Source organism: Ruditapes philippinarum, unplaced genomic scaffold (assembly GCF_026571515.1).
Source record: "Ruditapes philippinarum isolate M1 unplaced genomic scaffold, ASM2657151v2 ctg767_1_1_1_1, whole genome shotgun sequence".
NCBI lineage: Eukaryota > Metazoa > Mollusca > Bivalvia > Venerida > Veneridae > Ruditapes > Ruditapes philippinarum.
This window is the reverse complement of record NW_026866214.1, coordinates 255,284-388,360: the sequence shown is the minus strand read 5'-3', so window position 1 is coordinate 388,360 and position 133,077 is coordinate 255,284. Positions and strand designations below refer to the sequence as shown.

Genomic DNA, 133,077 nt, shown 5'->3' with positions numbered 1-133,077 from the left:
AAACCAAAACAAAAATTTTTAGTGGGCTAAAGTCAAAACCGGCTCTGTATGGCTAAGCTCAATTTTTGTATTTTCATGTTGACATCCCTTAAATTTTGAATTGACTGGTCCAAATTCAAAGCTGGGCAATTCCATTTCATAAATTTAGCAGGATGTGGGTAAAAGCAGACTTGACTCAATGGTGGTAACGGAGGGCTTCCAAAAGAGCGTCCTATTTACATTTTATGAATTTTTTTCCACCGTCACTTTGATTTTCTTCCTCATTTTAAAACAAGGCGTCTACAAGGAAGTGTTGTTGAAAAGCTCTCGTGAAATATTTACTGGAAATTAACATTTTTAACAGAGAGTTTCCGGCTGCTGGGGATATAATGGGTTTTACATTTGATTATTTGATTTTTTTTTGCCAGATAACAATAGGTGAAAAGTGAATTTAATTGAATGTCTAGAATTATGGTTAAGCCAACAGCAAATATAATAGTTTTGTTTTAAATGAATTATGAGAAAAAAAATTGTATTTTAATATAGGAAACTGCTGTCTTTCTGTACATTGTTAGAGAATAATTAAATATTTGTTTATTAACAATAATATTACAATATACGTTTCTTTAGGGAAGTATTGACTTTGCCCCTAAACTTCTAGTGGATTTGCCCTGCTTTGAATTTGGAACAGTCCATTTGAAAATTGGGGCACATCTGTGCCGTCTGATGATGTTTTACATTAAAGTCATAAAGTGGTATACATATACTAGTAGTTTATTTATATATTTTGAAGACACCATTCTTGATGGTACTCGTCATAAAGAGAACCGGACAATGGCTCAACAATTTATAGTAAAACCATTTATCTAATGTATCACCTTTGTTGTTGGAACATATGCCCGTGCAAGTTTTGTGACTCCATAAAAAATAGTATGTGCCATAATTTGCATAACGTAGAGATGCACTAAATGTTAGCATCAAACTATAAGCTTGTTAATGTATTATATATAAATTATGGAAAAAAAAAATTCTTTTTTACTGTAAACAGTTCTTATTTTGGATATTTGATCAATATGTAGGTTCATAATTAAATACTTTAAAGTGATAAAATGATATTATATAACTTAAAGGTCAATCCACGAATTTAAGATCCAACAGAATTTCATTCCGTCTGCTGTAAGATTATTTCGCATCAGATTTTTTACATTTTACCTTTTGGAAAAATAAACAGTCCATGAAATCAGATACCCAGGAAAATGTTCCTTGTGACAAACCGCAAAATTTCACGTCCACGAAATTAAGTGAATTCACAATATATTATATAGGGGTGTCACGGTTAGCAAAAATGATAAACGTTTAACGGCAACATAATAACCGTGTTAAACGAGCATAGTAATAAAATTCTTAGATTTTCAACATACTTTGTTTCTTCATGACAAGATATAAAATTTTGTTTGTATTTTGTTGTACTCAACAATGATTACAACAGAAGTCTGATTATAAAGAAACTATTTTCAGTTAGCACAGTACGGTACATGATCAGATAGCATGTAATCGGGGAAAACAACTGAAATACAAATAGAATGTCATATCTTGTTATTAAAAACTTTAGAATAATAACGTTACGAATATTTTTTTTTCAAAATTGGTACTTTGTCTAATACTAACCTCTGTTAACGGTTAGCGAGTTTCCTGACCGGTTTTTACCTTAAAACCTGTTTGTACCCGTTTAAACGGATAAGGGTGACACCCTTGATATGATACACCATACTGAAAAATGTTTTATTTTCGTTTCAGGTGTTCGAAAGTCAACAGTCACAACATGGGAGAAATACTATTAAAGTGTTACAAGACTACAGCCAGAAACAGGGTAGTACAGTCAATCAGGTGTACGACGCTTTAGAAGAAATCGACAGACCAGATGCTCTTGATGAACTCAGAGAGGGAATTCCTGGTAAGTCCCCGGGTCCTAGGTTTATAAAGAAATGTTGTGAAGCAACTATTAGGAATTAAGCCAATCTCTGGCATTTGATTGGTTAGAAACTGGCACAGAATGTGCACTGATGTGTAACCAATGAAAATCCTGAAGATTTGAGGCAGAGCCCAGAAAAAAGTTTTATGATCTAGAGGCCTAATGTGAAAACTGATATGATTGGATGATAATCAAAGCAATTTTTCAATCTTCAACCAATGAGATTAATAGTTATTCATAGTTTGAGATACATGGTTATGAAGCTTAATTGTTCAAGATGTCTTCTTATTAAAAGTGTAAGGTAAAACTATGTTTCTGAATTGGCCTTAAAAAGCATGTTACAAAAGTCTCAAAATATAAATCTTAACCTTGAGTCTTCTGGAACCCACGTTTTGAGCCTTTATCACGAGTATAGAGCTAGGCCAGCCTGCCTGCATGTCTTTGCATTAAATTTTCATCTTGATTCCCCCAGAATTGATAATGGATAGTTCCAGAAAGTGTAAGCTGGGTAAAGTGGTAAAATATAATCATATTTTCCTTTTTCTGTTAAAATGATTGTGCCTTAATTTATTTTTATCTCACAGAAATTGAGAAGAGTTATCGTGACAGCTTAAACAAAAAACATCGCCATAGGGATCTCATCGAGGACGACTACGTCTGTGTAACGTGTGACAATATGCCCTACTCCAAAGAGGCGTTCCAGTCATACACTCAAAACCATCATAAGACTGCAGCTATGTCTCCTGGAAACAGTTACAGAATGTTTGCGGGAAACCAGCAGATTCCGGTTTCTTCACCGTGTAAAAATTACCAAAGACATAACAGCTTTGAACCTCAATGTGTAAACGCAAGGTTGCCTGGATACGAGCATGAAAGTCCCGACCTTAAACGACAGCGCTCGATGCCTCTGTCCGACAGTATGATGGTACGCGGACATGATAGTCATTCTCAATACTATCGTGACATGGAACCGATGGATCACGCCCCTTCGGTCAGAGAAGATCCGGTTCCACCAGGTGCAGCATTGATGAGAGGTATGGCCCGGTACAATAACCAGCACGGGTTGCCACATATGAATTCAACTGTTCACACAAACAATTCAGAGAATCTCTTCAGACAGCCTTTTAACCAGTTTAGTCGACAGACAGAACGAGCAGGTCTGAAGTTAGAAATTCCGGCGCCATCACTGAAGTCAGCAGACTTCTTTAGCCCAAGTCCGACACCTACCACGCCATCTACACCTTTAGGGCACTTACAGAAACTAGCCAATGAAACGCCAATTCAGACAGAAGATGGATACAAACACCTGATGAAGCTAAAACGCGACGAGGAATTACTCCAGGGTAAAGCCGGGCACCTAGAATCCCCCGATAGACTAATGGAATTTATGTCTCAACAACATCCAAGCATGATAGGTCATGGCCAAGGTCATCATGGTGAGGGTCAAGGTCATATGAGGTTAAGTCCAAGGATACCTGGTCCACCAAATACATTTCCGTTAAGATCTAAGTCGTCTTCAAATTCTGCCGCAACATCCCCTACAAGTAGTTCTCAGACACAGCAGTTGACAAAATCAGCATCTGTGCCTGGAAACATGAAGTCAGCAGAGTTCAGAAAAGGTAACATTTCTTAAAATCTGATTATTCTATTGTATTAATTGGTCATATCATAAAACATAGACTTAAATTGCTATTATGGATATTTTTTGTTCATTGACTATTTGAGTATATAAACTTTGGACAGTGATGTTAATAATAACACCTAGGACACCTGTACAAAACCATGCCAACACGGACACACTGATGTGATCTGACTGGTTTCTGCTTTTAGCCTCTTAGTTTTGTCATTTTGATAACAGGCAGTTTTCAAAACAGGCAGTTTTCAGATTAAGACTTAAAGAAAACAAAATGCCATGCCAGCTTGTTTTGAAATAATTTGTTTTATCACACATTCGTGCCAATTTTGCGACTCTGTAAAAATGGTATTGTACGGTCATTCATATATTTTGATGTGAAGTCATTTGCTTTAAACAAACATAGTGTAAAGATGTGCAAAATGTTAGTGTTACAGTATAGGGGCCTCAAAGAAAAATTATTCTTTTGCACTTATAACATTTTTTTTTTCGGGAGGTATGTGATAAATAGAATATGATATTCATGTAGGTTCATAACAGGATTTATTTAATTGTTGAATAAAATATTTTGCTCGCCAGAGGCTCCCATAATATAATTTTATTCAACTGGTTCTATAAATTCAGTATTGAACCTACACTCATTCAATATCCTCTATTTAGACATGTTTGTAGTATTCATGGTTTCTGCTATTTTTCAGCATTTTGGCATATAAAAGTGTTTGTCACGTACGCAGCAGACGACAAAAAGCATACACAGCGTGTATTGAGTTTGTGTAAATGTCTGGAGAAAAACGGCTTCACTTGCTGTGTTGACATATTCCATAGAAAACTGCCCATAGAAGAAAGACATAATTGGTACCAAAACAGATTTGACGAGGTATGGTATAGTATTTAATAATTTGCTTCTGGTACCAGTGTAGTCCTAGGCCAGATCACTCTTAAACAAATTTTTACTTTTTACTGATGGCCTCTTAACCCTTACTTTGGATTCTTTCATGTGAGGAAGCTATCCAGCTAGCTTACGGAACATCGGTGGTTCTACTCAGGTGCCTGTTCGTGCCTGAAATAATGCACAGAAGGGCATCTGAGGTCCTCCTCCACCAGTAAAGCTGGAATGTCGCCATATGACCTATACTGTGTTGGTGTGACGTAAAACCCAATCAAACAAATGAAAACAAAATCTTAACCCTTACCCTGCTGGAACCGAAAGTGATTAGCCTTTGCCACCAGTTTAGAGCCAGGCCTACCATTGGCTGACCAACTTCAAATTTTTACCTTGACACCCTTTATTTGATAATGAATTGTTCCTAAAATGGAAGAAGGGCAAATTGGTACATATTAGCATCTTCATATCATAATTATTACACTTGGCTATTAAAGTTCCAGGTAAATTTATGATGCGTATTAATTTGAGCAGAGTTGTGAAGAAAACATAACATTCTCAAATTTATTAAGTACGATTATTAGTGACAAATAATTTAGTGTGATTATAAGTGACAAATAGTTTAGTATGATTATTAGTGACAAATAGTTAAGCATGCCTTAAAGGTATCTTTGAATGAGAAAATGGTTATATATGGTTATATAATTGTCGGCCAGAACATAAATGACCTCTAGGAACATGCTGAGAATTTGATAATTTTATGTTGAAGTAATTTTTTGATACTGGTCTCTCTGGCACTGTCAATGTCACTGTCTCCCCTTTCTTTAATTTGTCATGTTAGCGGCCTCCATGGCAAAGTGGTTATGGTTACCTCAAACCACTTGCCCCTCACTGTGGGTTTGAATCCTGTCAGAAATTCTTGGGTTGAGAACCTTTACAACTAGCTTATAAAAAAGGCGGTTCTTTTAAAATATACACTTGTACTTGAAATAATGCTAAGAAGGATGCCTAACGTCTTCCGCCTCCAACAGTAAAGCCGAACCGTTGCAACGTGAACCATCAAAACTTACCAAAAATTAATGTTATGTTACTTTGAAATTTCAAATACCAGTTCGATCCCTGGGTGAGGCGGAATTTCTCTGTGACAATAATTGATCCTCCACATAGAGTCTAATAGTCATTTTTCTTTCACTGCTGAACCAGAATTCATGTGGAATAAGTACTGGTTGGGGACCACCAAAACCGGACAACCACCAAACCCAGACGGCCCATAAAATACTTTAGTATTTTCTTTGTAAAATGGTTGTCAGTCACTTTTTTATCAACAATAAATGCATGTTTCTTCTATAATTAAGTAAATAATTTTATTTCAACCTCTTTAAATGGTAATATTTCAATGTCTATTTCAAAAATGTTGACGTTGAAATTTGGGGGTCAAGAAAGCAATGCATGACCTCATATACCAGCTATAATCATTTGCAAGTAAACAATAGAATGTCCAAAACATAAGCATTCAAAATGCTGCTGAAATATTGTTTATCATGTTGAAAATCACAAATCGAAACACCCAAACTTTTATCTGAATTAAATCATGTCATGTACATATCTGTCCGGACACATGGTACTGTAGTGTAGACAATTTAGGTAATTTTGATACCCTCCCTGTAAGCCTCAGATATAAAAGTCAATGCAATCAGAAATAAACAAACTATTTTGTTAGTTAGGAGAAGAACCTAGATGAACTGTGTCAAATTTTTAGGTCTCTATGTTAAAAATTATAAAATCTGTACAGAAAAATGTTCAAAAAGTGTCCGGTTTTATGGTCTCGGACCAGTAGTCTGTCACTTGTGGTAAAATAAGTGATTACTGGTTTATCCAGGAAAGTTAGGTGGGACGGCTCCTGAGATATGACCAAACATGTGTAAAGAACAAACAATTTTATTCCAAACACTTTGCTTGATCATTACTGTGAATTACTGTGACTCATTTTGGGAGGTGGGGATCTGTTTTGTTAGGTTTATTATTTCTTAATTATATTATATAAAAACTTATTGTCAGATATCACGTCAAATTTTACACCAAAGATGTGTGACATGCATTTTAATACAAAGCAAAAATTGCCCCTGACTCACAGTGCGACAGTTTGGTTAGGTTTTATGAACAAAACATTTTAGATTATGAATTAAAATTCTGTTATCATATTAACCACAATAGATTAAAAGCAGTGCAATGCACTTAAAAAAAGAAGTCTACCTTATTTATTTTTTACAATATTCACGGGCAGTCAGTTTTAAATAAGATTTAGGTTGACACTCTACTGTGAAAACAGCTACCTATAATTATGATAAAGACTATAAAAAAAAATCATACGCGGGCTTCCATAACAGAATGGAATATCTGGCTTTATGGTAACTATTTACTGCAGTTACTAGGCTCTGCGGAGATTAATGGTTATTTTGATCCCTACATGTCATTTTTCTCATACTAGGGAGTTTATTTATTTATTATTTTTGGAAGGGGGTTGGGGAGGGGGGTGTAGATGAACCTCTATATAATTTTGGGGGTAATCTTGTGGGGTTTTTTTAAGGGGGGAGGGGGTAAACCTCTTGTTTTGGAGAGCTATAGTGTTTTGGTCATCAATTGCATAAACTACATTCAATGTATAGTCAAATATAAAATTAAAATTTCACATTAATGTCAGGAATTTGGCTGATTTTATGTTTTATCTTTTCTTAAAAATCAAACTTACAAAGGCAACTTCTCAGAATGTTAATATTCCTGGGTTAAATGTGGAATGCATTTGTCATTTTATTTTGTAATTATTATATTTGGTTTTAATGTGTGTAGTTTTACTTACTCATAGAATTTTTGGAAAAAAAATATTTATAAAACAAAAATTTTTGACACGAAGGCCATAAATAATGAGCTCATATCAGTAATAAAGATGTTCAAAAAGAAAACCACAGCCCAGAAAGGTCAAACCACAAACACAACAAACTTGCACATACATGAAACATACTTTGCAGAAAACATGTCACTCAAAATTTATGGCAGTCAATTAGTCAGTGGTGTAAATGATTCATTCTGTATGAACAGAAGGAAATGGATTGCAATACTGACTGCTGTAAAACCATAAGGTTTTATATGTGATTAAATTGTTATTCAAAGAATTTTATTGTTTCCCCCTCAATCCACTGGTGTATTCTCTCCACCACCCCCCCCCCCTATATTCCACTGGTATTATTCCTTACCCACCCCCCAGCACTGCCAACTGGTGTATTTCCCCAAATTGTACTGGTGTACTGGTGTATATTTTCTCCTATTCCACCTGTATATTGCCTCGTATTTCACTGGTGTATTTCCGGGAGCCCATCTTATGTATCCTTCCCCCCACCTATTCCACTGGTGTATTTCAACCTCCCAGTTCCACTGGTATTTTCCTCCCTGAACCCACTGGTGTTTTTTCCCCTTATTCCATTGATGTATTTTCCCCAATTCCACTTGTGTATTTTCCCCATTCCCAATGGTGTATTTTCCCCAATTACATTTGATTATTTCCACTTAATTCCTCTGCTGTATTTCCTCCCAAAATTTCAATTGTGTATATCCTCCAACCCAAATTCCACTGATACTTGTTGTTAAAAGGCATGGGGTATCTTTGTAAGCTTGATAGATTGTACATGTGTTTTTATTTTTCTTTCGTTTATTTTAGGCTGACTTTATTCTAGTTGTAATGTCACCGAAGTACAGAATGGAAGCGGACTCTTGCGAGATGGAAAACGATGCCGACGACTCGGACAGTGTTGACAGCGACGGAGAAAACGACTTAAACAACAGGCCATACCGACTTCATACAAAAAATATTTACCGACTAATGTACCGGGAGTATATCCAAAGTAGTCAGAGATGTAACCGGTTTGTGCCATTACTTTTCCCCGGTATGGTGCAGGATATTATTCCAAACTGGATGTTAGATAATTACAATAGCTTGTTTTATTACTGGCCTAAGCAGTATAAAGATTTACTATGGATGTTGACAAAACCGGAAAACCGTGTACCGGAACATGTTACGCCACCCGTTAACCGGTGCATTCAAGACAATGATGATGCTGGTACGAATGGAACAGAAAAAAGTGCGGAATCAGAATAAGGAAGTAAAGTCCCTTTGAAGAATGATTAAAAATTAACTAAATCATATGTATGGAAAATTCATTATTTTGACATTGTAGTAGTGCTTATGTTGGAGAAAAACCCAGGAAATTATGAAACTTATCATAAAATACGTATGGGCATTTTTTTTGTGTAGTAAAGCTTGTATGTACAAACAAAAGATAAAATTTTTAATGTGAAAATTTATGTCCAGATTAAGAATTTAAACCTCTGGCATTATAATTTGTTGTTGTGTCAGGTTACGATACGAATAAGATAGTATTGCTTTGAATTCTTGGCGTATTATGTTAGCAGCATAACAACTTTAAAGACCTACATATAGTTCCAACCATGTTGTAGAATGTTTGAGGTATTGTGCGATTCAAATAATTGTTAGATTCATGTAGTTAAAATGGTGATATTGTTTGTAAAGTGTTCACGTTACCCTGTTAGAGATGTTATTATTAGTGATAAACACCTTGTGCTAAACCAAAACTTACAAGAAAATCACCAAAGTTTGTTGTTTAATTTTAGCTCACCATGGTAACAGAGAGCCTATATTGATCGCTCACTGTCTGTTGTCCGTCCTTTTATCGTATACCAGTCGACACTTTTCTTTAAAACGACATCTACTCCAAATCCACTAGGTCAATATCATCAAAACTTCATAGGATTGTTCCTTGGCTGACCCTCTTTTCAAATTTAATTTAAGAAATGCCATTTCATGTAGAACTATAGCTGCCGGGGCAGTCAACCCTCAATATGTTTAAAAAAAAAGATGGCTACTACAGGATGGGTCACATTTTTGAAAATATACGAATCAAATGACGTCTTAGTTAAATCTGTTGGTCAGAAATAGAGGATATTGAATGAGTGTAAGTTCAATACTGAATTTATTGCACAAGTTGAATAAAATTATATTATGCCAGCCTCTGGCGAGCATAATATTATTTTATTCAATGAGTGCAATATATTCAGTATTGAACTTACACTCATTCAATATCCTCTATTTCTGACCAACAGATTTAACTAAGACGTCATTTGAACTTACACGAATTTGATATTCTATTTATCACATACCCAAAATAAAGACTGTTTATAGTGAAATAAGAGTCATTTTTCATTGACGTGCCTAAAGTATAACGCTAACATTTAGCACGTCTTTACACTATGTTTGTATAACGCTTATGACGTCATGTGAAAATATATGCACAGCCGTGCAATACCATATTTACGTAGTCGTAAAATCGGCACGGGTGTGTGATAAATTGATATAATTAAACAAACATTTCCAAGACTGTCTGTTGGGGTTGTGTTTCCAATATTCATAGAGAAAACTTTTCTTATTTTTGTCACTCTTTCTATAAATTCTGGTGAGCGATATAGGATCATCATGGCCCTCTTGTTAAATTTTAAGTTATTATAATTATATATTGTATATATTGAATAAATGCCAAATGAAAATAAAAACCTGTTGTTAGAAAATAGACAACTGCCAATATTGGCCAGTCACATCAACGGGTGGTCTTTGTTGACAGGTGACCACTCGAAATAGAGTTTGATATTTTAGATGTTAGTGTTTGAAATTCATCGAGTGTCTTTTTTTAGTTTTTCTTTTAATATTAAGAATATTAATATTACTTTCTATTACAATACATTTTGTATTTTGTTATTTGTTTGTGGTTTTAAGTCACAACTTATCTTTTAACCAGTTTTTAAATTTTGAATGAATAACTTTTTACATATAGATTAAATTGTAGTAGTTTTTTACATATAGATAGGAGTTAGGCTATTTCCCTATATGGTTATATGTTTTATTCTGCCATTTTTCTGTCATAATAGTGCTAGAATAGTATTCATAAAGTGTTGTTATTCAACCACCTTTAAAAAATTGTTTGTTTGCCAATTTTGACTTGTTTTCTTCAAAATGGATAGTTATGTGAATTTCGTTTTAACCCATTTATTTATAACAAGTTTGATAAAAATATGAAACATTAGTGGTTTAGTGATAAAAGCCAGAAGAATATTTATATTTCAACACAAGCAAATGTCTTGGGGGTTCTTTAGGGGCTCTGAAACATGAAAAGTAGCGACTCCTTTCAGGCCCGGAAACATGAAAAGGAAGAGATAGTGTACCATTAAAAAAAATCTGACAAGCAAAATTTTGGTGATCTGGCCATAAGTGGCAAAGAAACAATATTTTATATGCAGCTTATTCATATTAAAGAACAAACATATAGGACTGTTAGATAGGTAACATATGCCTGTAAGTTGGGACTCATGGCAACTTTAAACATTGACTAGATTTTGGTTCAAACAGGACTGCTGTGTTTAACAAGGTCAAGGTCACAATAAAAGGTTACAGCTTTGTTTGAAAACAAAATTTAAGATAAGAAGTATCAAAACAAATCTGAAAAGCTAAAATTTCATGTTGCGAAACATAAACAAGTTTAGTTTCTTTGCCTACTTGGCAAGTATAACACAGGAAGAACAGACCGTAATTTTTCAAGGTTAAAGACACTTGATTATGATTTTTATTATAAGGTCAAGGTCAGAAACAGAACTTAATGCTGAGTAGACATAAAAAATTGCTGTATCTGTATGGTCAGTATCCCACAAGGTCAGACAAGACTGCAAGGTCAAGGACACATGTCAAGGTCAACGACACATGTCAAGGTCAAGGACACATGTGTGTAGGTCAATAGTGGAATGCACAAAAGTGGAACTTATATATCCAAGGTCACAGTTCATATTCAGGCCTTTATTTTGCATAGTTACATGTTGAGTTTTGTGTAATATTTGACCTTGTTAATGTATGTTAATTTAAACAAAAGTGAGCTTAATTGTTTTATGTTAAAATATTAAATGGCATCTGTGTCCAGGGCAAAGAATTTTCATATAATATCGTCACCTTAGTGCAGTAACTGGTTAACTCCTTATATGATTTAATAGGAGTTAACCCGTTACTACAGTAAGGTGACAATATGTTATTTGATTGGAATACTTAGAGTGATATTTTCTTTTACTGTTACGATGAAAAGCCTTCTCTTTATATGAAGTAAACATTTGAGCCATGCCATGACAGAACCAACGTAATGCATTTGCGACCAGCATGGATCCAGACCAGCCTGCGCATCCACACAGTCTGATCAGGATCCATGCTGTTCGCTTACAAACCCTATTACAAGTAGAGAAACTGATAGCGAACAGCGTAGATCCTGATCAGACTGTGCAGATGCGCAGGCGGGTCTGGATCCATGCTGTTCGCAAACGCATTATGTTGGTTTTGTCAGGGCGCGGCTCAATTTTGTTTTTAAGTTCCAGTTCTAAAAACAAACAGTTCAGAATTATCTGTGATATATTTTTGAAATTTTTTTCTTGATCAGAATCATGAAACTATATTTAGATTTTCTATAAATAGAGAAATAATTTTGTAATTGAAATAGAAAAAATGGAGTATATTTTATATTATAGTTATCAAAAAGTTTGCTCAATTGTTCTATAGCCATCTATTTACAGATTAAATTGTTGTTACTAAGTCTTAAAATTGTACATATTTGTTTTAGTATTTCTTTCTTTAAACTTGTCTGTATGAAAGTTTTTATCATTGTTAATCTATTTGTTGTTACCATGTCACATGACTTGCAATGTTTGTTGCATGTAGAGTTTATAAAATGACTTCATTTAAATGTTATGAAGTGTACACTTAAAATAGCTTTTGTCCTGCTGGTGGCAAGTGAGTTTACCCAAACAACCAGTGCAGACCAAGATCAGCAGACACATCTGTACAGATCATGGTCTGCGCTGTTTGCTATTAGGTCAGTACCTCGTTTTGAAAATTTCTCCATGAAAATGATAATTGGTTTTGTCCACATGGGAAAAATTGAGTAAGCCCATTTAAGATAGTTTGCATGGTAAGAGTTAAAACTTCAAATTCTCTTGAATAACCTAGGCATATCTTATTTCCTGTTTAGTTTTATGGTTCTAATAGTGGCGAAATCTTACTTATTCTTGCACAGGAATCGGTGAAAAACTTGCTTAAGGTTCTGCATGCAATTTTAGATCTCATTTGTTACTGAAATTTTACATGTGTCTTCAGAGACATAATGTTAGGTTTTTGACCAAGACCCATAACTCTTTTACATTAATTCAAACTAAGATTATTCCTCTTTGTTAACTTCTGCATTATCTTGGCTCTTGTTCTATGATCAAGTGCGAGGATAGTCCAGTACCAGTAGTTTTTTCTGGCTTTTCCACTTGCAGCTTTTGTAATAAACTCACAACAGTGGGTGGCGGCCGTAAATATCGCCCTTGCTTCATCTTAGTGTTGTTGTATTTTTTCTGATTCTATGTGATCTTTGTTTCCGTTACTTTTACTGGTATAAAATTAAATGCCACTTTAGTCAAAGCTAGGGAATGCTGATTTTATACCATTTGCACTTGCAGCTTTTGATATAGAAGAATTGTAAAATATTGTCCGAGTTCGAAAACATTTAAGGACTTGTATCTTACCTTTTAAAAAATAGTTATAGCTTAAGAACATGTGCCATTACCTCTTGTAGCTTTATTCTTATACTTACTTTTTTTCCAAAGTAAAGTGGTACGGGGACTGTCCCTTGATATATACCATGTATTGTTTGTTATTTATTTAGCTGAAATTTTGCAACAGAAGTGCTAATAGCTTTGTGAAGCTGCAATAGTGAAAATTTTGTACATTCTTTTTACAATCAAATATTGAATTTTTTTGGTACTCTGATACGATGAAATATTTTGTACTGCGCAATATTCTTATGGAGTGGTTTTAACAATTACTCTTCAAATTTCTTGTAATTTTTTACCAGTATTTTATAAATATAAGATTTTTGTTCAGTTGAAGTAGTTTGCGTAAGATATGGGATTAAAATGTGCAATATGTTATAAAAATATATAAGCAGAAGTAAAACATTACAGAGTTTCCATTGTTACTTTTTTTATGTAGAAAATCAAAAATAATTTACAATGTAGTATATATCGTCACATAAGTGCAGTAACGGGTTAACTCCTATTAAATTTCAAAGGGACTTAACCCATTCTTGGTCTCGGGTGATGATATATTAATGAGGTGAGATTCTTTAATTATCTGTTTTTGCATGGTACTGAGAATTCACTTAATTTCATAGACATGAATTTTCGTGGCTTTGTCACAAAAACATTTTTATGGGTACTTAAATTTGTTGTCTGATTATTTTCCTAAAAGGTTAAATGTCAAAAATGTGATGCAAAAAAAATCTTACAGCAGACGAAAAGAAATTTTGTTGGATTTTAAATTTGTGGATTGACCTATCCACAAAAACCACGAAAATTAGTGTCCCATGAATGATAATGATTTTATGATATGTTATTGTTTAAATAAGTGCTATTTTGATGAAGGGGTCTCTGAATAGCCGGTTAATTAAAAACATTTTTAAAAGAATGAACTTAATAAAAAAAAATTGTTGAACAGCAATTTAATGAAATATTTTTTTAATGTATAGTATAATAGTATGTATGTATAATTTTATGAATTAGCCAAAATAAAGACAACTCTTGGTGCAGATATTTTAAATTACTGTTTTAAATGGAATGTATGTAATCATGTTTTTTTTTTTTTTCATTTTTCATTTCATCTTATGATATATATGGGCAGAAACTTTTATTATAGGGATAAGCTGCTCTAAAAATAGAATTTTTTCCCATCCAGACCCACAATCCCTTGCGCATAATTTAAAAGGCCCTTGGTGTTGGTCGATTTCCTTCATATTGTTTAAATAATATGGCAAAGTTATCAGAGATTTTATGTTACTGATATTGTTCACATTTTCATCTTTTACCAATAATTTAGATTTTTTTAAAAACAAAAAATTTGTTTCACATATTTAGAAGTTATTTTCAAGATGGCGGAACACAGTCTCAGAAAATCTCACAAAAAATGTGAACTTGCGGGATTATGTTATTGGTGATACAGATTTTACGTGTATGACATCATAGTTTCCTCTCCATGTTGTATGAAACTCCATGATATGGGTTAAAAAGGTCAGGATTATTTTTGAATCAGAAGTTTTCAGCTCTTTTTCTTTACATTAAGAATAATGCTGAATTTTGGACTTTTAGGGAAAAAAAAATTTCAACATTCACCCATGTCAGATTTAGCTCATGTTAGTTTTCATGAATTCTGTTCTTTTTGTTTGTTTGTCTTTATCAAATTTTAGGTAAGATTTGATTACCATATACAACTGATATTTTCATTTTTTTTGCACTTTGTAAGTAGATATGTTTTTGTTAATTATAGAAAGTCCTTTATAAAATATTAAGCCATGTTATATGTACTAAAAAACAACAATACATTTTATTTTTCACTATTTACAGACTAAACACTCTAATTCTTGTACATGTATTGGCAGTTTATTAGTACATGTACATTCAAAATCTACTGGACATTTTGCCCTTTTGCTCAACGCAAGGTTTTCCATCTTCGCTGAGCCTGTGTAATTGTTTTATTAGTTTTATAATATCTAGGGGATATTGAATGAGTGTAATGTTCAATACTGAATTTATTGAATAAAATAAGTTGAATAAAATTATATTCTGCGAGCCTCTGTCTAGCACAACATTATTTTATTCAACAAGTTCAATAAATTCAGTAATGAACCTACATGAATATAATATTCTGTGTATCACATACCAAAAATAAAGACTATTTAAAGTGAAAAAGAGCATTTTTCATTGACACACCTGTAGTGCCACTAACATTTAGCGCATCTTTATGCTTTGTTTGTATAACATTAAAATACATGCACGGCTGTGCAATACCATTTTTACAGGGTCACAAAATGAATTTCCTTGCTTAAAATTTTAGAATTGTTAATTTAAGGGCTCGCAGCAATTACAACACTATATTAATATATAGTGGACAAGTCCTGCCTTGTATTATAAGGTCTATTCTTACAGTAAGTGATTCCAACCTCAAACCAACAGAATTGAACAGCAATGTTATAAAGTCTGGACTACACTTCTGTGAAGTGGAACCATACTTTATTCTATTGTCCGATTATTTTTTATCAGTTTCATATTAAGATTACCATTAAAGTAATAATGGATAGTCCCAAAAATAATTTTCTAAAAAAAACACCTCAATTTCATTACACTTTGAAAATTGTGGGCATATCTGGTAATTTAATACAAAAAAAGTTAAATATCTTCATAATAACTTGAATGTTTACTGTTTTTCTGTTATTTTCTGCAGGGATGGGGCAGGACATTGATTAGGGCTGAGGCTTTTGTTAATAGCTTGATACACTTTAAAATGATTATTAAATTTAGCCCATGACCATTTTATAAAAGACATTCATACAATTACTTGGGGTCCAATTGTAGACAATTGTGATCTTGTGATTAATTTCATGCACATTTGATAATGTCTTGTCTCTTCACAATGATATACAATCAGACAATATAACATTTAGCGCTTTGATTATGTATAAATGAATGAACATATATGAGAAGTGTCATGACAAAACCAACATAATGGGTTTGCTACCAGCCTGAATCCAGACCAGCCTGCGCATCCGCGCAGTCTGATCAGGATCCATGCTGTTCTCTATCAGTTTCTCTACTTATATAGGGTTTGTAAGCGAACAGCATGGATCCTGATCAGACTGTGCGGATGCGCAGGCTGGTCTGGATCCATGCTGATCGCAAACCCACTATGTTGGTTTTGTAATGACGCGGCTAATTATAATGTTTTATGTCAAGTTTTTCTCAGTTGCCATATTAACTTAAGTTACTTGCAATCAATCAATGAATATAGCCCAGTATCTTGACATTATAAGAAAGAAAATTACATTGGGAATACCGTATAAATGTGTTATTTCAATGTTGAAAATGATTCTATGAGAGCGAATGAAATTTCCAGTTTGTATGGGTTTCTTTGATGTTCAAAATGCAGAAATTTATCATGTATGATGTAAATACATGCAAGTTCTATATCTAGTCATGCTTCTGATGAATACTGGTATTTATTGTACATGTTTAATGTATATTCAATCAGAATCTAGTATGTTTTAGTGGCATTTTTGTTTTAAATGGAGACTTTAAAGTGATATTCTTTTTCAAGTTACATTTTTGTTTTTAACGGAGACTTTAAAGTGATATTCGTTTTCTATGGAGGCCCTAAAGTTACATATTTGTTTATGGAGCCCCAAAAGTTACATTTTTGTTTTTAACGGAGACTTTAAAGTGATATTCGTTTTCTATAGTGGCCCTTAAGTTACATATTTGTTTATGGAGCCCCAAAAGTTACATTTTTGTTTTTAACAGAGACTTTAAAAGTGATATTCGTTTTCTGTGGAGGCCCTTAAGTTACATATTTGTTTTAGAGCCTTTAAAGTGAGATTCCTTTTCTATAGCGCTTTTAAAGTGACATTTTTGTTTTCTACGAAGCCCCTGCTGTTTCACACTTCTTTTATGTTTATCTTATTGATTTGATTTCAATAACACAAAATAATATTTCGTTTTCAGATTTTTATTTTGTTTTAACAAAATTTTGATTAACTGCTGGTTTTAGAAAATATCCATTTGAACAATTGAAAAAAAAACAACTAAAGGCTTTTCGTAACAGCCTAATCATTGATGTATGATTAGTGAAATAATTTACAGTAGACCTAACATTTCAATCATTTACCCTGAAAATTTATTATTGATGTATTTGAAGTCTGATGCAATAAGTATAAATATTTTAATATAATTATGGTTTAAGCAACTGAGATAAAAATTTTATAAGAAGAGGCCTGTACCATGCCTGTATGTAGCGTGGTACAGGGTACATATTGGATACCTTTACATCATTATATACCTGTAAACAGTTATATTCTTGCATCACTAATATCAATCTGTACTTTAAAAAAAGAAAATTGTTTCTTTTTGTTTATTGACATTAATTTTTATTTTATATTAAAATATAATATTACTCATATTTGTTTTAACATAATGTTTAACAATTTATTTATCATGTATCATTTTGTGTAACAAACTTAAATGAGCCGCGTCACAACAAAACCAACATAAAGGGTTTGCGACCAGCATGGATCAGGATCCATGCTGTTTGCTATCAGTTTCTTTACTTGTAATAGGATGCGCAGGCTGGTCTGGATCCATGCTGGTCGCAAACCCATTATGTTGGTTTTGTCGTGACACGGCTCAAATGTTTATTATGTTCAGATATTAAATGGTCTCTTTGTATTTCTGTGTTGTATTTTCAGTGTAAAAAATTGCATAATTAGTTAAAGGGACTCGACTGAGGTCTGAAAGCATAAAAACATAAAATTTGAATTTCTTACATAGGTCAGTTTGTGAACTGAGGCAAAAAGATACGCAAAAAATAATAAATACATAAGAATCTAATTGAAAATCATATTTTATGCAATTCTTAGACTGATTTCAGCTTAAAGCACTATGTTTTTCATTTTTGGGTGATTTTAAGTATAATAATTCTGGAAAAACGGACTGAATAAATGATCTGAATTTTGCACATACGTTATTGGTCCAGTCCTACATCAAATGGAACATTATTATGAAAAAAAAAATTCCAGACCCATCGAAACGAAAATCCTCATTGGTGTCCCTTTAATTTAGTTTATTGACATAACTTTTGGGCTTTAATGGGCTTTTTTTTATTCATTGTATAGCTTAATTATTTTTTTTCACTTTCACCAAGGGGCTTTTGTTCCCCTGCCTCAACATTAACCCCTCTTGAGGTCAGAGTAGTTAATGGTCATGTTTTGTCATGTACCTCTACTTTGCATTTTCACTGAGGGGCATAAATTGTTACTCTTTCACTCAGCACTTATTATGAATTTGGTCATTTTGCATTTTTTACTGCAGGGTCTTTTTATCCATTATACGTTGCCTCATGACTTGTGGTCATTTTGCACTAATTAGGGCGTTATAGTAATTGTAATAGAAATAAATTGAGGGGCTTTTTAATGTTTTAATCAAGGGGCTTTAGATAGGTTAACTTGTTTTATTAAAATTTTAATCTTGCTTAATTGTATTAACTATTTATATTTTGTTTTTATGAATGGTAGAAATTCTAAATGCATCATGTTACTTTCTTTGTTAAATTTTTGTATGAAAGATTTTTTTGATAGTTGTGGTTTAGATTTCTTTGTCGAACATTTGATTTTCATTTTGAAAAAAAAAATGGTGTAAATTTATTGTAAAAAAAAATGAATGAAAAATAAATGTGAATCAGTCTAAAGGTAAATGACGTTGTTCTGTTTATTGAAATAAATTTCCCTTACCATTCTCGATCATACCTTTTTATATAGGTATCACACAGTGGTCAGTCGTTTGGTTGGTCGGTCGGTCCAGCTGTCTGTTGCATTTTCCTTGTTCGGAACAGAACTTGAAGACTAATGGTTGAAATTCATAGCAACTTCATACAATGGTCAAGCACATTGAGAGAAATTGCAGTGCACAAGAACCATAACTCAATCTTGACTAATTACAGAGTTATTGCCCTTTGTTACTTTTCCTTGTCTGGAGCATTACTTGTAAACTACTGGTTGGAATTCAATACAACTTCATAAAATCATCAAGCACATGAAGAGGAAGTGCAGTGCACAAGAAAAATAACACCATTTTGACAAATTACAGAGTTATTGCCCTTTGTTACTTTTCCTTGTCTGGAGCATAAGTTGGAATTCAAAACAACTTCAAACAATGGTCAAGCATAATAAGAGGAAGTGCAGTGTACAATAACCATAACTCCATCTTTAGTATTTGTAGAGTTATTGCCCTTTGTTCCTTTTCCTTGTCAGGTGCATAACTTAACAAGAACTGTCGGAGGACAGTAAGGCTCCACTATTTGAAAAAGTTGTCACAAGGGTGTTTTATTGAGTATAATAATGATTACCTATGAATACATAAAATTGACTGAAAAGGTACAAAGGCTTGTTATTAAGATGTTTTATCAAGTAAATCACTGCTTTATTATTATAATTGCATAAAATTGTCCCAAAAAAAGCACAAACCCTTCAGTAGTTCTGGAGATAACAGCTTACAAGCAAAACTTTACCATGAATTTCTAAGTTGAAAAAGGGGAGAAAAATCAGCCTAAATGCAAGATAGAATTATGGATCTTGGTCAGTGACCTACAATTATGACCCTTAATGCATATGTGAAGTTTTAAATAAATATCTTTAACCCATTACTTCATGAGCATTTTGAGAAAAATGGCTGTTTTCATTGAAAAGTCTCCAGTTACAAGTTCAAATTGCTATAATACTATAAAAACTGCTTCAACACTAATTAAACTTAGCACAAATGTTGACTGGACCATTGCCCTTGCAACAACATGCTCAGACTTAAATTTTCCGTTACCATGGCAACAAGGGGACATCTCAAAATTGCCAAAAATCACTATTTTGCGTTGATTTTTTCCATCAAAATTGCTCCAACTTCTCAATAGATTGAGATAGAGTCAAATGCATTTCATTGTTGGTTACACGTTACCTTATGATCAATCTGGGGTCATTTATAGCCTCTCACAAGTGCAAAATTTTCTTGGCGGTGAGGGGGACTCTGCCCCCATTCAAACCCCCCAAACAGAAGGGGGCACATCCCCCTTCTGGCAGCCCCCTGATGTATCTTTTAGTTCGGGGGCCGCGCCGAGAAAGTGGTCACTTTTTTTAACAACATTTCTCAAACAAAAACAAGTCAGGTGCCTAAATAAGGCATTTTTTCACCATTTGAGACAATAAAAGGGGGGGGGTTTGAAAAAGGCGTTAAAAGGCGTGTATATCGCGTAATGGGTTAATAGTTATTGAGATATGTAAAACTTGCATGCAAACATTAACCAAGAGACTAAGTAGAAAAGGGGAGATACATCAGCCTAAATGCAAGATATAGTTATGGAACTTGGTCAGTGACATACAATTATGACCCTTCATGCATATGTGAAGTTTCAAATCAAAATCTCTGATAGTTATTGAGATATGTAAAACTTACATGGAAACATTAACCAAGAGACTATTAAAGTAAAAAAGGGGGAGATAAATCAGCCTAAATACTTGACACAGATATGAGTGCTGTTCAGTGATCATTATTTATGACCACAAATATATATATGAAGTTTCAAGTTTGTATCTTTAATAGTTTCAGAGATATGCAAAACTTGCATGTTAAACTTAGCCAAGAAAAGGAGATTTTTTTTAGTACAAAAGGGAGCATAATTCAGTCAAAATACATGGCAGAGTAATGAGATGTGACCTTCAATTATGACCCTAAGTACATGTGTAAAGTTTTAAGTAAATATCTTTGAAGACCTTAAACCAAAGTTTCAAAGGGGCAAATAATTCTGCAAATATTGCAGGCAGAGTTATGCAACTTTGCAAACTAATGTATATTGTTACTATAAATAAGTATTGTAAGTTTCAATTGAATATCTCAAGCAATAATTGAGATATTTGACTTTACAAAAAACTTTAACCAAAATTCTTGGTTAAAAAGGGGCATAATTATGTAAATATTGTAGGCAGAGTTATCCAACTTCTCAATCTGATGCACATTGTTACTATAAATAAGTATTGTAAGTTTCAATTGAATATCTTAAGCAATAATTGAGATATTTGACTTTACAAAAAACTTTAACCAACGCCGACGCCGAGGCGACTACAATAGACTATAATATTCTTCGAATAGTCAAGCTAAAAACTAATGTTTAGAATTCAATGAAACTTCATTTAATGGTCAAGCGCAATGAGAGGAAGTGCAGTGCTCAAGAAGCATAACTCTTTTTGGACTTATTACAGAGTTATTCAATAAAACTTCATCAATAGTCAACAACATTGAAAGGAAATGCAACATACAAAAACCACAACTATTTTAATTGCCCACCACCATAACTCTATTTCGATTTCTTTTGCAAGGTATTCTGTTACTAGTTAAACTTTCTCATTTCCGAGGCAGTTTTGCGGGGTATTTATCACATTTAGTAATAGTTCTAGTTTGTTAAGGAACTAACAAATCTAAAACTAATTTAAATATGCAGCTCTCTGTTGCATTTAAGTAATACTCACATTTGAGATGGAGCAAATAGCGCGGTGGCAATTCTACAATTATTTCTAATATTTTATTTACTGGTGTATTTCCTGCAATAACTTTAGGCTAAAAAAGTGAGAAAAAAAAGTCATTTTGAAAAAAAAAAAATAAGTGAGGCCAGTGTTGCGTTCAGCCATTGAAATAATCAAAGTTGTATGCCATTTTATTAGTTCCACTATATGAAGAATAGAGGGAGCAATTGTACTCACCCTGGCATCTGCTTAACTTGAGTAAAGTTTTTGCCAGCAACTTGAAACTATTTTAGGAAATGGGTTTAAACTTCACACACTCGTTTCCTGTGATTATTTAAATAATAATGGGCACAGGTCCTATAAATCCAAGTTACTTTTTTACAGAGTTATGTTTCATTACTTTAAAACACTCAGAATAGTCACACTACCGAATAGGGATAGGGGGCCATCTAACTGCTGAAAGAACAAAAGAAAATAATAAGAGTTCATTCATTGACAATAGAGGTAGGGGCTAATGGTCAAAAGAAAATAAAACAATATTAAACAAAAGAAAATAACAATAGAAATGGCCCTTTATCCTTATTTGGTCGCACATCCGAGCGTGCTGTCTTTTGGACAGCTTTTGTTTCTCATAAATTAAACTACAGTGAGGTAGAGGTCATTTGAAGTACAATAACTCTAGCCTTGATAGGTAGTGAATTATTCCACTTTGTAAGGATAAAATATTTTAGCTGGATACTATTGCAAAGTTTTTTTGCAAAATTTCAACCATCATTTATGGTACATAAGATAAATGCCATTTGTAGAAATAGCCGAGATTTTCTGGCCTTTTCTGAAGGTCTACACAGCCTATTCTATTTAGATGTGTTTGTACAATTCTCCTGATCATCCTGTAAAACTTTAATATTAAGATTGAAGATGGTCACTCTATTTTAAGATACATTTTTTCCAGTTGACCCTTAATGTGTGTGACAACTTGGCAACTCAGATAGTAACTTTGTCTTTGATTATTACAGGAAAGATATTTTTACAATATAAATATCATTACAAGGAAAATGTGTGAAGGTCTATATTTTACAATATAAATATCATTACGAGGAATGTGTATTGGTCGGTCTATAATCGAAGAAGATAAACAAGGTGCGAATGCATCTGTATTTTAAGACAGCATAAAAATGTAGCACTATTAATTGGCAGAACATCCCTGATAAGTTCTACCCATGCCTACTGTTCAGGTTATTGTATGTTCTAGGTGTCATACACCTCTGTTCACAGTCACAAAATGGGATTTAACTATTCTATGAACATTGCAGAACATGAGAGGTGCTTTAAAATTAAGGCAGTGATATATCCAAGATTTGCATAATGCTACATTTAGTGCATTACATGTATAAGTTAAATACTTAACAATTTAAATTTCTCAAAAAAGAGTCACTGTACCTGTTTAAAGTTTCATTTTTCTTAAAAGATTCTAACTCAACTTGGTTGTTGAACTCCTTTTTGTAGGGGCGTGTAATGTTAATCAACACAGATGCAAAGTTTTAATAGTTAAGTACACAAATATTGAAGACAGTTTATGTAAAATAGACTGTAAGAAAATTTCAAAATAGACAATGAAGTAGGGCAAAGACCAGTCTGATTCAAATCAGCCCCTTAATAACACTATGCATTAGGAGCTGACAGGCACCAACTGGCAACAGGTCACTTTCTCGTGACCTTCAAATAGCTAATCTTCTGCAAGCTTTAACAATTTTGAAAGAGATATGGTTTCTAATTTCAACTGCTGGAAAACATAAATTGAGTAGATCATTTTCACGATTTCGAGAACAAACATGGCGTTGTCCTACAGCCGGCAGGTGAACTGGCAAAACAATCTTGCCTATTAAAAATTCAGTCTGTTATTTTCAAATTACTTCAAACAATTTTTTTTCTTACAAAAATCAACAACTTGTTTTTCTTCCATGGACAGCGATATTTTGTCTGAGGTCTATCTGTAAAGGATGATTTGATTGCATGGCCAAAAATAGCTATTTCACAATGAAGCCAAAACAAATATGGTGGCAATCAGATCTACAGATTGGACAAAGACTAACAGCAGATGGACCCTCATTTAAAATGGAATACAAGCATAAACACAAATAAAATATAATAAATACAACATTTACATAGTTTATATTTTATTGCACAAACTGATATCAAAATTTGAAATGATATAATGTAAAATCAAAGTTCACAACAATTTGTTCAGCCTTATATGTACACTATCTGGAGTTTCATATATTGATTATTTTGTTACATGCAATTTTTTGCATTTCAGACCTATACCAAGAAGAAAGGCAAGAAAAAGAAGTACTGGTACAGTCAAATATTCTAAAAATTCACAATATGAATCTGACAGTAGTCAATTTAGATAACAAAATTTGTCAATCAGAAAAAAATAATCATAACCAGGTACATGTACATGTAATATCTTGCCCTAAGCAGACTGTCAAGAGGTTAACCAGTATGATATGACTTCACTTTTGCACGGACCTGCTAGTTACTTCTGTACATGCCAGAGCAGAGGTATAGTGTGAATGACCATATAAAGGATTTCATGATCAATCACAACTAAAGTAATTTGCCTGATTCACTTACAATGTATAACTTTTACTATAAAGCTAATTGTAAAGTACGGTATTCATTTACATGTATTAATTAAATGTTTGCAAAAATAAGGTATATGGAAACAATTCAGTGATGGAATATGGAAACAATTCCATGATTAATAAATGACAAATGATATATACTGGGACCATATAAATGTAACATACATGTACTGGGTATATAAATGTAAGTCATATAAAGCACAGGACAATGTCATAATGTATTGATAAATTGGGTGGGGGATGGCACAGAGCAAAATCATACATTTCAAAATGGATCTTAACCAAATGAATTTCTTTTCAAAGACTACTACATGTTATGATGAACTTATCACAGCTGTGCTCAGTACTATCAACTTTCATCTCTTTTTCTATCTAACAGACGGAAATTTTACTTCTTTATTTCACATTTTCTTTGAACAATACATAAGTATAGTAGTACTGTACCAATAAAGCAGCATGCCCCTAGATTTCTTTATTAATTTTTACGAAACTTCAGAATTGTCCGAATGAGTAAAATTGTTGTCAAGCATACAAATGAATAAGTGCTTTAAGCTAACTTTAGGCACTCACTATCCACAGAATTTACCTTTAACTTGTGCTAATAATGCAAACATTTCTTTGACAATGTTAAAAATGGAGAAAAATTGTGGTAATAAAATGAGTAAATTCTGTCATAATTTGCTAAATACATTCAAAGTTCCACCTTGTGGACATTTTTTAAACTTTAATTGATTTTTCTTAAGTTTCATTTCTAATAAACAAATTTTACTCATCTGGAGGCATGCTGCTAAAATATGCAAGTATTTTAGACCCAAAACAGGGTAAAGGCTACTAAATTTAGCCATGCGACCAGTGCAGACCAAAATCAGCCGTCACAATGGTGCCTTCTGATCATTTGTCTGCACTGTCGGCTATTCAAACTGTACACATTTTGAAATATTCCCTAAAATTGATAAATGGTCATGTCCAATTTGAAAGATGGACAAATCCATTTTAAGATATTTGGCATGGTAAGGGTAATTATTATAAAACTGGTCCTTGTAATTGATCATTTAAAGTCTTATTTGATTACTATCTATTAGCCACTGATGATAACTGATCCCTAATTTTAGACAGCCCGTCTAACATTGTGTCTAGTGTCTCTTTAGATAGTTCAACGTTAACGTTGGATACGTCGGCCACTGTGTCCAATCTATTTGGATTATCTTGAACCTGTAATACAAAAATATGTTACATGACTTTACATTTATATTTCTTAATAGAGATCAAACATACACCAACCAACTGGCACTGCAATCCCTCACACCTGCAGTCAAGTGAAAGAGATAGCGGGAAATTGTTTGGGGCTCCATATTCCAAAAGCTAATGTCCCTGCTGCAATTGAGGTTACATTAAAATAATGTTTAAATGAGCTTAATCAAAATTTTGTTAAGAACTACATGTATATTCAAAATATATTATTAGTTATAAAGATCGTTGACAGGTTATATGGCCCTATATAAACGGCTATTTGTAAATATAACCAGAGCTGCTAGGCGAGGGTTATATTGCAAACAGCCGTTTATATACGGCCATATAACCTGTCAACAATCTTTATAACGAATTTATAATACAGCAAGCATCATTTTTAGAGAAAAAATTAAGATTTCCTCATGAGTCGACAACAGCCGTGTATATAAAACTATATAAACGTCACGATTATCCAATGAAAAATGACGTTACAAACGTGCAGTATTATAAATACTATAAATTGGGCATTCATGGCCAAATAGTTAAGGTCGTTGACAGTAGTTCTGTTTGTGCAAAATTATAAATAACTTGCCCTGCTATGAATTTGGCATAGTCTGTTGGTAAATTAATTACCAGATCTTCATGTAAATACTATAAATTAAGCAGTCAACATTAATTTTGTCAGGTGATGACTACAATAATTATAGGCTTTCATTAAGTCAGTTTACCAGAGTCCCTGTATATCCTTTGCTCTCATTGGGCCACAGAACAGTAACCTTTCTTAAACTTTTTAAGATTAATTAATACTCTATAAAAATTGCAGAATGTGTCATTTCAGTGCAGTAATGGGTTAAACCTTCAAAATCTAATAGGAGTTGATCAGTAATTGCATTAAGGTGACAATTATTATGGTAAATTTTCCTCTTTTAGCAATTCAGAAGCACATAAATGATGATATGGCTGGAGTCACACTCCTTTTTTTACATTATTTTCTGCTACACATTGCCTGAAATGGCCGATGGACCCCTCTTAAAATTCATAAAATCTGGTCAGATCGCATGAAAGCAGGCCAGCCTGGCTCTATATACTGTAGGCAGAGATCTGCACAGAAAATTCAGCTATACTAACCTTCATTTGTAATATACATGTAGGTACAGACATTCTTGCTATAGAATCAGACGATGTTTTGATATCAACTCTCCAGTCAAAGTCAACCATCCGAGGTAGTGAAACTGAAGCAGAGAAAAATATAGGAACTTAAAATATCCAATCTATAATTATATTCAGTTATATTAAAAAACCTATTTTAAATACCTAATTATTTACCTTAAAAACATAACTTTATCTGTAACTAAGACCTTTGTGCTACAGACCTGTGGCTTGCGGCTGTATCATGGTCTAATGCTGGTAAACATTTAAGCCAAATCAATTAAAAAATCCATCTTGGTCAGACATAAAAAAATACTCCATTATAGACCTTTGACCTCTATAAGTGACCTTGAACTTTGAGCTGGCACATCCCACATGGACTCATAATGGTGAACATTTGTGCCATGTTTTAAAGAAAATCATTGAAAGAATGACAAATAATGAACAGCCAAGACTTTGGACAAACATACAGACAAAGATGACAACATAATTATCTTTGGGGCCAAAAAGTATGTGCTCAAGATTTGATAGGTATGTGTTTTTAAATCAAATAAAACTCCCTTTACAACTTACTTGGGCTATAAAAAGTGACATTCTACATGTACAAATTTCTTATCTTGCTGACTTACTCAAATCAAGGAGTTTAAGATAGTAAGTATGTATAGAATGTTCAGCATTTAAACAGCCATATTTACCCTGATTATTTACAGCCTGGGCTCGCCATGTTGACATATTTTCTATCATAATTTTTGCTAAAAGGTCCCTCAAACTTTTGTGAAAGTCATCTGAAATAAATAGATTGATAAGACAATTACAAGAGAACCTTAAAAAAACAAAACAACAAAAATCCCAGAATATCAAGCCGAAATAAGTACTTATACAGTATAGTAACATAAAGTAGTAAAGAATCACCACTCTTCCACCTGCTTTCTATATCTGACTTTGTTGTTTAAACATTGAAATTAACATTGTTTATTTATCACATGGATTTCCAAGAGGTATACCATGAGTTATAAACAAATCCTTATCTGAATCATAATTATATGTTTGTTAATTTTGCTTTTACATCGATTTTAACACAATTTTTCAATTTCTCTACTGTCAATCCACCTAACTTGGTTTCTTCACAACTACTACTAATTTACAGATTTAACTCACTAATGTACAGTGTTGGAGAAGTACCTCTAGACGCTTGCAGAAATCATGTTCACATAGTAGAAAAATATCATTTTTTTCTGCCTATTTCTACATTTTTCATTCATTAATGATTATCATATATAAATCGGTGTGAAGAGATAAATTAGACATTTAACAGTTCATTCCATTTTGTGAAAAGGCAAGATTTTAGCATATAATAATTCAAGCGCCTTGTCCAGTATTTACTAGAATACGGTATTTTAGTATGGTGCTCCATCACTATTTTCAGCCTCACTCAGAATTTAATACACAAGCTGGTTGCGGAAAGATTAAAACTTACTTGGAAATAGTTTAATCAGTTCTGATGGCTCTACCGAACCTTGGAAAACAGCACTTTTCATCAGTGAACCCAGGGATACGAGCAACTAGAAAACAAATGGCAGTCACTTTTAATATTATGATACTACTATATAATGCAAAAATATAATATTGTTACCATAGTGAATAACAATAGTGTAAGATGTAATAAAATTTTACAGGATACAAAAATTGGTGATAAACATTCACTTTATTTTCAGTTGTATAATTTTGGTAATAAATTCTGAAATAAATTTACACCAGACATGTTTAGCCATTAGGCAAAGAAATTTTTAGACATGATTTAGTCTCCACTGAATTGTAAAGAAAAATCTCAGAACCAGAAATTTGCCATCTAATGACCAACTGTAGATGTTTATGGTTAATAATTAAAATTCAATTGTATAAGCACCAGGCTAAAGTTTTATACATGTAAGTTTAGCAAATATATTCCTTCCTAGCTTGGCTATGTAAATTATATTTATAAATTTTCTGAAATTTAAGTAGCTGCACTGGAGATTGGTTCAACTTTATATCAATGTATTTGTACAGACCATTTTTCTCATAACATGTTTATAGATACCAAAGTGTGTTTCTATCCTGATTAAGAAAATCATTTATCTTAACCCATTACTTCATGAGCATTTTGTGAAAAATGGCTGTTTTCATTGAAAAGTCTCCCGTTACAAGTTCAAATTGCTATAATACTATAAAAACTGCTTCAACACTAATCAAACTTGGCACAAATGTTGACTGGACCATTGCCCTTGCAACAACATGCTCAGGCTTAAATTTTCTGTTACCATGGCAACGAGGGGACATCTCAAAATTGCCAAAAATCACTATTTTGCGTTGATTTTTTCCATTATAATTGATTTCAAAGTGCTGCAACTTCTCAATGGATTGAGATAGAGTCAAATGCTTTTCAGCGTTGGTTACACGTTACCTTATGATCAATCTGGGGTCATTTATAGCCTCTCACAAGTCCAAAATTTTCTTGGCGATGAGGGGGACTCCGCCCCCCTTCAAACCCCCCAAACAGAAGGGGGCACATCCCCCTTCTGGCAACCCCCTGATGTATCTTTTGGTTGGGGGCCGCGCCGAAAAAGTGGTCACTTTTTTTAACAACATTTCTCAAACAAAAACAAGTGTTAAGGGCCTAAATAATGCATTTTTTCACCATTTGAGACAACAAAAAGGGGGGGGGGTGAAAAAGGCGTTAAAAGGCGTGTATATGAAGTAATGGGTTAACAGAAAATGATGAAAATACTTGAAATTACTCTAAATTGCGTTTTCCATGTTTAAACATGGCCTGTCATATAAATTTGAAGAAAAATTGTTGTTTTGTAATTTTTTTTTATTTTTTTCATTAACCCATTACTTCATGAGCATTTTGTGAAAAATGGCTGTTTTCATTGAAAAGTCTCCCGTTACAAGTTCAAATTGCTATAATACTATAAAAACTGCTTCAACACTAATCAAACTTGGCACAAATGTTAACTGGACCATTGCCCTTGCAACAACATGCTCAGGCTTAAATTTTCTGTTACCATGGCAACGAGGGGACATCTCAAAATTGCCAAAAATCACTATTTTGCGTTGATTTTTTCCATTATAATTGATTTCAAAGTGCTGCAACTTCTCAATGGATTGAGATGGAGTCAAATGCTTTTCAGCGTTGGTTACACGTTACCTTATGATCAATCTGGGGTCATTTATAGCCTCTCACAAGTCCAAAATTTTCTTGGCGATGAGGGGGACTCCGCCCCCCTTCAAACCCCCCCAAACAGAAGGGGGCACATCCCCCTTCTGGCAACCCCCTGATGTATCTTTTGGTTGGGGGGCCGCGCCGAAAAAGTGGTCACTTTTTTTAACAACATTTCTCAAACAAAAACAAGTGTTAAGGGCCTAAATAATGCATTTTTTCACCATCTGAGACAACAAAAAGGGGGGGGGGATGAAAAAGGCGTTAAAAGGCGTGTATATGAAGTAATGGGTTAACAGAAAATGATGAAAATACTTGAAATTACTCTAAATTGCGTTTTTCCATGTTTAAACATGGCCTGTCATATAAATTTGAAGAAAAATTGTTGTTTTGTAGATTTTTTTATTTTTTTCATTAACCCATTACTTCATGAGCATTTTGTGAAAAATGGCTGTTTTCATTGAAAAGTCTCCCGTTACAAGTTCAAATTGCTATAATACTATAAAAACTGCTTCAACACTAATCAAACTTGGCACAAATGTTGACTGGACCATTGCCCTTGCAACAACATGCTCAGGCTTAAATTTTCTGTTACCATGGCAACGAGGGGACATCTCAAAATTGCCAAAAATCACTATTTTGCGTTGATTTTTTCCATTATAATTGATTTCAAAGTGCTGCAACTTCTCAATGGATTGAGATAGAGTCAAATGCTTTTCAGCGTTGGTTACACGTTACCTTATGATCAATCTGGGGTCATTTATAGCCTCTCACAAGTCCAAAATTTTCTTGGCGATGAGGGGGACTCCGCCCCCCTTCAAACCCCCCCAAACAGAAGGGGGCACATCCCCCTTCTGGCAACCCCCTGATGTATCTTTTGGTTGGGGGGCCGCGCCGAAAAAGTGGTCACTTTTTTTAACAACATTTCTCAAACAAAAACAAGTGTTAAGGGCCTAAATAATGCATTTTTTCACCATTTGAGACAACAAAAAGGGGGGGGGATGAAAAAGGCGTTAAAAGGCGTGTATATGAAGTAATGGGTTAATAATGCATATTCAGAGAGATTTTCAAGAAAATATAAATATACATTGTCATATTATAAATCTCTCAAAATATTTTAACATTCTTTCATATTTAGCAAGCTATCAAACTATCTAATAAACAGAAACATTAGAAATCTATCAGAGATTAAAGTAAATTATCTCCCTTAGACCATAAGTTTGAGCCTATTTTACTAAATCTGATGCACATTACCTCCCTTTGACCATAAATTTGGATTTGCCTATCATTCTCTCCCTTTAACCTAAATACTACTATATTTTACTATTAAATTATTCATTTCCAACATTATTGATTTATATCAATGTTTTATCCCTGTTATTGCTAATGATTTTTCTAAAAATAAACTTGTCAACTTCAGCTATTGCGAAATTAACTATATGATATGATATATATCCAGTAATGTCCAGAGCAAAAAATGTTCCATGGAAAAATTTCTGGATTGCAATATTTAAACAGTATGGCGTACCTTTTTAGCTTCTTCAGAAGATATACCATACTGTGTTGCTATGTTACTGACAACTGTATCTGGAACTTTCCGTCTGTCTCTGTACAGGAAAGCCTCCTGACATGTCTTATGTACAACATCTTTCGATGATGCCTGAAATCAAGAAAGGAAAATCATAATTAAATGTGTTCATTTATTTATAAGCAAATACATATACATTGACTTTCACCGTCAGACTACATGCAATATGGTTAAACAAAAATCGATAAAAGGGGAGCGGTGGCCTAGTGGTTAAGGTGTCTGCCTCTCAACCCAGGGATCATGGGTTCGAGTCCTACTCGGGTCACAGCCATGTTTTTTCATACGACACCAGTACTGGTTTGTTCCAGGAAGCGGACTCGAAAGTGATTAATATAAGTTGCAAGAACTTGTTTCTCAATCAATATTAAATAAATATGTTTAAACCAAGTATTCTGTAAATAAAGTATGATAGATACGCACTTATTATTTTGTGAGTGTGTTTTTTTTTGTTGTTGTTTTTTTTTTAATAGTAAAACCTGAAAGACAGTGATTTTCTTTTCAGCAATGGAATACAAAAAACTTTTTTTCAAAACATAATTAACACTGGTATTTCTAGGAAATCATGGGAAAGATAGTTGTTATATTCATCAACTTGGGAGTCCATTAATAATTGATAAATCAAAAGCTGTTTACAATTAATTTATATTACAACTACATTATGTCTCCCCTTTTATGTCTGCCAGTAAGATTGGCTATGCTTTTGTTTGAAACAAAAATTCTCCGTTTTTTTTTAACAAGAAAATGTAATTAGGTTTACTAGAATGTTTCCTGCCTTGTTACTAAGTAGCAGAAATTACCTAGCAACCTGACCTTTGAAGAAGTGTGCTGTAAAACCATAAAATTTCTGTTATCGCTTTATTTCCGTTGTCTTGAACTGTTACCCAATTGAAATTAAGCATGCCTGGCTTTAAAATTTAGAACAGTCCAATGATATTTTTAGGTAGAATAAACGTTATTGATTAATCTTTCACCAACTGGAACCAAACTTGATAAGCCTTTGGCCCGACCAGTCCGAATGTCAAGACTTTATACAGTTGGCTTACCATCTTTGAATTTTTGTCCTGATATCCCCAAAAATGATAATATATTGGTCCAAAAAAAGAAAATTGGACAAGTTCATTTGAAAAATTTTACAAGTTTAGGGACAAAAGGATAGAAACTGGCCAGGAGGAGGCTGAGCACATGGGCAGGACTCTAAATGCATGGAAAATTGGAGGGGGCATAGGGGAACAAGTAAAAGCAGGGGACATAGGGGAACAAATAAAAGCAGGGAACATAGGGAAACAAGTAAAAGCAAAATGGTTGATTATAAATTACTTTCATTTGAAAAATTTGATCATTTAAGTTCAAGAACTATAGAAAAGTACTTAAATTTCAGTTTGAACATTATTTCTAGTCATACATGTTTTTAAGGAAGGGGAAAAAACTTTTTAAAGACTAGACTGGAATGGATGGAGGCCCAATATCAGCCCTAAAATAACCCAAATTTCAGCGCCTAAAATGGCAGTGAATCTATTTTTTTTAGTCATGGCAAAATAATGTACATGAATTATCCTCCTTCACATCAGCTTAAATTTTAAAATACCAAAGCAAATTACACATTTGAAATGATTTTATTTTCAACTCAGATTTTTAATTTTTGTATCTTTCACTGACCAAAGTCTTATTTTATCTGCATAAATAAACCTCTTGCCTAGATTTACTATTTATCAGTAGCAGAGAATTAACAGGATGTCAGTCAGTCTCAAGTTTCAGGTATCAATTAGCCTGTCTAAGTGGCTGAAAGATAAATATATAAATAAACTAAAGCTTTACACAATCTGTAGATAAATCAGGGAGGAAAATGCCATATGCTGTAATAGTATAAACTGTCAAACTGTCCCCTATTCAAAACAAGGTGGCAAACTATCACATCTGCCACTTTATTTGTCATGAATTTACACCAATTTCGCGCTAAATCATTTTTACATCATTTTCCACAGGTATCTTTAACCCACACAGCAGGAAATGCTGCATCAATGATGTAGTTATGCTACCTGTCTGCATTTTACACCCGTTTTGCTCTGGTGACATACAACATTGAATAAACGCAAAACTAATGTACCTACTGCCTATATGTAAACACCAGATAAACCAGTCTTGCGCTGATGAGCCATCAAAGAGATTTACAAAGATTACACTGATAAAAGGAGGCCAGCTGGTGGTCTAGGAATGTTGTAGATAGCCCTCTTTAGCAAACAAAGAGCAGACAAAGGCAGGTGAAAACCACTGCATGGTCTCTATAGACATGATTTATCACTTTATAGTTAATAATGATGATAATAAATTATCCAAAATTAACATCAAGGATATTACCTATTACACCACCAACAAAATAATGTTAAACATCATCACATTAGTTTTGAGCATGATTCATAATTTCTGAGAACAATATTTTTCTCTTTTAACTAACAGTAACACTGTTTAAAACTGGCTAAAATACTGCTATACTGACTGAAATACATGTACTACTATTAAACTAGCTGAGATACTGCTATACTGGCTAAAATACTGTAAATTGGCTGTTATACTATTTAACTGACTAAAATATTGCTATACTGACTGAAATACATGTACATATACTATTAAACTTGCTAAAATACTGCTATACTGGCTGTTATACCATTATACTGCCTGAAATACTGCTATATTGACTGTGGTATGATTAGACTGGCTAAAATACTGCTATACTGGCTGAAATACTGTTATACAAGCTGAAATACTGTAAACTGGCTGTTATACTATTATACTGCCTGAAATAAAGCTATACTGGCTGTGGTACGATTAAACTGGCTAAAATACTGCTATACTGACTAAAAATACTGTAAACTGGCTGTTGTACTCTTAAACTGGCTGAAATACTGCTATACTGGCTGAAAAAAGTTATTTAAAATAGATGAATTACAGTTTAGATTTCTAGATAGCATACTGTTAAACAGGCTAACCGACTGCCAAAACTGTTGTGTTTTTTTTTCTAAAGGAAAACAACAACAACAAAACAAAAAAAGCAACAAACTGTTGAAGTAGCTGAAAAAACTGTTAAACTGGCTGAAACACTAGAAATACTGTTAAAATCACAAGTCTGAAAAAACTGTTAAAATGGCTTTCATACTTTTAATCTAATGGACTAAATCACTACAAATGTTTGGGCACTAAAGACCTCCAAAATCCTATCCTTTTTCAGTTCTCATTAGCTGATTTATCTAAATACACTAATTAGAAATAGACTATTTTTGAACATTTGTGACTTGTTATATGTGCAACTGAGACCAAAATAAATTGAGTCATAAACACAGATATTTCAATGACTAATAAAAATGGGCGGAAGTATGGCATACTAAGTTTCAATCATCATACAGTGATTTTTCTCACTTAATTGGGAAGAGGCCTGAGCCTCTTGATTTTGGGGAAAAATTATCACTAAAATTGTTGATTTGGGAAGTTAAAAAGCTGGTTTAAGTTCAGATTTTTGGGAAAACTGCATGATTTTAAAGAAAATTTCAATTGGGAAGAGGCCTTTTATTGGAGTCTGTCATATAAGTAGGAAAATCACTGTCATATTAAGTTAAACGAACTCTGCTTTTGTGAAGCTGTATGCCTAATCAAATTGTAAACTTCATAAATTCATAATATGAAACAAAATTTATTTGAAAAACTGAATATTAAAATTGGAATGTTGAAAAACTAATCTCATTGTCATTTATTTATCATAATCTTAACTTTTAGTCTGCTGCTGGTGACAACAGCTAGATTCTACCAAATTTCATTTTTAACCTTACACCCAGGCCCAAGGTTTTAAAGAAATATTCTAATCTTAAACTCAGTTCTCGGGTATTTGATTGGTCAGAAACTGTCACAGAATGTACACTGACCAATGAAAATCCTGAGATTTGAGACAGAACTCAAAAAGAAGTTTTATAACCTCAAGGCCTGGAGTCCACTGCTGCAAACTGGTACCAGTAAATTGAGTTATGGTTTCATACTAGGAAAAATGGCAGTGGGTCAATGACCCAAGTAAGAATCAAACACATCCTCAATATAAGTACAAGTGTCAAAAATATTTTCAAATAAAATAAACATGTTATTTGACATTTATGTAATATATTGCATTACAGGCAACAGTTTATTTCCCACTGATTGGGAAGAGAGGCCTTAGGAATGTAGGACAAAACCCCACCAGTTAAAACCCCACCACTCAAAATTTTATAGAGTGGACAAAACCCCACCACTACATTTCATAGAGTGGACAAAACCCCACCACTTCAGTTTTATAGAGTGGACAAAACTTTCTTGTAAACATGTTAAAAAACAAACAATCGTGCATCAGCTGAAACTCAAAATAATGTGTGAACAACTCATCAATAAGGAGTTACAGTTTTTAACACCTTTTTTGCAATCAAAACATCAATAAATAATCTGTTTTGTTCTTCAGGGATTAGGATGAAGTTTTTGTGTACAGTTTGTAACACCTTTTTTGCATATTGCACATGCAAGATGTACATGCATTGTTAATAAAATTGTTCATTCTTATATTACACAAATGTTTTATTGAAATTAAAAAATAAAATGTGAAAAAAATTTCTATATAATATATTATAATTCATCAAATCTTGCCCAATAAGTGGTGGGGTTTTGTCCACTCTGTGAAATTAAGTGGTGGGGTTTTGTCCACTCTATAAAATTTAGTGGTGGGGTTTTGTCCACTCTATAAAATTTTGAGTGGTGGGGTTTTAACTGGTGGGGTTTTGTCCGTCTTCCAGGCCTTAGCCTCTTGATTTTGGGAAAAATCATCACAAAAATTGCTAATTTGGGAAGTAAAAAAGTAGGTTAAAGTTCAGATTTTTGGGAAAACTTCATGATTTAAAAGAAAATTTCAATGTGGAAAGAGGCCTTTAATTGGGGTCTGTCATATAAGCAGGAAAAATACTGGGCAATGACAGATTAATAAATCTAGGGATCAAACAGTTAATATTATCTATTCACAGAAAAATTACTGTGAATTAAAAATAGATTTTTTTTCCGTGTACCGATAAGCTACAACGTACACATAACAATTGCTAGATTATATTAGTGGAAATAAGGAAATTTATAACTGAAACCTTTCACAAGTACTTGAGATCTTATCATTTTTTTGTAACTCAATGACAGGAAATAAGAATAAATGAATGGGTTCATTTGTTTTTGATACTTTTAATTTTCTTCATGACAGGGATTATATAATATCAAGTCCATCTCTACCCCCAAATACCACCCAATTTTTTAATTTGGATTACAATATTTCATATTTATGATTACAACAGCATTCAATCTCCCCCAGTTTGAGTGTGAAAATAACTGATTTTCATTTTATATGGATTATCAATACCATATTACTTAAAGCTGCATGCCTCCAGATGAGCAAAAAACATTTAAAGAAAATCAACCTAAAGAAATTTTTATTGAGTTTTAAAGAAAAGTGAAAAATATTCACAATTTGAAAAAATAATTTACATGTGATATGCAATTAATGACTGATTTTGCAGAATTTATCACCATATTTCTATTGCATGATTAACTGATTAATGCAGTAAGGGCTATTTTTGCATATTCTGACCCATTTTTGATAATTTTCATAGCTTTTAAGTGCCGCTTTCAGTATACAAATTCCTTTCTATGCATGACAATATTTTACTTTTTGATATATTAAAAAGAATTAGAATGAATCTGTCAAGGCATGCTGCTTTAATCTTTTTCTTCAGAAGTGTTTATTTGTAGTCTCTAGCAGTGAAATTTTTGAGACGGACGCGCCCTCAGGCGCGTTCAGAGCTAAGTCATCTACACATGGGATTTCGTTGGCTACACTCGCGCAATGTGTCCTAAACCAATTAACAGCCCAAGAAATAGTTCATGAATTTGATCCTTCAAAACTCCCATACTTTGTCTGGATATCTTAATGTCTTCCATATTTAGCCTTTTCAATTTCAAATTAAGTTATCCAAGTTAAAATATGAACGTATATTATTGATAAAAACGTTGTAGTCCCGTAGTATTATTGCGCAATATGCAAATTACTGCTGAAACGATTTACCGCTGTCGAAAAAGTAGGACAGCAAATTATACTACAATAAAGGTGTGACCTCTGAGTTCCAAGACATTATTAGTAGGAAATAAATATTTCTACATTATACAAAACATTATTATTAACAAATCAAAAGTTTTCCTGACTCAAGGATAACTCGCGCATTAATAAAAGAAGAACTATTTTCGTGACTCATACCGCGGGTTTAGCTGAATATTCAGCAGTTATTAATATATTAGATACAGTACAATGGCTAGTATAAATATCTATTTTTTGAAAATGCATGTAAGACACTTTACCGCCATGTAGTCTTTCATGGTAAGGAAGTTATAAATATCAGTTCTACTTCCGATTCTTGTGGTTTGTTTACATATTTTACTAGGTCATGATATGAGTTAACCTTCGCTATTCTAAAAATAGATTCTGCTTCACCGGTTCTGATTTTTGGACAGGCGATTAGGAAGTACACATTAAACATGTAATTAATAAACCAGCGGATTACATGCAATACTTTAAAGAAATTCTATACAATTGTAAGAAGCAAAACAAGTTGAAAATGGAATTTAGTGTGAAGTTGAAAAGGACAACTAAACACTGTAGTGCTTAAGTGACATTTAAATTAAAATAAAAACGATGTGCTCTGGCCTCTACATCTTTACCTTGTAAATAAAAAAATCTAAGAAATACACTATTAATTGCTGATGATTTTAACCAATTTTTTTTTTTAATGAGACATATCCAAGAGAAATAAAAATACAAATGACTTATATTTTTATTGTCTGTATGCCCACTATGAATATAACACGAAGCAATTCTAAATAGCATTCTCAAATGTATAATGTATTATGTTTGAAGTTTATTTGCCTGGATTTATTCTAGAAATATTTCGTTGATAGTTTTTTTTTCTATTTACATATCATTTCTTAGAATAAATCGATAAGGACACTGATTTACAAGTTTGACCAGAGTTTTTAGGCATAAATTTCATTCTGTACTTAAGTGCTTGAAAGTAGAAAATCTGAATTATATCAATTTGGGACACAAAATATATTGCTCTACAAATCTCGAACTTGTATGGAACAAATTTTCTCTGTTATATATTTTGTGTTTTGTTTTTGTTTTTTTTTTCTAAAAGAAGCCTTAATGTCTCTCCGGTTGCATGTCCGTCGCATTCAGTGCTGCAGCACTTTGATTTAATCATATTTTACAATTACATGGCTATTTTTATATTTAACTTCAGCATAAAATGCCTGACCAATACCTTATTAGATTGACAGCACCCTGACAGACATTGGAAAAAAACTGAATGAAAACTCAAAAACACAATCTTTTATTCATTTGTACAAGACAGAAAGCATGTAAGTATGACATAATCAGTGACATCAGTCATGTGACATAATCATGTGACATCAGACAAGCCTTACCCCTACAGTCTCTGACCATCTGGCAGCCAGAAAACTTGTCACAATTCATCACATTGTCAGTGTCTGGTCACAATACATTTTTACATAATACTTATACACAATATATCATCCATCAAAGACTGGAATGAATGGACAATAAACACAAAGAGATCCAAATTTATCTTAACAAAGACTGATAACTTTGTCCATTCTCTTTGTCAATTGATCAATATTTGGCATCAATATTTGCTTTCCTTTTAAAGTAAATTTACATTAGCTTACAGTTTAACAGGATTATTTATCTTATTGTCTCCCTTACACCAGTCTATAAAATATTGATGTGAAAGGATTTAAATGGAAAGGGAAGTTACTCTTGCAGTCTTAATGATACACATGTATATATTAAACTAAATATACTGTCCTTTTGTAGGTTTAACCCTTAGGCTTGCTTGTGACAAATGATTCTACCTATGCAACCAGTTTAAAGATCAGCTGGCACATATGTGCTATCTAATCATGGTATGCACTGTTGCCTATTCAGTAAAAAACATTTTTTTTATAAATTTTACCTAAAAATGATTAATGGTTTGGTCCAGATAGAAAGATGGGCAAGTCCATTTAAGATATTTAGTGTGGAAAGGGTTAATATGTATAAGCTTGGATACTGTAGACTGGCCTAGCTGAATACTGGTAGCCAAAGTTAAAATCACAGGGTTGATCTTAAAAACATGTTTCCATGCTTTTAATGGATTGTTTTTTGAGTTTTCATACACTAATTTAGTCTTTAAATAATAACAATGGATAGTTCTTGAACTGCATTATAAATTACAGCAGTTTACTGCATTAAAGAGACACTGTTGTTTTCCCATGTTTTTCCCCCTAAAATCATCAAATTTAGTTCAACACCACTTCAGATTTGATACATTAATTTCTTATAGTCATGCAAATAGTATTCTTTTAAAAATAACTTGTCTGTAGATAATGTACGTTCTGTTCTGTTCTATCCACCAAATTAACTCTATGTTCTTAACAAGACTATACTATCTTAAATCTAAAATTTACCATTTGAAAATACCGCTTATTCGTAGCCTTTTGTTTGTAATATCATATGTTTTTTTTCCTTTCAGATACAATATAATGAAAAAATAATATTTCCCTCCATTTTTTCATATGATAAAAATAGAATGTAAACAAAAGACATATAGAATTTCATGAAACATCGATACTGGTAAAATTACTTTTATAGAAATCTTGCACCGTAACCTTGTCCCTATTAATCGATATATATCTAATTTTTAATTCACCAAGATGGGGAGGAAAAAAAAGAAAGGAAGAAAAATTTCCATGACTATCGGCCACTCCTATTTTCTATTTATATCTATCCATTACTGCATCCATTATTTAAGACCTATAATTTCACTGATACCCATTTTTTTCCAGTTTGTTAGTACAGAGTGATCAAGTACTGATAAAAATTTGAGCTGACACAAAGAACTCCTCTGTCGCTTTGTGTGGTAAAATGTTTGAAATGTTTGAACGACTTTATTTGGCGGGAATAATTGTTCCCGCACTTTTCACCTGTTTAATATGGTATCCAAGGTAATTTAATAACACGGCTTTATTGACGTCGCCCTTGGCAATACGTACGTCTAGGCACATGGCTATAACTAACTTGTCACCCAATTTTATGGCTTTATCAATACTGACTTATATTATAGGATTACTATTGTTATCTGGTCTAAAACAAACGTATTAAAGCTGCAGGCCTCCAGATGAGCCAAAATATTTCAAATAAAGTCAAATTTCAGAAAAATGTACTATGATTTTAAGAAAAGTCAAAAGATTCAAGTAATACATTATATGTTATATGCATTTAATGACTGATTTTGCAGTATTTTACAATATTATCACCATTATAATTTCTACTGCATGACTAACACAGTAAGTGCTATTTTTGCATATTTTGACCTCTTTTTGGTAATTTCCGTGGAATGTAAGTGCCGTTTGCAATGTGTATATTACTTCCTGTGTTCACTTCATAATATTTTACTTTTAAATACAAAATAAAATTTAAAAAAAAATCATGAAATTATAAGCATGAATCTGGAGGCATGCTGTTTTAAAGCTATGTAAGTAAATAAGCAAAAGACCATTTTCATTATCTCCTGACTTGTCTTATTATAAAACAGAGGACAGTCAATTACATGCCAGAAAGTGCTTCACATCTATTCTCAAATTTTTTGTTTGGACAATCAAATATTTGTCAGGCAACGTATATGAAAATTGTAATTTGTTAAAAAAAGTCTCGATCAATATAAGCATTGACCAAGTTGCCTAAATCAAGTCAATCATGCAAATTACTAATGTTTTGAACCAAATTTTAATAGACTTAACATAATTTTCTAGTATTTATGTCAAATTCTAACATCACTTGCTTAATAACATCATTTAATAAGTTCTGCCCAACAAAAAAACAAACCAAACAACATCAAATAAATATGCTAACACATGAGAAATTTGTATAGCTCTGACAAGTTTTTAAAGAATTGCACCCTGTAAAAGTGGTTCTTTTATGTCACATTTTTAGTTGAATCGATTCCCCTAATTTAATTATTTCAAAACATTTCCTAGCTTTTTAAGCTTTGAACAAAGCTGATCTAGATTTACTACTGATAAATGCCTCACCCCCAACCCCTACTATAAAACAGAGAAATGAACAATCAATACAGTGGGATATTTATTTGTGTACATGTTTTGAGTCACGTTGACACAATTCACATAGTGATAAAATAATTATTCATAAAAGAAGACCAACCACCGATATCGTTTTAGGAAAGAAAAGCCAAGAATAGTTTTAATATTTTGTCGGTCAAATTAAAATACAGTGTAACCTCTGCAGAATGTTTCACTGTGGAGCAATATGAACTTTTAACTACAACAGATTAAAATCTATAAATTTAACCTCTATAGAGCAATACCTTTCAACAACAACAACCAAAAATCTTTGTCTCCCAAAGGGTGTTGCTATACAGAGGTTGTATTGAAGCCAATGTATCATAATTTGTGTGTAAACCCATATTGAAGCCAATGTATCATAATTTGTGTGTAAACCCATATTGAAGCCAATGTATCATAATTTGTGTGTAAACCCATATTGAAGCCAATGTATCATAATTTGTGTGTAAACCCATATTGAAGCCAATGTATCATAATTTGTCTGTAAACCCATATTGAAGCCAATGTATCATAATTTGTCTGTAAACCCATATTGAAGCCAATGTATCATAATTTGTCTGTAAACCCATATTGAAGCCAATGTATCATAATTTGTCTGTAAAACCCATATTGAAGCCAATGTATCATAATTTGTCTGTAAAAACCCATATAGAAGCAATGTATCATAATTTGTGTGTAAACCCATATTGAAGCCAATGTATCATAATTTGTCTGTAAACCCATATTGAAGCCAATGTATCATAATTTGTCTGTAAACCCATATTGAAGCCAATGTATCATAATTTGTCTGTAAACCCATATTGAAGCCAATGTATCATAATTTGTGTGTAAACCCATATTGAAGCCAATGTATCATAATTTGTGTGTAAACCCATATTGAAGCCAATGTATCATAATTTGTCTGTAAACCCATATTGAAGCCAATGTATCATAATTTGTCTGTAAACCCATATTGAAGCCAATGTATCATAATTTGTCTGTAAACCCATATAGAAGCCAATGTATCATAATTTGTCGGTAAACCCATATAGAAGCCAATGTATCATAATTTGTCTGTAAACCCATATTGAAGCCAATGTATCATAATTTGTCTGTAAACCCATATTGAAGCCAATGTATCATAATTTGTCTGTAAACCCATATTGAAGCTATTGGTGATAGAAGTTAGTCTGATACATTGATATCTTTTTAAACAGATTTTTTTTAAGGTTTGTAAACTTACCTTCAACAGTAATATGGAGGCAGGTCAGACCAAAGACTCCTTATGATTAGCTGATAATTTAAGCATTTTCATACCTAAAACCCCCTCAAATTAAGAATGGACACTTACAAATTCAAAGAGGGACAAGTCCATTATACAAATATAGTGAGGGGAAAGAATTTGCAAATGAAACAATTTTATACTTTCAACTAATCTATCCAGCCTGCATTAATCTGGCTCTATACTGTTGGCTGACTGACTTTAAATTTTTAATCTTGACATCCCCATATTCAACCATGGACAGTTCTAAATTAGATATAGAAACTGAACAAGTGCACTTAAGAAATTCAACAGGTCAAGGGTTAAACAACACCAAGAGAACGAACTGAGATTTTGCGCCAAAAAGTTTAAATTGAACGCACTTAAACATGCATGTAAAATAATGCCCCGCATTCATAACTCAGTCTTCAATTGACTGTATCAAAATAAATCTACCTGCACAACAAACCTTACGTACTTTCATATAATTACCAAGTCACTCCGAAATAATTTAAACAGCTCACTGCACTACTTATGATGACTAACAGGGAAATTTTTGCATTGCATTACAACCTAACATCGTGACTTGTATCTAAATAAAACCAAGTATTTTCAAACCAAGGCCATTGTGAAGTGGGTTGAATTTACGGGCTGGATTAAAAATACAAGGAAGTTATTGTCGCCCAAAAATTCACAAACATTTTAAAGAAAACAAATAAAAAGAACAGCTTTTTCTCAGAATTTGTGGGATAAAGTCATGTATTTTATAAATAAATCAAAGTCCCTGACCTTTGTTACTGTCTTTCAAAATAATGAGTTTTCACAAAATAATTACAAAATAAAAGCGACAATAAAGTTTTTTTTCTTCATCTCTATCTCCGTCACTTTAAAATATTTACAAGATGTTAATATTTCTTATTTTAAGTAACATAATTCGAGGGTTGACTGCAAAAACTGTTGTAAGTTCTTCTTTATTTCATATAAGTTACTGTAGTTTTGCCGTCAACCCTCAACCAGCTCCCTGTGAAGCGATCATTACTGTTTATTATATAACGAAACATACATTAGTCTCCAGCTGGCATAAGAAAATGTATTGAATTAGTTGACATTTTACTAAGAAGTATAAACTTTCAAGGTGACTTTTACTTAAATGTTTCAAGATTCACAGCAGTCGAGTTATTAGTACAAAATATTTAGACGTAAGATGCGGATTTGAAGATTTCAGATTAACCTTAAAGGGATACTCAGGCAAATATATGGCAAAATATTAAATTTTCCATATTTACATAAATCACGCTAAAATGAAGTTTTTAAAACTGATTTAAAGTCCCAGCATTTTTTCTTCTGTATATATATTACATAACGTGAGTTTAAAACTTAAATAAGTCTACATATATTAAACCAAATGAATCAACATGTAGTTTTAAAACAAGTCATTTGACAATAACAAACCCTGGAGGTTAAAAAAGCTGATATTGTTGGTATTGTAAGATTAAAACAAGCATAAGTCGCTCATTTGACAGGTTCTTTTACGTTTTTATAGTTCACGGTGATAACTATGGTGAAATCTAAATGCTCTAACCTGACCCGCGTGGGTCAGGTTAGGAAACCAACATTTTTTTCTTTATATGGAGAAAATCTTTGTTCCCTAGACTGCTTAGATTATTCATTTTGATGACATTCATAGAATATTGGATAGAAAGTTCAAATCGAAATTATGAAAATTTTGCCTGTGTCTCCCTTTAAAGTTTGTTAAGAAAGAAAATGGGAAAAATCTTTCAATGAAGGACTATCGAGTTACATGAGGAAATGTTTAGCTCTCAAACTTTCTTCATGGTTTAACATACAGTTGTATTTTTGGTTTTTGGCCTCGAGTCGTATAAAATGGTTGGATATGCTAAGAAAAATCAGAAATTTCACTATAAACTTCGGCCTTAAAATCCGTTCATAAATTACATGCCAAAAGCAGAATTCATAGATTAACATATTTTTGGTTTTTGGCCTTCAGTCCTATAAAACTGTTGGATATGAGAAGAAAAAAATAGAAATTTTACTAAATTTAAAGCATCGGCCTTAAAATCCATTCATCGGCATTAAAAACTTATACATCATTCATTCCTCCCACATGCTCATTTTTTTACAGCATTCATTACATCACCTACCTCACGATTTGTATTTGCATCTTAAACAAAGTACTTTATTATACAGGACTAGGATAATACTCCCTGAAACATATGAGTTAAAAACATTTAAGCCACTGTTCTACTACCTTTAGTTTAACAACTGATATGCACACATTATATTAAGAATTTAACTGTTTAAATACCAATTTTATAGCACCAATTTTCCGTTTGTCCTTCACTTTTTAATTTATAGCAGTCTACATGTAAACAAATGAGAATTTTATGAGATCATTTACTGACTGAAATGTACAGAAATCTATTTAAATTACTGCCAAAAGCTGTTTTCAATATCCAGATTTTATAGTCAATGTTAAGTCTTGGTGTTGTGTTTAAGTCTTGGTGTCATGTTGGTTTTTAAGTCTTGATGTTGTGTTGGTTTTTTTTAATCCTTGATGTTGTGTTGGATTTTAAGCCTTGGTGTTGTGTTGATTTTTAAGCCTTGGTGTTGTGTTGATTTTTAAGCCTTCGTGTTGTGTTGATTTTTAAGCCGCACACCATATAGCACTGGCTAAGTGCACAAGCATGGAAATGAGTAGAACTAAATCATTTATTGTAGGAAGACAGAAAAGCCAAGTACCTACACCCCATCTTACATTCTTAAATCAATCTTTACCATCTGCATGCTTGGAAAACTATTATTTTTGAATTTATATCCAATTTCACAGTGGTTAAACAAATACGAGGGTTGTTCAAAAAGTAATAGGACTGCAGCTCTACTGCTCACATTTTTTATTTTATGTACACAATTTTACAAGAGACAATTATCAAAACATGTTCTCTATATACAGTGAAAAAATCAATTCAAAATGTTAACAAATAACAATTCTGTGAAATTTTTAAATGACAAGGGGTCAGAAAACCGGCGCACGCTAACAATACAATAAATGACGTTCTTGACGTCGTAAAATAAATACAAAATGTAACAAGCGTCATTCTTTCTGAAAGTATTATCGCTAGTGCTCTAGGTGTCTAAATCATGTATCTATGACCAGGCTTCATATGTGGAGACGAAGCGAGGAAAAACTCCATCACAATTTCATTCCATTCTCAAAAACAAAATATATAAAAGCATGCCCGATAGCCGACCATTCTCCGCTTTTTAATATATTTTGAGCAAACTTGAAACTCAACAGGCATGGACTTAAATGTTAATGCAAAGGCAATTTATATTATTTATTTACACATGTTACCGTGCGTTTTAAAACAATATGATTATAGACAGTAAAATAACAATATATATTTATTGAAAAGCATCTTTTTCTACTTAGAACAGTCTATTACTTATTTAAACAAAATTGTAGAAAATACTTATAATTATTGCCGTTAATCATTTTTATACTAATGTTTTGATAACACGTATATCTAGTTAAATGCGATAAAATAGTGTTTAAAACAAATGTCTCATATTCAATCCTTTGGTCAGAACTAAATATGTAGACCCGAAGCAGACATAACAAATGCCGGACAGTTCGCAAATCGTTTACCGTCGATCATTTTGTAGCGCTTTTGCAATTGACGTCACTAACGTCGTGTCAATTTTCTGCTTTCATCCTCGCCCTTTCCTGTTAGTGATTTTGTATTCACCGTTTTTGAATTGCTTGTGCCAGCTGAAAACAAGACTAGTGTTCTTATGGCAGGATGATTGTCCTTTTTTAATTTAATCATTTTGTATGTATCTGAATGAGAATAGCCAATCTGTTCACAATATTTAACGATCGCACGAATTTACAGTTTTTTAACAAATGTCATATTTTTCTATTTAACGTTATGAGCACTGCTGTTTAAAACTAAATAATTAAGCCATTTCATATCCGAATTATGCCAAATTTGCACATAATGTCACATAATTATAATTAAACGTGTTGATGAAATATATAGACAAACAAAGAATAAATAATAAATTAATTCGAAGTACAACTTAGCTTCAATAACTATTTTAATGTGCTGCGCCGGGTGCGTGTTACCATGGTTATTCAATACTGCAGAAAACACGCGTTTAGCAAAAGAATTTAATAAACTTATGCTTAAATTGTAGAGAACACTTTACGATTGCCGTACATATGACACTATTCTTAATTTAAAGAAATATGAATATTCAAGACACTTAATCCTATTACTTTTTGAACAACCCTCGTACAAGCCTATACAATTCAATAATGCACCCTGTCTTGCAATTACAAGAGCATGTTACTTCTGATCACTGCACCTTTCTTGGGAGCCTGTATATTTTAAATTGTGCATATACCTTTCTTGTGATTACAATAAGTAGACTTGTTTATATACAATTAATTTTCTCAAAATTAAAAAAAAATTGAGTGACATTCAGCCAGCTTTGTACATGACAAGATGCGGAGACATCTCTGGTCTAAGTACTGAACTGTTTTTTAAAGGCTACTGTGATTAAATAAAGTGGTTACTGTGAAAAAATCAAATTAAACTCTGAAAATAACATTGGTATAGCAAAGTCTCAAAAACTTCATTCCACAAATCATATGTATATAACCTTTAAATACTCTCCTGAAATCATAGAAATTAGTGCTCAGTTGGTATTAAAGGGCAGAGTGACCTGTGTTAATTATTCCGGAACAATAAAGCTTACTGATAATATGTTACAGAGCAATATAGCTACTGATGATTATACTGGTATAATGCCCACTACAGCAGTTAAAGTATGACATTAATTTTAACATTACAACTCAAATTACAGATCACATATACATCTCATAATATGTGTGAGAAAAATTATTTTCCGATCGATGTCCAGTTATTCAAAACTAGGTCATACCGCGCCTTAAAGCAGCAAAACCATATCGCTATTGACTGCAGCAAGTCTAAATAATCAGGCCTTCTGACTTTTCGCCAAACACTATTCTTATTCTAATGGCTGCTTTAATTCAAGCATTTTAATCCTGACACCCCTTTACATTAATGAAAGACTCTTCTAAATTGAATACAGGATAAGTCCATTATATTTATTTAGGGTTGAGTAAATGTTAAGCGAATTTTTAGATGTCACTAATGTTAATATGGCAGCCTGTGAGGCCAAGAATATTGATTTCAATCTAAGTCAATCTCGCAGACAGCGGCAGAAAAAATCCATACTCTCTCCTTGTAATTGTAAAACATTTCTTCAAGCTCGCTACTGCCAAGTGTTCCAATTTCTATAATTCCCATAAAAAATACTCGATGCTAAATGGGAATAATAGCATCCATTAAAAATATTAACATACAGCATACAGCATAATAAATGAAAAGGTTTCGGAGCTGACTTTTTACAATTTTTCTAAGAAGTTTTTTTTGCTTGTTTTGTTTTTATTTGTTTGGGTGTCACAGTCTGATTATTAATATGGTAACAAAGCAAAACTAATTCAGGAAATAGAATCTAGTGTAAACTAAACTAATATTTGCTACGTCTAAAGAATCAATCGTAATAAAACATAGCATGATTGATAATCATCTGGATCCGAGTAACAAACGCTTAAATGTCCTGTGGGGAAAAAAATGGATTTACAATGGCGGGAACTAAGTAAAATGGATTTTTTTTAAACGGGCTGAGAGATTATATAATTAAGCTTGCATATCACAAACAACAATGTATATGTATTAAATTTTCCAAGTATTCAACTTTTTTCTGCAGAATACAACTGTTTACCACAGAATACAACTGCTTACCATAGTATACAACTGTTTATGGCAGTATACAACAATTTACCCCAGTATACAACTGTTAACCCCAGTATACAACTGTTTAATGCAGTATACAACTGTTAACTTGGTAAAAATACAGAGGAGGTTATTTAACTGGTTTGGTAAAGCTTTAATTTTGAAATGGTGTTCCAAAGATTCTCGGTTCAAGTTCCATTCAGGAATTAAGACCAGTCCACTTACAGTTTTTGAGATTTCAGTATCAAAATATTGAATTTGAGCAACAAAACAGAAACAAGATTCAAGTGTGCTGTCCAGTCTCACATATAGACTGGTTATTCTGACCACTTGCATTTGGAAAATTGACATTTCAATTAAGAAGATTTTATAACAAAAACAAGACAGCTCTATTAATTATGTAGGCGACTTATGACATCTTAACAACAACCAACTACCAGTACATTCAAACAGCCAGAGGCAATCTTTGACAAGCAAATGATAGGTTTATGACTGACTAACATTAAGTTAATCATTGTTTTACTTTTGTCATTGACAAGGTAAAATAGTTCTTTATCACTTCACTCAAAATTAATATCTTTGTTTTTGCCTTGTTGGTAACACGGTACATTTTTCACTGTGTTTTTCAGGACATATGATATTTTTTTTATCTACAACTAGGTCCAATGCCTAAACTTCAATTCTTATGTTTTTCCCCTTCCCTTTTCAAAATTTCCCTCTCAATAATTAGTAAACAAACACAAGAAATATTAATTAAAGCAGCATGCCTCCAGATTCATGCTTATTTCATGAAAATTTTGAACATTTATTTAATGGTAAAATACTGTGAACAAAGAAAATAATTTACACATTGCAAACGGCACTTATGATCTACATAAATGACCACAAACAGGTCAAAATATGCAAAAATAGCCCATACTGTGTCTAAGTCATGCAGTATAAATATAGTGACAAATACCACAAAATCAGTCATTGACTTCACATAACATGTAAGTTATTACTTAAATCTTGAATCTTTTCTTAAAAATCTTAGTTAATTTCACTCAAGTTTAATTTTCTTGAAACATTTTGACTCATCTAGAGGCATGCAGCTTTAATTTTCATCATCAAGATTCCTTTCTACCAGAAAATTTATGTAGAACTAGCATTCACAGAATATTCCATTACCCCCACCCCAAAATTTGTTTTATAGACTTGCCCTGTTTAAACTTTGGGCCAATTCATTGTAAATTTAAGGGATGTCAATCTCAAAGCCAACTATAGTAAAGTCATCAACTCGCTACTTTTAAAGCTGCACACATCAGACAAGTACACTAAATGTTCAAAAAGACAAACATATGAAAATTAATTATCGGTCTAAAAATTCAATGTATTAACAATAAAATTGACTATGTATTTGTGCAAAATATTAATAAATTAATCAGTTTTAGAACAAATCTCTACCATGTTTCAAATTAATTAGGGCTATTTTTACTGTCTACATTTTTCTCCCATTCATAGAAGATTGTTAATACCTTATGTTAGCTTAAATTACTTATTTACTTTAATAGTAATTACTTGTTTGCCAGACAATATTTTCACTATTTAAAACACTTAAATTTTCAGATGAATCTGGAGGCATGCTTCTTTAAAAAAAAAAAAAAATTCATAAAAGTACAGAAATGTGGAGAGTTGAAGAATTTAATTGAAAACTTCACATTTCATTGTAGCCACTTCCTGCTGGACAGGCATAGTAATAAATCAGTCATCAACTTTTGAGGCTGACCTTAGGTTACTTGTAATTGTTAGGGGTCACTCGCTGTTAATTTCTTCACTGAATGCATATCTAAAGCTTCAATGGTACAGAAGTGAAGTGCTACATATAATTCTTTGCTGAGTCACCTTACAAAATGTGTACTAAAAAAATCATGTTAATTTCCAGTGATAAAATGCATTTAATGTGATTTTCAAAATATTATTTTTTCGCCACAATCAATCTTAATTTCATAAGATGAAAAATATTTCTTGTACTATTAATGAAGCATTATCTTCATTATACACAATGGTGTAAATACCAGTATATTTTACTACATGTATATAATACTTGAACTTTATACTTCATCGGAAAAAAATGAAAAGACACAAATGTTTTTTTTTTTATTTTTGGGTTTAAGGTCACACTAACACAGTATAGGTCATATGGCAACTTTCCATCTTTACTGGTGGAGGAAGACCTTAGGTGCCCCTCTGTGCATTATTTCAGGCATGAACGGACACCGGAGTAGAACCACCAAAAATCTGTTAGAAAGCTGGATACATGAAAAAATCCAAAGTCCCAGATGGGATTTTTAACCTACAATGGCGAGGGGCCAGTGGTTTGAAGTCAGCAACTTTAACCTCTCAGCCACAGATGCCCCTACAAAAGGGCATTATGTACCAGCAAAAACCAAAGATAAAAATAATTGCAAAAACATCACATTCCATATAATTCTTAAATTAATGTTACAATCACACCATATTATATCATAAATTCAACTATTCCTGCCAGAATTAATCAGGATTAATTAAGGGGAACATTTTTAAAGTCTAACGACTTCATTTGAGCCACTGAGTCTTTTATAAAAGAAAGCCTTCAATACAAAAAATATATACATGTATTACACTTAACAAAAATCAGGGGTCAAGTAAAGTCAGTGATTGAACTTGTTGACCTTACGAACATGCATACTTGCATGAATCACTGAACCGCGATGCTGGTGTAAAGACATGTCTTATTGTACTTTTATGCAGTTTTGTGCTCTGTATAAGAGTAGCTCCATTAAATTCAAGAATAAAGTATTTCAAACATATATGTTCTGGCTGTTGTTAAAGCAGCACACCTCCAGATTTATGCTGATTTTCATAGCAATTTTAAAAATTTTAATTATAAAAATAAAATTTGTGATGTAACAAAATAAACCCAATTTGCACTTTATCAATGACACTTCATTCCATGTTTTACCAAATTTTGTAAAAAAAAATGCAAAAAAACCTACCCCCCCTTAGTAAGCAGTGGGAAATATAGAAATTATGAAAAAAAACAGCCCCTTAACCACATAACATGTCAATTATTACTTGAAGCATGAATCTTTAACATTTCTATAAATCTTAATACATTTTTCTCATGCTTGATTTTATTGAACTTTTTTGGCTCATCTGGAAGCATGCAGCATTAACATGTACATGTAACTCTTTTGCTCAATTTAATTAAAACTCATAAGCTGAATATATTTTCCGGTATTTTAAGTTGTTGGTGCTGACGCATGACTCTTATATCATATTATGTTTCCTTTTTTTCAGTCTGTGTAATTTAGAACTAGCCTATGGCTAGTAGAATTTAGGTCAGGCCTGAAAATTTTTTCAGGTAACTAGCCAACTGACCTGTGAAAAATTAGCAACTGAACCATTTGTTTATATCTGAAAATTAAATGACTAACCAACCAACCAACAGACTAATTTTTGTTTTCTTCTTTTTTCTTTAAACTCAACTAAACTAACTTATCTTCCAGTAAATAGAATTACGAAACAACTTTTAACATTTTGTTTTTGTTAATGCAGAGAAAACATATCAAGAAAGCATGTTTTATGATTGAGCCATAAATAAAAGTTTAAGATTGAAGATTATGAAGGCCACGAAAACCAAAACCATAAAAGCAATTATTACCAGTAATATATAATTATGGACCAAGTTGACGTGCCAAGTTGGTTTAGGGGCAAGAGTAGCCCAACAAATTGTGCGCTTTGGGGCTTTTTATTATATAGACGATGGTCCCCCTTCATGACAGACATCTATGAAAAATCAGATTATAAAATCGGTCGGTCTTGCAGTAGAAATATTGAGACTAGGGCAAGAGGACTCTGCCGCCGAGTTAGTTTAGGGTGGAGTTGACCCGTATTCGTTTATACAGTATGTGAAGGTAATCTAACTCAAAGGCAATCTGAACCACATCGTTCTATTATTGTAATTCAACGAAATTATATATATTTCTAATTTATCCATCAATCTATATATAAGTTTCAAAAAATTCAGCACTTGTGAGTAAGGAAATATATGTTTTGAATGATCCAAAACAACCTGGGCAATCTCCTGGATTAGACCCCTATGGCTATGTACTTTTCAGGTCTAAAACTTGTATATAATACACTAAAGAAAACGGAATGAACCTTATATATACTCCTGGTTTAGACCCCGGGGTCTAATCCAGGATATAGCCACAACCTGAATGACAAATTAGCTAAATTCTTTGACTGTAATTTTTGTTAATTAATTTGGCTGTATTTTTGCTTTATACAAAACTAACTGTTACTGTAGTCCCTGACTAATTTTAGCTCTTTAAATGACAGGTTTGAAAAGTAACTTTAAACAATAGACAAATATCTAGCAACAGAATAAAACAGTAAACTGTTGCTAACTTAATAAATTCTTAACCAACAGGCCAAGTAGGGGTGTACACAGTTTTGTAGGAGTTGTCTTGAAATTATTTCAATATCAAATCAAACTTCAAATAGCAAACAATTTGCAAATTTGAACTAGCTGCACTAATAAAGCGTTATAAAGTGTAACCGCTGCTTAACGATTTATTCTCGTTCTTCTACGATGTAATACTGTATTTTCTAATAATTTCTCACCTTTAACAAACAAGAAATGTCAACAAAATTGCAGGTCGCCATTTCGTTATCACGTGGATATACAGCGCCATCTATACCAGAGACATATATTTATCAACCAATCATAACCGTTTCCTGTTCACGTGACGTAAATCCTAAGAACCGTATCGGCGGGAAGTTCAGTCCGTCTGCCTCAGTTTACTAAGAAGGGAAGCGCACGCTGTTCGTCGAAAACATCACAAAAAAGCAATCAAAATGCCTTCAGAAAAGTAAGTTTTGATTTTGTATCAATGAAATTCATCAGATAAATTCACTACCTAACAGAATGTATTGAAATATGATTTCTTTAAAGTTTTATTTTAAAAAAAACTTAGCGGTGCTTTTGTTTTCCGCCTTTGTGTGAAAGTGGGTCACAGGCATAATGAGTTTTATGTTGATTGAAAGTTGAGACAACGGCAAAATAATTATGGTGAATGAAAGTGCCATCATATCTTGGTATAGATTTTATATTTGGTGGTATGTTTTTATATTGTTTAAATTTAAAAAAATGAAAATGGATTTTAGCAGACGACATGTGTGTAACGGAAGTAAAGAAGTGGGCCATGTAATGTACATGTGTTGCTATATTTAGACGAGGCTAAATTTAGATAAATTGGGTTTTCCTTTTCAGAGAAGAAGTCCAAACTGCCACTGAAACAACAGAAACACCAGAAATTAAGACCAAGACTGTTGAAGATGTGAAAAGAGCAGTTGAAGAGGCAGAAAAGGTAGTTTGATCTTAGTTTGTTTTGATGGAGAAAATTTTTTTTATTTGGATTTATTGGATATAATCTCTGGCAAATGGATTGTGAATTAGATTTATCCTATAGTGATTTTCATCAATTGGAATCATAATCCTAGTGACCCATGGAATTTGATAAATGAAAGGAAATTGAATTTGTTCAAAAATTGGGAATTGAAAAGGATTGCTTAAATGCTGAAATGTTTAGGGACAGGATCAACTGCCATTGCCATTTTCAGATGCTTTGGGGCAAACCCTTACCCCTGACAAAAGGGCTTTTTCCACAGGTTGGGGAAGCAACCCGACATCTTTTGGGGAATCCATTATTATACAGTTTGCAAAATGGGATGAAAGAAAAATGATGTAAATTCAATTCTTGATGAAAACGATTTTAAAGAATTTTTCATTTGGGAAGCCACCATTGAACAGCCCCTGCCATAGAAGGAAAATAGGCCTGGACTTAAACTGCACATAGCAAAAAAAACATTTTAATACAAACAAATGGGACATCTGTCTTAATCTTTAAACTAGTTTTTTTAAACCTTTCACAAAAGTTTTGGATAAAAGTCTGACCCTTTCTGAAAAAGGCACCTGGCTGTAATTTTAAGGAAATTTGACACACTGGCATTTGCCTTTATCTGATTGTTCATGTAACCTGTTGCATCTTTTATAAAGCAACTCTTTTGACTTACTGAAAGTGAAGCATTAAGATTTTTAAAGCTATTTTGAATACTTTCTAAAGGTGAGTGGGGAGGGGGTGGGTATTTCCTTTTAACAGTTATTGAATTGACCTTTTCGAAAACCTAGCTAAACACCGTTTTCCGGTACCGTTTTAGCTCTGGGGAATTACATCAAATGAAGTACATAACACAGTTCCGTGATATTTGGATTTTTCTATCAGTATTTAACCGTTTAAGGTGAAAAAATTGATGTTTTTGAAAATTATCAATATTCCTTTAATATCTATTCCAAATTATTCAAAAAAATAAATTGTTTATAATGAAAATCAATAAAATTCAAACAGACGTAGTGGAATCTTCCATAATAAATAAGGTTATTTTCTGCGTTAACTTGTGTATTTACTTTATTTTTTGTATGAAATTATTCATACAATGATATCTAATTATTTTCTTATAAAGAAATAATTACTTTATTTCAATTTGATTTTAAAAAAGGCCGAAAACATCGAGTTCGCTATTACACTCCATTGGGTGAATTCCCCAGAGCTATGTACAGAAAGTACCGTAAAACGGCGTTTAGCTAGGTTTTCGAATTCGTGAATGAAATAGGGCTGCATTTACAAAGCCAATAATAATATATTTTTTTTAAATTATCAAAAATTTATCAAATTGTATTGAATGACTTAAAATCATGACTGGGCTATCTCACTTTAATGGTTAATGGCATGAGCCTCCCGTCATTTGGAAGAATTGCTGTTTAAATTACTGGTGCACACTGTTAGGAAAGATGAGTTATAGGTTTGCGTTAGATAAGATTCAGAAACAGAGACAGTTTACTTTCAGAATGTTTTATAATGTGTCTAAGTGAAGCAAGGGATTTCACTTTTTGATTATTAACAGTTTGAAACCGGACATACTTGATAAACCCATGACATTACAGTGCTTATGTTCACAAAGTGCCTTTGACACAGAGGGGGAAAAAAACACTGTAAAATTAATTGGAGAAGGGCCATTTATCAGCCCCAGGTGAAAGGGCAAAAGTGCCCTGTCCTCATTTGAATTATTATAATAAAGTAGTTTTCATTTCAACTAAACTTGCATGCTACTTTTGTTTTGATAGTCTCTGAGAAAAGACGGATTATGCTTTTTGCTTGCTTTAAATTCATATGGTAAAAAAAAAAACACAAACTGGAGCTTATTTATTTGGCATGTATGGTGTTTTAGTGGAACTTGAGACAAAAATCTTTCATTAAAAATGTCCTTGTGTCCTTAATGGGAATTGCAGTTTGCTTGAAAAAACTTTCAGAAAAAAAAATATGTATATTCATATTTTATACTAAGATCAGTGTTTATTCTAGGATTCGAAGAACGGGGGATTTTTATCGAAAAATGAGAATTTATTACATTTGTTGATCTTTTTCCTTCTTTGTCTATGTAAAAATTTTCCCTTCCTCTCAAAAAATAGGGGTGAATCCCCCCATAGCCCCTCCTAGAATAGACACTGCTAAGATGTTTAACATATAAATTTCTAGCAATGTAATTGAAGCATTGTTCTCTTAGAAGGTATATTAATATTCATTTGATTGTGTATATCTTTGATTGTTTCAGGCACAAGATGCTACTGAAGAAACTACTGAGACTAAAGAGGAAGAGAAAGAGAAAACTGAGGAGAATGGCAGCAGTCAAGAAAAAGAAGAAAATGTAAACCAAAATGCCACAGAATCTACAGGTATTGAAATGATTACTGATTGCTGTTTAGTTGGCTGATATAAAATTTCTCAAGCTAGTAATCTTTGCAAGTGCCAAGAAAGCTGGACTTTAGAAATGCTTTGAGAATCATTAAAGTCAATGTGTTGGCACATTCTAATGCTATTTATATGTCACTACCGGATTATCATGAATATGATTTGTCCAAAAAAAAAATCTGCAGAAATGTAAGAAATTAATATATATAACACTTGGAATAAAAAATCATCAATAATATGCTGAATACAGTTTCATGATAATATTTGAATTCACGTTTTTAAACACTAAAATGCCTGTTTCTGCATAAAAACTAATAAAAATAGATTTTCATAATTCCTGAAATGTTTTATTCAAAACCTTATTATAACTACCTGGTTTTACTGGGTGCATGAACTTGAAAGTGGTTCCTGCTACTTCTAATCAAACAAAAAGTTTAAAAACTGATATACAGAAATAATACAGAAGACATGAGGCAGAAACAAGTGTCTCTTAAAGCACTGTGCATGGGAAAGTATTTGTACTTTATTGGTATGTTTAACTTTACATTTGTCAATGTTTATTTTTGTATTACAGAATCAGAAAAAAGAACGTTAGATGAAGAAGAGGCAGACAATGAAGATTCAAGCCCCACAAAGAAGACCAAGACAACTGAAACTGATGAAAACAAAGAATCAACAGAAGAAAAATCAGAAGAATCTAATGATTCTTGAAGACTTTAGTCATAATGAATGTTGTCATATCATTTTTACACTTGTTCATCTCATTTTTGTTGAGAAACTTCGTTCATCTCGTATTTAAATAATCACGAGCAGCCAAATTGTGTCATGTTGAGTGTTATATTTAGTATATTTGTGGAATAAATGTCGTATAAAATCATACCTTTTTGTTTGATTGAAACTGAGATGGAAACCGATGGTAACTTCCAGTCATATGATTCGTACTTTATTCAAGACTTGTAAAGTTGTTAGCTCAACCTTTTAAGCTCGCCTATCGCAAAATGACTAGGTGAGCTTTTGTGATCACAATGCGTCTGTCGTTTAAAGGGCATTTCCTCTTAAACCACTAGGCAAATTTCATCAAAACTTTTTTCCCTTAGTTACGTTTTTACTTGAGCACTTTTTCATATACAGTACAAATATGAACTTTGTGATATCTGTTTAAGATTTAGATTTTATACCTGCTTTTGTTTATAGTTTACAATATTACTTATTCCTTGTCATGGAAAGTTTTTATATTCAAAGAAACTAAGTTAGTCATGTCTGTCTGCCAGATATTTTGAATTATGCTTTTTGTGGACTTGGAAAATATTTTGTTTAACTACAAAAGTTGAATCTTGATGCATATCATTGTGATCATGTTTGCTGATTACTGTTCAAGGCCCATAGCTGACGGGGAATATACTAATATATGGATTTGAGATATCACAGTAATCTGGAAACTTCTCTGTATAAGTATCATCAATAAATGCATTGCGCAAGAAAAATTAAATATAAAGATAATGGTTTCTTGCCCTTTGTTGGGTTTTATGCTGATTTTTTGTCCAGAGCATAATTTTAAAAAATTATTTGTGGAATGTCCAATACGTTTAGTTAACATGAAAATTGACCAAGAGCAGTAACTCCAAAATTATTAAAGCAGTATTAATATGATTATAGGAGGACAACACTACTGCTTTAATAATTTGGAAATTATTTGCTCTTATAATTTTCATGATCAAGTTTTGTGCACAACATAATTAAAAGTACTCTAGTTATTAATGGATACTTCATAAGTAGATAGAACTTACCAAGGAGTGAAGTGCATAAGATGATTATAACCATGTCAGCTTGTCTGGCATGTTGCCATCTGTTAGCTTATAAACATTGATCATAAATTTTTAGAAGCTCACCCCAAATGGCTTAGGGTGAGCTTTTAGGATCATTGAATGCCCGTTGTCGGTTCAAATTCAGTTCGTTATCACTCTGGTCACAATTTTATGCTCCCCAAAGGGCGAGCATATAGTTGCTGCTTTGTTCGTCAGTCCACTTTTCTTGTCCTGGACATAACTCTGAAACAACAATAGGTATCAACATGAAACTTTGTAGGTAGGTGTGCAGTGCACAAGAACTGTAACTCTGCCTTGCATAATTTTGGAGTAAATGCCCTTTGTTCATTTTTACACTTTGTACGGGACAAAACTCTGAAATCAACATGAAACTTTGTAGGAATATAGATCTCATTGGGTAGAAGTGCAGTGCACAAGTACCGTAACTCTGCCTAACCTTATTTTTGAGTTCTTGGCCTTGGTTCATTTTTGTGTCGCCTTTTTTCAAGGCGACATATAGAGGATACTTTTGTCGGCATCCCCTAAAGCTTGTCCGGAGCATAACTCTGTCACTAAGTCGGATTGACTTCAAACTTGGTATGCATGCTTCTTTAAATAACCCGAAGTGCAGTGCACAAGGACCGGTACTCTGCACTTCTTAATTTTTGAGTTATTGCCCTTTGTAAATTTTCATACTTTAAATTTGTCCGGGCCATTTCTCTTCAACTATAAAAGCTATGGACTTGAAACTTCATAGGATGATAGATCTCATTAAGAAGTGCAGTGCACAAGAACGGGAACTCTGCACTTCCTAATTTTTGAGTTATTGCCCCTTTTCACTTTATTTTTGTCCGAGCCATTTCTCCAAATGTATAAAAGCTATGGACTTGAAACTTAATAGGATGATAGATCTCATTAAGAAGTGCAGGCGACACATCTGACTCGCGGAGTTCTAGTTACACTTTGAAATTCGTCTGGGACATTACTCTAAATATATAAGATGTATCAACATGAAACTTTGTAGGTAGATGTGCAGTACACAAGTACCGTAACTCTGCCTTGCCTAATTTTGGAGTTATAACTTGATCTTTGTCTGGGACATTACTCTCACCTAACACTAAGAATGATATCAACATGAAACTTTGTAGGTATACTTATACATTATACTTGAACAAAACAACTTTTTGTAAAGGTTTAACTGACCTTTAGCTTTAAATGACATAGACCGTCAAGGTCAAATTACTGAATTCATGTCATATTTTAATAACTTAAGGGCATAAGCCTATGACTCTGAAACCTGTAGGCACATTGGCCATGGCAGTTGATGGTCCCTATCAATTTATGGTCAATGTCACAAGGAGGTTGTGTAAAATACTTGTCTGCTCATTAACTTGCGAAGAAATAGGCCTAGGTTCGTGGAACTTGGTAGGAACATAGTCATTGCCTGTGGCAAGAAGATGACCCCCCTATTACGAGGTCAAGGTCACACTTGTTACTCAGTGGAAAAATCATTGTTTGTTCAATAGCAATGAGGACATTGCCAAAGGCTCCTATCGATTTTGGTGTCATAAGGTCATGGTCCCGGGTCAATAAACTTGAGAAGAATTTATCGGTTTGTAAAACTTGGTAGGGCCATTGCACATGATAAAAAGATGAATTCCATTGTTCTTTAGGTCATTAATTAAGTTAAGGTTACAGTGAAATGTAGTGGAAAATATGTATGCGCTAAATAACTTGAGAAGGAATAATTCTAGTTTGTGAAACTAAGATAAAGTAGGGACATTGCGGGGACCAGTTACTGTAAACTCGTTGTTTTTAGCAAGAATAAGTAGAGCTATTGTAGTCACCCGAGCGTCGGCGTAACCTCTTATGTTAAAGTTTTTGTAATACCTTGAATATTTTCAAAGTCCATGGACATATGGCTTTGAAACGTTGCACACTTGTTCACCATCATGACTCTAGACAGGAGGAGGTATCTGTATCACGTTTGACAGAATTATGCCCCTTTTTCGACTTGGAATTTATATTAAAGTTCTTGTAATACTTCAAATATTTTTAAAGTCCATTGACATATGGCTTTGAAACTTCGCACACTTGTTCAACATTATGACCCCAATCTGTAGACAGGAGGAGGTAACTGTATCAAGCATTTTGACAAGAATTATGCCCCTTTTTCGACTTAAAATTTATGTTAAAGTTTGTGTAATACATGTACCTCAAATATTTTCAAAGTCCATTGACATATGGCTTTGAAATTTTGCACACTTGTTCACCATCCATCATAACCCCAACCTCTAGACAGGAGGAGGTAACTGTATCAAGCATTTTGACAGAATTATGCTCCTTTTTCGACTTAGAATTTTCGTTAAAGTTTTTGTAATACTTCAAATATTTTCAAAGTCCATTGACATATGGCTTTGGAACTTTGCACACTTGTTCACCATCATGACCCCAACCTGTAGACAGGAGGAGGTAACTCTATGGAGCATTACAATTTACATAAGAATTTGTATTTAAGTTTGCATACCACCTCAAACAAGATGAAATTTTATATTTCTCTTTGAGAGCATAATAGGACTCTCTTCAAGGCTTTTAACTGTAACATGGATTTAAAGACAAATTTTGCCCTTTTGTTAACTTAGAAAATATATCATTATCAAGGCTTTTTTACTATCAAGCACTACGAATAGTCGAGCGTTGCTGTCCTAAAGACAACTTTTGTTTGAGGTCAAGGTCAGATTGACAGCTTTATATCTAGACTATGTCCGAACCATAATAGCTGTTTTCTTACTTTTTCTTAAATAGTTTTTTTGACACTAAGATTTTTTAACAAAAATCTGTTTATCAAATTAAGTAACCAATTAATACTAGATTTATTGAACTTTGGGTTCGAATCCCGACAGGAACTTTGGATTCTTTCATGTGAGGAAGCTATCCAGCTAGCTTGCGGAACGTCGGTGGTTCTACTCAGGTGCCCGTTCGTGCCTGAAATAATTCACGGAAGGGCACCTGAGGTCTTCCTCCACCAGTAAAGCTGGAACGTCGCCATAAGACTTATACTGTACAGTACGTGTAGGTGTGACGTAAAAACCCAATCAAGCTCAAACATTGTTCGCTCACATATATGCAATCACTAACAATATGAAAACATGTAATTTTGTATATAGCATGAAATCCATTCATTACACTAACTAAATTTGAGGAAACGATAGGCAAACGTATATAAATCCACAATTTATTACATAGCATGCATTTATACCATTGCAATACTCAATAACATACCTACTGAATTTATTTGTGCAATGGGTTTGCCCTGTTTTGACTTTGGAACAATCCATTTAGTGGGGAATTTTAATATAAAATTTAGCTATCAACAGTCAACACTAGCTAAAAGAGCCCGACCAGACTACGCACAATGTATAGATTGTCCTGGCTCTATACTGGGGGCAAAGAGTTATCACCTCCTGTTCCAGAATTTGAGTATATTTGTATGCATGACTATACACAGTCAATACAATAGCATGCATGATAACTGCAATATACCATTTAACTATAATTATCTTTGACCCATTAATTACTAACCGTTAATGTCATTTGTGTGGATCTTGCCTTACATAGGCTGACCTTACTTTATTTATTCACATGCATGGTATTTTTACTTCATATAACAACATGTATCTTTCTTAATTTTTACCCGGATAATTAAATAATATATAGTTGTTTGGGAACTATTAGCTAATATATTTACGTCAACATTTTATCTTTTATGGTATATATGAAGACCCGAAAATCTCGGATTGTTCCAAGCTGTTAAATTTTGTAACACCTGAGAAGAAACACGTCCATATACCGACCTTCCGCAAATGTATATTATTGCTTAGTACCCAGAAAACAGAAAATCATGTTAAGGACGAGTTAATTCTGGCACTTGGGATACAACAATAGCAAATAATTATAAATTGTCAACTATATCTGTGTAAAAACGGGTAACAGCCGTACCGGGATAACAGCTGATAGAAAATGACGTTCAGGACGAGTTATGGCACTTGGTACAATGCATAATTATTGAGCTTTTAAAGTAAAATACAAACACTTGTTAAAGTACTTGTCAAAATACAGCAATGGCAAATAGTTATAAATTAACATCTACAAAATGTATCATTCAATAACATTGATAAGAATATAAAATGACACATCGATCATTTCTTGATTAATGAACTAAATTAATTACTGTTCAAATCATACATCATGACTGAAGCAAAAACAAAAATCGACTAGCTAAGTTCGGCCACAACTTGTGGCACAAGACATATTAAACGCAAATATCGTCACCTTAGTGGAATAACTGATTAACTTCTAATTAAATTTAGACGGACTTAATCTGTTATTGTACTAATGTGACGATATATTTAGCAAAACACTGATTGATTTATCTTTAATTCAAATAAATGTCAAACTTCCAGTTTTTTGGGTGATTTTTTTTGGACAAAATTCAATTAATTCCGCCTTCCACTGTACATTTCCTTCGCGTATCAGTAATTTCCGCTACTTTTCGGTTAATTCCGTCAAAACCCATGAATCTGGTACCGGAATTGCAGTATGCATAAAATCCTTCATTTCAAATGGTAGTTTTATTGGCAGAGAAACTACTTTCTCAGAGCTTATATCATACTGTAAAATACCCTTCGAGCTTTTGAAACTGTCATCCTCACCACCGAAAATAAACAGCTTGTCTCCAAAATTAGATACCGCAAAACCTTTTGTTGGAGCATTTGAAACGGCACAAACTTCTTTTATATCAACACCGGTGTGCTTGTTGAACTTCAGTTGGTAAATCATTCTGTTATGTACAACATAGACCCGATGACCAACCTTTTCACTGTCGAAACAAACAGCCCCCATCTTTTGCAATTTCGATTTGAATGGAAGAGTTTGGTCTATGTTCCAGCTATATCCTTTACTCGTATCGAAACATTGTATCTTATTTGACGGTTGTCTAGAACTATTTCCGCCAACCAAAGCCCCGCCTAACAAATAAATTCTTTGACCAACAACTGTTGAACAAGCTGCCGCAACTGCATAAGCCAAATTGCCGCATTTCGACCATGTCATGGTTCCGATATTGTACACGTGAACATCCGTCAGGGCTGGTTCTTGCTGCGAAGTCCCGCCCAAAACGTAAATCTTTCGATCAACGGTCCGAAGCTCGGATCTTATACTGTTATCTGGAACTGTACACATATTGTGCTGCTCTCTACCAACTGGCAAAGGAGCCTGATTATCCCACCTCTTTGTGTAATCATTAAAACTCATGAAACCTTTCTGATTTTTAGTGCCACCACTAAGGTACAGAATACTTCCAAGTGAGCAAACAGCATAGCGATGCCCAAGCTCACATTTGTCTGCTTCTAAATCATACCAAATCTTCTTCTTGAAATTGAACAAGGTAAGTCTACTTTCCTCCAATGGGGTCCCACCCACTACAATCAAACATTCATTTGTAGAAATATGCCTGGAACCGACTCCCTCTTCTGCTTGTATCCATAGGTCACTGCAGACAGTTTTCCAAAGTGTTCTAGATGAATCAAGTTTTTCAATATCGACATTTTCTTGCAGAAATTCATCCCAGTCATTTTGGTATACGTCAAGTATATCTTCATTGTCTACGTTCTCGGAAGCAACAAGAGCACTTATCAAATCATTGGCGGTTGAAGAATCAGGGCTTTGTTGAGCTATAAGCCACACCCATGCTGCCTTACATTTTATCTTTCCGCTACAATTGGTCATCTTATCTTGGAGCAGAACTTTCAGGTCTTCGATACCAATCCGGCCAATGCTATCAATGTGACAAAAATCGCTGAAGTTCTGAAGTACAATACTTTTAGCGATTTCAGCAACTTCTAGATTTCTAAACTGTTTAGCTATCTGCCAAACTTCAAGGCTGATATCGTCTTGCATACCCCTGGACAGCAAATTTTCGCAGTCAGTAACAAGTGTAGAGATTTGGAGGTAATTTGCAGCAAAATATATCTGAGCAACATAGTTCTGGTCGGTTATGACATTTTTTCCTGCATAAATATACTGTAAAACAAGATCCACTGTTTCCGCATCAAATGGTAGCGGAACCTGTCCTAGTTGCGTCTCCTGCAAGTAAATAACATATATTATATTTAATATGAATATTAAGAATGTGCCTGACCGAACAACTGCAATTGGTATGGGCAATAAAAGAGCGGGGTTCCTATTTATTGAATCTTAAAGGAACTCCACTGAGGTTTAAAAGCCTAAAAACATAACATTTGAATTTCTTACATAAATGAGCTGGGACACTTTTAACAGAAATATAAGCAAGATATTTAAGAAATATACTTTTGAAATAAATTGAAAATCATATTTTTATGCTTTTGTTTAGCCCTATTTGAGTGGAAAGCATTTAAACGCTTTTCATTTTGGGTCATTTTTTTACAATTTGAATAATTAATCTGGAAAAACGAAGTGCGCGATTGATCTGAAATTTTGCACAAAGATTAGTGGTCTAAACCTACATCAAATTGTACATTTATCTGGAAAAAATATTTTCAGTCCCATCATGTCAAAATACCTCAGTGGAGTTCCTCTAAGATCTTATGATCTTGTTGAAGTATAATGACAAGCAACATTAATTTGACAATTATGGTTATTTCCGGAGGTACATGACATAAAATTATTATCCTTAATTTTAATCAGTGGTTATTAAGTTGTAGTAAATTAATTAGGTAAATTTATAAAATATTGGCCCGTCCCTTTTGTATTATACATATTTTTAAAAGGCTTGAAATTAAGATGAGTCTTTAAGACGAAAAATTATGTATGTTAAATATACAACAATACATCCATTGCATTTACCTGCATTTCAGTTTGGAACATGGTGTCAAAGAACGGCGAAACTGCAGCGAGAACAACCTTATGGCATGGGAAAGTCTTCTGATCATCGGAAAGGACTGTAAAGTCTGTGTATTTCTCAGACAAGCGCTCCTCGTTTAATCCTTTGCTGAACATGTCCCAGTATCGTGACAACCGTGCTAATTCTTGACTATCAACTGGCCGCTTTTTGGCTGTGTGTAGGACTACTGCCATTTTTATCTGTAAGTATTTCAGAGAATCTGGTTCTGTACTTGACTTGTCTTTGTTATTAAAGAAATTAAAATAAATCAGCTAAAGAGACTTCAGCAAACAGGTTTTATAGTACTTCTGGAATAAAAGCGACATATATATAAAGTTATGGAAGCCAGAACTAAAAATAAACATATTATAAGAAAAATGATTCTCTTAGATTAAATTAATACAGATTAAGAGTGAACCTTATTAAATGGTCTAACGTGTATTATATATGGTGTAACAGGTACACATAAAAGAAATGCATGCTTTTGGTTCATTTGTCGGGTCATTAATCCTAAAAATTCTCAATTTTACAAATTTAATAAGATCTACAACTTGAATTTGAATACATTGATTTCTGCAAAAATCTCCGGGAATGATGGGACTGGAGTTACAATTAATGGTGCATTTCATGTTAGGGAATTGGACTTAAGTATTGATAAAAAGCTATCAGATGCAGATCATTCCTTTTTTGATATTCGAAATCGAAAGCGAAAGTAGATATTTATGATGTAAATGTCTATTTATACAAGACAAATAGAATAATTCGCATAATTCAAGCTTGTAATTTACCTGACAATTGATGACTTTTTTAAAATACCTTTAGTCTGGTTATTTAACGGCAACTGCTATATTGAAAGAAACTCCAGATATGTGCGCAGATTAACTGTTTTCTGGTAGGATCAATGAACCTTGAGATAAGTGAGTTGCACCGTCTAAAGAAATTTGAGGTAAACAAAAGTTTTAAAACCCGATTAACTAAGTAATTAGATTTAACAAAATCTTAGTTTATAAATCACCCATTAAGGACGCTATATGTATATTTCATGTGTTCAATTTCATTTTTAAACAGAGAAAAGGGTTGTTTCTCGCTCATATGTAAGTGTAGTTAGCAAATCAAATTAATTTAGCGTTACATTTTGTGGGTGGGGTACCCGACCTATAAACAGCTGATCGATCTTCAATGACGGGGTATGGTAAAATGATTTTTATTATTTCTGTTACGACAAGAAATAATATTAAAAATCAATGTAAATAATAAGTTTCGGAGAAATTAAATATGCTATAATAATAACTTAGTGTTGCAAAATTAATGGTATCCCTGTACAAAACAAGATTGTGACTTAAAACCTGCTACATGTACATTTGAATATCATATCAAGTCTTAGTTATGTCTCTTGCAATTTCAGAGCAGTTATAGACCAAGATGGCTGCCAAACATGATCATTGCGAATTCTGTCACCGAATGAATTGTATGGTCAAACCAGATGACATCACTTCATGCTCACTAGTTTACTGCCAAGCAGGGTGTGGCTCACGATTTCATGGTTGTAAGAGCCAGGATCACAAGAATATTTGTTTGAAAGAAAAAGTACAATGTATAAACCATATAAATGGCTGCCCTGTTGAGCTAACTAGAGAAAAATTATCAGAACATTTACCAGTATGTCCAGCAAGTGTGGTGCTATGTCCTAGAGAATGGAATCGCTGGCCAATGCATTCGCAGGACAAAGGCTGGAAAGCCCCTATGCCTTTCAAAAACCCTCATGTAAAATGTGGTCAAATTGATGTTGCCTTTGCCATGAGGGATCAGAAAATGTTAATGGAATCATTCAAAACACCTCGGAAAACGAGAAGAATATTGCGGAATGCCATAACTCAGTGTTACCCAGCAGTGCCTATTCAGTCCCACTCAAGTGTTCTTGATAGCCCCACATCAGAAACTTCGCAGGTGTCCGATGATGAGTCGGGAACTCCCTGGGATCTTACAGAGCCCCCTGCAGGGCTGATGCAAACCATATCAAATCAATTGTCTAAAAATAGCTCAAAGCAATTGTATGCCGCTTCAAAACAAACTACTGAAAGTTTAACTAAAGCTTTAGATTATGTGACTGGTAAACAAGGTCTTAAGCGTTTAGCGGAAATTGCAAAAATGAAAGAGATATCGAGCAATGCTAATGAAGATGTTGAGAATCTAGATAAAACATTAAAGACAACTAGTATACAGGACTCTAATAAAAGCTCAAGCGATAAACCTTATATGCAAAATGATTACTCCTCAGCCGTAGCCAGTAACAACGAAGAAGAAGACGAGCTAGGAATTTACTATACAGAGAAAAAACTGTTTGAGATTCTCGGTCTAGATCTAAGTATGCATTTCATATCATCGTATCAAGCAAAGCCGTTGAAAATGTTCACATTTCTTTGTGGTAGGGAATTTAGAAGAGACGAATATCCTTGGCATGTGAAGAACTACCACTCTGATATACAGTGCAATTTGAATAACTGGTTTGAACAACGCTGTCCCCTGTCATATCTTGGATGCACTTTTGCTTTTGAAAGGTTTAAACCAAAGAAACCAAGTGGTTCGATTGTACACAGTGCCGTTCTTCAAAGTCTTGGATTGCGCGATGGAAACGAGTTTGAGACAGACAAAGACCATATAACAACGAATTTTACAGAAGATGAAGATATTCGTACAACTGCTGGACGAAGACGTCTAAGGGAGGCTACCCCGGAGATACTCACCTCATTGAAATGTGATTCCACAATTCGTGTGATTCCTAGATACAAATCAGAGTCTCGGGAAGTGTCGCCTGTTAAGCTTCAAAGAGACTTTGATGGAAGCTTGAATTCATTGACAGACCTCCCATTTGAAGTATTGCAAAACATCGCACGGAATTTAGATAGTTTTAGTATCCAGCATTTGTCGATGACCTGCAAACTTTTGCAGAGTGTGTGCTGTAGTCTTCTTGATGAACGGGGAATTGTCTCCCTTGTCTGGGAAAAGAGAAGCCCTGAAGAATCGGGGTCGCTGTGGAAGATAGCTTACAAGGTAAAAACTTATTTTTGGTCATGCTCAAAATCAGATTTTAAATTGCTTAAAGTGTCTTTGTTTGTTCTGTGGTGATTTTCTACTTCTTTTTTTTCTTTTTTTCTTTCTGTCTTGAGTTCATTTTCTTGTAAAGGTTTCTCCCTTTCAAAGATCTGTGACTGGAGTTGTTTCCCCTTTATTTTTACTTATCTTTTTTTATCATTCCCATATAACTTTTAGAAATAATGAAGAAAAATAGTAATGGGATATTTTGTAACCCTGTAAATGCAAGCAGTAATAATGACAGCACAAACCAACAAAGAGCACAATCCTAGCTTTTGTATCAATGAAACTGAAGTTAACAGTTTCTTCTGTTTGGCTGCTTAATTTCAGCATTTTTATATCAAAATCCTTAAAATTTACAATGAATTGTTAAATTACAATTTCGGTTTATATTTGAATTTAGCAAGTTTCTTTAAGTGTAAAAGTCTGACTTATGTAACCTGCCAAATGATACCAATATTTTGCTTGGTTATCAATCAGGTAACTGGTAACACTGAATATTATATCGGTGTTTTTTAAAAAGCAGCCAGTTTGGCATATGTGCAACTCTTCCTACATTTCCAAAAGTAATTTCAACCAAATTTCATCTATATGTAGAACCCTTACCGGCTTATGCATATTATCAAGAATTTTTTTGCAGAGTTATGGCCCTTTTTTTTCACTCATAATTATTTCATGTGTATCATGTAATATTGGCTAAAAAATATGGTTTTGTGACAATTTTCTGTGCTTTGTTTTAATGAATGTAGTTGTAAAAATGTTGATTTTTATGGGTTTTTTCTGCTCCATCCTTCAGTATATGCATGTACTGGTATTTTACCAGTATAAAAATGACTTACAACCTTGGGTCCATTTATTCTAGATTACAGACACATTCATTGAACCATAAAAAGAAATGAAGGTCAAACATAACATTTAAGGTCAAATGCAACATTTTATGTCAAACTAAGCAGTTTATGATTGTAACTTTAGTTCCAGGGCAAGGATCTAAATAAGTTGTGCAAGAACATGTAAAATAATGTATAATGGACAAACTTCAGACTTGTATATTTAAAGTAAATGCAGTCCAACCCATAGAAGTCATTCATGCATCATGGTTTTAAAGGGACTCCACTGAGGTTTTTGACATGACGGGACTGGAAATATTTTTCCAAGATTTGTGTACCATTTGATGTAGGTCTTGTCCAAAAACTTGTGTACAAAGTTTCAGATCATTCCCTCTCCCCATTTTCCAGAATATTCAATTTTATTATGCAAAATCATCATACACAAAAATGAAAGCACTGCAACACTTTCCGCTCAAATTGGGCTAAGCATCCTGCAAAAACTCAATTTACAGTGTAATTCTTGGTATATTTTTTTTAATTTCCTTTGCAGATTTTTCCATTTTAAACGTATCACATGATCTATGCAAGAATTTCAAACTTTATATTTATATGCTTTTTGACCTAAGTGGAGCTCCTTTAAACTTTGAATGTTTTGTTACTTTATCTTTTCTTTACAGAAATGGCAATTTAGTACATCATTTAGTCCTATACATGAATGGGACTTCAAAGAGACAGGTTCTCCCATACATGACCATCTTAAAATATGCCCATATAATCGTCCCGTAGATAGAAATATGAAAGAGGAACCGTTCCAGATGATTTATGACTTTTGCAATGGTCAGCCCCGGTCCCATGGTCAAGATATGTTTAATGAAAGGCAGACTAGGCATGGAGATAAAAGGTGGGTACCAACCTCTTTTGAGGAGTTAAAACAGAATTCGTAGGTCAAAGGGCAAGATAATTGTTGAATCGTAAACATAATAATTAAATTCTGTATCTGAATAACTTTGAAAATCTAGTCATTTTCTAAAACATTCTGTTTAAATTATACATGCATTTACTATGTGCTAAGGATGCACTTCTCAGTGGTTAAGTAAACAATTTTAACGTTTCAATAATTATATTGATGTACTAATAATAATGAAAGCCAATATTCATGTTTGATTTTTAAATAACTATGTACTCAAAGGATGTTGGTACTCACTTTGAACGTATTTTTGGTCTGATTTCATGATTTTAAATTTTAAGCTGTTATTTAAGAGAACGTCCCAGTGGTTTATAAGATTTTAGACTCAATATCAACCAATGAGTGATGGCCTTTCATGAAGATAGATTGCGGGGGTTTGTTGTCATTATTAAAATATTCTTTTTCTTTCTTTCACCTGTGTTATTTTGTTGAGTGATTCCGAAGTAGAGAATTCCTAGTTGGTTTTATACAAATATATACATGTATGTCATTAAAGGAGCTCCTATGAGGTCAAAAAGTCTAAAATTTTAAAATTTGAAATTATTACATACATGTAGATCAACTGATGCACTTAAAATGGAAAATATCCAAACAAAAATAATGATTAATGATAATGATAATAATTAAATTTTCATTTTTGGGTCATATTGCACAATAAAAATGATTATTCTCAAAAAAAAATAATGAGGAAATTATCTGAAAATTTGCACACAAGTTATTCATCCAGAACTACAAATGTACAACAAATCTCTAAAAAATATATTTCCAGTCTTGTCATGTCAAAAAAAAAACTCAGAGGAGTCCCTTTAAAATCATTTTTAGATCTTGCTTACCATTTGCTATCTTTTAACAGTCTTTTCTTTTATTTCTCAGAAATGGCAGTTCAGCGTAGGATTTCAACCGGTCAAGCAGTGGCATTTAAATGACAACAGTTCTAGTGCAATAGCGAATCACTTGAAAGTTTGTGCATTTAACAGTGATATACATAAGAACACCCATTTTGATATTGATGGGCTAAAACTGGTTCATGATGTTGAACAAGTGGAGGGTATGAGTAGAAAAGAACTGATGTGTAAGAAAAGGGAAGCAAGAAAATCGCTGGAGTGTGGAAACAGACCTTCTCATTATAGAATACATGTATATTGACCTCAAGATGGAAAAGAGTTCATTTTAAAAAGTTATTTTTAGGTCCTTAACAAATTTTTTTTCAATTGAACATATACTTGCTGCTTTGGCTATTCTTTAGTTTGCAACTGTCCTTAAAACTTCATATAATGTAGTTACTTCCTGATTCTTGTTTTATCTACATCTATTGACTAATATCTTTTATTTTAAGGTCACTTCTATTTAGGTCAAGGTCACTGCTAAAAATACGTTTTTCTACTTTTCTTTATAAGGTCATATTTTCAGTTTTGGAAAAGTAATATTTATGTTTATTTCAAATATACAGGTTCACGGTATGAATGTTTTGTTATGAAACTTAATTTCATAAGGTATTCGGAAATAATAATTGTTTTACTATCTAGATATTAGGAAAATCTAGGTCACAGGGTCAAGGTCACTGACACTTGGCACAAAATAGTGATCTGCTACTCGTCATAGAGTTTGTAATAATCTTGCTTTACGGAGCACAGAAGTAATGCAGTTAAAATTTTCATGAATGTGATTCATTTAAGGGCCATCATTGGCCTTTTGTTTCAAGTTGCTGGGCAATATTTCAAAAAGTTATGTCTAACAAGTAATTTTTCATTAATAAAATATATCGGAACCATTTTCTTTTCCATGGTAACTACACTAGTACTTCCTTTTTTTTTTCCGTAAGGTTTCTTTTTAAAGTTTAAATGTATACAGTAAGATATTTGAAAAAAAATAAATAAAAAAACAAAACATGAAATAATCATCAATCTGGGAACAATTGCAAAGTATTGCTATGGTTACTATTAAACTTGCTGGGTATTGATTTTACAAGAAATTCTTATCTTGAAAGTTGGTTATTAAAAAAGGATATATTAAAAAAAGAATTATACTTTAATATTTTAAGAAATACCAAATACGTTTATATAGATTTTTGCATAATTTGAACTTCTTCTTTTGCTCATTCAGTACAGTATTTTTTAGAAATTGATAATTTGACTTCAACTTTTGATCTTAAAGGGAGACACAGGCAAAGTTTTCATTTCTTAGTTTTGAAATTTTCATTCATTATTCTGTAAATGTCCTCAAAATGAATACACTAAACAGTCAAAGGAACAAAACTTTTCTCCATATAAAGAATAAAATGGTGTTTTCCTAACTTGACCCGCGTGGGTCAGGTTAGAGCGCTAAAATTTCACAATAGTTGTCACTCTGTACTCTGGAAACGTTAAAAAACATGTCAAATCAATTACTTAGACTTGTTTCAATCATACAATATCCACAATATTTGTTATTGTAACTTCCAGGGTTTGTTCAAATCGCATGACTTGTTTTTAAACTATTCGGTGATTCTGTTCGCGTCAAAATTTCGTTCAACATATATAGATATATTTAAACTTCAAACCCAAAATATATAGAATTTATACAGAAATCCATGTTGGGACTTTAAGAAATGTCATTTTAGGGTGATTTGAGTACAGAAAATCATTTTTATATTTTTGCCATTATTTTGCCTGAATATCCCTTTAAATGGGTTCAGGTACCCCAATTTTGCAACTGTCTTTGTCAAATTTTATCAGGCCAATAGTAGTTTTGTTTAAACTAATAGCAATCTGTTAGTAATGGGAAAAATTGATAAATATTGCATAATAAAGAAATGATATTAAATGCAGTATTGTAATAATGCATATTAATGTTGAAATATAAAGAAAAATGTGCTATTAAATGCAAAATATGCAAATAATTGATTTTTTATGCCATTTACATTAATTTCTTATGTGTATTCCAATAGGACTCCAGAATTAAGAATATTTTGGGCGTTTTATTTTTCTTTCTAGCTATGGATTCATAGGTACAAACAAACTTTTACAGATAAGTGCAATAGGTTGATTATTGTGACAGGTAGTGCACTGTGAAGCTGCTATAATGGTAAAAGTTTGTTAGTACCTCTGGATTAGATGGGGAAAACCCACATCTTCTGAGTTCCGGATAACATCTATTTAAATTTGTTTTTACTTCATAATAAGGGTATTGGGTAAAAACTAAAATCAAATCCCAGATGGTTTGTCAAAATTCGGGAAAATTTATACGTTACTGTATAATGATGATGTGATGGAAGTATAAATTATTTGTTTTGCACACTGCTGCATATTAAATGCTAACAATATGGTGCCAAATATAGATGTGTTGATAATTCATGTTTATTTCAGAGAGTGTGTTCATAGTAACTGTTTACTAATAATTAACAGTCCCCGCCCCTTTCAACGATGATTTTTAAAGACATTTTTTATGACATTATCACCAAACAAATGTGATTTATGCATTTACATAATATGTTCTTTATTCCCATTACTACACCAACTTTGTATGCATGCACCTACACCTTTGCATGATTGAACTCAATGCATGTATACACCCTTTGCATATATACGGTACATACACACACACCCCTTGCCTTCACATTCCCCATGCCCATTCCTCGGCCCCCCCCCTCCCCCTCCCCCTGTGATCATATCATTATATTCTGTGATTATATTTATGTTGTATTTGTGTTTTTTAATGTTGAACATTATTTGTGTGACAATTGTGTTTCGGTGTTATAGTCCTGTCTTAACACCATAACAAAATCAATGTCTCGTGTTAAGACAGTTTGGATGATACTTTTTCACTGTAATATTGGCTAGCCAGAAAAGCTTGGTAACTTGGAATTGACTTAACATGGATTGGTGAATTCAAAGCTATAGAATTCACACTGTCTTCCGTGATGAATTGTTTTACGATAGAACTTTGTATTTCGAATGGCATTTGTCAATTACTAGTTTTAATATACTGTGAATTAACTAAAGTTTTATGGCATGAAATTTCGCTATTTTTTTTTTAAAAAGGACATTTTTGTTGTTTTAAATTTGTGAATTGACTGTTTTTGCACACAAAAAAAGTGAATGCAAAAAATGTATTATAACTAATAGTGCAGTAGATGCTATAAAATTTTGTTAAATGTTAATTTTGTGGACTGACCTATCCACGAAAATTAGTGCCCTGGGAATAATAACGATTTTGCAGAATTTATGTTTGGTCAAATATTGTACCCACTGCCCTTTGAGTATAAAGCAGAATAATTGTTACATGTTCCGTATTATACATGTACATGTTATATATTTGTGTATTTATCATTGTTTATGTTATAGATGGGTTGTATAAGTCATAATTTGTAATGTCAGTGTGAAAAAAAAACTGTTTATAATACTCAAGTTTATTTTGTTACATTTATATAAGTTTTTTTGTCTTATATAAACCCTTAGCTTGCAGTTTACTGCTGAATCTTCCCATGTGATCAGTGCAGACAAAGATCAGACAACACATCTGTGCCATCTGGTCATGGTCTGCACTGTTTGCTACTTAATCAGTTCTTATTTTAGAATTTTCCCTAAAAATGATGAATGGTTTTGTCCAGATTGAGAGATGGACAAGTCCATTTAGGATATTTAGAGTGGTTAGGGTTATACAATGATATAAGTTATTGTTATGTTATGTAATGGATAAATTGATTTTTTTTTTTTTTTTTTTTTTTTTTTAAGCCCAAGAAGTAACTCCGTTTAATGTCCCGTAATAGGTAAAATAGGGTCGGAGATCCATTCACTATTTTACCTTACAATTTAATTTATTGAAATGTTATAAAAAACATAAGGGCATTATATACATGTTACATATTAATGGTAATTTATATTAAAGACACATCAAGAACTACTTTAATTTTTCAATGTTTAATCACATCGATACATAACTTGATTTTTGAAATGATGTTTTTATGCTTCAGATCTATTCAAACCTACTTTATTTTGTTATCTGTAAATGATTTTTTAAAGGTCCATCACCCTTTAAAGACCAAAAAAATTGATGTTTTTCTGTTAACTGTTACTATTGTTGTTTGCGTTACCATAACATATCTGGAAAAAAACCTACCAGTGGTGCTACTAGTAACAAAGTAATGTTGTTTAAAGCGTACTAGTGACTGTAAATAGGCCGCGTCAAAACAAAACCAACATAATAGGTTTGCGACCAGCATGGATCCAGACCAGCCTGTGCATCCGCGCAGTCTGATAAGGATCCATGCTGTTCGCTATCAGTTTCTCTACTTGTTATAGGGTTTGTAAACGAACAGCATGGATCCTGATCAGACTGGTTGCAAACGCATTATGTTGGTTTTGTCATGACGCAGCTCAAATATATTTTTCGCAGAGATTTATATCATTTCCATGTTTGAATTTTCTAATACAAACCCATGCTGGTGCTACATTTGTTGACTGGTTAAGATTGCCGATTTGCTTCTCACCCTATCTTGTCTGTGTCTAGAAAAAAATAGGATAGATTTGTAAAAGTGATAAGAAAATAAAATAAAGTTCAGCCTTTGGAAAACAATATTATATATGATTTAAGACACCTTTGAGTTTTAAAAACTGCAGTCTGGGATCTAATTGACACTTTTATGAATAACTTATGAACATGGAAGTATTTCTTTAAACATGATCAGTAAAAGACTCATACTTTTTTATACACTATAAGTATACAAATTTACAAAATTAAATTTTTTTTCAGATAAGTTTTTTTGTGATAAAAGGCTGTAAGTTTAATGCATCTTACATACAAATAAGGATAAATTTTGAAAAGGAAAAGTTACTGTCACAAAAAATTAAACTGGGAAATGTGATTCTTGAAATAGGGATGTAAAAGCTTTTCACTTAAGTATTGATTCATCACATGTAACCAACACTTCTCCTTTTATTAAAACTAACACATTCAAGCCATACTGTATTATGTAAATTGATAGTGTTACCTGTCTCATTTTCTACTTCCTGTTTAACCTGTAACTGTTTAAACATATTTACTGATAAAATGTGATACCCTTAAGTATAAGTTTTCATAAATTTGAACTTTGAATTTAAATTTGTAGGAGATATATCATTTTCTAATATTTTTTTTCCCCAAATATCTCTATGCAGCTGACAAGGCTTACAGTTAACTTTAGTTTTTTGTTCATTTTTTATTTTTAATCAGCACCCGCAAATGGTGAAATAATTTTTCGTTTTTAAATTTATTTTATGTGAAATGAAATTTTACGTTTTTTTTTTCGTTTTTTTTCTCTTTTTTTTCTCTTTTTTTTTTCTTTTCTTTTTTTTTTATGTGAAATAGGAAAATTGTCTGATATAATTATAACTAATAGCTTTTGAATTTTATATCACAACTTAAAATGATATTTTATGAAAAGTACAACTTACTACAATAACTAACTATACTATAGTCAAAATAGTTCTATTTCTATGTACATGTATGAATATTACTTCAGAAATTTTGGAAAGGAATTTAGATTTTTCAAAAATTTAAGGGAGAAGAAATAAAAGTCTTCTTTTAAAAGGTAAACTAGGCATATTTTTTTTTTTTTGCCTTCAGTTTAGCTAAATGAGTGCCTTTTCATCTAGAATGTATAAAATGTCAGTTCTGCGAACAAAACATGAGGAAAAAATCTAAATATAGAATCATAATGTTAGTATCCAGGGGTTATTAATTATTCAAGTATTGATTGAACAAAATGTACATGACATTAAACATGTACATGATTGTTAGCTTATAAACATAATGAAACCAGGAAATACAATCTTGTATACATGTATTATAATTGTAGATTCACACATACATGTAGGTATTGTCACTTTAGTGCAGAAACGGGTCCACTCCTTATATAATCCAATAGGAGTTAACCCGTTAATGCAATAAGGTGATGATATCACAGTTAGACTAGTGGCTCAATTTGTTTGGGAGTTGAATGTATGATTATGGTCATATATCAATCTATGTGTAAAATTTATAAAAGTACATTGTCATATCATAAAATCTAACATGTCACTTTTTCATAATATAGATTTATATTACTGAGGTGTCATATTATAAAATCTAACATGACCTAACACTTTTTCATATAGAGTTATATTAAAGGAACTCGTCTGAGGTCTAAAAGGCGAAGAAGAAAAAATTGGAATTTCTTACATAATATCAATTTGGACACTTCATAAGGACAGATATGCAAATTATAACAAAGAAATATACCTGCAAATTATTTGAAAATCATATTCTTGTGCTATTCTTAGCCCAATTTGAGTTTAAAGGATAAAACACTTTTCATTTTTTGGTCATTTTTCACAATTAAAAAGATTAATCTGGAAAAAAATGTGACCAAATGATTTGACATTTTACATGAGTTATTGGTATAGATCTTCATCAAATTGAGTGCCAAAGGGCCGTAACTCATATGAATAAAGGAGTTAAAACCCTTTCACACAAAGCTGTTGAAATGGTATACAAATCTTGATAAAATATTTCCAGTTCTTTAACATCAAAAAACCTCAGTGAAGTTCCTTTAAATAAACTTGTCTCGTGAAAAGTTTTGAAAAGCTAGACTTTGGTCACCTCTTGAACGTTTCTGAGATAGGTTTTGTCTAAATGAAATGATAAGAAATGTTGGATTCTAATAATTCATGAAATAATTAAGCTAGAAAATGCCGAAAAAATTACAAAATTTGTCTTCCACAGACCGGTTTTATCTCTAAAACTTGTATAATGTATAGAAATGGAGAAGAATGGTTACATTTCATTGAGCACAAGCTACGTTATGTCGATGATTTTTTTTTTTGATTACTGGGCAGGAACCAGTTTCCGGACAATACCAGTTTCCGGACAAGTATTATAACGGCTTAATTTTGGCTTTATCGATGACGATCGGTATTATGTGTCATGAAGATGCTTGGTTTTATTGTTTGAGAAAATAAACTTCCTTCCAAGTTGATACATCATTAAAATTTCGTGAGGATATCTTACCTGTGTTTTAAAAACAGTTTATATATCCCTTTGGGGCATGTAATTTGTTCTGCGCATGCGCAATATTTTGTTTATTTCGGGATATAATTTGGGGTAGCAATTAATGCACAATGTACTTCATTCGAAGTTCATTGGGTGTAATTCCCCAGAGCTAAATCTGTAACGTATCGGAAAACGGTGTTTAGCTAGGTTTACTCCACTTTCGCACTTCTTTGCAGCCGTACACACAAAAATATTCGTTTCACTTTTCAGTCATTCCGAGACCCAACACGTGATCGTTATTTTCCCTATCATAAACATTTTTCAGTAAATCAGCTTAATTATATAAAAAAACTAATATGTGAGAAGAATTTTTTTGTTATATTAGAATAATTATCAGTTAAAAACAGATATGAATAGCAGCTTAATATATGTCCGGAAACTGGTTCTGCAAGAGTGAACAATTTACACTTTTGATGACCTAATTTAACCCTTCAGTTTGTACATTGCTTACGTCACCAGGCAGTATTAATTGTGTTATCGGACGTAGTTAGAGCTTAGGTTTTTGGTATATTAGTTTTATTAATGCATGTGTATTATTAAAAAATAGACAATTAAAAAAACTCGAATTCTGTCCGGAAACTGGTTCCTGCCCAGTACATTAAAATTAATTTGAAATATTTTTGTTTTTCTATTTATAATTGAGAAAAAAATCAATTTCAAAAGTATACAGTCATACTGAATTAGAAAAACAAAACAACAAAGGTGTGTTCTTTTGGGGGATTTTTTCACTTCATCTTATTTCACAAAATTATTGTCAAAGTTTAAATTAAAATTATTCATAAATGTGGGTTGTTTCCAATGTATTAATATGATTCTTTCGTGTTATTGATTATTTTGACAATTTAACACATTAAACATGATTTTTAAAACAACATGTTTACATATTTTATGAGGATTTTTTTTTTAAGATAAAATTTTCCTCCATATCTATTTATCAAGGAATCAATACTACATCACCCCAGCTGTATGTTATAATCAAGCTGAGTTATTTCCCTTGTCATTGTGTACAAATTTTTTAGTTGCCTAGTGACAGATGTTGGGTAGGCTCTTTATAACTTCCGAGAATTTGATTGATATTTAAAATCAACAATTTAACTGCTCATTAAAATTTATTGCCTTTTAAACTGCTGTTACACTGAAGCAGTATAGACCAGTTAACGTTGTGATTTGAATCATAACTTTACCTTAAGGAAGAGAATATATTCTATTTTTGTTCAAAAATTTAAACGTGAAAATATTCTAGAGTAGTGGTTAAGGTGCCTGCAACTCAATCCCGCAGACTGGCTTGTCTCAGATTTTTGTTACAACTTAGTATCTGTGTTTGTGTATTTGAGTTTATTTATACTCGCCACCATTTGCCAATATTGGCAAATCCTCCAGAAGAGTATTAGTCATTTTATATTTTGGAGGATAGTGCAAAATACAGGTACAGAAAGATGCCTCAATTCCAGAAACTTCCCCTGCTTCTTTAACGGGACCTCAATTTAAAGTGCCATCCAAAAGACTGATTAGTAATTTTAGTTGGCCAGCCCGGAAATTGAACCCACAATGTCAAGATTACAAGTCTGACTCTCTAACCGATTGAGCTATGCAGGCTGACAGAATCTGTAATTGCAAGTCTTCCTTTTAACCCAGGGATAATGGGCTCATGTCTGACTAAGGTCAGAACCATGTTCCCTCAGATGTCACCGGCACTAGTTAGTCCGCACCCAACCCAGGGATAATAGTACATCAGTTCTAGTACATTCATAAAACTTACCTGGGGTTGTTTTTCATTGTAAATAAGCTTACTACTATGTCTCATTGAATAACGTCAAATAAATTATATTTGGCCATCATTCTAAATGTAATTGATCTTGCTGACATAATTGTTCAATATAGTTACATATTATCTGTTTCTACTATAAATAATAGATGTGCAAACAAATGTATAGAACTATCAATTTCCCAGCTGCTCTTGTCAATGAAAAGTAAAAATTTATTTAAAATTGATCAAACAGTAATTTTTTTTAAAATTTTATATAATACAATGTATCACACAAAAAAGTTTTACTGATATTATTTTAATTTGTTTCTTAGTGAATAATAGAAGTGCAATGATATTTATTTAATCCACTTAGAATTGATTCCTGTTTTCTCACTTTTGAATAAATAAAAAAAAATATGAGACACCTGTATTTCCTTCCTAGACCTGTAAGGAACATTTTATAACATTATTTCATTTGTCCAGTTAAAGACATTTGAATTTAATTTTACCTATCAGATCATTGTTGGTCTTATTATGTTTCCATATAGATTTTCTTGATATTTTTTTCAATGATGACTGGGAGTGGGGTAGAGTACGATTGGGGTTCACAAGGAATCAATTCAAAATGGATTCATGCTCATACATCTATTGTATACCTGATATGCAGTGTTCATTTTATAATTATTTATTGTATCTATGCAAGAGGTAGGAAAATAAAAAAAAGTTAATATCTTCAAATTATATTTTCTTGTTCTTTTATTATTCCTGAAAAAAGTACCACTGAGACTGCCAATTGGTTATGAATTATGCCCATCACAAATATGAGCCGCGCCATGACAAAACCAACATAATGGGTTTGCGACCAGCATGGATCCATGCTGTTCGCTTACAAACTATAACAAGTAGAGAAACTGATAGCGAACAGCATGGATCCTGATCAGACTGCACAGATGCGCAGGCGGGTCTGGATCCATGCTGGTCACAAACCCATTATGTTGGTTTTGTCATGGCGCGGCTCAATTATTAAGTCTCGCATTAAAATCCCATTATTCATGTTGACTGTAAGATCAATTCCAATTTCTTATCTGACCTTGGACCTTTACATGACCTTGGTCAAAAGGACCTGAATTTTATGCACAACATACCACACAAAGAGAACATTTGTATAGATGATATCTTTTACTATCCCTCTTGTTCATGTAGAAATTTCCTCTGACCTCTTTAAGTGTGACCTTGACCTTTGACCTGGTTTATTTGTGCAAGACTACATGGTGATGGTGGATATTTGTGTCAAGATTTCATATTATATCAACCAAGATTATGCATGCAAGACTCAGTCTCACCATCGTGAACAATTTTGTAAGATACACAGATTTTCATCTCGCCTTGATCTGGACTGCAGGGACCAACATTTTGTGCATGACATACCATCTCACAATGGTGAACATTTTTTCCAGGTTACATGGTCAAAGTTGCTGATTCAATATCACTTACCTACACACCTCTGCTGGAATATTCCTACCAAGTACTCTCTTATACGCAAACAATCTATCCCGGCTAGCTTATAGAATATGAAATTTTTCACAGAATGGCATGGAAGAGCCACAGTGAAAGTTCCATAACTAAGGCCATTTTTACATACTTGCAGAGGTATGTTTCAAAGCTTAATGCCATCTTCATGTTCAAATGTTGGGGACTGGCCTAGGGCTCAAAGAAACCAAGTCTGCAGCATTTTTAACTTTGTTGTATTGGATGGTTGTCATGGTTTCCATTTTGACAGATGTCATAACCACAGCTTGCATTCATACAATTCAACTTAATAAGTAATCAAAACACAAAACAATGCATAAAATTTCAACATTTTTAATCTGCACATATGTTTTGATAATGCACAATAATAGAGGTGGGATCACTATATGTCATAAAATGCTACAAAAACGAACAATATATTTTTGGCAAAATTCCAACAGATTCCTTACCATCATGATTATCAATGTGTTTTCCATTGTTAAATATATCGAGGGTTGACTGCAAAACTGCAGTAACTTATTTGATATAAATAAAGACTTACAATAGTTTTGCGATCAACCCTTGATATATGCAACACATTCTACTATTACATATTTTCTACATACTTTTCTTTCATACTCAAAATAAAGAATAACTCCTGCAAGATACACTATTCAGTAAACGACCATCGTCAATTACCCACAGAATTTTTTCCACGGGTGACCAACAATGTTAGTGAACACAATACCACAAGACCTTCGATCATAACCCTGGTGAATTAATGAAATAAGACTAGTCTAAATTTCAATATGGCACAGTCTGTTAGTAAGTTACAGGTATTTCAGCATCAGAATACTAAATCAGGATACAGTCTGGACAGATAAGTAGGCTGACCTGGCTCTATTCTTGTGACATTGACCTCTTATTACTTTAATTATTGCCAATATTTCTTAAGGGGTTAAAAGGGAGAAATCGAATAAATATTGTTTTATGGATGAAATTCAAAACTAATGACTAGAAATTAAACTTCTGTTCAATGCTACATAAGATGATTTGCTATACCTGTGACATGGGTATGACTGTATATATGTTAACCTTTTCTACACTAAATATCTTACATGGACTCGTCCATCTTTCAATCGGGACACAACCATTTCTCATTTTAAGGGACAATTTTCATAATAAGTACCCACTGAATAGCAACCAGTGCAGACCATAATCAGACGGTACGGACATACTGACTGATCTCAGTCTGCACTGGTCGCATGGGTAAAATCAGTAGCCACGAGCACTCTTAAAGTTAAAACAGTCTACCTTAATTTTAATTTGTTGTCTTGACCAGAACAGCTGGTGTTGTTTTGTGTTTAACAACAATTTTTAACAGACAGCAAAAGTATTTAAAATTTCTTTAAAAAATACTTTCCAGAATAATTTTTCATACTTTAGCATAATTGTTAAATTCAGTATCTTGCAATTTACAAATAAAACTGTAAATTTCACACAAAAACAAAACAGTAGAAAATGTAGAGAAAAGTTATGAATTTCATTAGATTATCAACAGGGAATATAACTTGAAAGCTGTTACAATACAATCACTTGCTAAGTCTGATTGCCTACATCAAATATCATAATATAGTTAACACACTCTGGATATATAGATATATCTTCCATTGTAATCAAATATGGCTAAAAAGAACTGTTTTGTTTTGCCATTTAACATAAATCTAAGCTACCAGCACTTTTTATACAAATCACATTCAGGCTCGTGTATTAAAACATTCACAACAAATATAAAGTGACATGCACCCGCACTGTTAAAATTTTTGGTATACCTTTTTTTACTTTTAGTGAAAAAATTCCCTACTTGGTAGGTATATATTTTTCATTTTTAGTCTCAATATTATTTTTTTTGCTTCAAACTTTTTATTACACTCATACCAAAATTGATAAAATATTCACTTGTACCAAAATTGATCAAATATTCAGTTAACTTTAGCCACATAAAAAAAAATTTTTTTTTTTTCGTACTAAAATTGTGTCTACATAAGATTTCATTGCATTTTTCATTCACGATCGAAGGATTAAATAAATCAATAAGAAATAAATCTCTGGGCATATATAAAAATTTTAATGAGTCCATCAAACGTAATACAAACCATTATTTTGAATATACCAAAATCAGTACACAAACTTAATTGACGCTGTTTTTATCTTCCGTATAACAATTTAATTGTCCGGAATACACACCCAAGTACACACACACAAACGTAACATACATATAACATGCATACAACACATATACATTATGTTAATAACATACTGTTGTCACACCTCAGTGTAAAGCCTGATAAACAAATGAAAGACAAAATGTTTCATATTCAATCTAAATGCATATCTAACTTTGATCTACAAAGATTATTAGTGTTAATTAGTAAACAACAGCTAGTTCATTGAGTATTTCACATTTACAACCAATGAAATAAAACAAGAAAATTGCCCAAAAAAATTAGTTTTCTAACTTTTCATTATTTTTGGCACAAATTTCTTGTAAAGGACAATTTTCAATACGTAAAAAAAATAAATAAATCTAAAAGCGAATTTCCTAAGTTCTCCATTAACTAAAAGTTATTTTTATGCAGCATTTTACTGGTGTTAGTAGTTTGACTGTTTAAAAAAGTTTTAGAGTAGTATTCGAGTAATAGCATTATCCCAGTATTGTTTTCATGAGATCGTTGTACACAGCAGGACATTTTAACATGTAAATCTGTCATGTACACTCTACTGAAAAAAGTGGTTTAAATGACTAATAAAAGTTAAATACGAAATATGTACCAAATTTAGAGTTGTTTTCTTTTTTTACAGTTCGATACTTTTTGGATTCTGCATTTATTAAAATTTGCTTTCATTTATTAAAATTTCCCCAAATGATAAACATTACACACAATACCTAAAATTCGAGGCTGGTTACATGATTCCAGAGTCGAGCTTTATGAAATAAATGAACCTACAACCAATATTGTATATCAAAAACTTGATCGAAATCAATTATTGCTAATCGCTTACAAAATACATAAATACAGTCAATTTTGATAAATAAATAGTTGTTCATCTCAAGATTTTTTTTTAAAATCATTATAATTGTATAAATAATTCAGATCCAGTTCTAATAATAAGCACTAGCAAAACGGGGAAGCTGTGGGATCAATTGTTTTAAATATGTCTTTGAGATTTTTGTCTGAGCCTTGAGTTTCCTCAAGCACTGGTGGCGGCATAATTTGTAAAGAGTCTAAAATATCATGAGTAGTAACGTCTGAGCTAACACTCGGTAAAGGTTCACTGTTTGAAACACTAGTTTGAGGTTGCGACTGCACCGGTTTTGGCTGAACCGGACGCGGTCTATTGTAACTATTATATCCAGACTCCTCGCCGGATTGTGAACTGTCCCCGCCTAATGGAGAACTGTACTCTGTACTAGATTTCCTCTGTTCATTTAAACGTTTTTTCTCGGCAATGTCTAATGCGGCGTTGGCCTCTGAAATACGCTTTCGCTTAAATCTAGGATCATTTCTATAGTCTAACTTTGGTTTTGGTACTGCATCTTTTTCGCTTGCAGTTCCAGGCTGACTTATTTGTCTGTTAAATGAAGAGACTGATTCAGACTCTGCCACTTTACCTACACGAGGGTCTAAAGGCGGACTCATGCCTAACCCTAAGTCAAGTGGTAAACTTGGTAAATTTTCCAACTTTGTTATTTTTGGTTCATTTGATGGCTGTCTATTAAATATTCTCGGATCCATGGGTGGCGTGGAACCACGTGACCCGGGTTGAGAGTCCACACTATTTTGACGCGCAAGTCTTGGGTCAAATGGTCTTACACCTGAGTTTATGGCACTAGTATTATTTGAATCTTGTCTAGCCAGTCTAGGGTCCACTGCTCTAGCAGGCAATCCCGGATTTGAAGTCATTCTCTGAACACGTGGATCTAGTGGCTTTGCCGGGGGATCCAACCCTGGTTTTAAACGAGGGTCAAACGGTCTTTCCGGCTTATAATTTTGATCACTTTCTTGTTTAATTCCCATCCTTGGGTCTACAAAAGGTGTTAATTCCACCTTCGTAGGAACCCCTTGAGTTTCTTTAAATACTCTAGGATCTAGTAAATTGGGAAGTTTATGTTCACTAGAACTTTTGTGAAGCTCCCTTTTCTCCGGTAGAACAGCTTTTGAATGATCGATCACTTTCCCACTCTCCATTTCCTGCATTTTAAGCATTTTCTGAACGCGGGGATCAGACTTATATCTAGTATCCTGTAAATCCACATTGGCAGGTATTCTTTGTTTAATGTACAAAACACGGAATAGTTTCCAAGGACAGTCTCCATCTTGTGACACTATATTTGCAGGCTCTCGTTGGAATGCCTTAGTCTGTGAGGCCTGCCTTCTAGGATCATTTGGTCTGCAAACAAAATATATATATTTTAAGACAATGTAATACTGCACAAAAATTTTATTACTACATAGAATGCAAGCAAGAAAGACTAACTTACCACCATGCATAACCTATTGCATAAAATTGCGACTTAAAACACCTCAAATGGTGAAAACATTACACTTTATTTGGAAAATAAGTAACACAATTGAGTCTTTCAAATTACACACAATGCAATGCTATAGGTCAAACAAATATATATTATTATTTACATGATTGAAAATATCAGGAGATGAAACATAAAAACACATACATTAAACACATAACCTGATTTTCTAAAATGGACTTGCCCAGCTTCCACTTTCTGGAACTGTCCATTATTAATTTTAGGGACATTTGTCAGCCAATAATATAGAGCCTTTGTTAAGACTTCACAGATATGCAGACTGGCCTGGCTCCACACTTGTGGCAAGAGCTGGCCATTTTAAGTTTCAGCAGGATAAAGGCTAAAGATGGTTGCTAAATTCAATTTTCTTGCATAAAGAAAATCTTACAGAAAAGACAGCAGGTTCTTGCAGAAAAGAAAGTAGATTCTTGCAGACTAGAAAACAGTTCTTACCTATTTGGTGGAATGGTACTAGAAGAATTTGAACTTTTTATAGCATTTATCATTTGCATAACATTGATGGAAGAGGTAGCTGAGCTAGCTGGAACATTTTCTGATGTTTTGGGCTGAAAAATAGAAATAAAAATCCGAAAATCATTAAAAGTTTCAATATCGTAAATATAATGATGCGTTTAAAAAAAAGCTTTTTTGCTCTATAGGGTTTTCACAAATTAATTGAACAGGGTTTTCATTTTTATCTGAAGCAACAGATGTGCCAACGAAAACGAATTATTCAGCCAAGAGTCAAGGTGAATATTTTAATCTACAGGCTGAAAATACAACCAATTTCAACGGCATTTCAACCGATGATATGGATGGCCAATCTGTCAATAACGAAAACCCTGAATTGTGAAGTTTTATGAAATTAAACTGTTGTACTAGATGTAATTGCTTTTCAGAGGGTCACTGTGTAAAGGTTGCACTGTACCAATAGTCATAAAATGATATATATTGTAAATTCCAGAGTAAGTAAACATAAATACCTGGTTTAGAGATGTGAGTAAATTGGATATATTTGGTTTGACATCATCTTCCTCGTCACTAGAATACCATTTGTCATCATCCACTGTAATATATTTATACAATGCTTCAATCTTACACATAATTATGTTTACTATTTTACTATTTGATAAAACTAACACTTAACAAACTTACATAAACCATCTTGATCTTACCAACGCTGTTTATTCCCATGGTCTTAGTTTTTTATTGGGCGCTTTTTTTTTTACCGAGGCAACACAGTGTACGTCATATACAGACTACTTCCCAGCTTTACTGGTGGAGAAAGACCTTAGGTACGCCAATGTACGGGCACCCAAGTAGAACCACCAATGTTTCGTAAGCCAGCTGGATAGCTTTCTCACATGAAAAGAGTCCGAAAAAGATTGCATGGCTTCAACCTACAGAGGTGTGCAGCAAGTGGTTTGAAGTCGACAACCATAACCACTCGGCCAAGGAAGCCTCCAATGGTTTTAATTTTCATAAACAATGTCCAACATAACATAGAATGCTTGCTATGGCTAAATATATAAATACAATTGGTAAAATACATTTATAAATCCAGAAATGTATTCAATTTCTTTAAAAGTTCAAAAGTTACACTACCACCCTCTTAATATGCATTAGAAAATTCTACAGGTAATCTATAAATTAATCGGCTTTTTACTTACTTTTTACTGAGCTTTGAGTATTTTGCTGTTGCGACTCTGGTTTTTTAACGCCGGGAGATTTCTCCTGCTGCATCTTTAACTGGTGTTGTCGAATACGCAGGAACATCTCGCGCTGTTTGGGCGGTAAATGGCTCGGAATTGCAATGTCATCATCAGCGTTCATATCAGCATTTTCTTCATCCCAGTTTTGGGTTGGAGTATGGTCACCTACAAAGATTTCCAAGACATCTAAAATTCTGGTGTTAAGAACATACAATGGGAGCAGGGATGCAGAAATAACTATAGCTCTAAACAGCATTCTTTTTAAATCTCGTTCCTACTAAGTTGCTTTGACCAATTGGTTTGTGTATAAATATAATTGAATATGGCCGCACTTTTTTCTCTCATCCTTCTTAACAAAATCACAATATAATCTTTAGGTTCAGATACATTGGTATATTAAAGTGAATTTTAAGAATTTGCAATTGACTACTTATTTTTTACTATCAAGTAAGTTTTCTTATCTCTAACATACCTTGATTACTGCCATTGTCTTCCTGACGCATGTCAACATCTTGGCGGAAATCTTGATCTAAATTGGCATTGTTATCATTTTGCACCGGCCTCATGTCTACATCAGTTATCTCGGGTTCCTCTCTTTTAAGCCGAGGATCATTTTGTGCTCCGGACTTCCGAGGATCACGATTTTTGGCTCCTCCACCTGTGTTCATTTGACCCATATTCTGACTGCCTTGATTTTGGCCCATATCTTCATCTTGCATCATTGACCCTTGACCTTGGTTCATCATCATTTTCTGACCTTGACCCATGTCCATCATGCCTTGCTGTTGATTGTCTCCCATCATCTCATCCTGCCCTGGGCTCATAATTTGTGCACTCATGTTTGGAGGTGGCACCATTAAGTTAGGTCCGTTCATATTTGGACCAGGTCCCATCATATTTGGACCCATAAAACGTTGATCACCTTGCATGTTAGGACCCTGGTTTGGTCCTTGTCCGCCTGGGCCCCTGTATTGCTGAAGCATGGGAGCAGCTCTGAGGATTGCACCAACCAAGGCAGCTGCCTGGCTCATAGGAGGTCCCAATGGAGGTCCCTGCATACCAGGACCTGGCATTCCAGGTCCAGACATCATGGGTGCAGGGCCCATTAAACCAGGACCATTACCCATATTCGGCCCGCTGACCATTGGAGGGGGTCCCTGCATGTTCATTGGCGGTCCATCCATGCCTGGCCCAGGAGGCCCCATAAATGGTGGTCGAGGTGGTCCCCCTGGGTTTGGCGGTCCATTAAATCTCATGTTCGGACCTGGTCCCATCTGATTGGGCATACCTTGATCAAAACCTCCATTTGGCCTGAAATATTTATAAACACAAAATATAAATACCCGAAAATGTTTAAGTAAAAAATGTTAAAAAAATTCATAATCAAAATGTCATTGCTTTACATTGCCTTTTCGTGAGATTTTTTCCTCTCAAATGCCTAAAAAAATAGCTATTTAAAATTTTCAAAGTATTGTAAAATAATTTCTGTTAATAGCATACTATTTACTACATTGTAGCCTTTTAAAGTATGACAATATTCCTCGAAAGTACAATGCAGTCTTAAAACTGGTACATAATTTAACTTGACATGTACATTACCTCATGTTTTGCGACTGTCCCTTTTTCGGGGGTGGTTTATTAGGACTCTCCCCAGGCTTGTGGGTCTGAATGTCAAATATTGACGGTATACTTTTCATGTCTTCCAACTTCTTCTGAATTTCTTGATCGGACATCTGAGGTTGATCTCCTACAAAAGAGAAAACCTTGTGTTTACAATATGCATTATGATAATTATGTGAAAATAAAACTGGCTTGCTTCATATGTTACGTTATGATAATGATTTAAATTTTTAAAAAAGCTGTAAATAGTTAATCAATATTCACAATTAAGGCTTTTGTCGAGACTCATTCCTTTCCTAATTTTACCAATTTCTCGAAAATTTCCCTAAATTTTTTGTTCCATAATCACAAAAAGAAAACTCCATACATTGTATAACTATCATTTCCCTATCACATCTGTTAAACTCACCTAACAAGCCCTTCTTTTTATGTTTCCTTTCTCCAAAATCTTCTTCCCAATCTTCTCTGTCTTTAAGTAACTGGAAAAAATAATTAACAAAATTAGCTCTTGCCGTTAAATCACACCATTTGTTTTAAAAACCGTACACAATGAAAAATAAACAAAACAAGCTCTTGCTGTCATATCACATGCTTAGCCTATGAATCAAAATATTACTAATAACATCTGTGTATTTATTATCGTTTTCACTTCAAATAATTGTTAATCATGTTTTATCTATTCTAATACAGCTGTCACTTATATTCAGAAATATTTGCAAGGACATCAACACTTTGTAATTTAATTTTTTTTATTGAAAATCAATATGCAATAAGGTATAACACAATACTTTAAAGCCAATGTTTTTAGCCAATTTATAGCATTTTCACAAACATTTTGTATTTGAAATGTTTTAAATCTACTAGATTATTTATTTATTAGCTGACACTTGCCCCGTTCCTTTCTATGATTATGATTAAAAAGTGCAACCTGAGGTGGTGGTGCTGGTAGTTTTCACTCCAGATCACGGCAGTAAGCCACAATGCATTTAACAGAGCACAGTTCAGCCACTGCATCGTTCCTGGGCACCCTGTCAAGCAGTTTACCAGTACTAGTTTCCTTCACTTTCGCAAGGAAGTGATTACTTCAGTACATGCCAGAGCAGAGGTATAGTGCGAATGACCATAGAAAGAAGGATTTCATGATCAATCTCATTGAAAGTGACCTGCCACATCCGGGAATCTAACCCTGGTCGCCTGATTGACAGTCAAACGCTCTACCTATTGAGCTAACTGAAGGCTAAGTACAACATGAAATCATTGTGTTCCGTCTACTACTTACATTTTGCAGGGCCATATCTGTTTCCTCTGTCAAGGGTTGATGAGAGAATTTACAGTTGTCACCCTGGTAACACGTGGACCCAGTGTGGAAATATTTACATGGAAAATTTTGTACGAACTGTTAAGGATCAGCAATTTGACAAAAGTCAAGTATGTTTTAAAGCAGCCTGCCTCCAGTACTAAAATGCAAGGTCTTAATCAAATTTCTAACACTAATAATTCTAAATACATAATTCACAAAATTGATCTTATTGCAGCTTTAAGGTACTGAGTGTTCTTTGTGTTTACAATTAGGTGATTTCTTAAAACAATTTACATCTAAATCATAATTATTCAAGCTGGACAAATTATTTTAGACAAAAGTTTTCTGAGGTCTTTATTTTTAAGTTATTTTAGACTAGTCTCTTTTATCAATTCTTACTGACAAATAATTAAAAAGTTTAAATAATTGAAGATGTCTTTAGCTACACTTTTTTATACAGATATTTAAATGGATAAAGTTGTAACATATTTGTATATATTTATATAAAAGGATATCATGCATAAAAACGCATCCATCTTTCCTGCAGAAAGACTGTAAATGATATTTACACAGCTCAAGTCTCTTCTGTGGTTGATAGTCATGGTTGAATGGGCAGTCTGGACCCTGAAATTATAATACCATCGCTTTTGTTACCAAGACAAAATAAAATGACATTGACTGATAGGTCTGATTTGATATACAATGGATATGATACAGACTTAAAATACTTCTTGTAACTAGGTATATAAAATCAGTACTAGAACGTATGTAAATGTTCACAGTTTAGAATTAAAGAAAAAACTTTTGCACATCCCACCGAAATGCACTCTAACACACATCTCTTCACACCGATTTATATGCAATAATGAATGAAAACTCTAAGAATCGTCAAAAAAGCGATATTTTTCTACTTTGAGATATGATTTCTGCAAGTGTCTATAAGTACTGCTCCAACACTGTAGTGAGTTAAATCCATTTAAAATACATTATTAAAACCATTTCAACTCACTTTCTGGCATTTGCCTTCTTTAAAGAATCGGCACACAGGCCTTTCCTCCATAGGAGTTTGTAGAAGGGGTTTCTTTTTGACCGGACCTTCTTCCTCAAATTCTTCACCTCGATCATTGCGTTGCCGTCGGCGATCAAATTTTTTCTGCTGTTGTTGTTGTTGCTGTTGCTTTCTCTTCCCCTTTGGCATCGTTTGCTGAAATGTCGGAAAGATGTCAAAGTTGGTATTACGCAGTTTTAAGTGATAAAATTGGGAAGGTGGGTCAACAGATTAAGGGATATTCCAGGAAATATAATACATATCTGGTAAAATAATTAAATCAAGAGGTTTATTCATAAAGTGAAGACTTGTTGTAAAACAACCATGCCATCAGCACATACAGCCAGAAATACATGCACAATAACTCGGTTCAACAAGACTTTATATAAATGTTTTCTCAATTGGACATTAAATATTTAATATTTAAATTTACTGTACTTTTCAATTACATTATAAACATACCTCCATATCCATGTCCATATAGTCCTCTTCCAACCCAAACTTTGGCTTCTTTTCAGCATACCTGTAATATACAGACATTCATCAAATAATAAAAAAGTTTGTTTTTTAAAAAGAAACAAGATGACATTAACGATATAAAATTTGTATGGCAAAATAACATTTTTAATTGAATACTTCTAGCATTTATATCAGATTTCACAAAATCCTACAGGAATTTAATGCAAATGATGATTTATTACCACAACATAGCAATTTGAGTGCTTAAAATAGCCCTGTCCCTATTGCAACAATGTTCTAACTTTTATTGTGTTAAGACTATAGATGGGAACAGTTGAATGAATGGTCTATGAACAGACTACATCTATATAGAGACCAAATGAAATTTACTTTTTATTTCTTATATACTCGGAAACAAATTCAATAAAAGGCACTTTAATAAAATAACATTTAACAGTAAAACATAGGGTACATAATGTATAAAACAAAAAAATTAAAACATTACTACCCACCTGCTCGCATCATATTCATCATCGGAGGGACTGTCGTAAATTCCCGGCGGACTACTCTCGTAGCCGTCTGTATAGTTACGACCCTTACTTCCTCTGTCACGTTCACGACGTTCTTTTTTATTAGATTTATCTCCCCTTTCCCTGTCATGATGATCTCTCGACCTATCCCTGGTCTTCTCTTTGTCTGCGCTATTTTTATCACGATCCCTACCTCTGTGTTTGAAAAAATAGAGATAAATATTAAGATAATCTTTACAATATCCTTAACCCTTAGTAGCGAAATATAACATATCAACTAAACAAAGTAAATACCAGTGACGAATGACTTACTAAGACTACTGTAAAGTTTTCAGTTCTTTCCTACAAAGTACAATATAAAGCCCTAAAAAAACAATGAAATTGTTACATGCATTTCATATATATTTTGTTTAATACATCTTTCCATTATATTATAATAATACTTGCAAAACATATAATATAATAATCAATATAACCAAGGCCAATCTCTCAAACTTAATTCCCTTTTATAACTCCAATGAATGTGCAAAAAAGCCATTTCAGAAAAAATTTATTAAGGATCCTGTACCTTTCACGTCCACTATGGTGCCGATTTTCACCTGAACCTCTTCGCCTCTTATCCCCGTCCTTATCATGCTTCCCAGAATACCTCTCTTCACCGTGACTGTCATGAGAGGGACTATCATGCTTTCTATCATTCTTCTCGCGTCTCGTATCGGACCAAGAACTGTCATAATCTTCGCCCGATTTATCATAATCATAGTCTTTATGGCGTTTCTTTTTCTGTTTTTCTTTATGTGATTCTTCTTTGGAGGTTCGTCTACGTTTTGAGTGTCTATCGCGTTTCTCGTGCCCACGTCTTTTGTGATCCTCACGATGTCCGCTACTTCGTTGTTTTGTTGGACTAGACTTGTTTGGGCTAGGTTTTTCTTCTCCTTCTTCTTCTGAAAATAAAAAACGAAATTTTATTTAAAACTGCAAATTATAGAAAACGAGGCTGTAAAAAAACTTAGGAGTACCTATATAGATCAATCTTTATGACATGCTTTATCTTAAATGTAGATGAACTTTAGAGGAGTTATTTAAATAGCCAAATCACATTATCCAATGAAATTTATTCTAATTTCTCAAACACGATACTTGCTATGAGGGTCATTCTTCAAACCTGAAAAAAAACTTAAGATCAATTTGAAACATTGCCGCTCACTAACCTTCTTCTTCTTCGTTTATTTCACCATCCTGATCACTGGCAATTTCGCCATCTTCAAGAATTTCTCCATCTTCGGCATCAACAGCACCCTCATCAGCAGAGATTTGTTCGACCCTCTTATCTGTTTTCACTGAGCCTGTATCCGACTCTTCAAATTTAGAATTCATCTGTAAAGGGTCCTTGTTTTCTTTTTGTTCAATATGACCCATTTCACCATCACTTACAGCGCCTTCTGAATCTTGCGGGGCCATACCTTCCTCTTCGTCGTTATTTACAAGTTCATGAGCATTTTCTATTGGCTGTGTTTCAGTTTCCATGTTCGTTTAGCCTCCCATTGTAAACTTAGTAAAACAGCAGTCTGAAAATGAACACAAATTGAATTTCAACTTCTATTTCGATGTGTGTATATTAGATTTTACAGTTAATTAATTTTAAAATTATGGAATTAGTTCTTGGATAAAATGCTATGAATAACCATGATGCTTTCCTTAATAACTATAGACAGATTTCAGAACCAAATCAGAATTCTTTACTTTGTTGATTCTACTATACATGTATGTTTTACCACATTGTATTTGCCGAACAACCTTATGGGGGCATTTATAATTGAACAAGCAAATTCGTTGAATTTATATCCCCCGCCGAGTACTGGTTATTATTAACACAACAACTGAAGACATAAGGCTTTATTTATATATTAATCATGGCATAAACTGTAAAATTCTTTGAACTTGAAGCCTTGTACCTTCAAACAAGAAGAGTTTTTTAGTTTTCACTATATACATATAAGGAAAATCTATGACCCCCTGGAGTGGGGCCAATTTTGGCAGAGGACCTATATGTTATATCATATACCAAATATCAAAGCTCTAGGCCTTGTACTGTCAGACAAGATTTTTTAATTTTGCATTTATGAAACTCCTTTTCTGGCCCCATGTGACTGATGATTGTGATTGAAAATTACAAAATTTTACTAAGTCAAGGGCAATAACTCTAAAAATACTAAAAATATCCAGGCGAAAATACCCAGGTGCACAACTACACATACTGATCAACATTCCTGTAAAGTTTCATGACTCTAGGTAAAATACTTTTTGAGTTACATGCAACACAAGTTGAAAATTACAAAATTTTACTGAGTCAAGGGCAATAACTCTAAAAATACTAAAAATATCCAGACGAAAATACCCAGGTGCACAACTGCACATGCTGATCAACATTCCCATAAAGTTTCGTTGAATTCCAGCCATTAGTTGCAGAGAACTACTCCGGAAACGAAATTCGGACAAAATTTTACTGAGTCAAGGGCAATAACTCTAAAAATACTAAAAATATCCTGATGAAAATACACAGGTGCACAACTACACATACTGATCAACATTCCTGTAAAGTTTCATGACTCTATGTCAAATACTTTTTGAGTAACATGAGACACAAGTTGAAAATTACAAAAATTTTCTAAGTCAAGGGCAATAACTCTAAAAATACTAAAAATATCCAGACGAAAATACCCAGGTGCACAACTACACATACTGATCAACATTCCTGTAAAGTTTCATGACTCTAGGTCAAATACTTTTTGAGTTACATGCGACACAAGTTGAAATTTACAAAATTTTACTAACTCTAAAAATACTAAAAATATCCAGACGAAAATACCCAGGTGCACAACTTCACATGCTGATCAACATTCCCATAAAGTTTCGTTGAATTCCAGCCATTAGTTGCAGAGAACTACTCCGGAAACGAAATTCGGACAAAATTTTACTGAGTCAAGGGCAATAACTCTAAAAATACTAAAAATATCCAGACGAAAATACCCAGGTGCACAACTTCACATGCTGATCAACATTCCCATAAAGTTTCGTTGAATTCCAGCCATTAGTTGCAGAGAACTACTCCGGAAATGAAATTCGGACAAAATTTTACTGAGTCAAGGGCAATAACTCTAAAAATACTAAAAATATCCAGACGAAAATACCCAGGTGCACAACTTCACATGCTGATCAACATTCCCATAAAGTTTCGTTGAATTCCAGCCATTAGTTGCAGAGAACTACTCCGGAAACGAAATTCGGACAAAATTTTACTGAGTCAAGGGCAATAACTCTAAAAATACTAAAAATATCCAGACGAAAATACCCAGGTGCACAACTTCACATGCTGATCAACATTCCCATAAAGTTTCGTTGAATTCCAGCCATTAGTTGCAGAGAACTACTCCGGAAACAAAATTCGGACAAAATTTTACTGAGTCAAGGGCAATAACTCTAAAAATACTAAAAATATCCAGACGAAAATACCCAGGTGCACAACTTCACATGCTGATCAACATTCCCATAAAGTTTCGTTGAATTCCAGCCATTAGTTGCAGAGAACTACTCCGGAAACGAAATTCAGACAAAATTTTACTGAGTCAAGGGCAATAACTCTAAAAATACTAAAAATATCCAGACGAAAATACCCAGGTGCACAACTTCACATGCTGATCAACATTCCCATAAAGTTTCGTTGAATTCCAGCCATTAGTTGCAGAGAACTACTCCGGAAACGAAATTCGGACGGACGGATGGACGGACGGACGGACGGACAGACGGACGGACGGAAGGACGGACGGACAACGCCAAAACTATATCCCCCTCCCGATTCCATCGGCGGGGGATAATAATTATGTAGCAACAAGAATCTAAACTACTTGACAGCTCAATTTAGGTGGCAGATTGTACAGTATAAAAGAACATAGGTACAATTTAAAAATATCAGCTGAATTTTTTTTTTTTTTTTAATGGTTCTAATACAGAAAAACTAGAGCTGTCATACGCAGAAAAATAACTTTAGGACATGTACCCTTGTAAGAAGACTTTGAATCAGTTACTAAATGCATAACTTCAGTTTCATGACATGGGGCTAAACTTTCAGCGTTTTGTTTACAACTTTCAGCTTTTTCTCATTAAATACATCTAAGCATCTTGTCAGTAACTCATTAACTTTCATTAAGACAAACATCTGTTTCACCATATGGCTTAAAAAACATTTCACAATCTCAAATTGTATTGAACTGATTTAAATGAAGAAAAAAATCTATATAGAAAGCAACCCTGGGTTTTACAGCCAGAAAAATATCTATAGGGATATTTTCATACATTGGTAAAGGTGATGTATTTAAATTGCCTTTCACATAATTCAGCTACTGGGACACCACTTTAACAAATGCCTTTTTAATAGTCTAAATGGGCATTGGATAGATTTCAACTATCATACAGGTCACAGCTTGATTTTTAATATTTTCACTTCAGGATTTCAGACTTCATTTGTTTCTGACAAGACAACACTAAAATGATTTCAAGTGACTTCATGTCTTATAAATGACACTGGCATATGTTTAGGTTTTCATTTTGGGCCACTACTGGACTGAGTTTTGTAATAATAAGGTGTTACTTGGACATACTCTTCCAATTTGCATGGCCAATCAAATTGCAATTCTTTTTCATAATGTTCATAATGATTGGTTCGAACTTTTCTGTGGAATTGGACTTCATAAGATTTGTTATGGACTTTAATACATTTTAATATTTTTTCATTATGGAGTGCATATTTCACTTAATTTTCATTTTGGACTATATTTTTTCAAATTATGTCATTCATTTTTTCTTGGGCTTGACTTTCATCTTTTTTTTCCATTCCATTGGCTCCAATTCTTGGCTATTGCTGTTCATTTGTCCATGTATTTCCACCTTTTACTTTCATATTGTTTTTTATTTTTCTTCATTTTATTTAGTTTTAAAAAAATAACAGTGCTTTCAATGGGTTGTTTTTGTTTCTTCGATTTTTAGTTGCGACCTTGACATTTTTTAAAGCATTTACTTGTAAAAGTTATTAAATTTTTTATGGCCAAATCCTTATTGCAAAGGAATGCGTTAGGATTTTACCATGTGCAAGGTTGAGATTTTACTAGGGCTTTCCTGATTTTACTGCCATAGTTGTGTTGCAATTTTTTTTTTTTCAAGGGATGGCCATGTTGGATTACAAATGATTTTAGTATTAGTAGAGAAAAAAAAACTTTACATGTTATAATGACCGGTATACAATAAACTAGGATTTGTAATTGTTTTAGCTAATGAATGCATTTTTGTAATAAATGTAAAACAAGGATTTCCTGCATATATATTATTACTGTGAAAAAAAAAAAACTATTAAAATGAAAAATTACTTAAACGTTAAATAGATTTTAAGTAAATTACATTTCTAATTGATTTCCAATAGTTTTTGTGCAATTTTAAATCTCTTTGGTACAAGACATATTCTGGAATTAACTTTTAATAGATTTTGTAATTTTGAAGTTGAATAAAAATTTTAATTCGTTATAAATTTATATAACAAATAAATTAATATTGTCAACATGTCTCAACAGTTACCCATGCAGGGCCTCATTGTAAAAACATGCAACAGGTGGTTAAATTTCTTCAACAGCCTAACAAATAATACAGCAGGTGGTTTCCTGTCACCTTTATATTTATGTACATTGGAAAATAATAAAAATCAATTTATGGTAAAACAAACATGAGTTAAGTTAAAATGTACATTACTGATAAATATTGATTTTTTTTCCTGTAGCTATTACTGAAGTAAATATTTCATCACACCTGAATTTGTATAAGTGGTCACATACGTAGTCGTAGTATATCTAATCTAACAAAGAGAAAGGTCATTGGCTGGGCCTCATTATTTCGCAACATATGGAAAGAGAAAAGGGGCGTCACGGGGGGATTGTCGTTACAGTTACTGTTTCCACTTATTTTTGTATTTAATTAAGCGGGGGTTAGTTATTCTTATAAACGATACTTATTGAAAACGGAAGTGTGTTTGTTTAATTAACTATATGAAAACTTACCTCTTAAATCCTCGCGAAAAAAAGTAACATTAATTTAATATTTTACGAGTTTTGTTCTTAATTAAATTGTGCGATATCTTAGAACTGAAATTTAAGAAATTTTTTTAATAAAGCCGTAATATATAAATTGACGTAAAGCTTAAGTAGTGGTTAATAAGTAGAATTATCATTTGATAATTTCTTCAAATTTGTTTTAACCCTAAAGTTCCCCGATACAGGTAGTCAAATTTTGAAACATTGTAACCTTGAATCTTACTGACGGTTTGATATGCTTAACAGGCCGCGATATAGTTTGACCAATTTAATCGCCCATAGCCGTATTCCCGCTAATTGGATTTTTCTAATTTTAGAACATGACATTTTGTGATCACATGACCTCGCACCTAGACAACACGTGACTTTTGACACGTCAGCGAAGTAACAAGATGGAAAAGTCGCCATACAACGATTTCATCCCCTTGCCCCTTAAAACTATTGCAGGCACCTCGATCTAACCGTGCTAGGAACATCTTAATGAAAATAAATTATAGCATTTTATCCAAGCCTAACCCTCCATATCATTAACCGATTACAAACAGATATGAAAATAGTCTGCCCATATGCCGCCATTGCGTTTTTTTTCAGGAAGTTTTCACAAAGGTGTAAAACGAGATCTGCCATAGAAAAGATTGTAGTAATGCAGATTTCCTTCTTCTTAAATTTATGCCTTAATCACAAATAAACAAATGCGTTTTGCTCGCCATTTCTTCCGCATAAACTTATAGTAAATGACCCCTGCTTACACGAATTTTCTGCCACCATATTGAATGTTTATAATATTTTCAACATTTTTATGTGGCTGTAAAACCAAAGGGTTTATGCGGAAAATAAGGGATATGTACCATAAAGAAAGAGATCCAAGTATCGAGAATAGCCTTATATATTAAAAGAGAATATTATCGAGTATATTGCGAATCCTTTTTCATGTCCAAATCTCACATAAATTTCTCCAACTACATGAACAAAGACTGTTCTAGATTTAACACGCAAAATGGCGGAGTAACTATATCATGTAGTGACGTCAACAGCATTGATGGGCGGAAAGAGGGTTGGCAAGGGGTTTCTTTCATTGGTTTTCGATAAGGATAATGAAAATGTCTAGGGTTGTTGGGGGCATTACCTTTAGATACCTCTATCATGCACATTGTGCGTGATTTTTAGGAATGTGAGATTCAAGAGGCCCCAAGTGGGAAAAAATAATTTTAAACCTATTATTTTTTGGGGAAGATAGTGCAACACATATTTATATATCGGTATAACATTTTTACAAAATGCCATTTTACATTTAATTCAAAATATTATTTATGTGTTTTACCTTTATTAAATGTTTAAACGTCTCGATCAAATTATCTCATGATACAAAATTTACTGGGAAAATTCTTTAAAATTAATCTAGTAATAATTAATCAATTAGTTGGAATCCTAATTGTATCTGCACATGTCCTTTAATTTTTCTTAAATCTATTTTTTTTTACAATATTTAAATATATTTCCTCCATTGCTATCAGACGTACAAAAAGTAGGTCAACTACAATATTTACCGTTGCCAGGGGCGATTTTCAATGAAATAAACATGATCAATTTTGCGCCAGCTGTGGTTACAATTACAAAAAGCTGAATACAAGCTGCCACTTTTAAAGAAAATGATTTAAACATCTCTTCGTTAGAAAAACGTGTAAACTTCATGCAAAACGGAAAAATGTCAAGATCGCAAATAAAAATGAACTAGCTACTGTATTGCACTGAACAAGAAGACATACACTGTTATTGCAAGCACTTTTCCTTATTGAAAATATACGCATTCGGGTATGAATATTAAATACTTGCCTATATATTGTTTTAGCACACTATTTTGAATTCTAAGATCTATATTTCTGATTGATCTTCATTTAGACCAACGTGAAATACTTTTTGATATTTCCTTCCATTTTCCCAGTTTAGTATAAGAATCCTTTTTGTCCTTCGTTTTCAGGTTAAATTGTTCTGCAATTCACTCGTTTAGACCAAGTTAAATGTACAAATTAATTTAAAATCGGTTCATATAATATATATTAATACTTAAGATGAGAACTTTGGCTGAATATAACCGTTTCAAATGCCTTATTTTTCTTCAAAACAACTCTAGAATACGTCTTCAGCAAGATTTTTTCAGCCTTGTGCACAACCCGGTAATCTATAATTCAGCTCGCTTTGCACGCATGATCGATACCTGGTTACAGAAATAGACACATTTGCATAAATTTCCCCATAATGAGCCTCATTCTGAAACACAACGTTGACTACCACGGATAGCTGCTTGGGGGTACACAGAGGTGTTGATTACGTTTATGATGGTTTGATATTCTTCTGTCGCGATAAGATTAAACGATATAAAAATGTGGTGCTTGATCTGATTTACGTATCGCATTTAAGGAGCATTTTCAAGTACATACGCTCTATAAGTGTGGTCAAAATTTAAAGCTTGAGTTGGGACTTGTACGATAACTTAAAGTTATATTATCAGGTGGGCGATGCCAAATATAAAAACACCTCTAATTACCACCTTTTTATCTTTAATCGCATGTTTAAACCTAATGCAGGGTTGATGCCGAATATAAATTTCTTTTAAATGTCCAGTGACCCTGTATTTATATAAACATACAGTTCAATGTATAAAGGGAGGCTAATCGTACATCATAACACGTGAAGTAAAGCAAGAGTTGCCGCGTTGTATTAAATTAAACGGAGGTAGCCCTGGACCTACAGCATCTTGCATTTAATGATATGTATACTGGATGTATTTTACTCCACCGTCCTACATCTTCTTAATTATGATGTGAATGAAAACCATATTCTCTCTAATACCAATGTATGGTTTGACGTGTTGTTTTGATGATCATAATCTATTTTTCACGATATGCATACATGTATAATAAGCTCCATATCAAAACAATACTGATTAAATAATCAACAACTTTTGTCACTGTAGTCTGTATCCATGTAAAAGTTATAATTTTCCATGCACCAATTTTTAAAGTAGATCTAATGCATTACATCGGAATATTTTGACGTTAACAGTATAAGCCGGCTTTTTATTAAATTCATGAAAAGACCTATTCTTTCGCCACTTATATAAAATCAATCTTTGTGCATGTCAAAGTTAGCTCTTTTTCTCATTTGTACTGAAAGGCTGATGACCGTTCGTTCCCAGCTTTTATTAAAACAAATAACTGTGCACTTTACGGGCCTCTACTAAATTTTGCTCGATTTGTATTTTTATGGAAGAGACTTCATCATTTCTTTTTACTTTATTATAAGAGATTGTGCCAAATATTTGTTTGAACGTTACTAAAAGGACACAAGTATAATCGAAAACACGATATATTTTATTATTTCTCTGTTTCCTACCTTATTTTATGCGCACTAAAATAAATTAATTATTGCTATTAGAGGGAATCTGTAAATCGAAAGAACTTGTGTGTATCTCGGACATTTGCCCAGACATTAGAACAGTACCGAGTAGACTTCCGGAATAAATTCGACACAATTTTTGTGGGTTTTTTTCTCATTTTTCTCAATATTTTATAATCGAATCTGAACTTGACATATTCAGTAATCTCTTTTGCTTTAATTTCGACAGTGATTAGTTTTAAACTGGACTGGAAGAGGCCTTCTGACGATAAAATTTGTTGTCAGATTGGTAAAAACATGGCAAAGAAATTATTTTTGTTCACTGGGGGACTGGGTGTATTGAATTCATTAAACGATGTTTAGAACAAATTTCTTGTATAATGTTTATTTTACTGAGCATGAAATATATATGTGGTTGTGACGCTGTTCTTGTCCTATGTGTCATAATGTTTGAAAGTTGTGTGACAATAATTTATTTGTAGAATACTGTAATATGAAAAAGGCAAAGCCTCAAAGTGAGCTCGATTTACTTGTACCATGAAATAGCATAAAATAATCGTTCATTTTTATTATTTTACATTTTCCGTTTTAAAACTGTCATTCGGTATTTTATGCACTGCTTCCGTTTATTCTGGTTCCCTGTCTAATATTATGGTTCCTAATCCTATAAAAGGATGCAGGACACCGGTCTACTCATCCGTTTTCATTATTTCAATCAGAATACCTCTGACAGCTTTTATCCTGTAATCCGAAAAGTTGCGATATGTCAATTTCCCACTTCCGATGAAAGTTTTCAAAACCATCACTATCTACTAGCAGGTACTTGCATAACCGTAAAGCTCGATGATGAATGATGATGATGATGATGATGATTTTCTTTAGACCGGGCGGTCAAGGATAGCCTACGAAAGTGCAAGCACTTATTTCCAGTAGGGTCCTTACCTCAGCAGACACTAGAGACAGCTATGAGATACAAGGAAATCCGGGAACCAGTCCCTAGCTCTTTTTGAATAGATTCCTTGGTTCTTTTACATGCCGAGTGTATAGCACTGATACATGCGAGGATTGCCTGGGTTTCTTACCAGTAAACCTCTAGTTAGGTGGGAAACACTGAAAGTGTTTCTGAAAAATCCCAAGGGTGTTACCCAGGATCGAACCCGGAACCTCAGGAGTGACAGTCAGTGGTCTAACCAACTGAGCTATCGAGCTCACTATTAGTTGGAGAGTAAACCTGGACATTAAATCACAGATTTTATTCAATATCTTCATAATCTTTGTGTTTATGTCATTGTATTAAACTGGTCACTAATTAGCAGAGAAAATAAGTCAAAATGTAGTGGCCTGCCAAAGCTATCATCTGAGAAATTTTTGTACTGTTAGTCCAACTAATTGTTGATTAGCAAGATTCTGACCCAGCACAAAACTATCTCAGAATCTAGCTTTGGCATGTCAATATATCTTGACTAGGTGTTATTCATGTAGTTCATTAGGTGACCATGTAAATGTTTGTTGGGACAGAGACATATATAACATTATTATATGCTTAAAAACTAAAAGTAATATCAGACCATGTATCTCACTCTTGCCAGCAATTTTATGCGTATTTTTTGTGGTTTGTTGGTATGTCTAATACTAAATACTAGCAATTATTTGTTGTATTACAGACCTTCCATTATAGACCAATTCAATGTGAATACTTCCATTTATATCATTAGCAAATTATTTAGTATCATCAACCATCAACATTCATTCAGTTGAAAAATGCAATTTTGCAAAATTTTAAACAAAATCTTGTCTAAACAATAAATTAAAAGATTGGGAGGGGAGAACAACACATCAAAACACCAGGTCGGTTTCTATTCTATTTATTTAAACTACCGGTTTCGGGTACTATATACCCTTCATCAGGTTATCAATTTTAACTTTACAAATTATAGAGCTAAGGTATAAAAAAAGACGGTACACTTTTTGTCAGATGTTACTAAATATAGAAAATTTGTTACTAATTATAATTATGTTTTGGACATTAGCCAAATTTAATTGGCAGTGTTTCAGAATTGTTGATTATTGCAATTGCACTTGTTATTATTGGGAAAAATATTATAAATAGAACAAACGTTTATGATCTGTTCATTTTCATTGTTGAATCGTCCCAATTCATCTTGTAACTGGGTTGTGTTGTTGTCCATTAGTAGTTTTGAAGGTTCATATACAGGTGATATTGGTTCCGGAATGTTGAAAAATCTTGTCTTCTTCAAATTGTTTCAAACTTTTTGCCTTAAAACATAATATTATATTCTTTACAAATTCACAAACATTTGTTGATTTGAGACAAGATTTGTATACGAAAAATAACAACTATAGAGCTCAATTTTGGTAGATGATTAAACAGGACCAACAATTTTCTGTTTCAGGTTAATAGAGAATAGGTGAAAATATGTCGGACAGTGAATTCTCGGATGCAGAGAGTGGTGGTGGGGACAGTGAGGTAAGTAAATTTCTGGATTTTTTCCTGAAGTTCCGGATTTTCAGTCTCCTGGAAGCTTTCTATTTCCTATGTAAAACTATAGAAAAACTGCTTAATTCCGGATTATCAGGATTTTTAAAATTTCCAACTTTTACCCATGCTTGTAGTTTAAAACTAAGTATACTGTATTTCATTTGCTTATAATTTAGTGGGAAAGTTTAGATGGGGAATTGAGTACAACTATTTTAATTAAATCGGAGGCCATGTAACTGTAAGCAAAACGAAGTAGGGCAATAGACCTCTTCAGTAACAATAGAATATGGGGGCATAACTCTCAATCAAACAAAAGAAAATAACATAATGAATTGCCAATATTGTTATATATTTTGAAATTTTCCCCAAAAATTATAAATGGTTTTGTCGGTATTGAAAGATGGACAAGTCCATTTAGGATATTTAACTTGGTAAGGTTTAAATGATATCATGGCTTGTCCAAGGATCCATTTATTGATCCTGGCATGTAGAAAATGTCAAAGGTATCATTAACATGAGAAAGCCCTCGTAAAAATTATTTCAAACTTTTCAGGTCGCCAGAAATAAAACATTAGATATCATACAAAGATGTTACTTATAAACCACTAAACATTAAACTATAATCCAAATTTTCCGAAATAATTTATAAAAAAAATCCTATATTCCATTCAGGGAGAGATGTCCAACCAGGGCTCGGACGAGGATAGTGTGAGTGCTCCTCATAAAAAACGAAACGTTATTAACAGTGAAGATGACGACAGCGATGATGATGGGCCACAACAAAAGAAACGAAAAGTTAGCGGCAGTGACGATGATATAGATGATGAAGAAGACGATGTTGTAAGTAATGATAGCACAGAAATATGAAATGATATCTTATGATAAGGTGGGGCTGAAGGGTGGTTTAAGTCACAGGTTTGGAATTATTTTGCTGAAAATCACTGTAAGTTTGAATCCCATGAGCCTCAGAACTTTGGATTTATTCACTTAAGGAAGTTGTCCAGCTAATATTTAGAAAAGATCAGTAACTGTGCCTTACATTGATTCACTACAAAGGGAACTTTCAGGGAGACTCCAAGCAATTTAACTGTTGTTCTATTCAGATACCTGCATATGCCTTTATGGGCATCTGAGGTTTCCCCTCCACCAGTCAGACTCTTAAATTTCACCATATGACTTTAACATTGAAATCTGATGACTGAAAATCTTACTAAAAGTATCTACAATAAACAATTCATTTAGGACCAGAGCTGTTTCAAGTTGGCCTCATTAGCTAGAGCAGATTTAAGACTCACAGATTTTGAGCATGTTGAATCATTTCAAGGAGGAAATTTTTCCACATTCCTATTTTGTCAACAGGAGATGATTTAACATAGGGGTCAGAAATTGTGCACAAACTCTGATTAATTAGAATTGAGATACTTGTTGACAATTATAGGACTGGTATGACTTAAAACCAATCTGAATTTTACTAGAACAGAACTTGACCTGTATTAATCAACGTTTAACACTTACATTGATAGATCTTAACTATTTCTACTATGTCATTGTGTTATTGCAAATTGATCTGGTCAAAATTACAGCAGAGATGTCTTTAGTTTCATAATAAATGTATACATTTTCTTGATAACAATGTCTTGATCAATTTCTAGGACTTCGATGAGGAGGAGGAGGAAGAGAGAATGCGAGGGAAGAAGAAAAAACCTCGTCATGGAGGATTTATTTTGGATGAAGCAGGTATGTTCTCATATAATTGAAATATTATGGCTAGATGATAAAATCATTGACTCTTTATTACTTGCACACCTTCTATGTGGGTCAAAATCCTGTCTGGTTCAGAGGTTCAAATTGTCGACTTAAAATTCCTTGAAACTTCTTTGCTGTCTGTTTGAGTCCTGAAAAGGACTTATTTTCTGTACGAAATCTGCTGTGGTCATAGTATTATTTTTACAATAGGTTTATCTCTTAGATTTGGTTTGATAAATTGCTAATCATGGTCATGCAACTACATAGTTAGGTGAAGAAGCAGGCGCTTGTTTTTGTTGAGTCTATTATGTTTTGTTTAGGGGGTTGAGTTGTCATACACAAATTTACAATTTATATGCATTTATGTTTTTCCAATGATTGTTATTATCTTAAATGCTTCTGGGATTTATTTCTTCTGCAATTCATTTGTAAATAAGATTGTTATATGTCTATTAACGGAATAATTTTAATGAACACGAAATTAGTTCACACCTACACATGTATTGGTAACGTGAGGGTTTAAGCCAATGAAAACACGTCAATATTATTATACTCAGGCAGAGAAAAAGTGTGCAAAAATTAAATCGCTAATCTTTATGTAGCCAGCAAACTTTGAATTGCAAGTAATTTTTCATATCTTTTCGGCAGGATAAACTGTCCGAGGATTCGTATCGTAAAATGGCTACCATTTACAGTATCAAGTGATTATCCCAAGCACCACCGCGACTTAGCGCGGGAATTTTAATTATAGTTAACCTCGGCGCGTATACCTTTTTCATATTTTATTTTAATAAATATTTACAAACTGTGTCTTTCGGGGTTTTTTTTAATCAATATATAACCAATAATGATGTTAATATGAATAAATAATCATATCTCAAATCTTTGACTATGACTTACAATGAAATTCTACATTAAGTGTATTAAAAAGGTTTTTAATTTCCTGTAATTTTATTTTGTGATTCACGCGAGTATTGATACATATAATCATTTTTTGCAGAGGTTGATGATGACGATGAAGAAGAAGATGAGCTTGATTGGGAAGAAGGCGCTGCCGAACTTATTGAGAGAAAATCTACGTACGAGGGACCCACTGCAAAAGAAATGGAGAGCAATAGACGGCTTAATGAATTAATGAAGTAAGTCTTGTAGTATAGTTTGAACCGAATATAAAAATGAAATTACAAATTTTAGTGATTTTGTTAGTTTGAAAATTAAATATTAAAAGGTTTTTGTAACTGATTTTTATGGAAGAAAATGACAACAGATTTCATTGTTGTCTAAATTCATACATGTGTCTGTTTCAAAGTAATTAAATTATGATTGTGTAAGACCTTCATTTCATGATACCATGTTGACTTTGTTGTAGTTGACTTTAAACTATTTGGTCATCTCTGTTGTGGGTTCGACTCCAGCAAGGGACATTGGATTCGTTCATGTGAGGAAGCTATCCAGCTAGCTTAAGGAACAACGCTGGTTCTACTTGGGTGCCCATTCATGCCTAAAATAATGCAGTGAGGGGCATCTGGGGTTGTCAAAAAGTCGCTGTATAACCTTTACAGTGTTGGTGCGACGTAAAACCAAGCAAAACCGAATAAAATCAGATACCACATATATTTGAAATGTCTATATAGGATTGTAAAATTGTAATTAATTGTCTGAAACCTTGGTTAGGGACAAGTCTTCTAAAGTGTTTTCTTTCTTTATTACAGTAACCAGACAGAGGACGAGATTGAAGCTTATTACAGACAAAAGTATGGCGACAGTTCCACTCTCGACAGATTTGGCGAAGGCGAGGAAATGTCGGATGAAATCACACAACAGGGACTCTTGCCTGGTGTCAAGTAAGTAAAGATATCAGGAAACCTACAATGTCAAACTATATATTGCTTTTAATCCATAGCTTAAGCGAGTCCAAGGCTAAAGTCGCTGAGCTAAAGAATAAGTTCTTTGACTAAGTTGTCTGAGGTTTAATCAAGCCAATCATTTAACTCGGTAATAGTTTCATGGCCGTTTAGGCGTTTACATTGTATATTCTTATTTACATACATTATTAGTTAAAAATAATATAATTGGTTATATGGCCCTGTTATATGACCCATTTATACGACCCTGTTATATGGCCCAGTTTAATGTTAGCTTATACAGTCAGAACAGTTAGGCAATGAATTTATACTAGGGATGGCAACGAGTAACCGGTTAACCGAGTACTCGATCGAACGTCCAAATATCGGTTAACAAAATTTATATTCGATTACTCGGAAAAATATATTTTTTCTTTTTTTTTGCAATTTAGAAAGGTTGGTGTATCCAATTAGTTCAGAAATTCGGAGATGTGCATGTATCTTCATAAATACCCGATAAATCAATCAAAACATCCTCGGAAAGGTGCGAAAATGATGTCATAAATTTAACGAGGCGATCAACAGTTTGACACACACACCTGTGTCGCTTATGTCATCCAGCCTCTTATGATATTTAATTACCTTTAATTGTGTAGCCGAAGTAACTGTTTTGAAAACAACAAATGGACGATTGCTATCATGAATGTAAGAATAAAAGTAACTAGTATTTAGACCAGGTTAAACTTTTGTTGCCGCCGATCAGTCTATATTATTTCAAGAAGAATAAAGATATATGAACTGTTATACATGTTTAAACTTGATATTGATTTAATTAAAACGTTGTAAAATATCATGTTGTTGATTTAATTATAATTAATTTGTCTCCCGTGCAGTCCTATTTACTATCTACAGAATTCTATGAATTTAAATAGAGAACGAAGGTAGCATGCAGACGGTGTTGATATTGTGTGATAAACTTTGAAGATCACTGACAATCATCCGAGTAACCAAGTACTTGATCAGAAAAATGACCGAGTACTCGAGTATTGATTTTGGTATTCGTTTCCATCCCTAATTTATACCAAACATATGTTTATTCACATGTAACATATCAAAAGTTTTAATAACAAACTTTAATTCAAAATATTACACAGTAATTTTTGCTTTCTTGGATTTAAATATAAAGAATATGCTTCCTTAAAGGAATTCCTTGCTGGTCCAAAAACCTAAAAACATGAAATTTCCAAATCTTTGTAAGTTAAGCTGGAGCACTTACAACAGAAAGATATGCAAAGTATAATTAAGAAATACACTCACAAATAAATTGAAAATCTTATTTTTGTGCTAATCTAAGCACAATTTGAGTGAAAAATGTTGCAACTCTTTTCAGTTTTTGGTGATTTTCACAATTAAAATAATTCATATAAACGGAGTGGGCGAATGATTTGAAATTTTACACAAGTTGTTAGTTTAGTCCAACATCAATTGGAACATTAATCTGGAAAAATTATTCCTAAGTCCATGATGGTAAAAATATTAGTGGAGTCTCTGTAATTTGCCTCAGCAGTGTATATTAGATAAAAAAAAATGAGCCGCGCCATGACAAAAGCAACATAATGGGTTTGAGACCAGCATGGATCCAGACCAGCCTGCGCATCCACGCAGTCTGATCAGGATCCATGCTGTCGCTTACAAACCCTATAACAAGTAGAGAAACTGATAGCGAACAGCATGGATCCTGATCAGACTGCGCGAATGCGCAGGCTGGTCTGGATCCATGCTGGTCGCAAACCCATTATGTTGGTTTTGTCATTGCGCGGCTCAAATAATATTACGGAAATGTATGTTTCAGATATATTTTGATTATATCTTACATATTTTGTTTATATTTTATAGGGACCCAAACTTGTGGTTGGTGAAATGTCGTATAGGAGAGGAAAGGCAGACGGCTCTACAGTTAATGAGAAAGTTTATTGCATATCAGTTTTCTGATGAGGTATGGCATTGGTTTATACAGAATTGATTTTAGTTTGATTGTGTAGGAAGCTCTAGTTTATAGACACACTTTGGTATTCGTTCCTGGAACCAACCAGTACTGAGCAATGAGTGTAAAGTTTCTTACACAAGGAAACAACAACTTGCCACTGACGGGGTTTGAACCCATGGAACTAGCGATCATTAGATTACTAGTCCAACACTTTAATCACTCGACCATGCCACCATGGTACGACATTGTAACATTGTGCAATGATTTATATACATAATTTTTTACCTGAAAGCATTTGTTTTCTAAATAAATTAAATGAAGATAATGATAAACTCAGGAATTTCAGGTTTTCTGACATTTTGAACTTGCACCCATGCATTTATGTAAGCAGGACATGGGTTAAAAGAGCTTATTTATATGTTTGTATATTTTTTTTAGCCGTTGCAAATTAAGGCTGTGATAGCGAAGGAAAGTTTGAAAGGCTACATCTATATAGAAGCATACAAGCAGACTCACGTAAAACAGGCTATTGATGGTGTGGGCAGTCTGAAACTTGGACAATGGTCACAAATGGTATGTTGTACTTAATTATAGTTCAAAAACTTCTTACTTTGTATTAACTTTCAGGATTATTTCTGACTTGAGAATTACCAGACATAAAAGTCATTCATTTTTCAAAAAAAAAAAAAAAAAAAAAAAAATAATTAAAAAGAAATATTGGATTTAGAGTTAAAGTAATCTTATAATGAATTGGTTTAACATAAACACTGGAATCATTTGTGGAAGCTAAGCTTTTAGCTGAAATAAAGTCAGATGCTCTACATAAAATGCCTGAAATAAAGCATATAGTGGCACCTTGGGTCATAATGAGTAAAGCTGGTATGTTTGAGTAAGGCCTTGAAAATGTCAGTGTCAGTAGACAAACATGGGAAAAAAAGATAAAATTGATCAAATTAAAGGGACTCCACCAAGGTTTTATGACATTATGAGATGGAGAATATTTTTTTAAAAGTTTTTGTATATTACCGGATATAGGTCTGAGCCAGTAACTTGTGTTCATCAGCTCTCTCTGTTAAGCAGGAATAATCAAATTTTATTATTCAAATTGAATCCCAAAAGGAAGACGTTGCAATGCTTTTCACCCAAATAGGACCCAAAATTGCATTAAAATCCATTAAAATCCATTATTCATTAACTTTGAGTGTATTTATATATTATCTAATGCATAGTTTTCCATTTTATGCTCACAAGTTGATTTATGGAAGAATTTCAAATTTTATGATTTTAGGCTATTGGACATTGGTGGAGTTCCTTTAAATAATTGTAAAAAATTATACCTCATATGAATTTTACTTCATACTGGTCATAGAAATTGTAGTGAAATATTAATGGAAGCCTTTTTTTCTACAGATGGTCCCTATCAAAGAAATGACCGACTGTCTGAAAGTGGTCAAGGAGACGGCAGTTCTGAAGCCAAAGGCTTGGGTCCGTCTAAAGCGTGGAATCTTTAAGGACGATCTGGCTCAGGTTGATTACGTCGAGTCAGCCCAGAATGCCGTGCATCTGAAGTTGTTGCCGAGAATAGATTACACTAGAATGAGGGGAATCATGAGGAACCAACAGTCTGTAAGTAAATTACGTAAATTTACCGGAACCGATCAAACTTTATATAGGATCTTACTTAAAATTTTCATTTTCATTTTCATTTTTAGCTCGACTATTCGATAAGAATAAGTAGAGCTATTGCAGTCACCTGAGCGTCGGCGTCGGCGTCGGCGTCGGCGTAACCACTTATGTTAAAGTTTTTGTAATAGTTCAAATATTTTCAAAGTCCATTGACATATGGCTTTGAAACTTTGCACACTTGTTCACCATCATGACCCCAACCTGTAGACAGGAGGAGGTAACTCTATCAAGCATTTTGACAGAATTATGCCCCTTTTTCGACTTAGAATTTACGTTAAAGTTTTTGTAATAGTTCAAATATTTTCAAAGTCCATTGACATATGGCTTTGAAACTTTGCACACTTGTTCACCATCATGACCCCAACCTGTAGACAGGAGGAGGTAACTCTATCAAGCATTTTGACAGAATTATGCCCCTTTTTCGACTTAGAATTTACGTTAAAGTTTTTGTAATAGTTCAAATATTTTCAAAGTCCATTGACATATGGCTTTGAAACTTTGCACACTTGTTCACCATCATGACCCCAACCTGTAGACTGGAGGAGGTAACTCTATCAAGCATTTTGACAGAATTATGCCCCTTTTTCGACTTAGAATTTACGTTAAAGTTTTTGTAATAGTTCAAATATTTTCAAAGTCCATTGACATATGGCTTTGAAACTTTGCACACTTGTTCACCATCATGACCCCAACCTGTAGACAGGAGGAGGTAACTCTATCAAGCATTTTGACAGAATTATGCCCCTTTTTCGACTTAGAATTTACGTTAAAGTTTTTGTAATAGTTCAAATATTTTCAAAGTCCATTGACATATGGCTTTGAAACTTTGCACACTTGTTCAACATCATGACCCCAACCTGTAGACAGCAGGAGGTAACTCTATTAAGCATTTTGACAGAATTATGCCCCTTTTTCGACTTAGAATTTACGTTAAAGTTTTTGTAATAGTTCAAATATTTTCAAAGTCCATTGACATATGGCTTTGAAACTTTGCACGCTTGTTCAACATCATGACCCCAACCTGTAAACAGGAGGAGGTAACTCTATCAAGCATTTTGACAGAATTATGCCCCTTTTTCGACTTAGAATTTACGTTAAAGTTTTTGTAATAGTTCAAATATTTTCAAAGTCCATTGACATATGGCTTTGAAACTCTGCACACTTGTTCACCATCATGACCCCAACCTGTAAACAGGAGGAGGTAACTGTATCAGGCATTTTTTTTACTATCAAGCACTAAGAATAGTCGAGCATGCTGTCCTACCGACAGCTCTTGTTTTTATTATAATTTAAATTGAGTCTCTGGTGTTAAATTTATATTTAAATTAAATGACACTTTATTTAAGATTCTTTATCATAATATTATTATATCATATCATAATGTTAGAAAACAACAATAAATTTACCATTGTCTTCATTATTGACCAAGATCTACAGTGACAAATTTTCAAACTTTTTAAGGATTCCACCAAAACTTTGAAATTTATTAACAGATTTTTGACTGGAAGTGTCTTTACTAACACTTTGTCTTGAAAATATATACAAGCTCTACATATTATTTGAAAAGAAACTAAAAAATGTTTACATTTTCTTGCTAATATACAAGCCATGAATTTGTTTCTATACAGAAATAATTTACTGTAATTTCCATATTAATTTATTTTGGTTATCTTTATTTTTTCCCACTTATTTTGTGTTTATATTTTAGTGTTTTATATTGACGTTGGGTATCTTATGTTGTATTGTTTACACTGTAGGATGCGGAGAGAAGGAAGAAGAAAAGAAGACCTGCACAGAAATTATTTAACATAGATGATGTGAAGTAAGTTAATGTAATTTCTATCACCTCCCACCTTCATCTGAAGAGGGATGTGGGTGTGAGACTTATGGATCTTTTAAATCAACTTACTTTTAATGTTTTTGCCTCTATTGTTAATTATTATAAGTATTTTTAGCTCTTTTTTTATGTCGTCACTTCTTAGGTTGGATGCATATGAATTTCCCCTTTCTTCATCTGGGTGTCATGCTTCTTTCAAAATCTGCCTTTTACTAAAAATCTGCTTTTGACATAAAATCCAGCCAAATAAAAAGTCTTACTGACTTGAGATTTCTGGGATTCTTAGATAACTGTAATAATAAAGCAGGCACACAATGCACAGTTTATCAGTGAAGTCTTATTATGAGAAATATGAATAAAACAATTTCTTGGACATAATGAGCTTTTAAAGGATTGTTGCAAAATGAATGTAAAAACAGCACTTGATTTATAAAAATTTAATAAGAAAGGTTTCTGTCCATTTTTTAGAGCCATTGGTGGCGAGACTTCACGAGATGGAGATTTCTTTATATTTGAAGGCAACAAGTACAGTCGAAGAGGATTCCTATTCAAACCATTTGCCATGTCTGCAATTGTAAGTCATTCTTTAAACATTAAATACCGGTATTTTTAAATATTAAATGCCTGTTGTTTTAAACATTATATGCTGCTATTTTTAAATACTAAATGCTGGTATTTTTAAACATTAAATGCAGGTATTAGATTTGGAGAAAGGTTTTGTGATTTAAAAAGTCCATATCGTCACCTAAATGCAACAACTGGTTTACTCCTATTAAATTTAATATCACTTAACCCGTTGCTGCACTAGGGTGACTTTTTAGTTTTAGCATTAGTTTGATAATCAGGAACAATTTAATTCATCGTAACAAATACATTAACATACTTGTTTCATAAATTGTAAATTTTAAGCAATTTATAACTGCCAGTTCATATAAAAATTAAACATCCTGTTGGAACAGGCTTGTGGGCCTTTTTGGGCATCATACTTATCAGTAATTTCATTGGTATAAAAAAAAACTTTTCCCCATTAATACTGTATGATTTATTTCTAGTATTTAGCCAATCTAGCCGGCCCTACTGTAGGGGTATTTCTAAACTCCATCAAGGAAAATTAACATAATTCCATGATTTGTGTTCTTCAGATAGCTGAGGGTGTTAAGCCCACACTAGCAGAATTAGAGAAGTTTGAAGACCAACCAGAAAATATTAATATTGACAGTATCCTTTCACAAAGACCAATTTAAAACTGTATCTATTTATAGTTCCTGAATGAACATTGGCACAGTTTTTTTGTTGTTGTTTTTTTACTTAAATGTGAAAAAAATGCACTTCAATGACTTATAGTAAAAATAGTATTGCCTTGCATTTTATTTATAAGATAGGAAAATATAACCTGGATAAATTAGTTTTTTTATAAAACAATCTTCGCTTATTTTTTGTGGGGGTGGTATTTGATTGGAAAAAAATGAGTATTGTTCCTTAACTTGCTTTAAGTAATTCCCGATAAAAGCTCAGGGGAGATTACCCACAATTTCACGCCTGGGGACGTAGTTGAGGTGTGCGAAGGGGAGTTAATACATCTCCAGGGTAAGGTTATCAGTATAGACGGGAACAAAATCACAATGATACCAAAGCACGAAGATCTTAAAAAAGACCCGCTCGAGTTTCCGGCCCACGAGTTAAAGAAACACTTCAAGACCGGAGATCACGTGAAAGTTATCGGAGGAAAGTACGAGGGTGACACGGGACTGATTGTTCGTGTAGAGGATAATATCGTTGTGTTGTTCTCGGATCTTACGATGCACGAGGTACGTTATATTATAATGAGTCATATGCATCTTACCTCAGCTCAAGACTTTAGTAATTGTATTTAAATAAAGTGGCATATATAGTAGTCTCCCTTTGAGACAAATTTGAAACTTTTTCAATTTTAAAAGTTAGAGAGTTTAGTATTGTTATATATCTATGTCCCTATTGTTTGTTGCTTATATAAAAAAATTTTATCAAGCATGCCTCGGTCGTCAGCAGAATTTTATATGACTGTTAAAACGTTTGCCTCATGTTCCCATCCGGTAATTTTAGGCGTCTATATGCGTAATGATCAGTGATATGCTTTGAGGTCAAAGCTTAATCCATAGTCTGCTGGCAGGAACTTGTACTATCCACATGATCAGTGCAGACCAAGATCAACTGACATGGATGATCATGGTCTGCACTGTAAGATATTCAGGCAGTACTTTTTTCAAGAATTTTCCTTAAAAAGTATGAATGGCTTAGTTGCGAACTTTTCCTTAAAAATATAAATGGCTTAGTCCAAAGTGATAGATGGACAAGTCCATTTAAGGTATTAACTTTGGTAAGGGTGACAAGTAGTTAGTCTGGACATTGAATTATTTCAAGTGAAGAAGCTGTTTAGCTGGTACAAGGCAGATTACTGATTCTTCCAAGGTGCCATTTCTGTCTGAATAATACATTAAAGGGTTTCTTGGTTTTTTCTCTCTGTAAAAAGGAGAGGGTTGTGCAATGAATTTTAATATTGCCAAAATTGAATCTCAACATAAAAATGCAGGGATTTTTTTCCATAGATTGGGGAAGCAGCCCTGCCCTTAATTTTTGGGGAAAAATTACACGATATATTTGCAAAAGGGGAAGAAAAAACTTGATGTAAATTCGATTTTAGGGGAAAACTGTATGATTTTAACCAATTTTTCTTTGGGAAAGCAGCACTATATCGGCCCCTACTATAGAATGAAAAAAAGCTCTGAAATGACATGGTACACTCACTGCATTGTTTTGTTTCAGTTGAAAGTTTTACCCAAGGATTTACAGTTGTGTGCTGACATGGCCACAGGTGTTGATTCTCTAGGACAATTCCAGTTTGGAGATCTTGTGCATTTAGAGTAAGTTACATTTACGTTTTGACTTTTGTTTAACTGGGTGCTTAAGGCATGGATGGTATATTGTATTAACATCTGCCGTCCATGAACAGGCTCAAGAAAATGGAACTTGCCACATTTTGTAATTTGACCGTGTTAGACAACTTTCAGGACGTAATTTGACTGTGTTAGACAACTTTCAGGACGTAATTTGACCGTGTTAGACAACTTTCAGGACGTAATTTGACCGTGTTAGACAACTTTCACGACCATGTTAGACACCAAGAACAGACAGAATATTCATGGAGTTGGAATATGGTTTTGAATGAGTAAATGGTTTTGTCCAGATTTAGAATAGTCCTTTTAAGACATTTTGGTTGGCAAGTGTTGAAGGAAATATAAGCTGTCTATTCATGCTGATGTTCAATAATGATATACCTATTTTCTGTTGTTTACAAATTATTATTGCATTTTATTTCATGGTTTTCAGTAGACAGGAAATTTTGAATGTTTTGATAATTTCACGGTGAAACTATAAAATGACTTAAATCTACTGAAAGCGCATGAAATGAAAAGTAAATTCCTTTTTTTTGCATGTAAGATCAAATATTTTTCAGTCGTGAACACCAGCTTTTGCATTTACACAATGGGCATCTTGTGTTCACGCTGTAAAATATTTCCATCTTACCTGTGAAACAAACATATATCCACTATGTTATAATAATATATGAAAATGATATTCTATTCTATTTCAGTCCACAGACTGTAGGGGTTATTGTAAGATTGGAGAAAGAAAACTTCCAAGTTTTAAGTATGCACAATAAAGTAAGTCTGTCTATAACTTTAATATTTTAGTAACTACAGTAATCAATTTCTCTAGGACTTGGTAATTAATCTGTTTTAGACTGAATGTCTGTATGTTGACTATGTGAAATAATGTATAACTTTACACATGGGCTACTGAACTATTGTTCTTCTAAATGAGTTTATACAGAATTTATATTAGTTTGAATGTGAAAGGTGCTTTAAGCTTTTATACTTTCAAATCTGTTTCTGGAATTAACCAATACCAAGTAATGAGGGTAAAGTTTATTGCTCAAGGAAACTCCTTAGATTACTAGTCCAACATGTTAACCATTCAGCCATAAAATTTAAATCAACGTTTTGCCTTTCTTTGACTTTTGCAACATATGAACCACATGAGTAGTATAAATGAGCCACACCATGACAAAACCAACATAATGGGTTTGCAACCAGCATTGATCCAGACCAGCCTGCGCATCCGTGCAGTCTGATCAGGATCCATGCTGTTCGCTTACAAACTGTATAACAAGTAGGGAAACTAATAGCGAACAGCATGGATCCTGATCAGACTGTGCGGATGCGTAGGCTGGTCTGGATCCATGCTGGTCTCAAACCCATTATGTTGGTTTTGTCATGGTGTGGCTCAAATGTAAAAGTACAAAGCAAGTGAGGATGTGACTTTAAAAATGTTGCTTTGTTATACCCCCAAAAACGAAGTTTGGGGGGGTATATAGGAGTCACCCGGTGGTCGGTCGGTCGGTCGGTCCAGACGTCTGTTGCATTTTCCTTGTCCGGAGCATAACTTGAAAACTTATGGTTGGAATTCAATATAACTACATACAATGGTCAAGCACATTGAGAGGAAGTGCAGTGCACAAGAACCATAACTCTATCTTGACTAATTACAGAGTTATTGCCCTTTGTTACTTTTCCTTGTCCGGGGCATAACTTGAAAACTACTGGTTGGAATTCAAAACAACTTCATACAATTGTCAAACACAATAAGGGGAAGTGCAGTGCACAATAACCATAACTCTATCTAAAGTAATTACAGAGTTATTGCCCTTTGTTGCTTTTCCATTGCATTTTTTTTTTGTCCGTTGTATTTTCCTTGTCCGGAGCATAACTTGAAGACTAATGGTTCGAATTCAATATAACTACATACAATGGTCAAGCACATTGAGAGGAAGTGCAGTGCGTAAGAAACATAACTCTATCTTGACTTATTACAGAGTTATTGCCCTTTGTTACTTTTCCTTGTCCGTGGCATAACTTGAAAACTACTGGTTGGAATTCAAAACAACTTCATACAATTGTCAAACACAATAAGGGGAAGTGCAGTGCACAAGAACCATAACTCTATCTAAAGTAATTACAGAGTTATTGCCCTTTGTTGTTTTTCAATTGCCTTCTTTTTTTTGTCCGGAGCATAACTTGAAGACTAATGGTTGGAATTTAATATAACTACATACAATGGTCAAGCACATTGAGAGGAAGTGCAGTGCATAAGAACCATAACTCTATCTAAAGTAATTACAGAGTTATTGCCCTTTATTACTTTTCCATTGCTTTCTTTTGTCCGGACCATAACTTGAAGACTAATTGTTGGAATTCATTATAACTTCATACAATGGTCCAGCACATTGAGAGGAAGTGCAGTGCACAAGAACCATAACTCCATTTTGACTTATTACAGAGTTACTGCCCTTTTTTCTTTTCTTTGTCCAGAGCATGACTTTAAAACTACTGGTTGGAATTCAAAACAACTTCATACAATAGTCAAGCACAATAAGGGGAAGTGCAGTGCACAAGAACCATAACTCCATCTTGACTAATTACAGAGTTATTGCCCTTTGTTACTTTTCCATTGCTTTCTTTTGTCCGGACCATAACTTGAAGACTTACTGTTGGAATTCATTATAACTTCATACAATGGACAAGCACATTGAGAGGAAGTGCAGTGCATAAGAACCATAACTCAATCTTGACTTATTACAGAGTTACTGCCCTTTGTTACTTTTCCTTGTCCAGAGCATGACTTGAAAACTACTGGTTGGAATTCAAAACAATTTCATACAATGGTCAAGCACAATAAGGGAAAGTGCAGTGCACAAGAACCATAACTCCATCTTGACTAATTACAGAGTTATTGCCCTTTGTTACTTTTCCTTATCCAGAGCATAACTTGAAAACTACTGTTTGGAATTCAGTACAACTTCATACAGTTGTCAAGGACATTCAAAGGAAGTGCAGTGCACAAGAGCCATAACTCCATTTTGACAAAATACAGAGTTACTGCCCTTTGATACTTTTTCTTGTCCGGAGCATAACTTAAAACGTATTGGTTGGAATTCAAAACAACTTCATACAATGGTCAAGCACAATAAGAGGAAGTGCTGTGCACAAGAACTATAACTCTATCTTCAGTATTTGTAGAGTTATTGCCCTTTGTTCTTTTTCTTTGTCTTTCTGGACTTATTACAGAGTAATTCAATTAAACTTCATCAATGGCCAACCACATTGAAAGGAAATGCAACATACATGAACGACAATTATCTTTAATTGCCCACAACCATAACTCTATGTTTCAATTCTTTTACAAGGTATTCTGTTACTAGTAACATCCTCATTTCCGAAGCAGACGTGTGGGGGTATTAATCACATTTAGTGATAGTTCTAGTTTTATTAAAAAAATTACTGGATAAAGATGAAGACAAAATACATTGTGCTACGTAAGTGCAAAAATGAACAATAAAAAACCATTATTACATGTCATGTATGATGATTTTTGGTTTACAATATGTATGTTCTCTTATAGGTGCAGAATGTAAAACCTCAAGCTATCACTAGAAAGAAGGATACAAAACACGCTGTAGCGCTTGACTCAGAAAATAATAATGTATCAGTGAAAGATATCGTCAAAGTAGTGGATGGGCCACATTCGGTATGTAAACTTTTACAATCTATTTGATGGTTAAGGTCATTGACTTCAAACCACTTGCCTCTCATCGCTGTGGGTTTGAATTTTAATAGGGACTGGATTCTTTCATACGAGGAAGCTATCCAGCTAGCTTACAAAACATCGATGGTTCTACTCAGGTGCCTATTCTTGTCTTCCTCCACCAGTGAAGCTGGAATGTCTCCATATGACCTATACTGAGTCAGTGTGACATAAAACCCAATCGAACAAACAAACAAAACCTTTATTATTACACTCTTCTAAACTCAGTTGTGTGTGCCTATTATATCTGAGCTACTAGAATTGAAAAAGATTTCATGTGTGGGCATGAAAGTTAATTAAAAACATTTGTCACATGTATCTTAACAGGTGGGATTCAGTAATAAAGGTCACAGCTTTATGTTCAGGATTGTTTCTGACAGTCTAAATTTGTTATAAAGTGTTCGCCTGAACCAAATATTTGGCTTTTTTGGCAAGTGATTTGAAGTCAGAAACCTTAACTAGTTGGTCATGGAAGCCTCTACTTGTTACATATAAATAACAAAAATCATTTTAAAATACCTAGAATGCTATTATAATATCAAATGTTAAGGTACTAGCACGTTCTACAGAAATTTAAAGAAAGGTTCAATGTATTTATATTATGTTTTCAGGGTCGTGATGGAGAAATCAAACATTTGTATAGAAGCTACGCCTTCCTGTTGTCAAGAAAAATGACTGAGAATGGAGGATACTTCGTTTGCAAGACACGTCATCTTGTCCTGGCTGGCGGACAGTCAAAGGTTTGTAGTTTAACTCTATTTCTACGGAATATTTAACAAAGCTTAATTAACTTGTGATTCTTTAGATATTTAACTATACATATGATACACTAGTGAATAAGTTTGTTGGAACTGTGCCAAAACTGAATTTATTTTTAGCAACAATATTTCTATTTATAGCAACAAGACTAAAAAAAGTATCCCTAATAAACAGTACTTCATTGGTTCAAATTTCATATATTCTTAAGTCTGATGAAGAGTATTATATTACCTAAAACTAGTAGCAAATCAAATCATAAAACTTGACCAGGTGTTGTACGCGTGTTCCTCACCAGTCCTGTTTAAATCATTGTTTTATCTCTACAAATATGAAAATTGGAAAAATAATGTTGGTATATTTTCTTATAAAGTGGTAGAACTATTTATTAAAAATAGCATATGAATAGCATATGAATGTTTTGCTAGGGAATATTTTTAGTCCCCTACCGGTTTACCGGAGGGGACTTTAGGTTTACCCTCCGTCCGTCTGTCCGTCCGTCTGTCCGTCCGTCTGTCTGTCCGTCCGTCAGTCCGTCCGTCCACAAAACTGGATCCCGCGATAACTTGAAAAGTACTGAAAATATTTTTATGAAACTTGATATATGGATAGATGGCAGTATGGAGATTATGCACGTCTTTTTCTTTTCTTCCTATGTTCAAAATTCTGGTTGCTATGGCAACAAATAGGCTGAAAATATGGCAAATTTTACACATAAACTGGATCCAGTGATAACGCAAAAAGTACTGGAAATATTTTTATGAAACTTGATATATGGATAGATGGCAGTATGGAGATTATGCACGTCTTTTTCTTTTCTTCCTATGTTCAAAATTCTGGTTGCTATGGCAACAAATAGGCTGAAAATATGGCAAATTTTACACATAAACTGGATCCAGTGATAACGCAAAAAGTACTGGAAATATTTTTATGAAACTTGATATATGGATAGATGGCAGTATGGAGATTATGCACGTCTTTTTCTTTTCTTCCTATGTTGAAAATTCTGGTTGCTGTGGCAACAAATAGACTGAAAATGTGGCAATTTTTACACATAAACTGGACCCAGTGTTAACGCAAAAAGTAATAGAAATATTTTTATGAAATTTGTAATATGTGTAGATGGCAGTCTTGAGATTATACACGTCTTTTTCTTTTCTTCCTATGTTGAAAATTCTGGTTGCTATGGCAACACATAGACTGAAAATATGGCAAATTTTACACATAAACTGAATCCAGTGGTAACTCAAAAAGTACTGGAAATATTTTTATGAAACTTGACATATGGGTAGATGGCAATCTTGAGATTATGCAGGTCTTATCAGTTCCCCCTATTTTGAAAAAATATTGGTTGCCTTGGCAACAAATAGGCTTAAAACATGGCAAATATAACAATATTTGTGACTAGTCAAAAAGAGCTGAAACTTTTTATGAAATTGCATCTTTAATTCCAGAGTTATCTCCTCTTTAAGAATTTTGCTTTTTAAAATGTTATATTTTGGTAACAGGGATGTTTCAAATATTAACTTTAGAGTGTCCTTCAGTTCGTCTGTCTGTCTGTTCATAAAAACATTTTCCTGTGATCACTTTTAAAGAACATTTCCAACAAATTTACTTAAAATAGAGAAAAATTTACACATCAGTGAATGGCCAATGGCCCTTCAGAATGCTGATGGGGTTCTATCCGGTAGGGGACTATGGATTGCTTGCAATACTATGATAATTGCTTGTTCATATATAATTCACGTGAGGTAAAGAAGAGAAAAACTTATAAAGTTCCGTCCAGACACCGTCATAAGGATATGACAATAACATGATTGTTGAGTTTTTGCAAAAAATCTTCAAATATATTTTACAAATTGTATCTTTATGCCCTTTAATTGATTCTAATGGTTTCTACAGAAGCTCCTAAACCCAACTTAATTTAACTGCATGAAGTTCATTTTATATATATCAACTTATTTAATTTTGTTTACTTTCTTTTTGTTGAAAATTTCAGTCGAATGTGTCAGTTGGGTTGCCAGGTTTTATGTCACCACGTCTGTCTAGCCCCGCCCATCCTGGTAGTGGTGGAGGCGGGTCTACACCTGGGCGGGGCAGAGGTGGAGGAGGCCCGGGCATGAAGCGAGACAGAGAAATGATTGGTCAAACTGTGAGAATTGTTCAAGGACCCTTCAAAGGTAAACAAATCATATCATCATTCTACTAATATAAAATCAGTTTTTTTTACAAAGTCAGAATTTTGTAGATTGAAGATTTCAGATTTATTTGCGATGTTAAATATTCACATATTTCTACTTCCTTTTCTGCTAAATTTATATGATACTTTGATAACTAGTGAACATCATTTTTATAAAAATCTTCAATTTGCTAAATTAGCAATTTTAATCACTAAAAAAAAAATTTGAATTTTACACTTCATGAAAAACTGTTTGCTATATTTTGAATTGCTTGATTATTTAATACTTTGTAATAGATTTGATAAAAAGTCACTTAGAAAGAATACCTACTTGTATCTATAGGTTGTATTGGTATTTTTGATGACCTTTCTTGTATCTGTAGGTTATATTGGTATTGTGAAGGATTCTACAGAATCTACTGCTAGAGTAGAACTTCATGCTAGCTGTAAAACCATCTCAGTGGACAAATCTCGTCTGGCGTCCCTCACGTATGTTACTTTTGTCAGATTTGAATTGTATTTTTCAGACATGAAATGTGTATTTTCAGTCTTGAAATGTATATGTAAGTACTTGAATTGCGTATTTTCAGACTGTATGCCACATACATGTACATTGTTATGAACTAGTATGAATTATTTTTATATGAAACACCAGTAGAACCATATAAAGCATATCCTGGTTTGATAAAAATGGTCAATTCTATTAATTTGGAATACTTCTTATGCACAAACGTTTAAAAGCAATAAAGCTTTTATTTGCTGATTTCAACATAGAAATTTAGAAGAACAAAATATATTCAAACAAAACACAAAGACAAAAAGGGAGAAAAAACAACCTCATCAATATAACATGGTTATAGCATTTTTAGCTCACCTGTCACAAAGTGACAGGGTGAGCTTTTGTGATTGCTTTTCGTCCAGCGTCCGTCTGTCCGTCCGGCGTCCGTCCGTCCGTAAACCTTTACTTTAAATGACATCTCCTCATAAACCACTAAGCCAATTTCATCCAAACTTCACAGGAATGTTCCTTTGGTGGTCACCTTTAAAAATTGTTCAAAGAATTTAATTCCATGCAGAACTCTGGTTGCTATGGCAACCAAAAGAAAAAACTTTAATTATCTTCTTTTAAAAAACCCAATTAGCTAGAGCGAAGATATTTAGCATGAAACATGTTCTAATGGGTGTCTACCAAGTTTGTTCAAATAAGAGCCCTGGGGTCAAAATTGGCCCTGCCCAGGGGGTCATTGATTTTCCTATATGTATATAGTAAAAACTTAAAAAAGCTTCTTTTAAAGAACTAAAAGAGCTAGAGCTAAGATATTTAGCATGATACATGTTCTAATGGGTGTCTATCAAGTTTGTTCAAATAAGAGCCCTGGGGTCAAAATTGGCCCTGCCCCGGGGGTCATTGATTTTCCTTATATATGTGTATAGCAAAAACTTAAAAAGTATTCTTTGAAAAAACCTTAAAAGCTAGAGTTAAGATATTAAGCATGAAACATCTTCTAGTGAGTGTCTACAAAGTTTGTTCAAATAAAAGCCCTGGGGTCAAAATTGGCCCTGCCCCGGGGGTCATTGATTTTCCTTATATGTGTATAGGAAAAACTTAAAAAACATCTTTGAAAAAAAACCAAATAGCTAGAGTTTAGATATTAAGCATGAAACATGTTCTAGTAAGTGTCTACAAAGTTTGTTCAAATAAAAGCCCTGGGGTCAAAACTGGCCCCGCCCCAGGGGTGTCATTGTTTTTAACTATTATGTGTATAGTAAAAACTTAAAAAATCTTCTTTTAAAAAACCCAATGAGCTACAGCTTAAATGTTTAGCATGAAACATCTTCTTATGGGTGTCTACCAAGTTTGTTCAAATAAAAGCCCTTGTTTAAATTGGCCCTGCCGGGGGTAGGGGAGGGCAGATCATTGTTTTTCATTATAAGTGTGTACATCATGAAACATCTTCTTATAGGTGTCTTTCAAGTTTGTTCAAATAAAAGCCCTGGGGTTCAAACTGGTCCTGCTCGGAGGGCCTACATACAGGTGAGCGACCTTAGGGCCATCATGGCCCTCTTGTTTTTTAAAATTAACAATTCCTTATTTGCTACTAAATTTTAATGTCTTTCAGTGGTGGCAGACCAAGTGGTGGAAGGACATCTACATATGGAGGCCGGACACCAGTATATGGTGGTCAGACACCTATGTATGGTTCCCGTACTCCCATGTATGGATCACAGACTCCTCTACATGACGGGAGCCGGACTCCTCATTATGGTTCCCAGACTCCACAACATGAAGGTAGTGGAACTCCCGGTAGATCTGGTGCCTGGGATCCAGCTAATGCTAATACCCCAAGCAGGTATGTTCTGTCTTTATTTAGTTTGACTGTTCAGAGAAAAATAGAGCTGTACTACTCATATGGGTCGTGACATTGGCATAACATTTGATTTGGTGTTTTGTTTGAAATTTCATTGATTCTGAGTAATTTCTGAATGTAATCTGTTGAATACCCAGAAGCATCCATTGCCCAGTGGTTAAGGTTGTTGACTTAAAACCAATTGTTAGGTTGGATCACGTCAAGGACTTTGGATACTTTCATATGAGGGAGCTATCCAGCAAGGTTAGGGAACATTGTTGGTTCTACTCAGATCTACTCACCAGAGGTCTCTCTCCATCAGTAAAGCTTGAAAGTTGCCATATGACCATTACAGTGTTGGTGCTGTGTAAAACTCAACCCAAAAAAAAGCCAACCTGTTTTTCAAAATAAACAGAAAAGGAGATAGCTTCCAGCAAAGACATACAACTCCTGCATTGATTTTAACATAACTTCAGCATGAATTACTACCCTTGAAGACTGGATTCTTATATGAAAGTAAGCTATAGCTAACAAAAGGTTTGGTAGTTCTACTTAAGTGCACACTTGTGCCTGAAATAATGCATAAAGAGGCATCTTTGGTCTTTCTTCACCAAAAGTGCTGAAAAGTTTTCTATATAGTTACACAATTCTAAATTTAACCATTCTGCTAATATATTCTAGTAAATAAAAGAACAATTTGTTTTACAGATCTCAAGATTTTGACTATCAGTTGGATGATACAGTGTCACCTGCCTCCGATGTGCACAGCCCTGTCGGTGGCCCCTTTACACCACAGACCCCTGGTAGTGCTTATTCTCCATACAACCCATCTCCAGGCTCGTCATATCAAGGTTGGTATTTAATAGCAGTTAACACAGAATAACTTGCAGAATGGAATGGAGTTTTGAAATTTAATCTGTATGTTTCTAAGTTATAGCTTGAGCTGTAGACAATATTGAGGTGTATTAGAAATGCAGACTGGCATGGCTAATGCTTGTGACGTGTGCCATAAACTATTGTATTTCTTCATGTGACATATTAGACATATTCTAGCTAGAATTAATAAGATTTGTTGAATAATATAGTCTTGCTGTTGAAGAGGAATGATACTTTATATGTAGGTGAAGTGATATTAATTGACACAACATGCATTCAAAAACATTTTATAAGAAAACCTGAAGCTCGCTGGAAATTAGTTATTTATTTCTTACCATGATTTTTATCATTGAAATTCTAGGTTAATTATATTTTTGTATTTCAGCAAACAGTCCTGGTCTGGGTGGTTCATCGCCTAGTCCCCTGGGATACCAAGCCTCCCCGTCCCCTAGCGGATACGCTGGCTACAGTCCTATGACCCCAGGGGCTCCTTTCACTCCACAGACGCCAGGTACAGCCATGGACCATATAAATGCAGACTGGCACACAACAGAGATTGAAGTCCGGATCAAAGAAACGCATGACGATGCTGATTTGATACACCAGACTGGAGTGATTAGAAGTGTCACGGTATGTGTATAGTTTGGTGCATAGTTTGTTTAGTTTAAACATTATTGATGTAAGCTTACTTGTGAAGCACTTTTTTTGGAGCTTTCCTGCTGCTGAAAGACCACACATGAACTATCATGCATTATTTAGTAGGTGTAATTCAGAACTTGTCAAATGTAGGTTTTTCCCCATCTAATCACAGGGTACAAAAAAACTTTATCATTATAGCTTCATGGTGCACTTCCAATCAGAATAGAGTGATCAACATGTTATTATTGATATATTTAGCAAGCTTTGACTGTAAAAGTTTCTTTGTACCCCAGGATTAGAAGAGCAAGACCCAGATTTTCCGTGTTTTAGAATATTTCTATCAGGTGGCACATGGGTAGAGTCACTAACATTCTGTAGATGGCAGCATTGCCGAGTGCTTAATACAACAGACTATTAATCAAAGGATTGTTTTCCGTAAAGGGTTCAAATCAAGTTGGGGGCAAATTGTTGTTTTCTTGAGCATGAATTTTTTCACTCATAGCTCAGTACTTGTTGATTCCAGGAACACATTCAAGAGTGTGTCTATAAGCTAATGACTTCCTACACAATCAAACTATAATTAATTCTGTATAAACTAACATTTTGTCAAGCTAGCATGATAGTTAGATGTTTATACTTGAAAAAGTTCAATATTGTAAATATGATTAAAAAAAAAGTGCCATAAGTGATTGACAAAGTCAGTAATGTTCAGAAATCTTTTTACAATGTCACCTATACATTAGCAAGTTTACTTGTGAGATAAAAATTTCAAAAAGGCTCTAGCAAGAGTCAAATTTCAGAAATAAGTCTTGGATATCAATAAATGTATACATATACAATGTACAAATATTACTATATTTTGTGTCTATATTATGAATATTTTATGTATATTTTATGTATATTTTATGTATATATTATGTATATTTTATGTATATTTTATGTATATATTATGTATATTTTATGTATATATTATGTATATTTTATGTATATATTATGTATATTTTATGTATATTTTATGTATATTTTGTGTATATATTATGTATATTTTATGTATATTTTATGTATATATTATGTATATATTATGTATATTTTATGTATATTTTATGTATATATTATGTATATTTTATGTATATTTTGTGTATATATTATGTATATTTTATGTATATTTTATGTATATATTATGTATATATTATGTATATTTTATGTATATTTTATGTATATTTTATGTATATATTATGTATATTTTGTGTATATTTTATGTATATATTATGTATATTTTATGTATATATTATGTATATTTTATGTATATATTATGTATATCAGGGAGGTATGTGCTCCGTGTTCCTACCAGAAGAAGATAAGGTTGTCAATGTATCATGTGAGCATCTAGAACCTGTGCTACCTGAGAAAAATGATAAGGTAAAGATTTCACTTAACCAGGCTATACAAATTCTAAATGTGAGCTATGCATAATTTAAATGTAGGCTATGCAAAGTTTTAAGGTAATATGACACTTAAAAAGGCTATGCAGATTTTTCACAGGAACTGGAAATGATTTTTCGAGATTTGTGTACCATTGGAAGTATGTCTGGACTAAAAACTTGCTTGCAAAATTTCAGATTATTCCCTTAATCCATTTTCCCAGAATAATCATTTTTATCATGCAAATTGACCCATGAAATTAATTATTTCACCAATACCAAGCTGAGAATCTTGTACAAATTATTTTTTTTGCACTTCAATAGTGAGTCTTTATTTATTCTTAATTATCTTTTATACGTTTTCCCCGGTTTAAATGCAGCTCTTGATGTTTTTAATAATTTATAATTTCATGGTTTTAGGCTTTTTGATCTCAGTGGAGCCCCTTTAATGGGAAAAGTTTGCCCATGTAAAACTAAAAGATAAATTTGAAAAAAGAAACCCTGAGAAAAATGTATGCATTGAAATTGCTCTTAGATTCATATTTTATAGAAAATGAAAGAATCATTGAGAATTATGCAGTGAAATTTCTTGTGCTTAGATTCATATTTTTATTAGCTCACCTGTCACAAAGTGACAGGGTGAGCTTTTGTGATCGCTTTTCGTCCGGCGTCCGTCCGTCCGTCCGGCGTCCGTAAACTTTTACTTTAAATGACATCACCTCATAAACCACAAGGCCAATTTCATCCAAACTTCACAGGAATGTTCCTTTGGTGGTCACCTTTAAAAATTGTTCAAAGAATTTAATTCCATGCAGAACTCTGGTTGCCATGGCAATCGAAAGAAAAAACTTTAAATATCTTCTTTTAAAAAACCATAAGAGCTAGAGCTTAGATATTTGGCATGAAACATCTTCTAGTGAGTGTCTACCAAGTTTGTTCAAATAAAAGCCTTGGGGTCAAAATTGGCCCCGCCCCGGGGGTCATTGATTTTCCCTATATGCATATAGTGAAAACTTAAATAATCTTCTTTTAAAGAACTCAAAGAGCTATGGCTAAGATATTGAGCATCAAACATGTTCTAATAGGTGTCTATCAAGTTTGTTCAAAGAAAAGCCCTGGGGTCAAAATTGGCCCCGCCCCAGGGGGTCATTGATTTTCCCTATATGCATATAGTAAAAACTTAAAAAATCTTCTTTTAAAGAACCAAAAGAGTTAGAGATAAGATATTTAGCATGAAACATGTTCTAATAAGTGTCTACCAAGTTTGTTCAAATAAAAGCCCTGGGGTCAAAATTGACCCCGCCCGGGGGGGTCATTGATTTTTCCCTATATATGCATATAGTAAAAACTTAAAAATCTTCTTTTAAAGAACTCAAAGAGCTATGGTTAAGATATTTAGCATCAAACATGTTCTAATAGGTGTCGACCAAGTTTGTTCAAATAAAAGCCCTGGGGTCAAAATTGGCCCGGCCCCGGGGGTCATTGATTTTCCTTATATGTGTATAGCAAAAACTTAAAAAATCTTTTTTGAAAAAACCCAAATAGCTAGAGTTAAGATATTAAGCATGAAACATCTTTTAGTGAGTGTCTACAAAGTTTGTTCAAATAAAAGACCTGGGGTCAAAATTGGCCCTGCCCCGGGGTCATTGATTTTCCTTATATGTGTATAGCAAAAACTTAAAATCTTCTTTGAAAAAACCCAAATAGCTAGAGTTTAGATATTAAGCATGAAACATATTCTAGTAAGTGTCTACAAAGTTTGTTCAAATAAAAACCCTGGGGTCATAACTGGCCCGGCCCCAGGCGTGTCATTGTTTTTAACTATATGTGTATAGTAAAAACTTTAAAAAATTCTTCTGTTAAATAGCCCAATGAGCTAGAGCTTAGATGTTTAGCATGAAACATCTTCTTATGGGTGTCTACCAAGTTTGTGCAAATAAAAGCCCTTTGGTTAAATTGGCCCTGCAATGTTTGGGGGGGGGGGGGGGTTGGGGCGGCCTATATACAGGTGAGCGACCTCAGGGCCATCATGGCCCTCTTGTTTAAATTATTCATGGTTTTTTCAGGCCAAAGTTATTCTAGGTGAGGAAAGGGAGGCAACTGGGTCTTTACTGAGTATAGACGGAGGAGAAGGAGTAATCAAACTTGATGGTGGAGAAAAGAACATAAAAATGTTGCCCATTAGATATCTGTGCAAAATGCCGAGTTAAATCTAGATTTTATAATAACAAATAACAGTGTTTCGTACATTACAAGACTGATTTAGAATATGTCTTATTCCATAAGCTTATATGGTACAAGAAATGTGCAGAAAGATTTTCAGAGTCCCTAGTGGCTCTGTGTTAAATCACGGATCTTAATTACATGTAAAATAAATCTGTGGTCAAATCTGAACATAAATTTTCTTATATACACATATTGCACAACAAGTGTGAAAAAAATGACAAGAGAAAACTGTGGTTTGGAGGTCACATGTAGATTTAACATACGAAAACAAATTGGAAAAAAAAACATGTTTTTTTTATAAGTCAATTTCACCATGTTAAGAAATTTTGCATTGAATTGCAAAATTTATTTTATTTGCACTTATTATAGTTTAAGTTTTTTGTTCAGATATTCTAATTAAGTATTGAAAATTGTTGTCTTAATATTTATGTGATCAAAAGATAAAGGCAGGAAAGAAAATTCTTTAAAACAATGCAATTATTTTGTGTTTGAATTTGAATATGTCTTTTTATTTAAAAAAAAACAACATTTTTTGTTAAGAGTTTTCAATGCATTGCTCTTTTTTTTTTTGGTAAAAAAACCCAAATCAACCACATTTATCGCACAAAATTTGATCATCAAAATGTAATCACTCATTTATCAAGTCAAAGGTCCCAGGCTGGTGACCTTAAATACATTGCTGAAAAAGTTTACATGTTTTTGCAGTTTTGATGGAAGTAATATTGTTTTTGTCTTTCATTGCTTTTTCTTACAATGATTTTCTTTTATAAATGCTCACTTAATCATGTTAAATAATATTTTTATATGTTCACATGTTGTGCTTTCAATGGTTATTAAAGGTTTTTGATAGGAAAAGGTAAATTTCTGCAGTCAAATCTGAGTTTGATTTGTTTCTTGAGCCAAATAAGGCTTGAAAACAATATAATTGTTCATTGATAAAATTATTTTTAAAACTTTGTTCCGAGATACACAAATTTAAGTCATGTACTTGAAATATAAGGTTAACCCTTCCACTTTTGGAACCAAAATATGATCAGCCTTTGCCACCAGTATAAAGCCAGGCCAGCCTACTGGTGGCTGACCAACTTATTTATTATTCATCTTGACATCCCCAAAGATGGTAATGGGCAGTTCCAAAATTAAAAGTTGGACAAGTCCATTTAAGGAATTCATCAGACCAAAGGTTCAGAGCTCAATTTTCATCATGATATCCCTAAAATGATAATGGGCAGTTCCAAAGTATTGGACAAGTCCATAAATAAATTCACTAGTTTCAGCGTTAAAGAGTTCCTTGGAAAGCAAAGTGTGATTCCTGATTTCTTACAAGTATCTTGATCCTTAGTAATCCATTCATTTCTGTTTTTTTACTTGCCTTTGTAATTGTTTTTAAATATTTCCATAAAAATCAAGTTTAAGTTTAGTTTTGTTTCATTTCACGTTCATACATGTTTTCATTAATGTAGATTTGATTTTTTTTTCTTTTTGAATTTTGAATTTCAAGATTTCACATTTATGTTAGGAATATAAGGACATGGTTTGTAAACGCTTTGATAAACGTTAAGTGCTTTGAAGAGAGAAGAAAAAACAGCTGAATAAACGATGGAAGTTATTGCTTATTTGTTCATTATTTATTCTATAAATAATTCCTGGATTATTGTTGTTAAAGGGACTCCAGTGAGCGTGTTTTTTGCCAAGACAGGATTGGATTTTTTCGAGATTTTTTATACCCCTTGATGTAGGTATATACCAACTACTTTTGTGCATATTTTCAGCCGTTTCTCTAGAATTATACGTTTTAATGCCAGATTAAAAAAGAAAGATACTTTTAACTTGTACGACTGAATTTACTGACTATCGATTTTCAAATGAATTTTCAATATGATTATTAACTATTTCATATATTATCTATCTTTAAAGTTCCCCAAATGATCTATGTACGATTTTCAAATTATATATTTTTGGACCTCAGTGTA

At 33.2% G+C, this 133,077-nt stretch overlaps 7 protein-coding genes across 13 annotated transcripts; 4 read left to right on the top strand and 3 right to left on the bottom strand.

Annotated features, from left to right (window-relative positions):
- The first annotated feature begins 1,758 nt into the window (after positions 1-1,758).
- Positions 1,759-9,586, top strand: LOC132731736 (uncharacterized). Its single transcript, XM_060717985.1, has 4 exons — positions 1,759-1,933; positions 2,536-3,570; positions 4,283-4,461; positions 8,180-9,586. Exons 2-4 carry the CDS (start codon positions 2,628-2,630, stop codon positions 8,615-8,617), a joined length of 1,560 nt encoding a protein of 519 aa, XP_060573968.1. The 5' UTR covers positions 1,759-1,933; positions 2,536-2,627; the 3' UTR covers positions 8,618-9,586.
- A 14,278-nt stretch (positions 9,587-23,864) lies between these two features.
- On the bottom strand, positions 23,865-53,645 carry LOC132731731 (COMM domain-containing protein 9-like). Of its 2 annotated transcripts, none has more exons than XM_060717957.1 (6): positions 53,488-53,645; positions 31,459-31,590; positions 28,209-28,293; positions 27,427-27,516; positions 26,711-26,814; positions 23,865-25,564 (listed from the first exon to the last, which is right to left on the bottom strand). In XM_060717957.1, exons 1-6 carry the CDS (start codon positions 53,527-53,529, stop codon positions 25,424-25,426), a joined length of 594 nt encoding a protein of 197 aa, XP_060573940.1. In that variant the 5' UTR covers positions 53,530-53,645; the 3' UTR covers positions 23,865-25,423. The 2 variants fall into 2 exon arrangements, with proteins under 2 accessions (XP_060573940.1, XP_060573941.1); XM_060717958.1 differs by lacking the exon at positions 53,488-53,645 and adding an exon at positions 43,473-43,497.
- On the top strand, positions 53,581-57,549 carry LOC132731732 (uncharacterized protein DDB_G0279979-like). Its single transcript, XM_060717960.1, has 4 exons — positions 53,581-53,735; positions 54,137-54,233; positions 56,536-56,656; positions 57,247-57,549. The coding sequence occupies exons 1-4, from the start codon at positions 53,722-53,724 to the stop codon at positions 57,381-57,383; spliced, it is 369 nt and encodes a 122-aa protein (XP_060573943.1). The 5' UTR covers positions 53,581-53,721; the 3' UTR covers positions 57,384-57,549.
- Positions 57,550-61,698: 4,149 nt separating this feature from the next.
- Positions 61,699-66,319, bottom strand: LOC132731729 (kelch repeat and BTB domain-containing protein 4-like). Of its 3 annotated transcripts, none has more exons than XM_060717955.1 (3): positions 66,188-66,319; positions 65,363-65,599; positions 61,699-64,621 (listed from the first exon to the last, which is right to left on the bottom strand). In XM_060717955.1, the coding sequence occupies exons 2-3, from the start codon at positions 65,591-65,593 to the stop codon at positions 63,023-63,025; spliced, it is 1,830 nt and encodes a 609-aa protein (XP_060573938.1). In that variant the 5' UTR covers positions 65,594-65,599; positions 66,188-66,319; the 3' UTR covers positions 61,699-63,022. The 3 variants fall into 3 exon arrangements, with proteins under 3 accessions (XP_060573938.1, XP_060573939.1, XP_060573937.1); XM_060717956.1 differs by having other exon boundaries at positions 66,216-66,307; XM_060717954.1 differs by lacking the exon at positions 66,188-66,319 and having other exon boundaries at positions 65,363-65,654.
- LOC132731728 (F-box only protein 30-like) lies at positions 66,259-72,436 on the top strand. The gene is made up of 3 exons (XM_060717953.1): positions 66,259-66,345; positions 66,805-68,450; positions 71,160-72,436. Exons 2-3 carry the CDS (start codon positions 66,822-66,824, stop codon positions 71,430-71,432), a joined length of 1,902 nt encoding a protein of 633 aa, XP_060573936.1. The 5' UTR covers positions 66,259-66,345; positions 66,805-66,821; the 3' UTR covers positions 71,433-72,436.
- A 9,490-nt stretch (positions 72,437-81,926) lies between these two features.
- On the bottom strand, positions 81,927-101,167 carry LOC132731740 (zinc finger CCCH domain-containing protein 4-like). 4 transcript variants are annotated; one of them, XM_060717990.1, is made up of 15 exons: positions 100,816-101,167; positions 94,060-94,416; positions 93,417-93,792; positions 92,831-93,043; positions 92,322-92,382; positions 91,821-92,015; positions 91,327-91,435; positions 90,791-90,900; positions 89,921-89,990; positions 89,491-89,638; positions 88,364-89,202; positions 87,850-88,056; positions 87,163-87,245; positions 86,633-86,745; positions 81,927-86,040 (listed from the first exon to the last, which is right to left on the bottom strand). In XM_060717990.1, the coding sequence occupies exons 2-15, from the start codon at positions 94,373-94,375 to the stop codon at positions 84,765-84,767; spliced, it is 4,116 nt and encodes a 1,371-aa protein (XP_060573973.1). In that variant the 5' UTR covers positions 94,376-94,416; positions 100,816-101,167; the 3' UTR covers positions 81,927-84,764. The 4 variants fall into 4 exon arrangements, with proteins under 4 accessions (XP_060573973.1, XP_060573972.1, XP_060573975.1 ...); XM_060717989.1 differs by lacking the exon at positions 100,816-101,167 and adding an exon at positions 99,831-99,989; XM_060717992.1 differs by lacking the exon at positions 100,816-101,167 and adding an exon at positions 99,831-99,989 and having other exon boundaries at positions 93,417-93,789.
- Positions 101,168-102,421: 1,254 nt separating this feature from the next.
- LOC132731742 (transcription elongation factor SPT5-like) lies at positions 102,422-132,713 on the top strand. The gene is made up of 24 exons (XM_060717993.1): positions 102,422-102,519; positions 104,793-104,866; positions 105,551-105,718; positions 106,531-106,615; positions 107,625-107,763; positions 108,337-108,468; positions 110,365-110,464; positions 110,894-111,028; positions 111,866-112,081; positions 113,899-113,963; positions 114,447-114,552; positions 115,121-115,196; positions 115,473-115,786; positions 116,781-116,878; positions 117,610-117,679; positions 120,477-120,602; positions 121,271-121,399; positions 123,415-123,595; positions 123,978-124,083; positions 125,715-125,945; positions 126,651-126,793; positions 127,204-127,448; positions 128,781-128,876; positions 130,945-132,713. Exons 2-24 carry the CDS (start codon positions 104,816-104,818, stop codon positions 131,086-131,088), a joined length of 3,156 nt encoding a protein of 1,051 aa, XP_060573976.1. The 5' UTR covers positions 102,422-102,519; positions 104,793-104,815; the 3' UTR covers positions 131,089-132,713.
- The last annotated feature ends 364 nt before the right edge of the window (positions 132,714-133,077 follow it).

Bases quoted from the DNA above. Each gene is read 5' to 3' on its own strand.
- LOC132731736 (XM_060717985.1), top strand. From the start codon at position 2,628: ATGCCCTACTCCAAAGAGGCGTTCCAGTCATACACTCAAAACCATCAT. The intron at 3,571-4,282 runs GTAACATTTCTT...GCTATTTTTCAG, and splicing joins GTCAGCAGAGTTCAGAAAAG to CATTTTGGCATATAAAAGTG. The intron at 4,462-8,179 runs GTATGGTATAGT...CGTTTATTTTAG, and splicing joins ACCAAAACAGATTTGACGAG to GCTGACTTTATTCTAGTTGT.
- LOC132731731 (XM_060717957.1), bottom strand. From the start codon at position 53,529: ATGGCGACCTGCAATTTTGTTGACATTTCTTGTTTGTTAAAG. The intron at 26,815-27,426 runs GTAAATATGGCT...TCTCTGCTTCAG, and splicing joins CCAGGCTGTAAATAATCAGG to TTTCACTACCTCGGATGGTT. The intron at 25,565-26,710 runs GTTAGTATAGCT...TTTGTATTACAG, and splicing joins CATGTATATTACAAATGAAG to GTTCAAGATAATCCAAATAG.
- LOC132731732 (XM_060717960.1), top strand. The intron at 54,234-56,535 runs GTAGTTTGATCT...TGATTGTTTCAG, and splicing joins CAGTTGAAGAGGCAGAAAAG to GCACAAGATGCTACTGAAGA. The intron at 56,657-57,246 runs GTATTGAAATGA...TTTGTATTACAG, and splicing joins AAATGCCACAGAATCTACAG to AATCAGAAAAAAGAACGTTA.
- LOC132731729 (XM_060717955.1), bottom strand. From the start codon at position 65,593: ATGGCAGTAGTCCTACACACAGCCAAAAAGCGGCCAGTTGATAGTCAA. The intron at 64,622-65,362 runs GTAAATGCAATG...ATTTACTTGCAG, and splicing joins TGTTCCAAACTGAAATGCAG to GAGACGCAACTAGGACAGGT.
- LOC132731728 (XM_060717953.1), top strand. From the start codon at position 66,822: ATGGCTGCCAAACATGATCATTGCGAATTCTGTCACCGAATGAATTGT. The intron at 68,451-71,159 runs GTAAAAACTTAT...TTTATTTCTCAG, and splicing joins TGTGGAAGATAGCTTACAAG to AAATGGCAGTTCAGCGTAGG.
- LOC132731740 (XM_060717990.1), bottom strand. From the start codon at position 94,375: ATGGAAACTGAAACACAGCCAATAGAAAATGCTCATGAACTTGTAAAT. The intron at 89,991-90,790 runs GTAAGTAGTAGA...TATTTTTTCCAG, and splicing joins CAGATATGGCCCTGCAAAAT to TTACTTAAAGACAGAGAAGA. The intron at 88,057-88,363 runs GTATGTTAGAGA...AAATCTTTGTAG, and splicing joins AGACAATGGCAGTAATCAAG to GTGACCATACTCCAACCCAA.
- LOC132731742 (XM_060717993.1), top strand. From the start codon at position 104,816: ATGTCGGACAGTGAATTCTCGGATGCAGAGAGTGGTGGTGGGGACAGT. The intron at 104,867-105,550 runs GTAAGTAAATTT...TATTCCATTCAG, and splicing joins GTGGTGGTGGGGACAGTGAG to GGAGAGATGTCCAACCAGGG. The intron at 107,764-108,336 runs GTAAGTCTTGTA...TCTTTATTACAG, and splicing joins CGGCTTAATGAATTAATGAA to TAACCAGACAGAGGACGAGA.